At 42.1% G+C, this 136,905-nt stretch overlaps 2 protein-coding genes and 1 non-coding gene across 11 annotated transcripts; 2 read left to right on the forward strand and 1 right to left on the reverse strand.

Annotated features, from left to right (window-relative positions):
• Window positions 1-26,214: 26,214 nt before the first annotated feature.
• On the forward strand, window positions 26,215-92,338 carry CAST (calpastatin). Of its 9 annotated transcripts, none has more exons than XM_033163674.1 (33): window positions 26,215-26,318; window positions 39,514-39,573; window positions 45,258-45,324; window positions 56,248-56,307; window positions 60,842-60,907; window positions 61,979-62,029; window positions 64,241-64,297; window positions 64,387-64,503; window positions 65,236-65,337; window positions 65,416-65,478; window positions 65,804-65,902; window positions 67,334-67,414; window positions 67,502-67,555; window positions 68,848-68,946; window positions 69,048-69,143; window positions 70,643-70,744; window positions 72,062-72,145; window positions 73,612-73,659; window positions 74,959-75,063; window positions 75,500-75,601; window positions 76,942-77,043; window positions 78,594-78,695; window positions 79,667-79,750; window positions 80,374-80,421; window positions 80,653-80,748; window positions 81,414-81,524; window positions 83,066-83,167; window positions 84,013-84,105; window positions 85,081-85,125; window positions 86,483-86,569; window positions 88,194-88,265; window positions 89,523-89,583; window positions 91,040-92,338. In XM_033163674.1, exons 1-32 carry the CDS (start codon window positions 26,269-26,271, stop codon window positions 89,571-89,573), a joined length of 2,556 nt encoding a protein of 851 aa, XP_033019565.1. In that variant the 5' UTR covers window positions 26,215-26,268; the 3' UTR covers window positions 89,574-89,583; window positions 91,040-92,338. The 9 variants fall into 9 exon arrangements, with proteins under 9 accessions (XP_033019565.1, XP_033019572.1, XP_033019569.1 ...); XM_033163675.1 differs by lacking the exon at window positions 26,215-26,318 and adding an exon at window positions 30,191-30,313 and having other exon boundaries at window positions 45,258-45,329; XM_033163676.1 differs by lacking the exon at window positions 26,215-26,318 and adding an exon at window positions 30,192-30,313.
• On the forward strand, window positions 44,874-44,945 carry TRNAA-UGC. The gene has a single exon. It is a non-coding gene; the product is annotated as a tRNA-Ala (tRNA).
• A 1,806-nt stretch (window positions 92,339-94,144) lies between the features above and the next one.
• ERAP1 (endoplasmic reticulum aminopeptidase 1) lies at window positions 94,145-119,082 on the reverse strand. The gene is given in 19 exon segments (XM_033164055.1): window positions 94,145-94,334; window positions 94,850-94,931; window positions 95,024-95,164; window positions 97,726-97,887; window positions 98,793-98,977; window positions 99,701-99,857; window positions 102,287-102,470; window positions 102,771-102,850; window positions 103,526-103,683; window positions 104,752-104,823; window positions 104,972-105,103; window positions 105,495-105,626; window positions 107,064-107,177; window positions 107,310-107,464; window positions 108,920-109,015; window positions 109,018-109,039; window positions 117,443-117,577; window positions 118,054-118,192; window positions 118,672-119,082. Coding segments are annotated over 19 exon segments (2,568 nt in total). The 5' UTR covers window positions 118,944-119,082; the 3' UTR covers window positions 94,145-94,184.
• Window positions 119,083-136,905: the final 17,823 nt, after the last annotated feature.

Here is a 136,905-nt window from a genome sequence, read left to right on the forward strand (position 1 = left end):
GACCAAACTAGTTAAAAAAATCTCCAAACTAAACATGAAGTAGTTCCTATAATCACCGGCTGAACTAAAGGTGAATGATCACGGAGCTGTTGTGGGAGTAGGAATAGAAAACCAGAGTGGGAGAATGGAATGGAACAGCTAGAATCCTGAACAGGAGCACTCTACACCACAACATTCTGCTGTAGTGTAACAAATATGTACAGTAATGTAATTGGACTTAACTGTCAGGGGTCCTTTCCCTTTTTTAATGTAACTAATGTGTTCTGAACTCTTCCGATGAATGCACTATATTTGGCACTGAATATTATGGGAAATTGTTCCATTAGGTTTGACATGAACCAAATCATAGCTCTGTGGATTTTCCACTCATAGACTCTTTGTAGACCCGATATTGCTGGAACAGAGTGACCCAGATGTGGGTTTTTTTTTAAAAAAAGTCCGTTACTGTTATTATTAATGACACATAGATGCAAATTACGAGCTAAGGACTTTGGCAGTGGCAAAACACACCGTGATTTCATTATGTTGCACACAGAGATTGACACATGGAGCTATTCCAGTTGTGTCAGGGTGTTACCTGTCTTTTGTGACAGGTGCATTCATTTGGCATAAAAGATGTGAAGCTGACTTCTTGAACCAAGGAGCTTATAAGATAAAATATGCAGACATGATGCAAGCATGTACAAGGTGCCAGCAAGAGGTTTAATACATAGCAAAAAATACTGAGCCTTCATGCAAAGTAGATGTGCTACCACTGAGCTACAGCCCTTGCCTAATATAGGAAGTTCATTCCACCCAGTCAGATCATTTCTGCCTCTAGCTCAGTATTGTCTTGTGGCAACTGGCAGTGGCTCTCCAGGTTTCAAGCAGAGGTCTCTTTCAGCGGTGCAAATGCTCCTGTCACTGAGCTATGGGTTTTCTGCTGAGCTACAGGGTTACCAAACAGCAGACAAGGTATTGCACACCCCAGTCTCTGAGCAATGAGAAGCCTGTGCTTACCCAGGGTTTGGTTTCCTTAGAATGAAGGTCAACGGAAACTGTGGTGTCTTTAGGATATATGGCTTTATTTACACATATATACACTCGAGCATAGGATTTGACGGGTGGTGGGAGGGGCTCATAGCATTACCACCACAAAAGATCTTGCTCACCCATTAGTGTTTCCAAGGAAGCCCCACTTCACACCCTTGGGGGTCCAGCACAGAGCAGACATGCCTCTGTCTCTCCAGCTTCTGCTTTCATCTCTCTCTCTCTCTCTCTCTCTCTCTCTCTCTCTCTCTCTCTCCTTGACCTATTGTTCCCTTTACAGGTGGGTGGCCGTGTTGGTCTGCCATAGTCAAAACAAACAACTGAAGAAGTGTGCATGCACACGAAAGCTCATACCAGGAACAAACTCAGTTGGTCTCTAAGGTGCTACTGGAAAGAATTTTCAATTTTGTTTTGACTATTGTTCCCTATTTAGGATGATGTGGCATCTAGCCAGGTGGGGGTTGTGGTTGGGGAAAATGCTGGCTCCCTTCTTGGAAAGTGCCATCACTTAATTGTCATTATGGCTACATAGCTCCCTTTTTGAGATGCTGATGAGAGCACTTAACTGGCCAAAAGCCATTACCTTAACAAAGAAAATTTTTCTGACTGGTTCAGTAGCCTTTTCTACTGGATTCTAAACCTCACTGGATACAGATCACAGCCCTGGAAGCAATCCACAGGCATCATTCAGACTGACCCCAAACCCCATGACAATAAATATAAGTTGATGGCTTGCATTTATGTATTTTAGTGCTGGTTTTATTAATTGTATTCTATTTTCCTTTTGGATATCTTTAATATGTAATTACGAAAGCTTTTTTTGCAAGCCATTTTAAGGTGCATTTACAAAAAGTGGAAACAGTTTAGATAAGAACACCACATGTAGTCTGGTTGGACAGGCTGAATGTGTGAGGTTTGGGACAACCAGCCTGACATTTGCAAAAGGTTGTAGCTCAATCAAGAGAAATACCAAAAGAACAGCATGCATAATCTCTTGGGCTTCTTCCATTTTCCCTTCCCGTCCATTTCAGCATGTAATCTGAATGCACCATGGTGCGAATGAGTGAATGGAAGTTGCCTGACTTGTTCCTTTATGAGGTTGGGCATAAAATAATAAGCAAGCCACCCACTGTAAATTTAATGAGGCAATTTGCTTCATGGATCATACCCAATAAATGACACAGAAATCATTTCTTTTCTACTGATGCACTATAAGACATGACTCAAAGGAAAGTGATAGGGTCTGGTTAAGGGAAGTCTCAATCGTTATATAATTTTTTTAGCAAACGTTACGATTGCAAAAATAGATATTTTATTAAAAGGTTAACACGTCACATGCAATGATTGCAGCAAGTACACGTAGAAAGTGAAGGGAGCCAAAGATCTCCATCTCCAAATTCTTTACTAGGGATCTAACTAGATGTTCTTGCCTAGATAGCAGCCATGTCTTGGGTGTTATCAGATGTGGTTGGTGATTTTCCTTGGAACCGCACATGTGGGGAATGTTAACAATTCCTGGCAAAAATATCAATGAAAAATTGCTTCAACACGAGGGGCACCAATGGGAGCTTGGTTTCTAATGCAGATTGCTATACAGGGGAGGGGGATTTTAATTGGGATCACAGATGGGGAGGGAAGGATAAACCTCCCCTCCCTGCAAGCTATGGTCCCACACCAGGTATGAAAGGGGAGAGGGGGAAACCAGCTCTTTCTTCTACCCTGAGGAAAAAGAATAAATTGATGTAAAGGAATCAGAAGGGCAAACTCTGTGACTCTTATCCCAGTCTATGACTGGGAGCTGTTGGGACATGAAATCTTAGAGAACAGTTTGGGGTGGGGAACAAAAAGGGAAATGGAACATAGCACTGCAGACAGGAAATTGACAGCTTCTAGTAAGTATCCTGGAGGGAGTAAAAAAACTTTGTGACATACTTTCCTCTCATGACTCCATAGTAGCATTCACAAAATTTTGTCTGTGCTTATCTTAACTGAAGTCCTAACAGGGATGTGATTCTGCTTTCATACAGGCTTGAAAGCAATGGTTTTTATATTTTGCTAAGAGAATCAGTTGTTTTAATGGTGTATTGATAAAATCTCCACCACTCATTTCCTTGTTGCCTATTGCTGCTGAGGATCAATCAATAAGATTTGTGGTTGTTGTTGTTTAGTCGTTTAGTCATGTCCGACTCTTCATGACCCCATGGACCACAGCACGCCAGGCACTCCTGTCTTCCACTGCCTCCTGCAGTTTGGTCAGACTCATGTTAGTAGCTTCGAGAACACTGTCCAACCATCTCATCCTCTGTCATCCCCTTCTCCTTGTGCCCTCCATCTTTCCCAACATCAGGGTCTTTTCCAGGGAGTCTTCTCTTCTCATGAGGTGGCCAAAGTATTGGAGCCTCAGCTTCAGGATCTGTCCTTCCAGTGAGCACTCAGGGCTGATTTCCTTCAGAATGGATAGGTTTGATCTTCTTGCAGTCCATGGGACTCTCAAGAGTCTCCTCCAGCACCATAATTCAAAAGCATCAATTCTTTGGCAATCAGCCTTCTTGATGGTCCAGCTCTCACTTCCATACATTACTACTGTCACTAATTGTATATACTGTAAGTTTATGTAAAACAGACTTTCCTCTCATGGCAGTTTTTATGAAGGCTGCAGTTCTAAGTATATGTTTGGCATGGAAAAGAGATTGAGAGGAGATTTAGCCATCTTCAAATATCTAAATGAGGGCCGTCTTAAGCATATCCAGCGCTGTGGTGCAAAGTTCCCTCTGGCACACAAACACCATTTCCCAGAGTTTTTTTAGGGAGGATGGAGCTGCCAGCGGGGCTGAAGGAGGCGGGCAGTGGCTGGAGGGCAGCTCCTCTAGCGGTGAAGAGGTGGAGGCTGGACACGGCAGCTCCTGTCTCAGCTGGCCACTTTGTGCCTTGGTTGCCATGGCAGGTGGAGGCTCCAGGCACGGCACTGCTTCGGCATGGCATGGTGGAGGCGGGCGAGGGTGGCGAGCTGATGCTGGGAGGCACCACTTCCAGCCTCCACCTCTTCCCTGGTGCCCTCCAGAACCTGGGGCCGTGGCACCCCATGCCACTATGGGTAAGATTCCCCTGATCTAAATAGCTTTCACATGGGAGATGTAGGAAGCTTGTTTCTCCTGCTACAGAGGGTAGGACCCGAACCAATGGAATCAAGTTACAAGAAAGGAGATTCTGACTAAACATATGGAAATACTTTATGACAGTAAGAGCTGTTCTCAATGGAATGGTGTCCCTCTGGAGGTTGTGGACTCTCCTTCTTGGAGGTTTTTAAGCAGAGGTTGGACAGCCATCTGTCTTGGATACTTTTGCTGAGATTCCTGCATTGCATGATGACACTTGGGGTCCCTTCCAACTCTAAGATTCTACTGTATGATTCCATGGACTAGAAAGGAAGAAACTACTGCTGACTCCTGTGGGTTTCTTTTCAAAGTTAAGATGCTTACAATAGTGCTATAGCTCTCATGTAGTGTTACAGGTTTCAGAAAGTTCATTGAGCTGGTGTGTTGCAATCCATCGATGGACAACTAAGGGTGAATTCGCCTATGCATGTTTTAACTTGCTGATCACAACAGTCCTATTCATTCAGGGTGAACCCATAGAAAGGAGAGGGGAAGCAAAAGCCCTGCCTCCAGTATCTCATCAAGCTCTGGTGCAAAAATCTGAAGAAGGATTCTAAGTGCATTAATATGAATGCATGTGTCGGAAAATCCTGAAAGCACAGAGTTTCCATTGGTGGAAGCATTTAGCTCTGAACACAGTTAGATCATCCCTGCATACCTTCACTCTCAACATGATTCGCACTTTAAGCCCGCAAGTGTTCACACGTAAACACACACATAGGACTGTGATGTTACCTACATGGGTGGAACAGCTGCCACATATCAAATATCACCAAATGGGGTTTTTAAATTACCTCATGTCATGCCAAGAACAGTATTTTTCAAAGGACACAATTCCCCCAATTCAGTTGTGAGTCACTGTTTGAGGAGATATCATCAGTTCTAAGAAAGGGTGAATGTATATATAGCAGCAAACACAAGATCAGAATCCTGAAGAAAGCCCACTTAAGTAAAATTATTTTCACCTCCTGCTTGAAAGCAGGAAATGAAAGATCAGGGCCGTCTTAGCCATTGAGGCTACTGGCGCAATGCGCCAGGGCGCCCTGGCCTGGGGGGTGCCTCTGCCCTCCAGCCCCCCAGCAGCCTCCACCCCCCAGCCCCGCCGGCAGCGCCGCCCTCGCGGGGAGAAAAGGGGCTTGGAAAACCCGTCCTCTCTTCCCTTGGACTACCAGTACTTCAGGGGCGCTCCGGTATGAGAAGGAGGGAGCCCTCCTCTCTCCTTCCAAGTCCAGAAGAGCCCCTCTTTCTTTCGGAGGCGCGCAAGGGCAGAGGCCGGCTCCCTCATCCACCTCAGCTCCTCTGAGCTCCGCCCTGCTGCTGCCTTTGCCCTGCCTGAATGCGCCCCTGCTGTGCCTCCACCCCGGCTTCGCACTTTGCACCTGCTGCTGCTGCTTCCTCCTTCCCCGCCCCGACACTCCTTCCCACCCAGTCACCCTGGAGCAGCAATTCCCGTTTCTGAGCCCCGGACCCGCTGTTCTCCGGGCAGCGGCCAATCCGGACCCAGCCGATAGCAGCAGCGGCGCTGCTCCAGGGTGCTGCACTGCGCACGGGCTTCACTTGTGCACTCTTGCGTGCGCGCCCTGGCTGCCGTGCCGACGGGAGGCTCGCCGACGGCCTCCCCGTGTCCACAGCCTGGCCCTGCCCAGCGGAGCGTGAGTGGCACCGGAGGGATCTTCGCACCAGGGCGCCAGCTGGGCTTAAGACGGCCCTGTGAAAGATCCATGTAATCTCATTGTACCCTGAATTCCTTGGTTCTTTTAGAGACTTGCCAGGTTTAGACAATCCTAGGTTCAACTGTACAGTGGTACCTCAGGTTACATACACTTCAGGTTAGATGCGCTTCAGGTTACATACTCCGCTAACCCAGAAATAACGCTTCAGGTTAAGAACTTTGCTTCAGGATAAGAACAGAAATTGTGCTCTGGTGGCACAGCGGCAGTGGGAGGCCCCATTAGCTAAAGCGGTGCTTCAGGTTAAGAACTGTTTCAGGTTAAGAACGGACCTTCAGAATGAATTAAGTTCTTAACCCGAGATACCAGAGTATAGTACTTTGTTCTGCTGTGGTTCTGGCCACTTGCTCTGTGTAAAATATATATATATATATTTTACTTTTTGGATGCAATTCTGCGTACACTTAATTGAACTAAGTCTTGCTGAGCTCTGTGGTGCTACTTCTGAGGAGACATGCAAAAGGACTGCTGTGTAAGATACAGACTTTTTTCCAGCACGCAGCTCTGTGGGGTTTACAGCATCTGTGATTTTTCAATTGAACTGTTAAGTGATCTGCCACATTACTTCTGATGTTCATGGAATGGATCTCTGAAAGGAAGGGGGCAGTTTTGGAAGAAACTAGTAAACTATTGTGTGCGTTCCAGTTTTCCAGAACATAATGGTCAAGTCTTGAGGTGGTAGCAGTGCGATGACCTGGCTTCCTGGTTGACTGCCTGTAAAGATCTATGCCACTGGAACTAAGTCATCACTTGTACCCTGTGACATCTTGTTTCTGCATTTCGTTAAGCTACGAAATATTGCCTTCACAGATTTTTATTTTATTTTTTTTAATTTTTTGATAAAACAAACCAGCAGTCGAGGACGTGATCTAAGATTTATAACGGTGATTATCTTCTCACTTGCTGACGTAAATTTGCCTTCTGGAAAACCCAAGTTGTGTCTCAATATGCTGCTAATGAACAATGAGTCAGAGCAACTGATGATCTCTCCCTTTCCACAGGAGTTTTATAGTAATTGCAAATGCGAAATTATGGCAACTTCCATTCCAAGAGCTTTAGAAGGGAGGACCAGGACTCTTTTTTGCTATTGCAGGCTCTTTGGCTTGACGGTTTTGAATGTGACGAGTTTATTTTTTCCACTAGGTGTGATAATGTAAGATAGGGATGATCATTGCCACCACTGACATTTAGACTTGAGAATGGTTGTTGTTGTTTTTATTGTCTCATGAATTGACAGTGCAGAATTCCCGGATGCTTAAGGGAAGCAACTTGTTGCATTTGACATATGCATTGCAGCAAAGCAGTTCTCAGGTGTTCAAATTGAATGCATAAAGAGCTTTAGCCGGGTCACGCACACAGGCTCTACTTCCAATGACCCCATCATCACAGGAGACCTTTGCGTGCTGAGCATGGAGGTCTGAGGCAGCTTCTAATTGCATTCAGGTGAACCCTGTGCTGTCAGTTCCCAGTTGTTTGGAGACATTGAAACACTGGATACACTTGGAAGCCCCCTTCAGTTCATCCCTCTCAGTGCTCAGAGTGATGCGCCAGGGATGGGGACACTCAGATTGGGACAAATACACCTAAACCCATAGATTAGAATTGCTGTACATTTCTAACAAGTCTTATGGTAGCTCACTGCACCACCTGATGGCCATGAAAAATCCTAGAATTAATGCACTCTCTCGTCCTCCCTCCCCCTTCCAATAGTATTCTTAATGTATTGTTGTGAGTTTGGGGGATTCCATGGTTGAAAGAGCTGTGTCAGCTTCTTGGTAATGGCCCTAAAGTATGGGTCATTAATATACGAAAGGACGCTGCTCTGTTCCAGAGGGCAAATGTGTGGGTCCCCTTCCTCACCTGGCTGCTAGTGAGAAGGACAAGAGCCTGTGAGAGAGAGGCTGGGCTAGAAGCAGGCTGCAGGCAATAGCCTCAGTGAAAGAGAGAGAGAGATGCTTGATATCTGCTTGAAGCTGAGGCTGTGATTATGGGAGCATCAAGACCAGGCATAGGCAAACTCGGCCCTCCAGATGTTTTGGGACTACAACTCCCATCATCCCTAGCTAACAGGACCAGTGGTCAGGGATTATGGGAGTTGTAGTCCCAAAACATCTGGAGGGCTGAGTTTGCCTATGCCTGATCAAGACCTTCTGGGGTGTTCATGCTGAACCCCTCCATCGTAGACTCAGATTATTATTATGTGTGTTAATAAACCACATATCCTAAAGACACCACCGTCTCTGCTGTGCCTCATTCCAAGGAAACAGAACCCTGGGTAAGCGCCAGGAACCCCTGCAATCCTGCACTGCTTGGAGATTGAGGTGGCGTGCAACAGCACAATTTAAAAAGTTTCAGAGTTCAGGTATAGAATCTCAGCTGGGATCAGAAATCACCATACCTTGCTTCTACCTGTTTTCAAAAAACCTGAGTTTACAAACATTATCCCAAAAGGTTGGCAGAACCCCCCCCCTGCCCCCCGGTCTGAGGTGCAGGTCTGGGGGAAGGCACAAATATCACCTATCAGACTATGGCGTATATGTGTGGTGACACACGGCTGCTGTTGTGGCAAGGTCAAATATGGGAGAAGCTTTCCGGCCTTCTCACACCACAGCACAAAGACTTGCGGATTTTTTCACCCTTCCTCATCTCCCCCACTCCAGACACTTCCAAGTACTTGGGTCGCGCAGAATGTAGTAATTTCTAATGTGGCCATTGTGGTAAAGTGATTTTTTCAGGGGTGCTGCCATATAGCTCCTTGCCAAGGATGCAAAGGACCTAGCAGGTATACCTCTGCTTGTGGCCATAGACTCACTGAGATGCCATTCATCAGTTGATCCTATGGACCAGGTCGTTTGTAGCTTATCCTCTTACAATAAACTGCACTTCCTTTTTCAATTAATTTCAATTAATATTTTTTCCCCAGTTCGCATTTTTGAGATAGTCCTGATTCCTTCTTTAATGCTAAAATACTATTCCTTCATAGAACTGAGCTGCCTGCCTTTGGTGCTCTGATATTTTTCCATTTCCCATCTAGATTTATATAAGCCTTCTTTATTATTAGAAGTACTTATGGGCATACTGGAACAGTACCCATCTGCAGCCCAGCTTAAGGGTGCTCTGAATCACTTCATGACGTCTGTGTCAACAGTTGCCCCATCATCAACAGGAAGCAGCTGAAATCAGGTGTGGGCAGGTGGTTGAGTCCTCTCTGGCAGTGGGGAGAAAGACATCTGAAAGTACATTAGGTCCCTGCTGCTCAGAGAGAAAGCACGGCATCGCTTAAGGAAAATGGAATAAGGGGGATAATGGGAGATTCATTGTGTATGTAAACTGAAAAGCTTCGGAAAGGGAAGGAAATCATTTGGCATTGGCAGAAAGTACCGTAAATGTCATCAGAGAAATTACCATAAGTGCATAGGACAGAAGGCCACCTCAGTAAACTAAAAATCAAGTATAGCAACATTTACACATCACTACAGATATTTTGGACTACAACGCGTCATCCCTGACCATTGGCCATGGGGCTGATTGGAGTTCAACAACTCTCGTGGGTACCATATTGGGTGCTTCATGTTGGCTACCCCTGCATCACTGCGTGGACTCTGGAAGCTGCCTGATGCAAAAACTCCAAGCACCTGGGGAAATAAGCATAAGAATAGCAAACACTGGAAAGAATGGCGATCATTCGGACAGTGGGTTGGCTAATGGCACAGGCTTGGGAACACAGCAGGCCATAGATATAGTGAAATACACACTTTTGCGCTGTATCTGTGTTGCACCCATATAGGGAAAACTCCATGTGAACTCATGTTCACATTATTGTATTTACGAAACTGAAGCTGCGGTTGAGTGGCATATTGCCTGCTTACATTTGGCTTGATGAGCACAGAAAAATGTGGATGTAGTAATACTGCTCATTGCAACTGCTGGTCTGTAAAGTCCTCTGGGTCTGTCTGATTTATTTACAGACAGTTGGTTAGGCACATAATGAGAGAGAGACAAACACAGCTGCCTCTTTTCCAACAAACAAGCAATTTGCTCATCGTCAGACTCAAATTCAAGGGTGGTGCATTAATTCTGAAATAATTGGCTTCTGTGATTTACATACACTTTTGGAGCTAATCACATCACCTTCAGGTCAGATTGGGTAACCCAATTAGCATCCCTGCAAATTCTCCACAGTGGGTACCCAGTTTGTGGCTTCTTCAGAAGGCCTACCTCAAAAAATGGATAGGATCAATAGTCTAAGGCCTTGGAAATTGTGAAGCACCACAGGGCATTTCAAAATCCAAGGGTGACAATATTGGTAGCTACATCTTTGTTTTACAGAAGTAGTAAAGTGAGGGGATTTTTTTAAATTAAAAACAACAACCACCACCATCATTCTCTGTAGATGAAAAATAATTTGCATTCAAAAACTGTTAAATAGAAGCGGAGCACAGGAATTTTGTCCTATTTACTTTGCGAATGTCCTTTTTTGCATTGTACAAAATCTCATCTGCAGTCTCCACCCTGAGGCTCCCTGGGTGCCCATACTTCAGTTAAAGGCATCATGAGGTAACTCTTCCCCAGTCATGTGTGTGTGTGTGTGTGGTGGCACAGAGCCATGGAACTGTCCCTCCCCCCTGACACCAGTGTCTCTGCTGCTTACCGGAAGAGGATGGAGTGGAGCAATGTTGAGGTTAGGGCTGTCTGGTTCCACATACGTAGGCCTCTCAGCTTGTACAATTAGACAAATTGCATTGTTAAAATAAATCATGCTTAGTAAATGCACTTACTTTCCATATCATTAGTGGCCTCCACTCTTCAATCTATGGAATGGGCACTTCAACAAGCGCAACATAATGTTCATTCCACATTTGTAAGAAAAGGACCTTTTCCTGCGGCAGCTCCTGCACTTTAGAACTCCCATAAAGCTGACATATATTATAATCTGCAATTATAATGATTTAATTGCTATTAACAATTGATTTTAATAATAAAATAATAATATAATAATATAATAATAATAATAATAATAATAATATATTTATATCCTGCCCATCTGGTTGGGTTTCCCCCCAGACACTCTGGCCGCTCCCAACAGAATATTAAAAACACCAAACATTAAAAACTTCCCTAAAAAGGGCTGCCTTTAGATGTCTTAAAAGTCAAATATGTTACTTTCCTTGACATCTGATGGGAGGGAGTTCCATAGGGCAGGTGCCACTACCAAGAAGGCCCTCTGCCTGGTTCCCTGTAACCTCACTTCTCGCAGTGAGGGAACTGCCAGAAGGACCTCGGAGCTAGACCTCAGTGTCCGGGCTGAAAGATGGGAGTGGAGACGCTCCTTCAGGTCTACTGGGTCGTTTTATCTCCATTCTGATTTTTAAAAAACCTTTTGTTGACAATTTCAATGTATGTTTTATATTCTTTATAAACTGCTTAGAGGTTTTGTTTACAATTAAGCAGTATACAAAACATCTGGAGGGCACAAGATTGGGGGAGGCTTGCTGTGGCAAACATCAGTTCATGGGTGATTGGCAAAAAGAAAGGTGTAAGTGATAAAATGCTTTGGAATTCTGGTGCTGCAACTTGGATCGATGCAATGGTCTTTGGGGCAACGAACCTGACCATATCATTCTTCTGCTAGAGAAGCTGAGGCTTTCTTATTCTCGGATAACACAAAATGGCTTATCTTTTGTCTGGAAGGCATAGAAGATCAGACATTGCTGCTTAATAGCTCTTCCCATGTCAAGCAAATTCCCTTCTCATTTAGTTTCAGTCAGGGGCACCATCTTGGTGGTGGGGCTGAGGGTTAAAGGGCACCCCAATTTTTTGAAGGGGCCACCTTAATATTCAGCTGCAACATACACGCATGATGCAAGCATTTCATGTGGCGTGTTCACATCACTTGCACACACTGAGTGCCCTGATGCTCCTTAAGCATATAGATAGATAGATAGATAGATAGATAGTGTGTGTGTGTGTGTGTGTGTGTGTGTGTTTTATTGGGGAGGGGGTAAATAATCCTATAAACTGCTCTCAGCATTGAAGGTTTCAGCAGTAACCATGCAAGATGAAACTACGTTTACCATAAAGCAGGCTAAGTAATGTGTTTGAAGAAAAAAAAATCAAAGTAGATTTTGCCGTAGGCTGCAGACTTGAAAGCTTGCAAACTCTTACCTGAAAAACATGGCTGCAGTGAAATATCACTTTTCTTTTTCATCCCAAAGAATGTAAGCTACAGAACATGACACAGCAGCTTATTTTAAAATAATATAAATTGCAAAACTGATAGCTATTCCCCCCAAAGCCTAATAACTTTCATGTAATAATTCAGATTTGATAAGTGTTGAGTTGGAAGCTGTCAAATAGGCTGCATATTTTAACAAATGGGTCATAGCTTCCTTTCAATCAGATCCACAAAAGATACCGTTATGAATTAAACTAAAATAAGAGAATGTCAGAGAATGTCAGCCTAGCCATAGATCAGCGTTTCATTTTTCATAAATGACTCAGCTGGTAGCTATGGCAACTTCTCACTCGTATCATCACTATGTTAGCTGTGGCCTAGTTCTCATTGAGGCAGGAAATCTGTGCCTGGGCAGTGTCACTTCACACAACTGCATGTTGCCTCACATGAAGACCCCCCCAGCCAAATCATGTATATATATTACTGTAACTCAGGATGCCACATTTGACATCTGAGATGAAGTAGACTCTCCAGTCCATGAAAGTTTATGCCATAATATATTAGTTATGCTTTAAGGTGACATAAGATTCAGTGGCTGCATACACACCGTATGTTTAAAGCACATCATTTACTCTCAAAGAATCATGGGAACTTTAGTTTGTTAATGGCTCTGGGAATCGTGGCTCTGAGGGATAAACTACAGTTCCCAGTTCTTGGGGAGGGGAGTCATTTGCCTTAAATATCTGTTGCGTATGTAGCAGGCTGAGGGGGTCAGGGTCCCCCCATTGTTCAGGCCGGGCGTGGAGCTGGACATGGAGCAATGTCAGGACATCATACAACATGAGGACATTGTGTATCACCCCTCAATGTTCTTCCGAATGTGGCACCTCTGGTATGTAGCCTTTGTTGGTTTTCTGTGAAATCGACTAACTGGCTGCCCCTCTGAAAATTCTCAAGTAAAAGGATTCCTTGATGTGGAAAATTGCCAGCATGTCATATTCAGTCAAGTTCTACTAACTCAGCCTTTTTCAGCGTTAGGGCTCCATATACTATTGAACTCATTGTTGTTGTTGTTGAGTCGTTCAGTCGTGTCCGACTCTTCGTGACCCCATGGACCAGAGCACGCCAGGCACTGTTGAACTACAGCTCCTAATAATCCATGATGCCCCTTGCCTAAGCTGGCAGGGGTTGATGAGTCCAACAACTGAGGACTCAAGGTCAAAGATGGCTGCTCTAACAAGTCATAACCTTTTCTGTAATAAACTGTATGTCACACAGTTTGAGAACTTGTGGAACTGTTGCATTCTGTACTACGGTTTGCATAGGCATAAGATGCTTTGGTGATGACCTCTCTCCGAATGAACAATTCATTGTTTTGCAAGCCACACTGCATCTTTAAAACAGAAGCTGCTTCCTGCTGAAAGGAGGAATAACATTTTCCTGTCTTACTAAACGTCAGAATTTGTGCAACTTGTCTGACTTCAATGTAGAAACCAGAAGCGAACTTGGGTCACGAAGCGTGCAAACTCCAGCAGATATTTCGGATCAAGGTCGCTCGAGTTCAGCATCCAATCATGCTCTGCTGTTGGTCAGCCTCATTGCTGGCTAAAAAAACTTCAATTTGCTAGAAACCTTTTCCTTCAAAACATGTTTTTCTGCAACATTGGACCCAGATGAAACACCCTAGACCAGGGCGTAGCCAATGCATAGCTGTCAACTTTTCCCTTTTCTTGCGAGGAATCCTATTCAGAATAAGGGAATTTCCCTTTTAAAAAGGGAAAAGTTGACAGCTATGAGCCAACGTGGCATTGTGGACTCCAAACCAAACTAGCCTGGAACATCAGCCATGTTGGCTGTGATGAAAGGTTGTTGGAGTCCAACACCACATTGGCTGCCTGTTTCCTAGATGCATCTTCCCTTGTTGACAGTAGAATAATAGAATCATAGAATTATGGAGCTGGGAGGGACACTAGGGGGTCATCTAGTCCAACCTTCTGCAGTGCAGGAATCTCAGCTAAAGCATCCATGATAGATGGCCATCTAGCAGCCTCTGCTTAAAAACCTCCAAGGAAGGAGAGCCCACAACCTCCTGGAGAGACCGTTCCACTATTATCGTGAATTGTACCATCTTCTGCTGAATATCACAGCACCCTGATTGTTACAACAGGATTCCTGGAAATTATTGCTACTTTCACTGTGGAACATATCGAGCTAATGCAACCTCCTGGCTTTGCCTTTCAGCCTGGTGACTGAACAGTTTCTCTGTTTCACAATAGAAATCGGGGCTGTACTCTGGATTTAGGTAGAAAATACTTTTAAAATATGTTCATCCAAAATGATCAGAGGCCTTAAACATATATTAAGTGACAACAGGGGGCAGCACGGCACTTGCTTTTTGCTGAAGGATTAACAGTATATCAGGTGAAGCTGGAATGAAACCATCTTGCATTAATTAATTGGGCTTTTAAAATAAAAAGTGGAAGTAAACAGTTTGAATCCTAAGTGACAAGATAAATGGTGCTGTGCGACTGCAGCTGAATTCTAAAGTTTGGAGACCGTGGTTTAAAATGTCTGGGTGAATCTCCTACCTGGAACTGGAGGATTTTGTTCATTAATTTATTAAAATATTTGTGTACTACCTTTCACATCAAAGAAATGGCAAGGTGGATTACAGCAGAATAAAACAACATTCATCAAACACAGCAAATAAAAAGGTGTAACATAACAATGAACAGAAGAATAGTGGAGTGAAAATAATAACCATATTACATATTGTTGCTATTCTAAAGGCTGTTTTGTTGGTTTTGTGGTATCTTTTGACAGGGAAGCATATTTAACAAATAGAGCTAGCATGTACAAAATAAATAAAGGAAATTTTATTTTGGAACTTCTCTAAGCAATATGCAAAAAGCCAGCAGATGGCACCAGAGTCCATTATATCGCTTTAATTAGCAACTTCCCAGTTTTGTATGGAAGGGAGGATTTGCGTTCTGTTACTGAAGGTTATTTTTATTTCACTTCCCTTTTGGTGCTTCTGATTAACAGTGGTGCCACACTATTAGCATAACCTTTAATGTCCCATGAATTTATGCATCCGTGCCCATCCTACTTCCATTGAGTAGGAGGCTTATTTCTAACAGCACAGCCCTTAGTACTATTCCAGCATCTGCATTGGCTGGAGAACCCAATACAGTAGTCAGGGTCACTAACAAAAAGCGGCTGCCTTTATGGTAGGTAATATTTCCTAGCAGCACACAGAAGAAAACTGAAAGAAATGGCTAGCGGCAGGGCTGACGGTAAATAAATGACTGACGGATTCAGGGGACAAAGGGAATCACATTTCAGCACAGCTGCCTCTAATGCTGTCCTGTAATGCAGATAAGGTTCCAGGACAGTTGCATAGTGATCACACACTATACTGAAATACCTTTTTGCTGGTATAACATGTTTAGGACCCGCCACTGTTTGATTGCTTCTTTATCCTAGAAGTGACTGGATCCCTGGAGACTATGCTGAAGCTGACTACTAGTTCCCAGTTCCTTAAAGTTCAAAACACTCCAGCATCAGAAAGCTGATTGCCTTGGTTCCACTACAGATGCTCAGGTGTTCCTCAGAGAGATATTATTTCGGAAAGCCTTCTCTGTCCAAAAAAGTACTGGTCTAGTCCAACAGGCTTCTTCTTCTCTTCTTCTTCTTCTTCTTCTTTCTTCTTCTTCTTCTTCTTCTTCTTCTTCTTCTTCTTCTTCTTCTTCTTTCTTCTTCTTCTTCGAAAGGATCTTCCATATCAAACTACCTATATACCCGAGTATAAGCCGACCCGAATATAAACTGAGGCACCTAATTTTCCTACAAAAACCTGGGAAAGCTTATTGACTTGAGTATAAGCCGGTTCACCTTTGCCGCTGTGGAGGAGGAGAGAACGAGCAGCCCGAAAGCAGCCCTTTGGGCTGCTCCTTCCTCTTCCTCCTTTGCCAAGTTTGCATTTATGCGAGCAGTTCAGGAATGGAACAAGCTGCCTGGGGAGAGTAAAGAACCGCCGTTCTTGTACGCTTCTTAAGGAATGGTTGACTGGGGAGAGCAGGTGGCGGCACGAGCGGAGAGAAAGGGCTTCTTTCTCACCGCCACCACCGCCCGCCTCACTCGAGTATAAGCCGAGGGCAGCTTTTTCAGCACAAAAAATGTGCTGGAAAACTAGGCTTATACTCAAGTATAAGTACTTAAAAGTGTGATTTAAATGGAAAGGTTGTATGATGGTGGGGAAAATCCTTCTCAACAGATAAGTCTGGTATTATCAATATTATTGTATACTGGATGTTTCTGAGAAGGGACAATTGACAAAGCAATTGACATGTTACAGGCAGCATCCATAAGTCGCAACATTACCTGTCCATCTCAGTTTGCAGGGAAATGTCTTACTGATGAGCATGAAAACAGTTCATCTGTCAAGAGAAACCATAGTCTTGGAAAACAATTATATGGAGAATGGCAGTGAACAAAACAGGAAAAAAATATCAGCAAAAAGACATCACCATCAGGGCCTTGTTAAGTGAACTTGCGCATACCATGTTGGGAAGTTTGCCAGGCCCAAAATAGCAAATAATTGCCCTTCCCTTTCTGCATGCTGGAAACTGGTGAAACATGAGACTTGACAGGATTAAGCTAAAAGGAATACAGTTCATGTGACATCTTCTTTTTAAACCCAATCCAGTCTTTTTGGGGTTCTTCCCTCAGTAAGTTCTTAGGCTGCAGTCTTATATGCAGAGAGACTGAGAGTAAAGCTTATGAACTGGATAGGACTTCCTTCTGTTTAGACACGAGAAGGATTGTGCTGTTAATCATACATCTGATTTGAATGGATGAGTCTGGAAGATACGCAGCCAAACCCCCAGCTGCAATTCATGAACCAATGAAGCTGGGGCACTTTGATTTGTCCTCTAAAAAGAGCAAGTGTGGAGCAGTGTTTAGTGTTGAGAGACTAGGATTCGAATCCCCACTCAGCCACAAATCTCACTGGGTGACTTTGGACCAGTCACAGTCCCTCAGCCTGCCTGACCTACCTCACAGGGCTGTTTTGAGGATAAAATGGGGGAGGAGAGAGGTACGTACAACACCCAAAGCTCCTTGGAGGGAAAAGTGGTATATAAATGTGCTAAATTACAAGCAACTACCGACTGGAAAGCTCAGGGACCAAGAAGACAAGAAATTCAAGAAAGAATGGGAAAAGTTTATAATTTATCTAGGAGACCACTGTAAGCAGGTGGAAACATTAGCAGGATTTTAACCTCACTTGTAATGTAACAAACACTATGGACAATGTGGATAGAAATAAAATATAGATTATGGAATAATATGTAGTTGAAAATGTTGACAATAGGACCCATGGAGGGGATGGGGGGAAGTCTTGAGATTCAGAGTATTCTCTTTATATGGATGCACATTTGGTATGGTTTTAAATTTATATTTGTAATATCAAATAAAATTTATATATATACCTGTATATATATCACATAAGCAACTAACATGCAGTATCACCACCCTTTGTGGTGGATTGGGGGGGGCACAGAATTGGTTCTGCAGCATGTGGAGAAGGCTTCCAACGAAAACATTGGTCTCATGAGTCCTCCCTCTCCGCTGCAATATTTACCAATGTACTACATTGCAGGGTTGCAGCTACTTTCTCAAACCAACGGACTTCCCACTGCCAGAGAATTCCTATGTGTGTTCCATCTGTCACCCACCTGTGCCAAGTAGATGAAATGTAGCAGGGCTTGAAATACTAGAAGGAAGCAAACCGTCCTTCCTGGTTCTTCCTGCCTTGGCCGCTGAAACAAGATATGTAACAGCAGAAAACCAAAGAGAATAAAAAACACACACACACACTTTCAAGGCAATGTACAAATAAATACTCAGAAAATAACAGAAGCAGCAGCATCAACATTCAATTTCAAATATAAACAAAAATATCAGTCAACCAATCAGTTTATTACGATCATAAACCAGAAGTACCCCCCAAATCTACACCCGTTAAAATTATGTCTTATAGATCAGATCATTACTCAGTTAAGAGTGGACTGAAGCATCCAAGCATTTAAAGCCTTAAAAGCGAAGTCCATAAGAATGAGCATCACTGAAAAGGCCCTGTCCCTTGTGCCCGCCAGCCTGAAGAAGCTTACCTACAGGTCCTTGAAAATTGTCTCCATCAGAGCTATTTTTCTAGCTGGAAAAAAAGCCCTGGTCTCCTTCATAGGCCCCGGGCAGATTCATACAGGTGCCATTTGGGGCCTTACATGTAATTAGCGGCATTTAAAATTGGTACCTGAAACGCACCAACAACAGAATTGGTGCTATATGTTCGCAAGCAACCAAGGAGCTGCTTGCTACACCAGCTGAAGCTTTCAAGCGGTCTTGAAGGGCAGTCCCACATGAAGTGTGGTACAAGGAGTCTGGTTTGGTTGGTTGGCTTGAGTGACTGTTGCAAGGTCCATTTTCTGTGGACATAAATGCAAACCAGCTGATAAAAGGCACTCCTGGCAACTATTCCTTGATAGACAGTACTGTAACTTTTTTTTTTTTTAAGAATTCCTAGCAAATGCAATTGCATAGAGAAAATATAAGGCATGGTTTACAAAGAGCAAGTTGGAAGAAATAAAGTAATTATTTGGTTACAATAACCAAACCAAACACTGTCAGTTTGATGAAAAGCTTCCATATTTTGATTCTTGAGGACAGAGCAAGTCAGTGTCAAGAAAGAAAATCACAATTAGGCAAAAACTGAAAACTGAATTGCAGCTTTGAATGGGAATATGTTTTCTAAAGTCTGCTTTTGTGACCTTTTTTCACAAGGGGGTGCTAAAGCCTACTAGATGTCTTATACCAGTATTATCATTTTCTGATTATTGTTCATTATTTCATTTTTTTTTAAATCCCCTTTTTAATCAGCCTCTGGCTTTTCGAGAGGCAAGCCAAGCATATTTCACCAGACTGTTGATGATTCAGAGGAGAGCTATGGCATGACTCATCGCTTCTGAAATCACAGCCTAAGGGAGGGGGAGCAACTGGCTTTTAAAGTCACCCCATGGAGAAGCAACAATTCCTGCTTTTGCTGACGGGAAAACCAAGCATTGAATTGAATAAAATAAGTGAGCTAAGTCAGGATACTCATGACTAGAATCTCTGCCACCAGATGTTTTCTCATCTTTTAGAAAACAAAATGAAACAGCAGCCAATTCACTCTATGAAAGGCCTGGGAAAAGGGAGGAGTAGAAGAATACAATTGATTACAGAAGCTAGATTTGAGGCTCAGTTACTTAAAGGTTGGGACCCAGGTGGCGCTGTGGGTTAAACCACAGAGCTTAGGGCTTGCCGATCAGAAGGTCAGCGGTTCGAATCCCTGCGATGGGGTGAGCTCCCTTTGCTCAGTCCCTGTTCCTGCCCACCTAGCAGTTTGAAAGTACGTCAAAGTGTAAGTAGATAAATAGGTACCGCTCTGGGGAAGGTAAACGGTTTTCTGTGCACTGCTCTGGTTCGCCAGAAGCGGCTTAGTCATGCTGGCCACATGACCCGGAAGCTGTACGCCGGCTCCCTTGGCCAGTAACGCGAGATGAGCACTGCAAACCCAGAGTCGGACACAACTGGACCTAATGGTCAGGGTCCCTTTACCTTACTTAAAGGTTAAAAGAAAGAAGAAGAGCCAGCAAGCCTTTCTTCTACTAATTCTTCAAAGGGGGCTGCGATGTCACAAACATTGTCAATTTGCCATATGCTTGCTGAATCATCATTTGCAGGAACAGAAAGCTGTTTATGAAAAGGCAAGTGTTCTGTAATGTAAAGGTATACCCTCCAACATTTAACTAATGGAAATAGGGACATCCCTAAAGTATTATTATTATTATTATTATTATTATTATTATTATTATACCCCTCCCATCTGACTGGGTTCCCCCAGCCAATCTGGGCTGCTTCCAACAAATATAAAAACATAATAAAAGTTTAAACATTTTAAAATCTCCCTATACAGGGCTGCCTTCAGATGTCTTCTAAAGATTGTATAGTTAATTATCTCCTTGGCTCAGGAGTCACATAACTCCATACCCTCCAAAATTTCTCCAATGAAAATACGGAGGACCTAAGGAAAAGTGGGACATTCCACTGGGATGGCTTCTGTAAATCCGGGACTGTCCCTGGAAGATAGGGGTCTGTAAAGGAAGCAATTTTGTTGCATGTTCTATTTGTTTCTTCTTTCTATTTTTCCTTTTTGCAGTGGACACCTGGTATTTATCAGTGATTCTGCTTCAATCCATAGTCTATTTTAAGGTGGTGGATCACTGAGGTTGCTTCCTTCAGGCTCATTAATTTATCTCAAAGCAATTAGCTTGATATGGAAGTGGCCTGGGGAGCCTATACAAAGTGGTCAGGCACTCCCTCCAGGTTGTAATGCTTGGAATTCAAACAGGCAACACCCAGCTTGTCACATTTAACTTCCTTTTACACTGTAGACTTAATTCTTTCTAACCAGTATCCACGTGATTAAAATTATTTTTTTTTTTTTTTTGTAAATAATGTGCATAATGTTAATCACGATTTTGGCACCCGGAGCAAAATCTCACTTCATTGCACCCCCCCTCCCCCGCCCCAGTTTTGGTCCTGCTTGTGCTCTTTCAAAACCACACAGAAGCTAATTCTGTAATGTAAACATGATAAAGATCAACTGAGATTGCTTATGTGCCTAATTAGCTATATACCGGTACTGTACTTAAATACTTTTTGCATTTCATTGCTAGTTGGCTATGTGAGATTGGGGAGGAATTTGGTGCAAAAACCTTATACCTTTATAACAGTACAATCCCATCTATTTCTACTCAGAAGCCATTAATTTTAGAGGGGTTTATTTCAAGGTAAGTGGGTGCAGGATTGATCCTGGAACAGGCCCTTGCAGAGCCATGCAGAGACCCGGGCCAGGTAGATAATGTCCCCCCCCCTTTTTTTACCCTGGGGATTTCAAGGCTTGAACCGTATCTGCATATAAAGACAAAATGGAAAATATAGATATACAATAGTGCTTTTTAAAAATACATAGGGAAAAGGATTGTTTTAAGTATTTACATTTAAATAATGGTGAGCGATTGTGAATTTGCTGACCGAGGCACCCTTTGGAATCGGAGGCCCAGGCCAGGTGGCCCATATGACCCCCCCCCCCTCTGTTTGGGCCTGTCCTGGAATGTCCCACTTTTCCTTAGCATGTCCCTATTTTCATTGGAGAAATGTTGGAGGGTATGGAGTTATCTAACCCCCGAGCTGTCTAAAGGCAATCCTGTATAGGAAAGTTTTAAAAAAATCATTTAATGTTTTATATATGTTTTTATATATGTTGGAATCTGCCCAGAGGCTGAGGCAACCCAATAAGATGAATGGAGTATAAATAGTAAAATTAACATAAGGGAATGGGGCATCCCTGTTTTCATCGGAGAAATGTTGGAGGGTATGAGACATTGCTACAACTCTGGAAAATGTTTAAATTTGTTTAAGTGAACTGTGATCAGAAAAATGTAGTATTCAACTAAAATGACCCTAAAATGAAGAATATGGGATCCTGTGTCTGAAGTCTGTTGTGTGTGGTGTGTGTGTGTGTGTGTTTAATTCCTTGGTTCTTCCAGAAAAGTGCAATGAAAGAATGCCTGATTCTGGCTGGCCTTCTTCAACTTTTTGCAGCGTTTATAACAGGGAGTAGGATCCTTCATGTTGAACCCACAGGAATGCAGTGCAGTCTGTTAGACCTGTTGGCAACTGATGCTCAGCTGTTGCTTACAATTAAAAGGCATACCTATTCGGAGAAATACATAAAGACGATTTATGTTTCGAATAAGACACACCCTTTTTTTGTTGCATTCTCTTTACTTACTTTCTGAAAACATGTAAAGTGCATGAGCTAGCTATGAGCTGAAAGTCCCCGCTTCAGATCAGAACCACAAACGCAGAGTAGCAGGTTCCACCTTTATCTTTCTTTCTTTCTTTCATTTGCTGCTCTGCTTTTCAATCCAGAGGATTTTCAGAGTGGCTTACAATTAAAACCCATAAAGTTCTAAAAGTGGGTTCATCAAAAATAATAAATTAAACAGCTTTTTAACCACATGCTGGTAAATTCAGGCTGCAGACTTAAAGATGATTTAGTGCTCTTGTGCAACAAACCCACTTTCCTCTAAAACTGTTATTTTTGCAATAAGGAAAATGACAGGAACTTGCACTGAAAGGTGTAGAACAATTGCTTGACACAATGCTATGTAACCACTCAATAAATCAGAAATGTTGCCTAACTGTCCAGCAAAAAATAAAAAATAAAAATCAGGATGAATGCTCAATAAACAGATCCATCTGGAAGCAACCAGAGCCTGTGTGTTTTTTAAAAATCAAATCTAAAAGACTTGGTGAAATATGAAGGCTATCACTTGACACCAAAATATGTCAAACTTCTCCAGGGAGAGTATTTCAACATCAGGACTTCACCACTGAAAAGGCTGCAATTTAGGTATAATAATGGGTGTAATCTGGGTATAATAATAATAATGGTTTACCTTACAAGGTGGATATACATGTGACACACATTGGAAGCTGCTACAAATGGTACAGGCACCCTCTGCACTCAAGTGACACACTGGGACACATTCGGTGGAGAAGGGTTTGTAAAAATAAAATAAAATAAAGGCAACGTACAATATAGAGTGCCTCTTTATGGGAGTTTGCAGTGAAAGGATAGCTCGCTGCACCTCACAATTTTGGACTCATATGTGTGGACTTTCTCGTCAGTGCAGGGTCTGCACAATTGCCAAGCCGGTCACCATCCTGTTTCATGCTAGACAAAACTCTCTGAGTCTTGCAATTGAACAATGTGTGCAAAGGGCAGCTACAGCCCTGGCATCTAAAGCAGCTATCTTGTGATTTGTGATAGCACGATTGTTGTTATGTTCAGTGCGCTTCATTCTTTTTCCAGGCGCCTTCTCTCTGAATTCTGCAGTGGCCAAGTGGGATTTGTGTCAGCACTGGAACCGTATTAGTGTGTGTCATATTTGGTGTAATCATCATCACTATTGTGAGCCCCTCCAGACTGACCCCCCCCTTCCCAAATGTATTCTTCAGCATGTCACTGAAACAATAATAGTGCATTAGAGTGGATTTATACGGACCACTCATACATCATTATGCTTTAATAGTTGTTCTGCAATGCATCTTTGGTGCTACCGCATTATTGCCACTCTTGCACTATAGCACAACCAAGGCAATAAAATAATAAACCAGAACACCTGCAGTTTTTTAAAAAAGAAGGTACAAGAAATGAAGCTGCGGGTCTGCTGCAAAACTTTTGCAGGTGCAAAAAGAAATTAAAATGGCACAATAAAAAGGATATATGGAGGGACCTTGTGTTTAACCATGCTTGAAGTGGGAATTGCTTGGGCTCACTTTCCATATTAGTGTTGAAATTCTGGGCTAAGTGCTTAGTTAAGGCACAGATGGCATAGTCAAGGCACCAGGGCAATTTAAACACTAAAAAAGCAAATAAATGTGTAATCAAGCAATTCCGGCTCTCGGCAGCTAACATTTTAATGCCACACCATGTTGTGAGGGAGGAAAAAGATCAGAATCCTACCACCAGTTTCATAGGTGGATCCATTAGTGAGTACTTATTTTAATCTCACAGATGATTAATGCCGTAGGCTCACATTTCCATGGTTTATTAGGCTTGTATCTGGACAGTTTTGTACATTTCACTTTCTTTTACTAGCAGCTTATTTATTTATTTATGCCCAAGTTCAGCCTATTTTGACAATAGTAATGAAATGTTCTAAACAAGCATACATTTGGGTTGAAAATGCACTTAAAGCACAATTCTATGCATATCTACTCAGCAACAAGTCCCACTGAGTTCAAAGGACTTGTTCCCAGGTGTGTACACTAGGATTTCGGCCCTTTCTTTTTATATTCTTCCTTTACTGGGGTGGCATACATAGGACTTCACTCCAGACCCTCCAAGTGCCCCCATTTTTCCAGGGATAGCCCCAGATTTACAGGAGCCACCCCAGTTTTCTGATTTGATCCCAGAATGTCCACTTTTCCTTAGGGCGTCCCTATTTCCATCTGAGAAATGTTGGAGGGTATGGAGTTGTGAACCCCTGAGCCGAGGAGAAAAGTAACTATACAACCTTCAGAAGGCCACAGCCCTGCATAGGGAAGTTTTATAAAGTGTTTAATTATGTTGTTATATGTTGGAAGCCACCCAGGGTATGCTCCATCTGGTATGCAGGCTGAGACCCTACCTGCCCACTGTTTTTCCAGAGTGGTACGTGCTCTAGTTATCTCCGCTTGGACTACTGCAATGAGCTCTACATCTACCTTTGAAGGTGACTTGGAAACTGCAATTAATCCAGAATGCGGCAGCTAGACTGGTGACTGGGAGTGGCTGCTGGGACCATATACATCAGTCCTGAGAGAACTGCATTGGGCCCCAGTACATTTCTGAGCACAATAAAGTGTTGGTGCTGACCTTTAAAGCCCTAAACGGCCTCGGTCCTGTATACCTGAAGGAGCGTCTCTACCCCCATCGTTCAGCGCCCGGACACTGAGATCCAGCGCCGAGGGCCTTCTGGCAGTTCCCTCGCTGCGAGAAGTGAGGCTACAGGGAACCAGGCAGAGGGCCTTGTCGGTAGTGGCGCCTGCCCTGTGGAACACCCTCCCAGCAGATGTCAAGGCAATAAGCAACTATCTTACTTTTAAAAGACATCTGATGGTGGCCCTTTTAGGGAAGTTTTTAATGTTTGATGCTGTACTGTGTTTTAATATTCGGTTGGAAGCTGCCAGAGTGGCTTGGGGAACCCAGCCAGATGGGCAGGGTATAAATAAATAAATTATTATTATTATTATTATTATTATTATTATTATTATTATTATTATTATTATTATTATTTTATTATTATTATTATCCCAGTCAGATTGGTGGGGTATAAATAATAAAATTATGATGATTATGAAATAGGACATCCCTATTTTTATCAGAGAAATGTTGGAGGGTATGCACTCCCCCATCCAGGTACTGATCTGGTCCAGACTTGTGTGCCTTCAGGAAGCAGTGGCTTCCTTTATTTGTGCAAACATATCTGGTAGGTTTTATTCTGCTGAAAAATATTAAGCTTCTGGTGGGTGAGGCACATTTTTATCTTGTTGAACTGAGCCAAGTCTTATCATGTAGGAGGAGGACTGGCCTGGCTAGAAGTTCACCCCATATATTTTGGCCTATGATTTCCATCTTCTGGGCTCTTTGAAAGTTGCTTTGCAGTTTGTTACCATTGCCCCTTTCAAGAAGTGGCCAGGGAACTTCCCTATTCTCCCCCCCCCCAAATTTATTTTTATTACAGATTTCTTAGTTTACAAAATACATGCATTGTCTCTTTTTCCAAGTTGCATTTAATACAGATCAGTTTCGTTTGTTGTGAGACATGAGTGTTACATACAGTGTTCGGTTAGGAAGAAAAGGGGGAAAGAGGAGGAGGGGGGAACGGACAAATTAGGGGGCACCCAAATGCTCTGGCTAATACACCACCAATTACATGCCCTCTTAAACAATCCAGTAGTAAAATCAGCAGCAACTAGGCCCTCGACAACCTTCGAACTTTCCTGTTTTGAGGTTGAGGCTTCCTCTTTGCTTGCCAGAAACAAAGTCTCTCCAAAGCAGCAAGAAAGTGGGATCGTCTTCTTCCTCGCTCAGTGCCCCGTGTGCCTGAGAGAACTGCGCTCAGTTCAAACCAGATAAAAATGTAGCCTCGCCCAGCTGTGGCCGGGTCAGGAGTCGTCTCAGCTGAACTTCTTAGCGAGCGAGCGAGAGAACGAAACAAAACAAACTCGCCACCGAGTCTCTTTTTGTCGAGCCTCGCTCCCCTCCCTTCTCCACACAAACACCGAAGCCGAGGACTTTTTTCGGTTGCTTGTTGCTAAAGCGGCGGCTGCAGGAAGAGGAGGGACCTAACGGTGCCTGGCTTTTGGCACCACCGGGGGGGTGGCCGTCCGTCGGAAAAGCTGCTTCATAGCCGCCCGGACCCTGCCCGCTTGGCTCGCCTTCCCTCTGGCGGGAGTTATTATTGCCTCGTCCTCGCGACACAGAGGACGCGAGGGGAAACAAACACACCCGCCTGTCAACATGTCCCAGCCGCAGAAAGGCAAGAAAACTCCCGCCAAAGAAGGCAATCCGTAAGTAGCGGCGCGGACGGCCTGGGAGCGAGTTTGTCAGACGAAGTTCCGCGCGCGTGCGCGTGTTTTTGCCGCGGGGCAAGAGGCTGAGGGAGAGAAGCGGGCTGCGGGGCTGAGGAATGTGCCCCCCGGCGCCCTGTGGGGCTGAGGCAGAAGGAAAGGAGACAAGCGAGAGCAGTGGGTGGGGCTGGGTGGGGCGAGGCGGCGGCGCAAGTGTGGGAGCTCTGTATGCGCGCGGAAGACTGGCGCAACTCGCCCGTTGCCCCTTCAGACGCAGCCCCTGAGGGAGAGGGTAGGCCAGGGGAGTCTGCCCCACACTCGCCCCCAGTAACATGGCAGTCCTGAGAGAGGGTGACAGTTCCCTTCTTCTTCCTAGTGGGGCGTATTTTGGAGAGGGCCGCCCACCGACAGACGGCTAATATTCTCGCTCCCGCCCCGGGAAGAGACGCAACGCGTGTCTTATCTGCGCGTCTCGACTGAGGGCTAGAGGTCCGGGCAGAGTTCGCCAGAGTTGCCCCCCGCGAGGGATTGTGGGGAGGGAGATTGGCGGCGCGAGTGAGCGGTCTTCCTCCCCGCCGTATCATGGCGGGTGGAGATTAAAGCTCAGGGCGCCTCCCTTAGGCTCTGGGTGTGTGAGGCTCGCTCGGTGACTAACCATTTCTGGACAAATTCCAGAGGGGGTAGCCCTTGTTAGTCTGTTGAGGCGCTGACAATGACTGTATTGTACCATTTCAATAAATAAATAAATAAATAAAATGGAACAATTCGGTTCCAGTTCGTGAAAGTTTATGCCACACCAAAATGTTAGTCTTAAAATGGCACAAGATGTGCTGGTTCTTCTCTTCAGTTGGTAAACTGAAGGGGTCAGACTTCCCCGAGGCCCTGCTTTCTGATTTGGAAGTCTTGCCTACTAATCCCAGTGCAAGTCGGCTGCCTCTGGCTCCTCTGTTGGGAAGCACTCTGTATGTGCTCAGAGGCAATTGTCATCAGCACATCATGCGTTCCAGGACCAAACATGGGTCCTAAAAGTGTTGCTGGCTGTAAGCAAGCTCAGTTAGTAGAGATGACTCTAATCTCAGGGTCGTGGGTTCGAGTCCCACATTGGGTGAAAGATTCCTGTATTGCAGGGAGTTGGACTAGATGATCCTTGTGGTCCCAACTCTACAAATCTATGGCGGGTGATGTAAGCAGCTTTCTAGGATCCCTCCAGACCATATGTATTTTGCATTCAAGCAAATTAAGAGATTCAAGCATCATACTTGTGAAATTTAAGTTGTGGCAATTAAAGTAGATTGAATGTCCCCGTTCTAGTGCAACAAAACTTAGGAAACTGATATGGTACTACACTGAACTGAAATGTGTGGAATGATTAACAGGAAGAAATCCTCCACAAGCAAATCAGGATGGATGTTCATTGTCATGAAACCTCTGTGTAAACAAATCAGAATGAATGCTCAATTAAAAAAACTGGTATAGTCCAAGTGCCAGAAAAGTTTTGTGAAAGCAGATCAGGGTGAACGTTCAATAAATATGTGATCTGGAGGAGTCCCTAAAGTGGGAGAGACAGCAATCCAATCGAGGCCTAAGGAGTTGGGGCAAGAGATTGTCCAGGGCATTTTTCTCCAAGAAATAAGGGGAAATGATATGTCTTGGGCAATAACTCTTCACTTTCAAAACAACCAGGGAGACCTTAAAGTTTAAAGCTGCTCCTCCTATAACCAAGGAAGGGCTGTAGCTCAGGGGTAGAACATCTGGCTTTGCATGTAGAACAGGCATAGGCAAACTCGGCCCTTCAGATGTTTTGGGACTACAACTCCCATGATCCCTAGCTAACAGGACCAGTGGTCAGGGATGATGGGAACTGTAGTCCCAAAACATCTGGAGGGCCAAGTTTGCCTTTGCCTGATGTAGAAGGTTCCAGGTTCAATCCCTAGGTCGCATTGGTTAAGACCCTGAAGAGGTTCCACCAACAGTGCTGAGTCAGAGCCTGCTTAGAACATTATTGTTAAGGCAAGCCTATTCAGACAAGCTGATGTTCTTCCATCTTTTTTTTACCCTTTTTTTAATTATTTTAAAACTGTTCTAATGGTCTTTAACTGTGTTTGTTTATCATTTTATTATTCTTGTAAACCACCTAGTGGCTTTATTGCAATCAAGTCGTACATAGGTAAAGGTAAAGGGACCCCTAACCATTAGGTCCAGTCATGGACGACTCTGGGGTTGCGGCGCTCATTTCGCTTTACTGGCCGAGGGAGCCGGCGTACAGCTTCTGGGTCATGTGGCCAGCATGGCTAAGCCGCTTCTGGAGAACCAGAGCAGCGCATGGAAACGCTGTTTACCTTCCTGACGGAGCGGTACCTATTTATCTACTTGCACTGGCGTTTTTCGACTGCTAGTTTGCAGGCAAGACCGAACACGGGAGCTCACCCCGTTGCGGGAATTCGAACCACCGACCTTATGATCGGCAAGCCCTAGGCTCTGTGGTTTAACCCACAACGCCACCCGTGTCCCTGGTCGTACATAAATTCTGTTAAATAACTTTTAAAAAAAAGAAAATAAAAGAAAAATAAGCAAGGCAGCTGCTTGTGTTCTGTAGAACAGCAGATGGCAGCCTGGCGTAGCTCAGTTTAGTGTTAATTTCAGATCAGTGTCTAATGCTGCAGCTCAGTCCAGCCCCTTCCCTGTCTGCAATAAAGCCAATCCTCAGCATTCTGTCTCTGCCAACTTTCCCAGAATCCGCTACCGAGTTCTGCAGCTGCCAGCTGGTGTGAACTACTCTTCTCTTTTTCATAATGCCCCCTCCTTCATTTTGTCTATATTATTAGTTGCAATTCCCCCTCACCCCACGTGTGTGTGGGGGGGGGGGGATTAAAGCACTTGGGGACAATGTTGCAGTGAGGTTAAACCCAACCCACTTTAGAGTAAGTGACCTGCCCCTTCCCCCTCAAAGAGGACCCGAATGAAATAAAAACCCTCCCTCCACACACAAAAAGCATTTCATTTACCTCTGACCATGGACTTAGCCAGGATTTATGGGGCAGGGGGAGGATTTATGTTAGAGGGGACAGAACCGATCTTTATTTAAGTGTTTTTATTATTTACTTGATGGGGTGGGGACAGAAGCCATCCCACTCCCCTGGCTATGTCCATGCCTCTGGCCATGTGCAGAGTGCCTTTCCTTAGTTGTGGGCTACCAATCCATCCCATCCAACTGGGAAGTGGAAGTGGAATAGGGGAAGCTCTTCCTGGTGGGGGAGAGGAACAGGAAACGCTGGGACCTGGCTGCCCACTATGAATTAGGCCAGGGGGCATGAAATCCTACCTCAGGCCATACTCAACATTTACAGTCCACACCATACATTGAAAGACCCAACCCCAAAATTTAGGGAATGATTTGGTACTCTGGGCCTCTCTGTACTTCTGCTTAGTTTTTTTGGCATCTGTTCCTATATTTTCTCGCGTTTTATTATGAATAAATAGAGTGGGGAGGGATGTATGGTTTGTTCTTAGCCCAGGGCTCGGGCAGCAGTGCCAGCACCCAAGGGAGTCCCACTCCAGGGACGGTTCTTGCCTTCAGGGTACAGAAGGCGAAAAGAGGCCACCCTTGCTTGGCACGAGTCCAGTCCCACCCCACCCCCACCCCCACCCCCACCCGCCAAACCTATGCACTCCAAGCCCGCTGTGGGGTTAACTCTGTGCCGCAAAGCCCAAAGGAGCAGCCGCAAGAGGCGCAAACACCCCCATCCCCGCCTCGCCCTTTCTGGCTTCACCGCCTGTGGAGGGGCGGGGCCGATGGCAACAAGGATCAGGCCACGCCCCCTTACTCCCCTCCGCCAATCTGCCCCACCCTAGTAGAGGAAGCAATGCAATCCAGCCACTCGTAGCTGAGTTTGTGAGCGCGCAGTTGGTGCAGCTGAAGCTGAAGTTTGGAGGCATCATCGGAGAGGAGGAAGCAGGAACCTAGGATGGCTTTTGCAAGCTGGTGGTATGCGACGGTAAATAAGAGGGATGTACTGTGATTGTTTGCTGTGGGTTTGTGCTTTTCTTTCCTTTTTCTTTTTGGTCTTCACGCTGCTGCCTGTGTATAGATCTTGTCAGGGAGTGTCAGTCATCATGGGCAATTGTGTAGATAAAGGGTGAATGGAGGGGAAAGCTCAGCTGGAGAGCTTAAGTGCACACCTATGCGGAGGTTACGCCAGGTATGCATTTTCCCACAGAACAGGAAGCTTCACCCACTTGTGGTATGCGGAGGAGAGTAGCTGGCCCGTCCTCGCAGGATTCAGTTGCAGCATTTTTCGCTTTAAAACGTGGGAATCTTTTGGGGCGTCACAACAGAGGGAAAGTGGAAGTGGTTCGGAAGACCTGGGGAATAAATCTTTTGTACATGGGTTGTTGTTGTTTTTTGCCTGGAATGTAATAAAGTAGACAATGGACAATTTGTTTAGTACAATACTTCCTCATGTGCTTGTCAAGAATGATCTGTTGTCACTCATGGCATTGGATGGTTTGATAGAATGGCATATGAATCTTTTAGGAAATTATTGGTAGTTTCGGATTTGTATGTATGTATGTTGGTAGTTTCGGGGTTTTTAATTTGTGCTAATATAGTGACAAGTCAGGCTTTAATATTACTTCTCATTATGGAGACTAGACATGCAACCCACAGCTAATTAAAATTAATGACAGGTCTTCTAAGCATGCTGTCCTAAGCCCACTTACCTGGGCGTAAATGCCATTAAATTCAGTTGGATGTTCTTCTGAGTAGACATGGTTAGGATTGTAGTGGAACTTTTGTGGCTGTATTGTTGCAAAGTTTTATAGATTTTTTTAATCAGGTGTGTCCCCCACCCTCAGTTAGTAATGTTTCTAATTGGAAAAGGAATTTAATTAGAAAAGGTTCATTTTTTCTGATGCTAAAATGGCAGTAGTAGGCTTTACTACATTATTGGAAAAGAGTTTAGCATTTCACTTAAAAAAAAGTTCCTGACTTTAAGAGCTTTACTTTTTAATGGTATTTCTGGCTTGAGGGCACCTCCTAAAATAAATCACAACTGTTTGAAGTTTGACAGTTCCCATCACACAAGATCATCTCAAGTAAACCTGCAATTACTAAAAAAAGAAAGAAAAAGAATGAAAGAAACCAAAACAGCCATCCCTTCAATTTGCTGACCTTGAAAATTCTAGTGGATAGTTGTAAAATTGCAGAAAGGGGGAGTGGTGGTGGAATAACACACCCTGGGAGATCTGTGGGCAGAAACAGGTAGCTACAGTGATATTTATCTGGACCCCAATTGACTGACAGTCCTTCAGTGTCTTGATAGAAATGCAGTAGGGTCACTAGACTCTATATGAGGAAATGTGGTGGTAAAAAATATTCTAAACAAATAGGTATTGCATGTACTGGTAACTGGTTGTGCACAGCTTCAGGTGAGTTGTGGCCACATGTAAGGGGGTACTTGTTGATTGACTTCAGTGGCGGTTGCTTAGGTTGGGGAACAAAATATGTGCTCAGCATTGGAACCATAATTGAGAAATAAAGGTAATTGACTGCATTACTCAACACAGATGCATTTGTAGCGCAGGTCTTCCTCAGAAGTAAGACCTATTCAATTCAGTTGGGGCTTAGGTAATCCCGTTTCTGGATCAAGACTGCAGCCCTAACCTCCTTTACCTGGGAGCAAGCCCCAGTGAATTCAGTAGGACTTACTTGTGAGTAGACATGTTTAGGATTTGATTGCAAGTCCTTCTGATTAAGATAATTTGGGATAGGACTGCAGATTTAGTAACTTTATCCGATCCGTGCAAAATATTCAAATACTGATTTCCATAGGATGTTTTTGGGAGGGTTCCCATGACCCACAAGCTATATTTGGCCCATTGCTTAATTTTATCTGGACTTCAGTTTCCATCTTTGCAAACAGAGCTTGCCAGCTACCGGTATCTGCTAGCCCACTTTGTACTTTCAAATCTCTCCTCAGGTGGTAGGTTGGCCAGCCTCCCTCCTGAGAAAGGATGCATTTGAAAGCAGAGACCAGATTGGCTAACAGCTGGCCCAGTTCATGCTTTGAAACATATACCAGGCGGCAACTCAGCATTGGAAGCCTCCCACCTGAAGGGAGCTTTGGAAGAAATCTCTGGTTATAGCATGGGCGTAGCCAGGATTTTTGTTGGGGCGGGCAGGCTTTTGTTAAGGGGAGGAAAACCTCAGTTAAGTATTTTTTTTATTTTTATTTAGTGGGGGCCAGCTGCCCCTGCCCCTGCCCCCCTCCTTGGCTATACTGTGGCCTATAGCAGGACTGACGCACACATTCAGTTCGGAATGCACTAAGAAGATAGAAAATATGATCCCACATTGCTAGAGGGAATTGATTAGGATATGCATACTTTTAATTCAATTAATATTTTCTTTCTCAGTTACTGTTTTATCTTAACATCTGAATCAATTAGCTGCTATTAGCAGGTGTAGATGAAAGGTACTTGGTATTCTTAATTAGACTTGGGAATTCAAGTAGAAACGTAATGAAGCAGCTGTGGATTGTCATATACAGATTGTGCTTATGGGCATGTTGATGGTAAGAACCACCCAGGGAGTCTTTGTGCATAAAATGAGTTGAACCCAATGCCTCTTGTTGGCTCTAAATTCTCCAGGCAGGCACCTGAAGTAAAGAATCATCTTCCTTGCATGTTCTGGAGTATTCCCCCCCCCAAACGTGGTATAAACGTTGGGCTTCTAGTTTTGCAATCAATATGTCTTTAAATGAAACAGTAAGAATACACAGTCCTTTTCGAAACCACATTATGCATTTGTGTACAGACAAATCTCCAAGGCTTGGCACAATGTGGTTGGCCTGCTACTGTGCCATAGACCTTCAATCAACCTCTTTATCTCACTTGTGCCTCAGTTATGAGAAATGACATAACTTGCAAGTTTAGCATCCTAGTATGTAAAACAAAAGTCTATTGAGTCCTAACTGGCTTCCAGTGATACCACTGAAAACCAAACATTGTGCCAGCAATCCACAGGTAAATGAACACTGAAGTGTCTGGCCAAGACATCAAGTCAGGTAATCATGGGTGCTCAAGATTGTATTAAAATCTTGTGCCTAAATCTACTTCAGCAGCATATATGTTAATTGCAGGGACTAAATGTAGGGCAATACAGGACCATTCCTGCTGGTAGGTAGGGTAGAGTGGCTCTCTCATGTGGCTGGTGCTGTGTTTGCATGTGTCACACGGCTGTCCTGCACCTTCCCCCAACCAGCTTGTTGCCCTCTAGCATGGTGGAGTATGCCAGTCACATGCAAGTTCAGTTGGCACCTCTATACTGAATGAAGACACAACAATGATGTTTTCATTGGGCAGCAAAATAGTCTTGGGATGGCCCTGCTGCACATATGGTTTGTGTGTCAAATGGCCACACATACCAAAATGGTTGTGACAGATATTATACACCAAGGCCATTTTGATTGGTTTTAAGTGACTTATTTAATGCAAAAGGGATAAAATGAACAAGATGAGATACCCTTTTTTCCAGGGCAGAAGCAACCGAACTGTCATGTTGCATATAAAGGAATCTGTGGGTCTACAGAAGTTGTTGGGCTTCAGCTCCCATCAGTCACAGCCAGCATAGCCAATGGTAGGGGATGATGGGAACTAGAATTCAGCAATATTGGAAGGGTCACGGGTTCTTCATCTCTCTTATAAATAGGGCAGTCAGATAGCCAACCAGTTGTGTGCTTTTATCAGCAAAGCTTCAAATTGATACTATTTGTGGACTAATACACAGCGGTTATTTTCAGAGTCTGAAGTATGTGATATTGCACATACAGTATGTGCTCATGCGCAGCGGATGAAGCACGGCATAACAATTATTCATTTGCTTGCAGAAACTGGATGCAAATCTCATTGAAATAGCAGGTTGTCTTCTTGCATGTTTTGAAGAGGGAAGGCTGCCTAGGTGCCTTGAGTGACCTGATGGGATTTTCTCTTGTGGTTGCAACATTTCTGGCATCCTATTGTGCAAAGTGCAAGTTACAATCGTATGTATGTATGTGAGCTAAGAACATATTATCTTGTATTTGTAAATTGCTGTGTGTTATATCCTGGCCAAATAGAAACATTGCATGGCTACATAATGGCAAATGTGTGCTATACCAAATGCCTCAGTATCTGAAATTTTTGCTACATATGAGTCAACAAAGGATGAACTCAGTCATGAAAAAAGTGAAGGACTGGCATGAACAGTTGTGGTATGCACCATACTAATAGCAATGTTTCTTTGTATTCTATTACCGGTAAATAGTCCACTAAATGATACAACATTGCATTTTTGTTCCTTCTGTTAGTTTGTAAGCAACTTTGTAACAGCTGCACATTTAACAATATTGCTTTTATTTATTTATTTATTTATTTATTTATAGCTCCCTTTTGATTCCTCCCTCCAAATTTCCCAATCTAGCCACAATTATTATTTTGTAAAAAAACTGGGGCTGGAAATACAGAAATAAAATGTTTTGTTAGGATCCAAGCCAATGTCTGTAATTAGGCTTTTATGAACAGGAAACAAATCCATCTATAGGAGTGTATGGGAGAGACATTGATTCCCTCCAGTAGCACTGCTTGTTCTGCTCCAGAGGGTCCCCCAACTCTTTGGGGCAGATTTCTAGGGGGTACAAGTGCCTGAAGGAAGCCTCCCTGCTTCCACTGGCAGGAGCATCATGTAAGTCAGTGTTTTTCAACCACTGTTCCGCGGCACACTAGTGTGCCGCGAGATGTTGCCTAGTGTGCCGTGGAGATGGTTGGGATTTCCCCCCCTACTCGGGTGAAGATGTCGCGGTATGGCCATTACGGTGGAGGTGAGTGGCGCGGGTGGAGAAGAGACCGCAGCGACGCCTCTCTTTGGCTCTTTTCGAGGCCCCGCTTAGCTAAATTCGCGGCGCCTAGGAGGGGACTCCCCTCGGGGTAACGGCAGACGGGGCTTGTGGCCGGACCTGGCGGGGTTTGTTTTCCCGCCCTTCGGCGCTACTGACGCTGCGCGGGCAAAATGGAGGCAGCGATGAGATGGGCGGGCTGGTCGAGGGAAGAAGCCGCGAGGGCGGCACCGCGGTGGTGCGTTTGGCGGAGCCGTCGGCGGAGGGAGGGCGGTGCGAGGGTGGAGAAGCGCGCCGGAGGGCGTGAAGGGCAGTTACCACTGCTTGCTCTTCCTCTGCCGGCTGCCTGCTCGTTGGCGCGCTTTCCAGGAGCCTCTAATAAAGGGAGCGGCGGCCTCCCCCTTTCTCCTTCTACACGCGCCTGCTTAAACTTTTGTGCCCCGAAGTATGTGAAGTGCGCTTCCTATGCGGGTTTTTTTAATTAATTGCTTGAGTATCTCGGCTATAACATCCAATTAGATTGACAGAAAAACTAGGCAAAATCTTTGCGTTGATACAGGGTGTCGGTATAATAGTATTATTTCCTCCTTGCCGTCGCTTTGACGTGGGCCCTTCCCCGCCCCCTCCATAAGCTGCCAGCATGGATGCTGGAAACTTGCGTTTATGATGGTTGCAGCCCTCCTTTTGCGGTTCAGTGGGAGTGCAGTTTGGCAAGTGAAGTGAACATAGCCTGAAATTGGCTTAAGACTATTAAGGACGTGTATTTTCTTGGAATTTTCCATTAAAAAAATCTTTTTTCTTTTGCGGGCACCGGACTGTGTCCTGGGTATGGGGGGGTATGTGGTTTGTTTGACATCATCTTCCGACTTCCTTCCAGCCAAAGCACAGTGTGCGCAGCAGCGGAGAGAAGAATTTCTGTTACTTACTATTTCATATAGAGTACTTATAAAATACTTTCTTGTGTTTATTTGATTCTATTCAAGAGAATTACTTTATATATAGTCATATAGGCACAGAGTTAATTTTTTTAACAATTTTCTAATGGTGGTGTGCCTCGTGATTTTTTTCATGAAACAAGTGTGCCTTTGCCCAAAAAGGTTGAAAAACACTGATGTAAGTAAAACTCTACTTGGGATGCTCCTGTCATCAGAAGCAAATGCAGATTTTGTGGAATGAGAAGGCTGTTCATAGACCCGAGTTCTGATAAAGATGTTCAGCTTTGTGGGTGAGGTATACTTATGTACAGTGTCCATTGACATTTGAACTTTCCTTCATCTCTTGCTGTTGGGACCCTTCTCTTTCAACACACCTTCAAAAGTTGAGTTTGTTTCCCCATTTGGCATCTGTATTGGATGGAAAGTTATTTTATATATGCAGTTATTGTTTTTGTTGCTTTATATGGTCAATGTTTTATGTGTAATTTTTTTTGTTTTTGTTTTTGTTTAAGATGCCTCATAGGAAGTGATTTATAAATCTGTTGTTGTTGTTGTTGTTTGTTAACACCCCATCACCAGTGAAGTCTTCATGTGTCTGCTCCAAAGATAATGAAGTCGATGAGAGAAGTCTTGAACATGTTCCAAATACATTTTAGCTTCTGTCTTTACGAATGTCTGTGCTTTCCAGTTTATGAGGCTTACCTTGACTGATCAAAGAGTCAGAGTTGACAGGTGTGGCCGTGAAAGAACATGCTTTTATGGCATTTCAGTCTGCTTCATTGAACACTATTGTTCATGCCTTTTGAAGAAAATTGAAAACGCTGTTCACTGGAATGTTTGTGTTCAATCGCTTATCCAACTTTAACCTTCTCAAAGTTTTCTTTTGATTTGCTGTGGTTTTACAAGCTAAGAAATTACTTGTACTCCTTAGATTGTTGTTAATAGCTCTCCATTTATTTGGGTATGCTAAGAAAGTGTGGTTCTAGTTAAACATAAGTTAGGTACTACTTTGGGTACAGTATAACACCAATAGCCAGATAAATGTTGGACTTTGGATTTGTGCCGCCTCCTTTGCATTGATTCTCCACCCAAAGAAAATACAGGTTCAAGTTTCAAAATTCTGTGACTGAATGCAGCACATTCCTATTGCTGTATGCTGCTCTTTAGATAGAAATCTTACTTACATTGGTGGAGAAGCTGTGTCTACATCTGTGACAATGTATGACTCTTTAGAATTTTATAGCTGGATGATAGTGATGTAGAATGACTGACTTAGGGCTAGTTCACACATGCATCTCCAGCAGTTATTGACTGTAGTGTCATGCAATGACTTGGATTTATGAATGAGCCACCACAGACTCATCACCGATAATAGACCCATCACCTAAGCTTCACTCTAAGTGCATTACTGTCCAATGGAGATACCGGTAGTTCAGTTGCCTCGTTTAGAGGCATCAAATGCTAACTTATCAAGTGTGTATATGTGAACAAGCATCACAAAATAGTTCCTTAAATGAAAAGCTCTCTAGGGAAGCATGGTACACTGGAAGAGGAAGTGAATATGATTCTCACGTAAGAGCCAATGTAACATTGTGATTATACTGTAAGACTAGTACAAGGAAGACCAAGGTTCAAATTCTGGGTCACCCGTGAAGCTTACTGGAGCAGCTTGCCCAAGGTCATGCAATATATTCAACTGATGTAGTGAGGATAAAGCTGTAGGGATCATATACAACGTATTGTTCTTGTTGGGTAGATATGCAATAAAACAAGATGTGGGGGTATATACCGGGTAGAAGTAGCAGCAATGGATGGCATAGATCTTGGATATACCAACTGGAATTCTTGGTTGGATGGGTTTGTGTGCGTGCAGAAGATCAAGTATGTTTATGGCATGATTCACAAAGTTTTTAAAATGCTAGTTCAAAAGCAAATGCAAATACCTTGTGAAATATTAATACCTAAAATAGTGTGCTTTATAGAGGCGTACACATGCTGCAAGCTATTTCCTCCTTTTAATTAGAGCATTATGTGCTGGTTTAGCTGATTAGAGAGTTAAGCACATAATTCCTGAAATGTGTGTTTGCTGTAAAAGCATTCATGCAAGGGGAGATACTATCTGCTGTGGGATGAAGTCTCCATTATATGCACAAGACTGTTGAAGTGACACAATATAAAGCCCTCTGTGGTTATACATTTTGTGTTATAGAAATGCTGCATCTTATGCACTGTATCCTATATCATTCTCAGCACCAGAACAGTTACAGGCAAATACAGTGTAATTTATTTGCAAATGGTACATGTGTAAAGTGTACAGTACAATTTTTTTGTAGAACTGCAGTTTGTTGGACTGATATAGTAGATTTATTATGGTATATTAGTATGATTGTTTTTGCTGTCAGGTAGCCTCCTTATTCACATGAAGCTACATCACCAAGGATGTGCAATGGGATAGAGCAACAGCACCTTTCGTTCAGTAGGGATAAGATGAAGTAGAAGTGAAATTTTTTTTTGGGGGGGGGGAGATCCAAGGTTGGCAGCAGAGGCCGTGCTGGTATGTACACACCAGTGGGCTGCTTCCAACCTAACTCTTCTTTACTCTTGCTGCCACTGCACCTGTCCCATCCGTCTCCAGGTGGGCAAGCAGCAGTGCCACACTGTGGCTCCCCTGTGCATCACCTCTGGGTCACACAGTGGAGGTGCCTGCTTAGTTAGGATGTACATTTCTTGGCAAGCTATGTGCCTGTTGATTATCTTAACATGTGAGCTGCCTCATACAGGTTAAGAGGACCTTTCAAGTATCCTGGTCCCATGCCATATAAGTCGGAATGGGGAGCCTGAGTTTCTCCAGAAGTTGTTGGGCCTTCAACTTGCATCAGCCTCAGCCTGCATGGACAGTGATCAGGGATGATGGGGAGTTGTGGCTCAACAACTTTTGGAGACACACAACTGCCATCATTTCTGACCACTGGCCATGCAGAACTACAATTCTCCATCATCACTGATGTAAGCCTCTAGAGGTCATGACCAGTGGTTTGTGCAGTGCCTTCACACCATCCCTTTTTGGCACACAATGATTGGATAATTTTAAACTAACTACAGTTTCCTGTTATTTCCCACCTAGGAGACTAGGGGTACCAGGATTTTGAGTGAATTTGGATCTTAAAACCAATTTAAAACTGTATTTTCAGATCCTGACTTGTTAAAAACATAGTGATCATAGGCTTTGTATTCACATGGTATAGAAAGGGATATTTCTCTGCAAGAAATGGAAGTCCAAAGTTTTAGTGGGTGTGGAGAGAAGTAGGTTTGTACTTTATGGGTCATGGCCAATAACTCGGCTGCATCATTTGCTTGCTTTAATTTACAGCTTGTCTTTGTTTCCTACAGCGTGGGCCTAAAAATGCAAGTGGATCATCGGGAGATAAAAAAGGAGCAGAAGCAGTGGAGGTAACTATAAAGCATTATGTTTTTATTACTAGGATTATGTTACAGTAATGAATTTTGACCAAAATTATTGTGATATTCAAGGCAGCTAACAAGCTCAAAATGCATAAATAATTCCTATCTTCCTGTGTGCAATGACTTCTAATTTCTATTTTAAAAAATGTTTACTGGTGAAGGCAGGGGCGGGGGGGGGGTGGGGGGCTGCCCCAGGTTCCATAATGGAGGGAGTGACAATTATCAAGGAACAAAAAAATTTTAAATTTTTTTATGCCTGCTCTGAAGGTCTTATCTTACTATACTAGGGATTATATAGCTATATATGAAACTTCATGCATGTTGGTTAATATCTTGACCCTCCTTGAGATGTTTTTAGGAGGTAATTTAATTATTGTTTGATTTTATACCAATGTTATGTATCTGATGTTAGCCACCCTGAGCCCGACTTCGGCCCGGGTAGGGTGGGATGTAAATAAAAGTTTTGTATTATATTATTACTTGTTATTATTCCTTTGTAAGAAAATATGAAATAACATAAAACCATTTTTGTGGGGGCGGGATCAATGGGGGGGGTTGACAAGAAATTTTTCGCACCGGGTACCACCTGACCTTCCCATGGGGGCGGGGTGACAAAAAATTTTTTTTGCCCCAGGGTACCAATTTACTTTGCTACGCCCCTGGGTGAAGGCTCTCATAGCACACTTTTTGGTTAGATTTCATGATTTGAAAATAGCACAAGTAATACTGCTTTGTTTGCCATAATTTAGAGGATCAAAGGAGTGATGAAGAACTACATAAATATTTGCAGCCAATATCTGTAACTGAATCCAGTTGTAATTTCAATAGTGTGGGAAGGAAACATAGTGTGGGGGAAAGCGAGGAAGCTGAGAGGTACAACAGAGCAAACTGCTTTGTTTAATGATTCCTACCTGGAGCGCTGTAACAGGATTCTCCGGTTCAGAAGAGCAGCAATCTGACATTTCAGCGCACCAGCCATCATGTCACCTAATCTCTGAGACTTCCTGACTGAATGGCAATTTGCTTGTACGTGATCTCTTCTGCCTTTCATTAGGCAGATGAGTAGATATTGTATTGCCTGAAGAACAAGGGGTTCGGTAATGCATCTCCTCTGACTTTGTCAACTCAATCCTTTCATCGTCTAAGTTTTTTTTTCCAGCCTACCTGATAAAGCAGGGTGTTGTGCTGTGTTGAATTCTGAGTTCCTGAAGACACAGAAACTGGAAATGCATGAATAACTGTTTATAGACAGTGGGTGGAATTGACGTAGGGCTATGGCAATCTTTCTGTCAGGGTAAGCATTTTAGCTTGCCGAGCAGAACAGCCCCCCTTTCCTCCCTGCCTTTTCTGGGTGTGCTCCCAACTCCCTGAGCCAATTTGGGATGGGGGTGCAGGGAGAAGGGGAAATCCATTGCACTAGTGGAAGTCCTCGTGCGGACTTTCATTGGCAGTACTCATTAGTTGAGTCCGGCGTAAATAGGTTCTATGTTTCCAGCTAAGTCATGCTCACAGTAGACCTGCAAGTCCACTGATTTCAATGGGTCTACCCAGTGTACGACTTAGGTGGATATGACTAGTATGTTGGCATATCATGGATCAGCCATTGTATTGTATTTTTAAAGAAGAAAATCCTGAGAGCTTAATTATGAAAACAACTTGACACACTTGTATTGAACATACATAAATATAAGAAGCTATCAAACATTACTAGGAATCATTATTGGCCCCAATCCAGGGAGGAGAGACAACAGTAAGAGGCTACACAGCCACTGGAGACCTTCCAGTCCCTGCTCTAGAGTTGAGATTAGTGTTCTCGGATCAGGAACGGGCACCTTCAGAATCTTTCTAACTTAGCCATTTCTGCCTACCTTTTCTATTTCCTTATTCTGCACTGTCAAAGTGGATAATCCACTGATAGGTGGTATGTGCACAGAGTAGCAGTAATATACATGCACTGCAGGTTACTTCCATTTCTGTATCAAGTTTTGAATGCTTACTTTCAAGGAGGAGTTGGGCGCTATCTACTTGTCTGAATAACATTGGCAGTGCTATGTTTTTGCCTCCTGGACCAATCTTCCCTGCTTCATGCCAATTTTTACTCCTTGATTTGGAAACTGCACAATTTGTGGTAATGGTGGTGGGAGTAAAAGGACAAAACAATTCTGGTTGGAACATTTCTATTCCAGGGCCCTTGCTGAAAGGCCAGCATGAGTGTTCCCATTTAAAAAGAAGTTTGAGGCCAGTTCTTCTAGGGAGGGTGTGCATTCATAATATTATTTCTGTGCAATTTGCTATTCTCTTAAAATGTCAAACTTTGAATGAATGACTATTATTTATTTATTTATTTTATTTCTATACCACCCTATACCCGAAGGACTAGCATCCTAAGCTAGCATTTACAGGCAGGAGCGCCAGCTTGGCCCTGAGACCATGGGTGCCATGCAGTGTGCATGGTCCTGGCACCATAATTTCTGGGTGCCCAGCCTCTTCATGGAGAATTTTGTGGTTACTCGGGCACCCAGGGCCCCAGGGAGCTGGCACCTGTCTTTACAGGGTTCTATGTCCATGGAATCACTCTCAGCAATCTTCTAAACTGGACAACTGGTTCAGCCTGTATGTTTCACTGGACTGGCATCTTCCCTTCATATTCCACAATCGGCTTAAATTCTACCCCCTTACTAAATTTAGGATTATGAGGAGTCTGCCCCCCCCAATTCATAACAGTATTATAGCTGTTAATATACCACCTTCCAGTAGAAATGCACAGAGTGGCTTGCATAAGAGATTTGTTTTTGAAGTTAGCATCTGTTGGTTATCGGACAGTTAGTTTATTCTGTTTATATCCCACCTTTTCATCCAAGGAACTCAAGGTGGCCTACATGGATCTCCTCATTTAATTCCAACCCCCTTTGTGGTATGTTAGGCTGAGACCTTGACTGGCCCAAGGGTACCCAGCAAGCTTCATATTATTGTGGCATCATCCATCACATCATTAATAGACACAGTCCTCAAATTGATCATTAACTATAAGATGCTAGGAGAATGGATGCTACATCATTTCTGTGACGCTGTTTGTAGTGTGTTAGATGTTTTTCTGATATGTGCAATCTCACTGGGAAGTCAGTGCAGCAATGAATTTTTATATATATAAATAATTTATGTAATGCATAGTATATGATCCAGCTAATATAAGCTTCTAAGCTGGGAATGACTACCTGCACTGTTTAAAGAGATCATGAATACCTCTTTGAGGGAGTGATGCTATCTTTACTGAAGGAGGCCATGGGTGATGTACTGTCTACTGTCTCACTTGACTAGAGCAACTTGGAAAATCTCCAATTCAGATTGGAAGCACAAGTCACGGACATATGTCAGCTGTTTTTGTTACACTCTAAAACATCATCTAGGACGTTTGATGTTGTTACAGTGTTAGTATATTATTTACTATTCTTGGGGAAAGCTGCAAGCATTGCTGGGTTAAGTAGATTTCTTAAGGCTGTTTCACACTAGGTTTGGATGGAAATTGTTTGGCAGGTATTATTATTATTTATACCCCGCCCATCTGGCTGGATTTCCTCAGCAATTCTGGGTGGCTTACAGCATATCTAAAAACATAAAACATCAAGCGTTAAAAACTTCCCGATACAGGGCTGCCTTGTTATTAATTTGATTTACCGGTATTCACCCTAAGGTCCCAGGATGGGTCACAACAGTTTGAAATAGAACATTAAAACAATTTAAAGCAACTTACAACCACAAAAATTGGGCGTGTCCTAAAGATCTTAAGGAGACTCTTCATGAGCTAGGGGACCGGTGTGAATATCATGAAATGTTTGGAGAAGGGCAGCTCTCTGTGTTAACTTGACACCCAATGTGAAAAACCACCAGCTCAGCCTGGTCTCATTGACATGCTTGAGTTCTTGAATGAGATAGCAACTAAGTGACTCCAAGGATTCATGCAGGTTGGATGAGAGTGGGAGAAAAGGGTTTAAAACAATATTGTGACCAGAGGATAAATTGTATACATGTGTGTCAGCGGTCTGAAGATCTGCCTGCCTGTTTAATATTAAGATGCTGGAACTTTGACAGAGAAGGGCAATTAATTATTATGTTTACATTGACTTTTTGTTCCATTCTTAGTTTTCATCTTTCAATCCATCCTGTTTTCTTAATATAGGAGATAAAAGGCTAAAAGCAAGGAGAAGCTCTTTGTACTTGATTGTCAAGGCAATGTCCTGTTTATAGAGCGGGTGGCGCTGTGGTCTAAACCACAGAGCCTAGGGCTTGCCGATTGGAAGGTCGGCGGTTTGAATCCCTGCAACGGGGTGAGCTCACAGCACGTCAGAGTGCAAGTAGATAAATAGGTACCGCTCCGTCGGGAAGGTAAACGGCATTTCCATGCGCTGCTCTGGTTTGCCAGATGTGGCTTAGTCATGCTGGTCGCAAGACCCAGAACCTGTACGCTGGCTCCCTCGGCCAATAAAGCGAGATGAGCGCCGCAACCCCAGAGTCGTCCGCGACTGGACCTAATGGTCAGGGGTCCCTTTACCTTTACCTTTACATATTTATAGAGCTGGCCCATTTGAGAGCATTTCAGGTGTAGTATTCACAGTAGTGGACTTTCGGTTCTCTGTTCCCCCCACCACTTGTGTTTCATTCTACGCCACCCTAAAACTGCCTCTGGTATCAACTATTATTTGCCATTATATCAGGCATCATTTGTTGATGCAGTCATTTCCGCTTTGGATGTAAATTGGAAACCCGCTTCCAACCATGGTTTTCAATCTGTCACCAGAAGTCCCAGCCATGCTTTGCTGATTTCCCCCCCAATTATGACAAACCCTTGGTTAATACTGTACTAAAAAGGAAATCGAAAGGGGAGGACACAGCTCATTCACAGTCTTGAATTGAGTCTGTGCATCACCTGTTTAAGCTGTCTATACGGTGAGCAGAGCACAAATCTTTGCATCCCTTCCAAGGGCAAGTCTTAATCCAGGGTAACAAATAGAAAGGTTGCAAGGACTCAGGCCAGGATGACAATAAACAGTGGTTTCCTCTATTTGTTGTTTAAAGTATGAAACAAATTTCAGTTGCAATGATTTTTAACTCCAGGACAAGGCCCTGTTTCATTTATTCTTCATCAGCTGTCGTTTCTTAGTTTTATTGTCAAAGTGTACCGAATGCCGTCCTGGCCTGAGTCCTTGCAACCTTTCTATTTGATTTCCTGAACTGCCCAAAGACTCCCATTTTTTTTTTATCCAGGGTAATGGCAGAGTTGTTATTCAGGAAGGGACATGGCTCAGTGGTAGAGCATCTGCTTTGCATGCAGAAGGTCCCATGTTCAATCCCTGGTATCTCCATGTAGGACTGGGAATGTTCCCTGCCTGGAGAGTCACTGTTAGTTGGTGATACTTAGCTAGAAGGACCAATTGTCTGATTCAGTTTAAGGCAGTTTTCTATGTTCCTATTCATACTTTCACATGGTACCCAAAGATTGCTAGTGAATGAATTAAAGTAATTGCATTAAAATGCTGACTGCAAATCAGTACATCATCAACATGGAGAGGGGAAAAAACCTCTGAAAATAGGATGCAACATCTATCTTTGTTGAAGATTTTCCCTACAGCATTAGTGTTTTACTTTTAAATTAATATTTTTTTTTTGTCCTGTAGAAGAAACCTGAAAGTGCTAGCCTTGCCGAATCTCCTAAAACACAAACAAGTGGGACATCTTCCATCAGTAAGGTAACTTGAGTGGTTATAGAACTGTTCGTCATATTCCTGGAAGCATGACCGGCAAATGCTTTACTAATTATCTAATCTTGAATGTTTAGGCTCGTGTCATCTGTCTTTAAATTGACTGTGGGTTCTTATATCGTTGACAAATTGTTGGAAGCTGCCTTTGGAGGGTTTGAACCTAAAATGTGGCTCATACATATTTTACATTAATAATATAGATGAGTGGTATATCAGTCAACTGAAACTTCAATGAAGTGAGTTGTGATGCTTTGACAATACAGATGTCACCTCTCCCCCACTCCCCACAAAAGGCTGCAGACAAGCTTCTGCTGAAACCGAAAGTAATGTCTCTTAAATTTGGCATAATGATGGTGAAGCAATGGGAGAAGGGCGAGCAAACACCAGAATGGAGATTTTCTGTCAAATTGCCCATGAAGCACTAGAGAAGATTAAGTGAGTCTTCCCCCCCCCTTTTCTTTTTTACCCCTTCTAAAACTGTAACGGCTGTCCCTGTGGGAAAATGACAAATTACAGAATGATGTCTGCCATGAGGATTTATGCCTCTGGAAGGTGTGACCTTACCTGCAAATTTCATCAAATTCCACCCCCAAATAAAAAGGTTTTTAGACATTTCCTTAAAAAAAATAAAAAAATAAAAGGTATCTAGCACAAAAGTGCCTTGATCTATCTGTCTGTAATTTGGTAATCTTTGTTGACTCTGGAGGGGGAAATATGTCTGCAGATTTAATGCATGCATCTCAGAAGAAAAAACATGGTTATAACCATTGCTGATTTTCCCAATAGCAAAGTGGCCAACAGGTTGGGAGACAGCGTGGACTGGGACAGACCCTCAGATGAATTGGGCACCTAGAAAGTGCTTTGACGAAAGCTCCAAATGGAATCATGTGGTTGATGCACACCAATATTGCGTACACGTATAAAATATCTGAATGAAAGCTGCAGGCTTTGTGTTAAATTTTGAGGTGCTATGATGGGTTCTGGGTATTTCACAGCACTGTGAGGAAGCTAGCATCATGTTAATCCTTTGAAAATGTCCTGCATTGAGATCATCATAAAACATGCATGCATGTGCAGCTATGTGTTACCAGGCACAGTTCAAAGTCTTGGTAAGCCCTAGTAAGCCTCCTCCCATGTCAGCTTGCCTGTTCACTAAACTCAAGGAGGAAGGTCAGAGTGGAAGCGCTGTTGGGTGGGCCAAGGAATGTGGCTTTCTCAGTGACTGTACCAGCATTGTAGAATGGTTTGCCCAATGAGGTTCAAATGGCTTCCTTCTGAGTGTTCTCTTGTAATTCATGAAGACTTTTTTTAATTTTCCAGATTGAAGTGCTTTTACTGAAGGCTGTGTTCTGTTTTGAGTTTTTATTGCCTCTGGGTTGTGCTCCTCTGGTTTTAATTATTGTGGGTTGACTTGATTGGGAGGGGTTGGTGAAGCAGGCTGGTAATGCAGAGCTGCCACAGTGGCATCAGTGCCAATTACCTGGATGGTGTTGGGGCAGGATGGTGGCAAGGCTGGGGTTATGCGGACAAATTGGTGTCAACACCAGATAGGCACTTTCCTAATGGATGAGATTTCCAGAAGTTTAGCTGAGCCATTAATGCAGCTTGTTCAGTGTTTATCTATTTCACATATATTGTGTTATAAAAGGAAATATTTATTTTTAGAGTGGTGGCAAAATACCCATAGGAAACTATCATATTGGATCTACCTTTCTGTTATTTTCCACCCTGACTGCTAGCAGCTCTCCAGATTGCGATTTTTGCCTGCTCTTCTAGCTAAGATTATTTTAAATGGAATGTCGGAGGTGGACTATGGTAGCTTCTGCACATGAAGTATGCACTCTGCAAGTGTGCTATGGTTTGTGCTTTGGGTTTCCTTTACTATATATATATATATATATATATATATATATATATATAGTAAAGGAAACCCAAAGCACTACAGCTCCTATAAGCTGATGTTCTTGTGTAAGTTTTTAATTTGTTCCCTGGCTCTAATAGTTTATGTGCAGCAATAAAATATTGTCTGATAAAGAGAATGTTACATGTTCAATATGGCGTACACTAAAATGGCTTTATTGCTATATTGAATTCAGAAACAACATTTTGAAAATATAGTTCTCTTCCTCTCTGTATTCTGGATGAAGAGAAATTGCCAAACAAATTTCAATATGCAAATAATTTGTGTGTTTTTTAAAAAAATATTCAGAATAATTTCAAAAGATATGTGGTGCATTGTTGTTGGTGTTTTCATATAACATGCTGAATATTTATTTAGAAATCAAGCCAGAAAGGTCATATTATAAAGAGTTTCAAAGATATTTGTGCCCACAGATTCTTCCTGGTGAATAAACAGGAGCTGTGAAAGGCCTGCTTTGTTTTTGTAATGCATTTATATGTTATAGAGCGGTCTTCAGGCTATATGCCAGGCACCCTCAAACCCAGCCCTCCAGATGTTTTGGGACTACAACTCCCATCATCCCTAGCTAACAGGACCAGTGGTCAGGGATGATGGGAGTTGTAGTCCCAAAACAGCTGGAGGGCCGAGTTTGGGGATGCCTGGTATATGCCTTTCCCACTTTGGTAAAACAAAATCCCCTGCCAGTAGGTTATTAGTACTCCCACTTCAAGCTTTCATTGTGCCTTTGGTGGCTTTTTAAAAAAAAATTCAGAAGCCTCAGTAAAATTTGGTGATTCAGTTTTGTCTACTTTCTTCTCTTAACTACAAGCCACATAAGTAAAACACCCGCATTTGACTTTGGCAGCAATTCCTGTTCCATTTTGGCAAAGCTAGCTGTCCACACCTTTCTTGTGAGGATCTCTCAAGTTTATTTGAATATTCATAGGAGGTGGAGCAACTGAGCCTGCAGATTGAGTGTGTCTGCTTGTGCGGTTTGGATTGGTTGTGCCCTCTTCACTGGCACAGGTTTGTTCCAGGGGCTGTGTTAAAACTGAAACCATGGCTAGAACTGATACAAACTGAAATAAAAGCAAGCTTGCGATAAGGATCCGGTGTGGTCTGTTTACCTAGAGCTTGGGAAAGAACATACCAGCTGCCTGGAGTGAGTACTGTTTTTCTGGGATTTTTTTTTTTTTGCTACTGTCAGTACTGCAGTCTAACTGTGTTGCGTACTTCCTGCTTTCTTTTACTTCTCCAACCCTGCAGTGCTTTTTACTGCAGAACATGAACTACTGAATTAGTTAGTGTTGTGCTTAGTAAGCGGGCTGGAGCATTTTATTTCTGGAGATGCAGAGTTTTACAGCAAGACATAATTATCTTGCTTTGTGACCATCATTTCTAGCCCTGAGAAGAATAGGCTTTTCTGCAAGGGGCTGCTGACTATCTGGGGTGTTTTTTTGTCAGAAAGGTTGTTGTGAAAGCAGTGACTTGTAAGATCTTAGCAAAATCTCGAGAGTAAGATCTTCATGGCTATAGATCTAATGATTCATAATCTTTTTTAAAAAATTAAAAAAACCCTGAATTGACTGTCATAAGCTCACAATGGTGTCTTGCAAATTTGGTGTGTCATTGCTGACTGTCTATTCAGTGTATATTTGGAACCTGTGTAATTCAGGGTGTGGTGATCTGTACAGGATATATCTCTCTCTGTTCAGGCATGTCCAGGTAACTATTGTCTCTTCCAACTCACAGGTGGTGTTTACTTAATATTATATGTATATTATTCCATAACAATGAAGCTGAATGACTAAAGCTGTTGCTAAGCTAACAACAGTAGGAATATGTTTCCGCCCTACCCCCAAAATTATAAACAATTTCCCCCCTTTAATATTTTAGAAAACAATTATTTTCAGTTATGGGGTTTGGAGTTAATTGACTGAATTAAACTGCAATCCTAAACATTCTTACCTGGGAGTACGTCCCACTCAACTCAGTAGAATGTTGAAGCTGAAACTTTCTATATGATGTCTCTCCTCCAGGAAGTGATTTCTTCCATGGTGCTGAAGGTTGAAATTGGGAGGCTTGTAATGGCAGGCTTGAGTATGCCCATTTATATACAGTGGTGCCTCGCAAGACGAAATTAATTCGTTCCGCAAGACTCTTCGTCTTGCGGAAATTTCGTCTTGCGAGGCACCTTTTCCCATAGGAACGCATTAAAATTTAATTAATGCGTTCCTATGGGAAAAAAAGTCCGGGGGCCCCTCCCGACCGGCACCGGAGCCAAGCCAAGCCGCGTTTTAAGACTGCAGTGAGCGAACAGCAGCGCTGCTGTTCGCTCGCTTCAGTCTTAAAACGCAGCTCCGCGGCTCCGGGAGGGAGGGAGGGGGCCGTGGGATGATGCCCGACATCGGGCATGATGCCACGGCCCCCTCCCGACCGGCACCGGAGCTCCGCGGTGCTGTGTTTTAAGACTGCAGCGATCGCTGCAGTCTTAAAACGCAGCTCCGCGGCTCCGGGAGGGAGGGAGAGGGCCGTGGGATGATGCCCGACATCGGGCATGATGCCACGGCCCCCTCCCGACCGGCACCGGAGCTCCGCGGTGCTGTGTTTTAAGACTGCAGCGATCGCTGCAGTCTTAAAACGCAGCTCCGCGGCTCCGGGAGGGAGGGAGGGGGCCGTGGGATGATGCCCGACATCGGGCATGATGCCACGGCCCCCTCCCGACCGGCACCGGAGCTACGCGGTGCTGTGTTTTAAGACTGCAGCGATCGCTGCAGTCTTAAAACGCAGCTCCGCGGCTCCGGGAGGGAGGGAGGGGGCCGTGGCATCATGCCCGACATCGGGCATGATGCCACGGCCCCCTCCCGACCGGCAACGGAGCTCCGCGGTGCTGTGTTTTAAGACTGCAGCGATCGCTGCAGTCTTAAAACGCAGCTCCGCGGCTTCGGGAGGGAGGGAGAGGCCGTGGGATGATGCCCGACATTGGGCACGATCCCACGGCCCCCTCCCGACCGGCACCGGAGCTCCGCGCCGCCGAGTTTTAAGACTGCAACGATCGTTGCAGTCTTAAAACGCAGCGGCGGGGGCTCCGGGAAGGAGGGAGAGGGCCGTGGGATGATGCCCGACATTGGGCACGATCCCACGGCCCCCTCCCGACCGGCAGCGGAGCTTACCTTTTCGCTGCGGTCGGGAGGGATGTTGTCCGCGTCTGCCATTTTGGATCGACTGCGCATGCACAGTCGATCCAAAATGGCGGACGCGGACATCACCCCTCCCGACCAGAGCGAAAAGGTAAGCCAGCTTACAGTGGTACCTCGCCAGACGAATTCGTCTTGCGAAAAACAGGCATAGACGAATTCGTCTTGCGAGTCAACTAAAAACTCGCAAAACCCTTTCGTTTTGCGAGTTTTTCGTCTAGCGAGGCATTCGTCTTGCGGGGTACCACTGTATTATGAACCAACCCTGTCCAAGTTGGGATCTACCTTATCATGTAGTCTACTAATCATCACTACCACTGCTCTTCCACTCAAATCACACCTGGCAATGTGTGTGGCAACTAGGAGGCCAAAGCATTCATTGAAATGGCATCATTTTCTGTGCTCTCTGCACAGTTCCACCACCATCTCTAGCAGCGGATAAGCTCTCTTGTTTAAGGAAAGGCAGCAGGGAAGAAAACCCTCTGTTGCCACCTCTTATAATCGTAGAACTGTAGAGATGGAAGGGATCCCAAGTGTCATCTAGTCCAACCTTCTGTAATGCAGTGTACCTGAAGGAAAGTCTCCCCCCCCCCAACATTCAGCCCGGACACTGAGGTCCAGTCTGAGCACCTTCTGAGGATTTCCTCACTGCGAGAAGTGAGGCTACAAGGAACCAGGCAGAGCGCCTTCTCGGTAGTGACCTCCCATCAGATACCAAGGAAATAAACAACTATCTGACTTTTAAAAGACACCTGAAGGCAGCCCTGTTTAGGGAAGTTGTTAATGTTTGATGCTATATACTGTTTTATATATACGGGACATGGGTGGCGCCTAGGGCTTGCTGATCAGAAGGTTGGCGGTTCGAATCCCCACGACGAGGTGAGCTCCCGTTGCTCGGTCCCAGCTCCTGCCCACCTAGCAATTTGAAAGCACATCCAAGTGCAAGTAGATAAATAGGTACCACTCCGGCGGGAAGGTAAACGGTGTTTCCGTGCACTGCTCTGGTTTGCCAGAAGTGGCTTTGTCATGCTGGTCACATGACCCGGAAGCTGTACGCCGGCTCCCTTGGCCAGTAAAGCGAGATGAGCGCCGCAACCCCAGAGTGGGACACGACTGGACCTAATGGTCGGGGTCCCTTTACCTTTACCTTACTGTTTTAATGTTCTGTTGGGAGCTGCCCAGAGTGGCTGGGGAGGCCCAGCCAGATGGGTGGGGTATAAGTAATAAATTATTATTATTACTTTGTTGATGATGATGATGCAGGAGTCTGAACTAAATCCATGACAGATGACCACCCAACTTCTGTTAGAAACCTTCCATGAAGGAAAGCCCACAAAGTGCTTCCTGTTGTTTAGTCAGAATCTCCCTTGTAACTTGAATCCAGGTCTTACCTTCTGGAGCAGGAGAAAACAAGCTTGCTCCTTCTTCCATGTGGCAGCCCTTTGGATATTTGATTATTGCTATCATATCTCTCTTATAAATGTTATGCCCCTGCCCTCCTTCAAAAATGACTCTTGTTTTAATTTCCCCCTCATGTCACTACACCAAGTTATGGGAAATGCCCATTTGCCTGTGGGCCAAATAGCTTCATGAAACTTGGAGGTTTTGGATATATATATATATATATATATATATATATATATATATATATATATATATATATATATATTATAACTAGCTCCAGAGCATGGGTAGAGGGCAAACCCAAAGTCCTTCAGTGACAATTTGGCTATTTCCTTCAGTTGTCTTTGTGGTGATGACCTTGATACCAAATGGTACTTCTCCCATCACTAGCTGTCATTTGCCTGAATCTTTGAGTGCATGTTGATTACGCACTTTGGGTGTTTAGCAAATAGGACTTGTTAGGGAGTTGATGGGCTGAACTGGGAACCACACTACTTTTATGCTGGGCCATAGTCCATGGTCTGTGTACCATGCTCTTGGGCCCCTCTTCAGACGTAGTAGGCATATTCAATCTGGGGCATTACCCCAAAGACTGACAGGCAGTAATAAGCCTCTGGATTGGTCAGGTTTGGTATAAATAGTAGGAGCCTGATCTTCTCTTGCCTCTTGATCAACATAGTAATACCTTTTGCTTGCTACTCTTTAGGCTCCTTCTTCCAGCTCAAGACTCTGATCTCATGCAGTGTTCAAAATTAGCCAGGGGCCAGGCACATTTTGCACCTGCTTCTGACCAAGTGAAAGATGCCTGGGTGCCAGGGTGGCTCCTAACATCTTCACCATCTGGGGATCATTGGATCTGGACTGTTTTCACACACCAGTACCCCATCCTGTAGAATTCTATAAGCTATATTTTATCTGCACAATGAGAATGAATTTCTGGAACCAAAATGGTTTTTCTGTGCAGCCTGAGCAGGAGCAGTCACCATTAAGAAAAAGAGGTCAGAATAGGCCATTGTATATGTGGACTGTCCCAGGATCAAGTGACTTTTCTTTTTTAACTTTTCAAAGCTCTTAAGCTAGCTCAAGGTTGCCATCTGAACTCACCAGATGTTTAACTGAGAATCAATCACAGTCAGTCCCTCATTTGAAAAATAAGACTTTAGAGACGTCTTGCCCAAAAATGCAACTTGACATTCCATTTTGGTGCCTTCAACCTTGGTGTAAGGAACCATTTGGCACCTAGCTTATATATCTGAGTTTATAATATTGTCTCTTGGAAGCTAAGGTAGAGAGAAACCCTCCAGATCTAGATTCAGGTGTGACTTATGCCTGCCCTACCTATACTTTGAAGACTCACTGTGAAGCATTTTTTTATTCTTTACTACAGCTATTTTAATATTCTCTAGTGGTGCTCTGATTTTATCATGAAAATATCCACACTGTCATTTTGTTCTTGCTGTGTTTTTGAAATCTGAAATTTCTCTCTCTCTTCTTTTTTCAGTAGAGCCAAATTTATTCAGTGCACCAGGCAGTTCACAATCTTGTATTATAAACTGGGTGTGCCTCTGGTCAAACATGCTACAATCTCTCCCAAGTTCTGTTTAGCTATGAATCATACAGTTATTACCAGTTACCAGGCAACTCTTTCATATTTGTTTCCAAGCCCAACATATGTATTCACATGGTTCATCAGTGGCAAAACTTTGCTTGTTTATGAACTCAGATAGTGGTAAAAAGGTTTTTATTTTTTTAATGGCTGCTTGGTAAATATTTGAAAGGAAAATAGCAGAGGAAACAAATAACATTCTGTAGAGTTGCGATGAAGAAAGATATCACTGCAGCATTAGATGTGTACAATGTAAATGTTATCCTATCGTCTCTCCTTGCAGTCTTTGTGACAGATTAAATTTCCCTTGCACACACTCTTGCCATTTCTTCCTAAGGGTTTTATTACACGTGGTGCTGAAAAACTAAATTGTGATCATTCTCAGTTTAAATAAAAAGCTCCCTCTAGTTTCATGTTCAGTTTCAAACCTACTCTGTTTATAGTCCAGTTGAAGAACTGATACATGATCAATATAGCTGCTGATCCCATCAAACCATCCTCCTGTGAGTCTTTACAGGTGTGTGCAAGCGTAAGAGAGTTTGTTGTATATACCGCCACACACATAGAGGGGAAAGTTTATTTTTTCTCCCCCAGTCATGACTGGGATTAAAATTGTCCTCCTCCATGCTTAAGAAGCCTTAGCCTATTATATTGTTTTCCCTGGGTATCTCATCTCCAGTCTAAAGAGTTTGCCATGAGCTGCTGTTCTCTTTCCATGATTACTGCTTTGATATCAACTTCTCACTGGCTCTCTCTCTCTCTCTATTTTACTTTACACTTGCCTATGGTCCCTCTGATGTTTATTTGCTGGAACCACAGGGCTGTTTCTCACCCACTTGGGGACTGACAATTTGCTTCTCCAAGTCCTGGAATCCAATTGCCTAAAATATGGCAGTTTGAGTAGGGTAGGTATGGGACTTGCTTATAATGCATGCCTTTATAATGGTTGTGGCAGTCTCTTCCAGATGCGTGTTTACTCCATGACAATAATGAATGTGACTCATTTTAAAGAAGCTTGGGACAGATACTTGTCCTGTATCCAGGAGGAGGAAGACTCTGTACAAGTAACTTGATTATGTGAAGGTGGCTTATTGTAGAATGAAAGTATGACCTCATTGCCTAGCATTTACTTGTTGGAAAAATATAGGTGGAGAACATAGTCAGATTACATAGTGAAAGCCTTTGGGCATGCCATTCAGAATCTATTGAAGCTGAGTGTGTCACTGAAGACATGTAGCCTACTTAACAATAGAATATCTGGTTGCCACATTTTATGCAATGAGGGCGCAAAAGAAAATGGTTTTTCAAATTTGGTAAAACAGAAAATTTAAATAAGGGACCTGTTCCATGTGGCTCCCATGTAAATGTAAAACTCTTAGTTTGGACTTACCAGAGCCTACAACCACTTATTTCAAATGATACCTCAGTAGGTAGAGCATGAGCCCCATGTTAGGTAAAAGATTCTGGCACTGCCGGGGTTTGGACTAGATCAGGCATCCCCCAAACTTCAGCCCTCCAGATGTTTTGGACTATAATTCCCATCATCCCTGACCAGTGGTCCTGTTAGCTAGGGATCATGGAAGTTGTAGGCTAAAATATCTGGAGGGCCGCAGTTTGGGAGTGCCTGGATTAGATGATCCCATAGCTGTCAACTTTTCCCTTTTCTTGTGAGGAATCCTATTCGGAAGAAGGGAATTTCCCTTTAAAAAAGGAAAAAGTTGACAGCTATGGATGATCCTCGTGGTTCCTTCCAACTCTACAGTTCTGTAATTCTGAGTTTTAATGTTTTCTTCAGGCCAGCTCTGGAAAGCTTGGATTAAGATGGGATTGATAGCCTGGTTTTTTCCAATAAATAATTTTGACAGCATAATGACTCTTAAAGAGATAATTATAAGCACAAATACATCTTTGGTTTCAGTACATCATTAACCTTCATACTGAAGAAAGGTGGGAGGGAAGGTTAATATCTTAACATTAATTGGTTTTGTAAGCAGCCTGTAATAATTGCTGTTCTGTGCCCTTTCATTTCTCCTGTGTCCTTGCATTTTTCTTAAGTCTAGCAATGTTAGTTTGCCCCTATTAAGAGATTATCAAAACGTAATCCACCCTTGAACAAAATAAAATAAAAAAATCCTTCCAGTAGCACCTTAGAGACCAACTAAGTTTGTTCTTGGTATGAGCTTTCGTGTGCATGCTCATACCAAGAACAAACTTTGTTGGTCTCTAAGGTGCTACTGGAAGGATTTTTTTATTTTATTTTGTTTTGACTATGGCAGACCAACACGGCTACCTACCTGTAACCACCCTTGAACAACTCTCTTAGTATTATCAATTTCATTTCATTCTATTGGTTATCTGTAATCCACTTTTCATTCCAGAAGGAAACCAAACATGGCTAATAAAAAACATCTGTGTCTGATATAAGCACTCCAGGTTATTCTGACTGTATTCAAGCATTTACTTGTTTATAGCACATCCCCCCCCCCCAAACCTTTGCACTTCAGCCCTACTGCTAATGAATGAGTATGTTACATTTTGTTTAATCTTGTATTGAGTCTATGGAATTTTGGTTATTTGTGTATTTAAACACAACTCCCCATTCATTATATGCTCTGTGCAATTTGTGGAAAAAAAGATCAGCGTTCACATCCATCACTGAACATCCAAGTTCAATGAGAGCTTTGGGATACAGATTTGCAACTTGCTGTACTGTATTGGGATGGAATTCTAAAATATATAAAAATAGTTAACTTCAGTTGGTGGGCAATTAATTCACATCCTTTTTTTTGCATATTGTAGGCTCAGTCTTCTTCCACGGTTTCCTCAAAAACACCCACTATGAAGCCTTCTGAAACAAAGGTATGTCTTCTGTAAAAGCATAAGCAAGTGTCTATTTATACCAGCCTGATTCTGTGCTACTTTTACAGCAGCTGTTATTATAAGAAATTGCTATGTGATCTTTTTCCATCTCTGAGCACTTATAAGTGAGTGCAAGTTGCTGACTGACCCAAGAAGTAGGGTTTAACACAAGAGTTTAACACTACCGGTGTACTATCAGTGTTAACTCCCATCAAAATGGTTTATATGAGCAAGTAATAAATGTTAACTGTGCTTAAGAACTGTTGTGGAGAGCAATTCTTTTGTGATCACATATCATTGGCTGTATGGAAATTGCACCGCTCAGTGGCGGAGGAAGCCTCTTCGCTGCCCAGGGCGGCGGAGTGAAGGCACCCCCCTGGGGGTGGGGTGTCATGGCGCACATCGGCACTGCGCATGCCCGGAATTTCTGGGCATGCATAGTGCATCCCAGCCAGCGCTGCTGCTCCTGCAGCGAGCGGGTGAGCAAGCAAGCGGCAGGTCGTGGGGCTGCCCCGGCTGTGCTGCTTTACGGATGGGGCAGCCCCACAACCCGCCGCTCGCTCGCTGGCTCGCTCGCCGTGGGACCAGCAGCGCCGACTCAGTGCATCCAGGCCGGCGCTGCTGCTCCCGTGGTGATTTACGGACGGGGCAGCCCCACGAGCCAGTGAGAGAGCGGCAGCTCGTGGGGCTATCCCGTCCTTCCGTAAAGAAGCACGGACGGGGTGCCAGGGGGCGAGCGAGTGGCGGGAGGGGCCGGGGAGTGTCACCCCCCTCCCCTGGAACCCGGGTCGCACTGCCCCCTATTCCCCGCCCTTCCTACGCCACTGGCACCACTTATTCAACCAATTCCTACTGATATGGTATCAGTGTTTGGATTTGAATGGAATGTCCACAATCAGTTCCTCTAAAACAACAACAGCATATAGGTGATGCTAATCTTTGTTTTATGTGTCAGGTGAAATTATATGTCTCAATTTGCTCATATGTGCATAACTGATAGGCAATCTTTATTCCTTTGCAGCTAATAGTGTTTAGTCATATATGCAACTCCCTAGACAACATTCCTTCTTTCAAGAGAGGATAGTAGAGAGTTGAAATTGTCATTGCTTAAGGGGGGGGGGGATTTCCCAGGTAGGTCAGTAATTGACCATGTAAAATTGCATGTTCTATTTTTCCTCCTCATCCCCATAACCTTGATTCCTAAATTTCTAATTTTCTGACTTAATCAAATCCTACAGCAGGCTAACCACATAAAAACAAGTCTATCTCATTCTGCCTATTATGTAATCAATCCCATTGTTGCAGAATTCAACCAGGCTCAAATACTGCCTCTACCAGCACACAGAACAATTCACAATAAAATAAAATTTTGTTAAAACCTATAAAGGTTTTTAAAATATCCAATTGCTTCAATCAATTTTTGAAGTAATGAACTCCACATAACTGAGAGACATCAACTGATACATAGCGTGGGCTGGGGTGGGGAACCTGAGACCCAGGGCCTCCAGCTTTCTCTGTCTGGAGCTTAAGACTCTCTCCAGACTACACCTGCCATTGGGTGCTTATTCCTGACTGGAATATGTCCTGAGCTGTGATAGCACCCTTTGCTTGCCTGGATGGGAGAGATGTATGTAGAAAACTTGTGTGTGGTTGGTATTTAGCTTACTGCACCAAGGTAAGAATCACATTACTTGATCTATCTGGTTTTGCCTTTGGCTGCACCCTCCACCAGCATGTGGCCTCTAAAAGCTTCTGAACAAGGGGATGCGGCCCTCCAGCTGAAAAAGGTCCCCTACTCCTGGTCTAGAGTATTTAGCTTCTATTAAATTGCTTACTTGACAGTTGTAAATTATGTTTCTGTTATGGCAGGTTTGTCACGACTTGTCAATGTAAGCCAGACTCTGAGAGAGCTGTTCTTGTGCTCTGGTGTTCTCACCTTCATGGGATTGGCACTCAAGTGTTCATATAAATAGGCAAAGTGGGCATCCTATTTATAGATTCAAATGACTGCTAGAAGCACTTGGCACGTTCCTTACCTTGTTAGAGAGGGCGCCAAAAACCCAGCTCTATAAATGCAGAGCCTGTTTTTGCACACAATTAAGATCAGACTAGAAATGTTCTGCTCTTCTCTTGTGAACAAAATGAAGGACCAGTCTTCTTCTTCTTTCCTATGTGTGAATTGTACCTGTGTGATACCTTTGCTTTGTAGAAGTTGCTTAATGTAGCAAGAAGAGGAGTCACTGAGGAATATAGAGGTGGTTGAATCAGGCCTTCAAAGCGCCTATTAATAATCATTTCTGCAAAATTTAAATCACCCAGTCACCTTTGAAATTACATGGTAAACTAAAGTTCTGTGCATTCTTCTTAGGGTAGTGTTGCAATTTGGAATGAGGGATATCTGCTTACTACTTAGATCTCTGTCTTTCATACCTCCGAAACTTGTTGAAACAAAAAAAGGGGTGTGCCTTTTCCTCATATTCCTTTTGCCTTGATCTACCTGGTGGGGAGTTGCCTTACTAAAGAGCAAGACTTTAGATTAGGAGGTTATCAATGCTTGTTGGAGAAGAAGTGGTTGAAAATCATTCTTAACTGCTGTAGCTTCCTTGGTTGCAGGGAGAGAGAGCATTACTGGTAATTCTTTTGCTTCCCCGCTGCTATCTGTTTCAGTAATTGCTTTTCTGCCTAACCCAGAAGTGGGTCTCTTTTACAGTGAAGTGGTACATAAATGGCATGAAGAAAACATATAGGAAGCTCCCATTTGCTATTATCAAACAGCAGCTTCCCATGCCATAAAACCGCTTTGAAAACTGAAGGGAAACTTTTGGATATGGCATAGTGGCCTCCTTTTCAAAAGGAAAAAAATGTCATTGATCCCACTGGGAATCATCAATCCCCTTGGGTGTACCTAAAATAGATCTCTTAATCTGAGCCACAATATCTATTTCCCATTTTTATCCTCCTGGCTCAGATACAGAAGCACATATAATTGTGAGCAGATTTTGTGTTAAAATGGGACCCTTGTCAGTCCTCAGACTGCAAGTACCACTGACCTATTCCCAGTCCTATTCTTCTTCCGTCTTTCCCACTCAACCCATTTCTTTTCTCCATGAACTGGATCCTTTCTGAATTTTAAATTTGACTTTCATCCACGATTCTATTGACAGTCTCTTAGCATTACTTACACAACACAACAAGGGCTGGAAAAAGAATAGACTCTGCTTCCAGGACAGCTACATTGGATAAAGCAAGGGGATCTCTCCCATCCTCTTCAAATAGGTGCCGCACTTCGGAGCAATACCCACATGGCCTCTGGCAGTGAAAAAAGGGTAACCCCACTCCACCCCACTCCCTCTGCTCCTGTAGCTTTAAGGTGGGGTTTGTGCTGTTTGGCTAAGTGAAGGCCATTAGTGCAACTGAGTTCAGAAAGAGGCAGCTTAACGGAAAAGAGAATGAGGATGGGAAGCGACAAAAAGAAGCTGCAAATCCAGCTGAAGGATAATCTATTGAATAGCTTTTCACAGCTCAGCTCTTGCAATGCATAATATTACATAAAACAATCCGTGAGCATATGCCCTGTTCTCTAACAGTGTTATCCTGTTTACCCAGAAGTCCTGTTTAGTTTCCTGGAACATAGTCTCTTTCTAGTAAGTGTGCAGAGCATTGCAACCTAATAACCCAAGCCAGTGATACAGCATACACACTGCAGGAAAGGCTATGCTCAGTTAAGTTCCATTGTTTTCTAACTTGCTTTGATGCGTTTTATGGCTTTAAACCTGTGCAGAATAGTAAGCTGGAAAAGACATTGTTCTAATTGGTACCTAAGTTCAGTGTTACTTTTAACGCAGGCACAACACTTACTTGACCTTCACAACTGTTGGCTGTTGTTAATTTTTTGGATGTCCGTTACCTGTATGTTCGGGGGGGGGGGTGAGTGTTGGGGAGAGGTGAACAGAGGCATAGCCCTGCCATGTGTTTCCATACCTTTCCAAGATAAGTCTCTCTCTAGGTCAGTGTGACCTTTAAAGAATATGACTAAAGCTGCGTAGGAAGCTGCTTTATACTGACTCAGACAATTAGTCCATCTATCTCAGCATTGTCAACGCAGATCGGCAGTAGCTCTCCAGGGTTTTAGGCAGGAGTCTCTCCCAACCCTCTCTGCAGATGCCAGGAACTGAACCTGGGAATTTTTGTATAGCAAGGCTGTGTCCTACTGATAAGCCTTTCACCAAAGGGGAAGGTTTTCACCATTACAAGGTGTTCAGACATGCACCTGCTAATTCCTGTAACATGCACCTGTGCTGGAAACGATGGTGCTGAAAACGCATGGAAGCTCTTGTTACTGAAAATGTAGTGTTTAAAAATTCAACCATTCGTAAAATAAAACACTTCCTAAGAAGGCCTTTAAAAAGGAAAGGCAAATTTCTTTTCAGTGCTTTATGCTCTAAAACGACCTCCCCCTGTTTTTGAAACACATTTCCTCGGCATGCCTTACACAATTTCTGTAAGCACCCTGAGTTTGTGCTCTCAATATTAGGCTTCTTCAAGCCAGCAAAAGGCCAGTGGAGTGGAATCCCACAAAAGAAAACGAAACAAGAAGCAGGTGAAAAGAGATTGGTTTTTGTGTGTACGTTTGAAAATAACACCAGCAGCATGGGCACATTCATCAGTCTTGGAACTAATAAACTTCATTTTACGTCTGTCTTTAGTTGCATATAGTCACGCTGCGATCTTTTCCAAAGCATACAGTCTTGTCATGGAAATAAACATAATTTCATTGTGTCCTTGTCCTTGTGGCATGACAGTATGCAGACTACTAGCTAGAGATGCATAGTGGCTAATATCCATGTAGTGGTCGAACTGCACTATTGGAGAACTATATGGATACAGCTATAGCAGACTTGTTTGGGCTACAAGACAAATAGAAAACCTAGGATTTCCTGCTTTTACTCTGTGTTTATAATGGAGGTCTTGCATACTTATAAAATGTTTGCCTGTGTGGCTTGCTTGCTTGTGTGTGTGTGTGTGTGTGTGTGTGTAGGCACTAGAGAAATGCTTCAAGACAAATTTTAGAAAACTAGAGTAAAACATGTAACACTTGAGTTGAAGTAAGCAATTTAAAGCTGAGTTGCTTGTGTTCCTTGAGAGCTTTAAAAAGCGCTTGTTGGTTCAATGATAGTAAAGCTGCTCCCGAGATCTCACTTGCTATAAATTCTCTCTCCTGACTTGGAATTCTCTCCCCTCTCTTTCCATTCTAATCCACCATTTAAATTGCTCTCCCCACATAATTCCTCAACACTTGGTTTTTATAATTCCTTAACTGTCTGCCTGTTTTTATGCTCTGTTTCATTTCATTCTGCTAGCTTCACGGTTAGTAACACAAGAGTTAAGAATTCATTGGTCAATTAAAATATGGCTTGCAAAAAGAGCCTCATGGGAGTCATGGTTTGTTTGTTTTTTTACTCCTTTGCTATTGGTTCGAAATATTGCAATCCTTATCAGTAACAGCTCTCAGGGGTTTGTTCTGCTGTAGCCAATGAATGTGCCCGAGGAGGAAAGTCCATTTCATCAACTTCTGTTCATGCTGTTTCTGCTTGTAAATATTGTTGCATTCTAAGGAATATCAGTTTAATGTAATAATTGGTTTTTTCGTTTGACATTGTTCATATTACAGGCAGCCCAAAAAGCCAAAGCAGAAGCTGAAAAAGCAGCACAGTTAGCCAAGGTAAGGTAACATACATTTATGTTTTGAATTGCTGTACCCTGAACTAATATCTCACAAGCATTTACATATGTGATGATGCTGGCTTGTTTGACTGATCATTTATTTGTTTTATTTGTGAGTGTCTGGAGGTGGTTGGAGAATGGATGGCGGCTAACAGATTAAGGTTGAATCCTGACAAGACAGAAGTACTGTTTTTGGGGGACAGGAAGCGGGCAGGTGTGGAGGACTTCCTGGTCCTGAATGGGGTAACTGTGCCCCTGAAGGACCAGGTGCGCAGCCTGGGAGTCATTCTGGACTCACAGCTGTCCATGGAGGCGCAGGTTGATTCTGTATCCAGGGCAGCTGTCTACCAGCTCCATCTGGTACGCAGGCTGAGACCCTACCTGCCCGCGGACTGTCTCGCCAGAGTGGCGCATGCTCTAGTTATCTCTCGCTTGGATTACTGCAATGCACTCTACGTGGGGCTACCTTTGAAGGTGACCCGGAAACTACAACTAATCCAGAATGCGGCAGCTAGACTGGTGATTGGGAGCGGCCGCCGAGACCACATAACACTGGTCTTGAAATACCTACATCGGCTCCCAGTATGTTTCCGAGCACAATTCAAAGTGTTGGAGCTGACCTTTAAAGCCCTAAATGGCTTCGGTCCAGTATACCTGAAGGAGCGTCTCCACCCCCATCTTTCTGCCCGGACACTGAGGTCCAGTGCTGAGGGCCTTCTGGCGGTTCCCTCGCTACGAGAAGCCAAGTTACAGGGAACCAGGCAGAGGGCCTTCTTGATAGTGGCACCCGCCCTGTGGAACGCCCTCCCACCAGATGTCAAAGAAAAAAACAACTACCAGACCTTTAGAAGACATCTGAAGGCAGCCCTGTTTACAGAGGCTTTTAATGTTTAATAGATTATTGCATTTTAATGTTCTGTTGGAAGCTGCCCAGAGTGGCTGGGGAAACGCAGCCAGATGGGCGGGGTATAAATAATAAATTGTTGTTGTTGTTGTTGTTGTAAACAAAAGTTCTGGGTTTCCATAATCTATCAGGTTTAATTCAGGGCCTTCTGAATGTGTTATCAGTCTATTAAACCGCTTCCAAAAGGATGTTGTAATGCCTATTCTGCAATTTACAATAACTTTGAAAAAGAAAATAGTGGCTTTCTGACAGTAGCAGCTTGCACAGTTGACCATCCCTGCCCATTTCCCATTTCTACACAGTGTCAGAGGAAAGCAGCCTGAAATTAAGCTGCACTGAAATCAGGGGAGATTATACTTAGTTCCTAGGTGCATTTTAATAAAAGTAAATGAGCTCTTGGGAAAAAGCAGGATACGAAACAAGGGCTTCCATTATGCACTTAAATTGGTATAAACAAAAATGGTCTGTAAACTATGTATCAGTAAATGAACTTGCATTAGCAGAGTAGCTGTTAGTTTTTAGGAACATTACAATGTTCTGTAATGTACATGTACAAATGCATGTGCACAAGGATGTCAATAAGGTGGGGGGGGAGAGAGAGAGACAGCAGGAGGAGAGCAAATTTTGCAAAGACCCTCCCTGCACCCGGGGACTGGAGAGTTAGAATACAAGTCCCATAGTTATTGGCAGTGCTTTTTTCTGGGGGAACGCAGGGGTAGGTATGCATGCCCCTAAATATTTTGTGAATCTAAGTTTGGCCTCATTGAGGGGCAGTATTTTAATATGAGTAGGAAAATGAGAGGGCCCCTAAACCATTTTTAAGAAAAAAGCACTGGTTATTGGGCACAAAATGAGTTGCACAGTATCACTTAAATCCACGATGAGACCTGCACGTATAACCTCTGCCTAGAAATAATGAGACAGAGGCATGATTCCCGTGAGTGTATTTTGATCCTTCAGGAAGGCTTGTCAGATGAAGGAGAGGTGGGCTGCAAATCAGTGCAGATTCAATCGAAGGCTTGCTTGCAAGGGCTGTGCCCATCCTGGATGCATTCAGATTTTGACGTTCAGAGGGGGTGTTTACTTCACCAAGCACCCGTAATTTTAATGCAGTTGTGCTCATAGACATGTGATATAAATACAACTTTTGGATTTTTGGACAACGTTCAGGCTTGTATTGTTCCATCACAGCGGAAATACTTTTGACTATTACTTCCTTCATTGTGCAGACTAGTTTGTTTACATCTGTAACTTTTTGTTTACATTTAAATTTGGTCAATTATATTGCTATCTCTTTTCACACAGCCGGATGATTCTCAGTCTAAACGTTCATCAGAAGAGAAGCAAAAAGAGCCTGGAGGGGTAATTTTAATTTTACTTACTAAGAGATATAATTCTTTACAATGCAAATTTATGTAAGGGCATTCATCTTTTTATGTGTGTACATGTAGGCAAAAAGCCAAAGCAAACCTTCTGTAGTGGAACCTAAGCAACCAAGTACTGGAAAAGTACCCTCTGGTCAGATTGACAAGACAACAACACAGCTGACATCCAAAGAAGAACCAAAGGTAAAATATAAGTAGAAACCCCTTTTTCAGAAAGCCTTTGAGTGGCACTCCTAAGGTTAGGTATCTAAAGAGTTTGCCCCAAAGGGTTTGCCCCAAAGGATGGGACAAAATTGAATAAAACATAACTTTAACTGGACCAATGCAAGGCTTAATACCATTTTATCAACATAAATAAGTTGATTAAATGATTTGCATTTTTCTGCTTTTTTCTAGTTATAAATTAATATACAGTCATACCTCGGGTTGCGAACGCTGCAGGTTGCACGTTTTCGGGTTGCGGACCGCACCGAACCCGGAAGTACCGGAATGGGTTACTTCTGGGTTTTGGAGCTCGCACATGTGCAGAAGCACAAAATGACATCATGCGCATGCACAGATGTGGTGCTGCGGGTTGCAAACTTGCCTCCCGCATGGATCACGTTTGCAACCCGAGGTATGACTGTACTGTAATACATAAATACACCTGGATGTTTTTCTTTTTCTTTGCAGTAAAATAATTACAGAACATTAATATAGTTCCCTGTAAGTGTTGAATAAAATGTGATTTCTTATAGATCATTTTTTCCCCTGCAAGGCTGACTTTGTAATGTCTGGCTATATGTGTGCTTTCCCATGTTCAGTTTTCTAGCTGTCATGTCATTAAAACTATTTTTGTGTAGGTTGTAGTTGGGCCGCCTTAAAATATTAATGGCAAAGTTTCACCTGGACCTCTCTAATTTTTCTCCACTTAAGGCTAAACCTGATGATAAGTCATTGCCCCCCAAGGCAGCTGTTGCAGCTGCTGGCACAGCTGGAGCAGTAGCAGCTGGAGGCTTGACTGTTGCAGCTGCAGAGGTAAGTTTAGTGTTTGGCATTAATTGGATGCAAATGTAATCCTATGCTTAGTTCTCAGAAATGCATTCTTATTTGCAGACTAAAGAAGGCAAATTGCCAGCCCCAGCCCCAGCTGCTGCAGAAAGTAAAGCAGCTGAAAAGGTAAGCAACAGTTCATTTGCCGTCTGCTTAGATCAGTGATGGCCAAACTCAGCCCTCCAGCTGCTTTGGGACTACAATTCCCATCATCCCTGACCACTGGTCCTGTTAGCTTGGGATGATGGGAGTTGTAGTCCCAAAACAGCTGGAGGGCCAAGTTTGGCCATCACTGAGTTAGATCATTTCACAGAATCATAGAGTTGGCAGGGACCACGAGTGTTATCTAGCCCAACCCCTTGCAATGCAGGAATATTTTTTGCTGAATTTGGGAGGGAAATCTATAAGTTATCTGAAGTGCTATGTACCTCATGAAAATCTTTTTTTCTAGTCTGACATAGATGCTGCCTTAGATGATTTAATTAATACCCTTGGAGGTCCTGAAGAAAACGAGCCACCTACTCCTGAATATACTGGACCAGCAGTTTCGGTATAAGATCTCCTGTATTTAAAGAGCCTTATTTATTAGGCCTGTGTTTGTGAGCTTATTTGTTTTGGTAGCAGTAGCCTTTTTTGTTTATGAATTTGAACTTCAGATCATTAGTGAAAACTTGATCTGAATTGTGTACATTTTAGGATTGGACAGATTCATGGAGGACATGGCTACAAGTGGCTATTAGCCGCTGCTATTTTTCTAGAAAAAGAGGTGCTGGAGCTCACCATGAACTTCTCCCTTGTTCTCTTAGAATGGTAATGGCACACACCTGAGAGGTGCCGGAACTGAGCTCCGGTGAGCTCTGGCTGGGGGGGGGGGGGGAAGCCCCGCTGCTAGCCATGATGTCTTATGTTCAATCTCCACTGTTGGGAGGCAGGAGATGCCTATGAATGAACAACAGCTCTGAGCTTATCCGTAGCAAGGAACTGCAGTTTGTTCTAAAGTATTGATATTGCTGACTCACATTTTGCAACACAGGGGTTTGTTTGTTTACTCGTTGTTCTAAAGTGAAAGCAGAAGCTCTCTTCCTCTCCTTCTCTCACACATGGAAAAGTGGTGAAGGAGGCACATACAAGCCTGAGGCTCTTGCCGTCTATTCAAAAACATCTAAAACACAGTTTAGAATGGATGGGTGGTTGCCTGGATTGGACCTCTCCCTTTCTTTTCCTGTTGTTGAGATTTATGTTATCTTCATCCTCACCATAAACTGGGCTCAAAGCCTGGACTGTCATTGGATCTCTCCATTTTCCAACTTCTAAATTTAGAAAAATACGTAACCTGTTTGCAAAAACAGCGAGACTTTGTAGAAGTCATTTCAGCAATTTTTGAAAAAGCACCTGAATCAAGGGAACCCAGTTAGGACCAAACAACACCTCTTTGGATTTAACATGCAGTAGTTGTTGTTGTTTTTGTTTTAAAATACATCTAGCAATAGCTGGGCTGGCACCTGATAATTTTCCAGATTGGGTATAGAGGGGAAGTGTAACTTTATTCCCATGGAAGAGGGAATGTGTGAGCTTGAGACTCCTGCAATCTTGTTCATGGTAATCTAAACCAGTCATTCCCATCCTTGTGCTTTCCATATGTTTTGGATTATAATTCCCATCATACTCAACCAGCATGGCCAATTTGTCAGGCATGACTGGGAGTTGTAATCCAAAACTTCTAGAGGGCACCAGCTTGGGGAAAGTTGATCTAAACTATGGTTCACTGCTTGTGAACCTGCATGATTTATATTTTTAACCATGTTTTTGAATGAATTGTTGTTTTTTGCAGCAACTAGTAAGTTTAGGTGGTTAACAAATACTTGAATGTTATTGCTCTCTGTTTTTTGAAGTAAATCATAATCTTATATGAATGAATTGTATATATTTATACGTTAGTCATTGATTTAAAGAGTCAACAATATTTTTTTACATGATGCAGGACCCAATGTCTTCCTTATATATAGAAGAGCTGGGTAAACGGGAGAGCACAATTCCTCCAGAGTACAGAAAACTCCTAGAGGTAAGTAGTAAAACCAAAACACTGCCTTGGATGCTTTCTCTACTGCACATTAGTTGCAGTACTCATTCACAAAACTTTGTTTTTCAGGGTAAAGGAGATGGCAAAGCAGTTCCCCTGCCAGTGGCGGTAGGAGAATCTCAGGTATGGTTTATTTATTTGGCACAAAGTGTGGAAATGGAAATTTTATTACTGGTTTTTTAAGATATGCCTAGTGGTTTATAAACTTTGCATTGTAATCAATGGGATGGATGGTGGTTTTACTCAGAGTAGATCTGTTAACAGACTAAACTTAGCCATGTCAATTAATTTCATTGGGTCAATTCTGAGAAAAACCTAGCTGAATATCACCCTAACCTATTTATGCTTTAGTCCCATTGAAATCAGTTAGTAATGACCTACATGTGACAATGAGACTGGATACCTCCAACATATTGTGTGCTGTGCTGTTGCACTTGAGTAGTCTTGGTATTGTTGATATAAAAATATTTAAATGGTTTAACTACAACTGTGCCGGCATAATTGGCTTCAATAATACAGCTGTCATTCATGTATGGCCAATGCTAAAATCCCTTCATTCGATTTATGTTGAAGTCAGTAGCTAGACTAAAAATAGATGTTGCATGCAAGAGCTATTTACACTAGTTGATTCACCACAACATGTAGTGGTCGCTGAATCAAGTGATCAATATCTAGATCCAGATCATAATCTGCTATTTATCCATTTCTGACAGAATTGCAAACAACTGACAGAAGGAGTAATTCGGAATAGTTTGTAATTCTGCAGGTCACTTAGCAGATTGTGGGTTGCAGACACAAATCATCTGCAAAATCCTCCTATTTCTATAAGCCAGGCTTCCTCAAACTCGGCCCTCCAGATGTTTTTGGCCTACAACTCCCATGATCCCTAGCTAGCAGGACCAGTGCTCAGGGATGATGGGAATTGTAGTCTCAAAACATCTGGAGGGCCGAGTTTCAGGAAGCCTGCTATAAGCAGTCTCCCCATCAAGAGGTAGATTAAAACAAAATAAAAAATTCTTTCCAGTAGCACCTTAGAGACCAACTAAGTTTGTTCTTGGTATGAGCTTTCGTGTGCATGCACACTTCTTCAGAGGTAGATTGTCAGCTCTTGACCCGAGATGGCAACCTGTTTTTCTAAAAACTCCAGTGCATAAATATATTTATGTGGGGAGAGTGATTCTAACTCTGGTGTCTGTTCTTCTGCCCCATTTCCCTTTCTGCTGCTACATCAGGACTGGGAAAATAAGCCACTGTAACTTCCACAGAGTTGCTAGAGTAAAAGGTGGTGTCTTTAGCTCAGGATTTGACAACCCTACAGCACAGCTTTGCATCCATAAATGTGCAAATGCCCGCAAAATGTAAGCTGCTGTTGGGCAACTGGTTAAAAGCGTAACCCAGTTTGTGTTTTCATTTAGCCAACAATGACAGATGATGACCTTGCAGATGCTCTGTCATCTGATTTTACTTGCAGTGCTGTAACATCTGCTGGAGAGAAGAAAGACATGCCACAAGAGGTACTGGTTTTGCTATCTTTTTGAGAGGGCCTCTTCATTAGACTTAAAATCTGAATCCTGTGAAAAACTCAACACATTTAAATTGTTTCATGTTTTAAAAGAAGCCTTCAGAAGAAGGTGAACTCCTACAAGCACAGTCTGCAAGTTTGATCAGCAGTTCAGCTCCTCCTAAAGAGAAGAAAGCCAGAATGGAAGAGGTATAAATTAAGTACTCTGATCCCCTACCCCACTGAAATAACCACACAGAACCTGTTAACCTAAAATAATATTACAAATTTATAGAGAGAGAAAGGGTGAGCATGCAAAGACTCCCTGGGCTCCACATAAATTATATGTGCTCAAACTGTAATATAAGAGTCAGTGCTAAATCTTGTTGTTTAGTTAAAAGGTATTTAAGCTTTTGAAGACTGGGCTGCAACCTGTTGAAGGAAGCTACATTTCTATTAAGAAACCACCTGTCTGCCTGCACCCCCCTTCTTTAGTTCAGTATCTCCCTTTGTCCAATTGCCAAGATGCTTTTAAAATCTGGGGGATGATGACGGTACATTTGTGCATAAGATTCCAGGTGTGCACACTCCTGTGAATTGGAAACAGTTGTGGATTTAAAAGTTTCACCCTTTTACGAATCAATTACTCATTCTGAAATAACTTCAGTTTGGCTGCTATTGTGAAATTATTTGGAACAGTACGGAGTAGAAGCTTTTGAACCTTTGGGTACGCAGCCTGAATGTGTAGTAAAAAGGTTCAAAACTAAAATATACTGCAAACACGAGATATGACCCACATTGTGGCCATAAGTAGCCTTTTAAATGGATGTGACTGTCAGGGATTCAAAATGTTACCTATATTGGCTGTTTGAGTCAGGATGTGATTTACAGTAACTTCCTTTGTTGCTCTAAGAGGTGGTTTTTCCTTTCTGACAAATGAATGCTCCCTTGCTTTTTCTGGGTGCTGGCCTGGCTTCTGTTTTTACTTTCCACTTGAGTAAGGAATCTCTGTGTATAGCCTTTCCATTGCCTACTGATATTAAGGATATTGGATGAGCTTAACACTATATTATTTGTTTTGAAATACTGTTATCCTGCCTTCAAAGGTTAAAACTTCCTCGAGGTGGTTTGCAGAAGCCAAACAAACAAAATACATTTTATGTCTCATATATGCATTTTTAAAAAGCCACATTCACCTGCTGCCTCCAGATACTGGAGAATACTAAGCGTAAAGCAGCTGGAAATAACACCCAGTCGTTTTATTTACCTGAAGTTAGACAGCAGTCCAATAAACCTATAGGTGATTTAGGTAAATGGGAATGTATATCAGTGGGCTTTTTCCGTATAGTGTCATTTTCTTTGTCTGAGTTCACTGCTGTTGGACCACAAATAAGTTTCAAGACCCAGAGATGGATTTAGTAGTGGCAAAATGCAGAAGCCTCAGCTGTTCTGGTTCACTTACAATTTAGCCTCCGCTACAGAAAAGCTGGATTCCTACAGATATGGTGCTTGAAGTGGCTTGACATTAGCTGAAGAATACACAGTTTACCCTCTACACTGCAATGCTTTAGATAGTGTCTAGATTACAGTATGTTGCTGTTTAAGGATTCCAGATTCATCAGTGTACTGCTATAACTGGAGTCCTAATAATCTCAGTATGTATTGCATCTATCATGAGACATAAGCTGTTTTATCACTTTGCGATGCAGGCAGCCCTTAGTGACAGCGCCTTGGACGCTCTTGTGGATACACTTGGCATGCCAGAACCGGAACCGGAAGTAGACCTTAGCTCCATTGTGGAAGTGGAAGAGGTATTATTCACACTGCAAAATCTTACAAAACAAGCCAGAAAAAATGCTGCTTTGTCTGCTGCTAGCAGAAACCTTTGAAAGCGCTTTGAATTCTATGGTAGTAGTAGCTAGTGGCCTGCTTCTCTGCTGTACTACAATGTAGCTTCGTCAATGTGGGAATGACTGAGAAGACTTCTGTTAAGAAGCAGTTTTGCAGTATGACCTTTTTTTAAAAAAATAAAACACTCCCAAGGCTGCAATCTTGCGCACATCTAATTGGGAATGAGCCCAATTGGGCAAGGCAAGACTTGCTCCTGAGTAAATATAATAGGAAGGGGTTGCAAGTGAATCAATTGCTGTATAAATAATTAATACATGATTGATACCACTTAAAGTCTTGAAACTATGTAGGCATGCATAAATTGTGGATGACCCTTGGGGTCCCTTCCATCACTACAATTCTTGGATTCTGTGCCCCATTGACTTCAATGTGTTAAATGCATAAAGAAAATGTTGCTTGTGATAGTAATTCAGCTGAAAATGCTTAATTTCAGATGTGTAGCAAAAGCAACAGGAAATCTGCAAAAAGGGCTATAAAGGAATACTTTAATTCACATAAATTGCCCAATGCATTCTAAGTTTTGCCTAGTTCTTTCTTCAAGCTTTTATAGTTCCTATAAAAGAAATAAGAGTTCTTTCTTAGTTAATCTTGAGAAACAGAGCTGACAAGGCTAGAAATGCATAGGGCCACTTCAGATAATATGTATTTTTTAATAGTACCTTCAGGATCCTCCACCTCTGCCCCGAATACAGTGGTGCCTCGCAAGACGAAATTAATTCGTTCTGCGAGTTGTTTCGTATTGCGAAAAATTCGTCTTGCGAAGCACGGTTTCCCATAGGAATGCATTGAAATTTTCGTCTTGCGAAGCACGACCATAGAAAAATTCGTCTTGTGAGTCACCTAAAAAATTGCAAAACCCTTTCGTCTAGCGAGTTTTTCGTTGTGCGAGGCATTCGTCTTGCGAGGTACCACTGTAAATGTTACAAATACAGTACCTATAACAGTTCTTTTGCATTTGTAATATGTATGCATGCTCTTTTATTTAGTTTAGGAAAAATAAAAAATAGAGATTCAAAAATTATGAGTTGCATGCAGGAGAAATGGGGGTTGGAGGAAGCAGAAATATCCCAAATATGAGGTGTGTGTGTGTGTATGCATAGAACTATGTTTAAAATTTAACACATTTCTACGGCACAATCACCCTGACTTCCAGCTTGCTTGCAAAAGATCCAGCAATGCAATTCAAGTGTTGACATGTTGTGATTCTTTCTATTCAGCCAAAGGCCAAAGAAAGGAAGGAGAAGAAACCTGGTGAACGCGACGATACAATCCCTCCAGAGTACAGATTAAAACCAGCCTTGGTAAAGTTCTCATCTCTACTTTTCATTGCATATGCTATAAAATTCCAGGTTTTACCATATTGAGCCCATGTGAAGAAAAATCGAGAAAAGACAGCTCTTTCAGCACTCTGCACCCCGTGCTGGCTATGATCCAGCTGCAGCAAGCTAGAGCTAGAAAGCCCCGCCCCCCCAATTATTTAAATGTACTGTATCTTCTGTTGTCCACCTGCAGATCAGAGTATTGCAAGCGAATGCTTTTGAAGACAGTTTAGAAACTGCAACTAATGCAGAATCCCATGTGCAGGTGGTTGACTGGGACCAGATAGTATGAATGCATAATATTGATTCTATCCGTTAATTCAGCTATCAGTTAGTTTCTGATATCAATTTACAGTGCTGATTTATACAGCCTTCAGAATCCTAATACCTTGGGCAGAGATTTTCAACCTTTTTGAGTCTACGACTCCCTTGACCAACTACATTCTTTCTGCAGCACCCCTTGTGGGACTCAGGAGCCCAGTTATGTTACCTCTTGACTGCAGAGCTGGAAGCCTCTCACCCTTTTTTCGAACACCGTCCCTTGTGGAGTGTTCCCTCAGCTGCCGCCTCCTCTCCCCTCTCCTTGGGAGTCCTCCGGGCAGCGGTTGCTGCTGCCGCTGGTCTCTGAGCTGCCCCACTGCCCCCAAGAGAGGTGCCTCCTCACACTGCCCCACAAGGGCCTGGGACTTATCTATTTCCAACAGCAAGAGCTAGCAGACAGGTGGACAGGGCTTCTTGTTTACTCCAAGGTTGCCTCAGCTCCTGGCAGCCAGCACTCCCTGACAAGCACCAGAGGCACCATTCACATTTAGAGCTTGTAGCCAGGGCTGTTGCAACAAAAAGCTGTGCAAGCCTTTCGGAGGCAGAGATGTGAGAGGGCATCAGAGGAGGGAAGGAAGGAAAGAAGGACAGAGGCCACAGTTGCCCGTGGGCCCCCATGACCATCATTCAAGGCATCCCAGGGTGCCACAGAACACTGGTTGAAAACCACTGCCTTAGAGAGTGCTTTCCCCCACCCATATGAACCTACCTGGACCCTGCAATTGTGTGTCTCGGGGGGAGGTGAGGATAGAAGTATCTGATTATTTTCACACCAGAAGAGTGGTGATTTCTTAGCTACTCCTTACATGTATTTTCAAAAGGTTGCCAAGGAAATGTGAAACCAGAAATAATCACTTTTGTATGTAGCTTCTTCTCTTCCTTCAGCCTGAATTATTATTTTGGCTCAGCATTCTTAGCTAGTCTTATAAGTGGAATTCCAAAATGGAGTATGTTCAGTGGAGAAACTCTGGGGATATTTTCCCCCATTGCAGAGACTATTTTGATCCCTCTGGAGTACGTCTATATTTTGAGCATTTAAATAAAACAACAACTTCTATGTAGAGTATCTTAAAGCTGGTGCAGTGTAAATGGCAAAGTTAACAATAGTTCTGCCCTTTTATTTTTAGGATAAAGATGGGAAGCCCTTGCTGCCAAAGCCTGAAGAAAAACCAAAGGTTCTTAAGTGTTTCTATTAGTTTTACTTTCCTTCACCTGTATTGTAAATAAATGATGAAGCTGAACTTTTACATAATATTTTTCTGTGAATCCGTAATGTCCAAGATGTTTTAGAAGGAAGCATAGTAAACTTCGAAAGGCAGTTTTTAACACAGATGGTTGACTTAATATTTGGGATCAGTGCAAAATTAATATATGAATTCAGAGGCACATTTTCTGTTGTAATTGGATTAATCTTTTGCTATTTTAACATTGTGGCACAAATGCCTATTGCTCAATTACTGAAGACAATTCAGCCAATTATCTTTGTCTCAGTGTTTAAACACTTGGTTTGCTTTATGGCAGGAGTATCCAATGCAGTGTCCTTAAGATGTTGTTAGACTACAACTCCCATCATCCTTTGCCATTGGCTATGTTGGCTACAGCTGATCGGAATTTGAGTCCCAACAACATCTGAAGGGTGCCAGATTGGCGACTCCTGTTTTGCGGTATAATAATGCAGGCATAATCCTGTTTTGTGTTTCATAGATATAAAATAGTTCTAATACAGCTGAGTCAAATCAAAGGTTGGGTGGGGTTTTTTGGTTGTTGTTTTTTTGGCAAACATTATATACATGCACACATCCTGCAGCAGCCTTTATGCTCCTAGCTTTATCACAGGTGATCTTTTCTGCCAGCTTGTGCAGTGCCAGCTAACCTATTTAGGGAGTGGACTGAATCCTCAGAGAGAGGAGGGCCAAGATTCTGTCTTTCTCCCTACAATTACAGGTGGTCAGTATCACACTGACCTCCTGCTATTTCTGCAATGTATGCAGATTCCAATCCATTGTAAAAGAAGTGCAAGCATTCCATGGAGCCCTGTAAGCTGAGTTCTAGCTGCTCAACTACCATTTTCTTCACCTCAAGTTTCCTCTATTGCATTCTAACAACAACAGCAACAAATAATAATAATAATAATAATAATAATAATAATAATAATAATAATAATAATTTATTTATACCCCGCCCATCTGGTTGGTTTTTCCAAGCCACTCTGGGTGGCTCCCAACAAAATAGTAAAAACATGATAAAACATCAAACATCAAAAACTTCCCTAAACAGGGCTGCCTCCAGATGTCTTCTAAAAGTCAGATAGTTGTTTATTTCCTTGACATCTGATGGGAGGGCGTTCCACAGGGCGGGTGCCACTACTGAGAAGGCCCTCTGATAATTGATAAATGCCACTTTTTATGTCTGTTCTTTATTTTATCAGCAACACAGTTCCGGTCTTCCTCTCATTTTTTTGTTTGTTTTTGCAGCCTCTTAGCGATTCTGACCTAGCTGATGAATTTTCAAAAGATTTTGCCTGTCCCACTCCTCCCGCAGAAATATCCAAACCATCTACACCTGCCGATGTGCCTAAGGTGAGTTTACTTTGCCTAGGAAACCTGCCTTAAAATTCGGAATCTTTCATTGCATTGGATGCAGAGAATTAAAGGTGAAATAAGCTTAATTCAGGCATAGCATTTCCGTTCTTCCTTTCCTCCCTCATATTCCTCCCCATGTTCACTTGTGTACTTAGCCTGAGGACAAGGTGAAGATGTGGGTTGAGGAACATACCAGGGGCCAGAGCTGGTGGTGTGCAAAGCCATACAAGGGTTGAGAGTTATATCAGCTGCTTAATACAAGGTCATGGGGGTGTGCACAAAGATGGCAGGTGGGTGGGCCTTCCATGCTGTGGGCTCCTGTGAAGCCCACCTATTAATTGGGAACAGAGGTTTAGGTGCTACTATTTTTGCTGTTCTCAAGCTAATAATAGATACTGGTTTTCAAAATCCATTAGTTGCTGTCTTCTTTCAGAAGCCAAAAGCTGCTGAACCCCCCAAAACTCCCAAAGAAAATGTGGCCGCATCACCTGCAGTTCCTTCAGTGCAACCTTCAGCTCCATCAGGAGTTTCTACAGTGAGTAGCTTCTTATGGATCCAAAGCCATGCCCATATTTTGTGAGCACCAGCCATACCTGTGTATGTCACTCTGTAACACTGAATGACTCTGTGTCTGCCTCCTGGAAATTACGTTGCGAGGTGCTACAGAGCACTGTTTGGTCCCCAATGCTTTTTAACAGCTATAAGAACCTGTTGGGAGATTTGAAGCATGATATCTACAGTATATCGATGACACTTGGCTTGATTTCCATGTAACAGGCCTGGATGCGCAATCCTGAGCTGTCATCTGGATACAGTGTTGGGCTAGCTGGGGGCCACTAAACTGGAACCAAATCCTACCAAGACAGGTGCCCTGTGGATGGGTGGCTTTCAGGCCCAGGAAACGGACCACTTTGCCTGTTCTGAATGGAAGTCCAAAACCAGCTAGTCACCCAAGTTTGGGAAACCCAGATCTAGGGATACGTAGTTGGTATAATGTGGGTTGAACGAGGTAACTGTTAGGTGGATTTGTAGCTGGTTGACTGACCGAACCCATAGAGTACTCATTAATGGTACTCATCACCTTGGAAAAACGTGACTGTCCTGGGCCTGTTGTTGTTCAACATCTTTATAAACAACTTGGATGAATGAATTGAGGGGATGTTCACAGCAGCGTACCTAGCTGCTCAGGTGCCCAGAGTGGTGCATGCACCCTGCAGCCAAGGGCAGAGAGAGGTGCCCATGGGGGTGGGGCGAGCCAAAGCAGGGCATGTTGCGTGGGGCCTCTCCACTGCCCCCCCCAGCTGTAGACGCAAAAAGCAGTGCGCAGCTTGCAGGCAGTCCACTCGCTGCCTCCCCTTCAGGAGAGACACGTGGCTCAGACTGAAACACATATTAAAAACACATATTTTTGCCATTTCGTCACCCCGCTCAGTGATGACACCTGAGGTGGCCCACACCCACTGCACCTCCTTTCCTACACCACTGGATGTTCATCAAATTTGTAAGGCCCTCTAGCGGCTGTGGTGGCTCATGTACCAGATGTAACGTATTTAGCATTAATTCTGGCAGTATATACTTGTTTCTGACTAAACAAAGCCTCCTGGTGTATATTTTGCTCTAGGAGGCTTAGTTTGGTTAATGTGAAATACACATTACTTCTGGTAAATGAGCCACCACAGCTGCTAGAGGGCCATGCATATTTGTGCCCTGGGCTTTTTAGACTCGTCTACCCATGTACTATCTGAAACCAAAGAGGCACATTGGTTACCGGATGTGAAATATATTGGCATTATTTTCAGTTCTCCTGCCCCACTATAAAAGACACATGAAGTATGCTATGTAATTGCAAATTTTGTTCCTGCTATCTTATTTCAGAAGCCCTCAGCAGCTGAATCCAAAAAGATTTCTACAGAAGAAGTGGTGTCCGCTGCTGCTGCTCCTTCTGTGGCATCTTCAGCTCCCTCAGTAGCTTCTCCAGTGAGTAACCAGTTGTGAAGGTCAATAAATAAAGTCCAAGTGCCACTTCTAGAAAAATTAGAATGGGTGATTGTGTAGGGATTTCTTAATACATATGCACTGCACATTACTTAAAACTGTTGGTACAAAATAGTTTGGCATTACTGACTTTTCTTTGGGATATTTAGATTGTAGATTTTTCTCTGCCTTTGCTCATTAACTGTTGGATGTATTTAACTATTATGAGTGCAGTCTGCTAATAGGGACTCTTAAAGTCCCATTGAACTTAAGAGAACATTGTATGAAAGTAGATCTTCCTTTTAAGTGGGCTAAGCTAGCAAAGATTCCATGTGGATTTTGCCAGTGTACATAACAGAAAACTTATTCATAAATATAGAAAAGCTCTGCACTAATGCATTGCCACAGGCTATCCTAAAGAGACAGTTACTCAGTAGTAGTCCATGCTGTCGGGCAAAACCATCCTCTTGACATCAGGGTCACTGCACATTACCTGGATGGTGATGAGACAGGGGGAATATGATGACAAGGGTAGAGCTCTGTGAGTACGCTGGAAGGAAAACTGATCTAGCTCTACCAGTGTGCTTGTGCAGTGCCAACCCAGTCCTGTCTATGTAAGCTGGTATCAAGAAGGTGGTTCTGTGGCTCCACCCAACCACATTGGCCACTCCAGAGTCAGTTAATCATATTAATACTGCTTTGTAGAATTCTGTCCCCGGGGAAGTTCAGCTGGTGCCTTCAATATATACACCTTTGGGTACTAGGCGAAGACATTCTTCTTTAACCAGGCCTTTGGCTGATTAACATCCAATGCCCTTTAAAATGTGTTGTGGAAGGATTATTGGTTTGTTTTTGTTTTTGTTTGTATTATGTACTTTGTGGTTTTTATATTGTATTTTTATGTTGTGAACCGCCCTGAGATCTATGGGTATAGGGTGGTATACAAAATAATAATGATAATAATAATGATGGTGGTGGTGGTGGGTGGTATAAGTGATTCACCTCCCATAAAACTAATACTTGGTAGTTACACGGTAGTGAGAGCTGGACCATAAAGAAGGCTGATCGCTGAAGAATTGATGCTTTTGAATTATGGTGCTGGAGGAGACTCTTGAGAGTCCCATGGACTGCAAGAAGATCAAACCTATCCATTCTTAAAGAAATCGGCCCTGAGTGCTCACTAGAAGGACAGATCCTGAAGTTGAGGCTCCAATACTTTGGCCACCTCATGAGAAGAGAAGACTCCCTAGAAAAGACCCTGATGTTGGGAAAGATGGAGGGCACAAGGAGAAGGGGACGACAGAGGATGAGATGGTTGGACAGTGTTCTCGAAGCTACTAACATGAGTTTGGCCAAACTGCGAGAGGCAGTGAAGGATAGGCGTGCCTGGCGTGCTCTGGTCCATGGGGTCACGAGTTGGACACGACTAAACGACTGAACAACAACAACAACAACAAAATTTGTCAGCCGCTCCGTCATTTGCGCCTTAAGAATATTGCTTCAAGCATTGTTTTCCAAAGCACTAAGCTGATTTAAAATAATGTCATTTCTAGACTTCACAGGTACCTGATGAAGCCCTGGAAGCCTTATCTGGAAGTCTAGGAAAAGTGGAGCCTCACCCAGAAGAAAAGAAGCCTGCTGTGGATAAAGTGAAGGTAATCAAATGATCAGAGTCCAGCGGCGTAACAAACATCTATCTTCCTGTGTGTAACTATTGGGTCTCTCTTACTCTCTCTTGGGGGAGGGTACCAAATGGTTAAATAACAGTAACCGCACATAGAAAGCTAATTCCTGGTATATTTAAGACAGCCTTCCCCCATCCTGGTATTTTCCAGATGTTTTGGGCTGCAACTTTCATCACCGACCCATCATTCTCAATGGTCTGGTATAATAAAGTATGATGATCAGATGATTTTATCTCTCTCCTTCCAAAAAAAATGGTACATAGGAGTTTACCATAACATTGTCCAGTCTTGCATACAGGATAGGCCAAGATATACCGGTAGATGAGACACAATGTCGGGCCGTGAAATTCCTGCCTTGCCATACTTGAAAAAGCCTCTGTTGCTATGGGACATGGCTAAAAACATTTTCCTCCATGCACTTTAATAGTGCTCATATTGATTTGGGGGGGGGGGGAGTTTCCAGTTGCAGCAAAGAACATGTCTCTGATTACACAATGCAAACTGGACTTACTACTAACCTTTCAGAATACAAGTAAGTAGACAGTTCCAATAATCTGTGTTTTAGTTGACTGAATATATAATTATATAATTATATATATATATAGTGTATACGCTTTCATATGTTACATGTACCACAGTGGTACCTCTGGTTGCGAATGGGATCTGTTCCGGAGGCCCGTTTGCAACATGAACAGAGCGCAACCTGAAGTGCCGAATCTGCGCATGTGCGTGGCACAATTTGGCACTTCTGAGCATGCGCGAAGAGCCAAACCCAGAAGTAACCCGTTCCGGTACTTCCTAGTTCGGTGCGTTCATATCATGTGACAAACGCAACTCGCAGGGCACACAACCAGAGGTATGACTGTATTATGAAACCACATTACTGGGAAAAGTCTCTCTTTATACATGTTGAGAGCTTTCATTTTCCCCTGCTCCTCCAGGAGAAAGCAAAACAAGAGGAACGTGAGAAACTTGGAGAAGATGAAGAAACCATTCCTCCTGATTATAGATTAACTGAAGCAAAGGTGATTGATTTTTCACTTGCTGCATGATCTTTTAAGTCAAATTAATTCCATGAGTAGCATCCCTAAGAATTGTATGTATTTGCACACCTTGAGTACAAGATATAAAATGTTTTGTGTCGATGAGTGAGAGAGAGAGGGTGGGGGCAAGTTTTTCAGGAAATATATCACTTGTTCATAGAATAATCTATTCTCTTGGCAATGGAGATTGTCCTGCTCAGATGAAGCAGGAATTTAAATATACAGCCCTAGGCCACGAAAGGCACACCCTTGATTGGGGGCAGTGCAGTTGATCCATTCTAATATTCATAAGTAGACAGACAGCTGTATTTTACTGTAACTGAAGCTCCTCAAGCAGCACTGCATAAATCACACCCCATATTATTCCCACTTGGAGGTTCCAAAAGCATGGAGCAGTGTAGCAAGAACCCCTCTATTCATGATGAGTGGGTCCTATTTAGGACAGGCAGTTGGTTAAAAGTGCAGGAACATGTTTATCCAAAAACAATTTCAGGCTTTCTACTGTTCCGATGGGTTAGCATTGCATTTTATACATAATGATACCGTGGCAAATTCAGTCACCTGCCATAGCTCATTTGTTAACCAGTGCCATATTTTCTCTGCAGGATAAAGATGGGAAGCCACTTTTACCAAAACCTCAAGAAAAACCTCAGGTTGGTGAAAAAATGCTTCTAACAGGCTGTTTTACTGGTTCTTTTATTCATTATTTTTTTAAAGTTTATTAAGCACATAATTTACTACAACCAGAGACTAGAAAAATGGTTGGCATATTCTACATTTTCAACACAAAACTGAGAAAAGGTAATACAGTGTTTGGTTTCCAGTTAGTGTTCAAGAATAAAATGGAACCTTTGTTGTGTTCTAATATATATGTTTATTTCTAGCCCTTGAGTGAAAGCGAACTTGTTGATGCTCTGTCAGAAGGGTTTTCTTGTTCTTCAGCACCAACGTCAAAGGCTGCCCCAGCAGCTGCACCTCAAGTAAGTCATGTGTGTGTGTGTGTAAAAAAGACGGTTTAACTTTTAGACATAGTGAAAGTCAGTTACATACAAAGAATCATAGAATTGTAGAGTTGGAAGGGACCCCAAAAGTCATCTAGTCCAACCCTCTGCAATGCAGGAATCTCAACTAAAGCATGCATGACACATGGCCTCCCACCCTCTGTTTAAAAAACCTCCAAAGACGGAGAGTCCACCACCTTCTGAGTCCCTTCAAACAGGTCTTACTGTCAGAAAGTTCTCACTGGTGCTCTGTGTAAGCTATGTACACTCATTCTTGATTTGTTGTTATTTAATTATGCTTGTCAAAACCACCAGTGGTAGATATTTTCACAAAATGGCTTTGACTATCCTGGAAGACCTCTTCTCTTTGCATCCAATACTTAGGAGGTTGGTGACACCTTTAAGGGGAAGAAACACACCTGACACTTGGCCGGCTTCTATGAAGGTGTGCTGTAGACCCAATGCAGAGTGGTTTCAGAATACCAATCTGAACAAACTGTATGGGATGCAGGGCACATGGCAGTAAGCTGACTGTAGCCCAAACTGATGTGGGCACAGTGTGAAACAGATACCTGGTTCCTGCCACTTGATTATCCTTCACTGTCTTCTGGCACGTGTTTATGAACCCATTGTTTTTATTGTAGAAACCTACAGGTGCTGGCAAACCTGCTGTTGCACCTACTGAAGAAGTTATCTCTTCTGCTTCTGCTTCTGCAGTCCATTCATCAGCTCCTCCGCCACCAGCACCTACCCCAGTAAGCAGAATAATATTTCCTACCCGCATTAGTTTCTGTGACCAAAGCCTTTGATTGCAGTTTATTTTCCCTTTAAAAACGCTTAGCCTCATCGTTTAAGGCTTGTTAATTATAGGAACATACAGATGAAACTCAAAAAATTAGAACATCGTGGAAAGGTTAATTTCTTTCAGTAATTCAACTTAAAAGGTGAAACTAATATATGAGATAGACTCATGACATGCAAAACGAGCCATGTCAAGCCTTTATTTGTTATGATTGTGATGATGATGGCGTACAGCTGATGAGAACCCCAAATTAACAATTTCAACTTTGGGGTTTTCATCAGCTGCATGCCATAATTATCACAATTATAACAAGCAAAGGCTTGACATATCTCGCTTTGCATGACATGAGTCTATCTCATATATTAAACTCCAGTAGCTAATGTAAACAATTGCTTACATAAATGGACTTTCCCACGATATTCTAATTTTTCGAGTTTCACTTGTAGGAACTGCCTTGCAGGTGGCGCTGTGGTCTAAACCACTGAGCCTAGGGCTTGCCGATCAGAAGGTCGGCAGTTCGAATCCCCACGATGGGGTGAGCTCCCGTTGCTCGGTCCCTGCTCCTGCCAACCTAGCAGTTCGAAAGCACATCAAAGTGCAAATAGATAAATAGGTACTGCTCCAGCGGGAAGGTAAACCGCATTTCCGTGTGCTTCTCTGGTTCGCCAGAAGCGGCTTAGTCATGCTGGCCACATGACCCGGAAGCTGTTTGCGGACAAACGGCAGCTCCCTCGGCCTATAGAGCAAGATGAGCGCCGCAACCCCAGAGTTTTCCACGACTGGACCTAACGGTCAGGGGTCCCTTTACCTTTACCTAGGAGCTGCCTTACTCCAAATCAGATCATTGGTCCAGCAAGTTCAGTGTGATCTACAGCAGTCTTGACCAACTTGGTGCCTTTAAGATGTTTTGGACTACAGTCATGGGAGTTGTGGTCCAAAATCGCTGGAAAGTACCAGGTTGATGGAGACTAGTCTTCAGTGACAGACAGCAACTCTCCAGGGATTCAGACAGTCTTTCCTAGCCCTACCTGGAGATGTCAAGGATTGAATCTGAGACCTTGTGCATGTAAAGGTGCAGCCCTGTCCCTCAATTGTATTTTGGAGTTCAAAATGTCTTTGGAAAGATCTGTGCATGTAACCATCTTTGGAACAAAAATTGTCATTTTTATATGGAATGCTATTTTTCCATTTTAAGGTGGAGTGGCTAGCCTCTTAACTGCTTTTAGTAATGTTGAATCATAGTTTGAGGCTAATCAAATTTGTTTTACAGAGAGTTATAAAACAGTTTTGGGTAGAGGTGCGCTGGAAGCCAAAGTTGCTTGTTTGCAGCTGAATGGGTTTTTTTTCTTTTTTTTGTAACTTTCCAAATATTTTTGAGTGCACTGAAGTTAACTTTCTACCATGCTGACTAAAGCAACTCTGATACCTTCGGCGTTTTTTATTTCTGAGAATGAGTGCGGCATATTTTGTTTTTGTTCTTCTCAAATCTGTTAGGGTAGGAAAGAACTTGATGATGCTGCAGATCTTCTTGCAGATTCATTGGGGCAAAGAGAACATGACCCGGATGAAAACAAACCACTTGTTGATAAAATAAAGGTGAGCAAAGTGTTTGTGCCACCCCCGGCAGCACAGCTGCTTTGACATGGTTGTGGGTACCATCTCCCAAATCTGCACAGGAAGCTGAAAGAACTGAGCCGGGGTGGTGGTGGTTTGGTTTTGTTTGTTTTGGGGGCTAGGGGTTTAGTCTGTGGCTTTCAAGGTCACCCCTTCACCATTGCTAGCCCACCATACTACCTCCCTTTTCTTTTGCAACACTTGAGGGCAGAGTGAGCGTCTTCTGATTTCTGCATATTGTACAAGGTATATTTAGCTACGAAAGCAGGGGTCTATGCAGAGTATTTTTGCATTTCAAGAGGTCCGCTTACATGGAAAGTGTTTCATTGCTTCAGTTGAACTGAATTTGCTTTCTGTTATTGCGACGAGCACTTTTTTAATTGCCAAAGGATGCGTGTAAATAAAAGAAACCTCTATTTTTGCAGCGTCCTTTCTGTCTTTGGGTTGTTTTTCGTAAAGTGCAGCCTGATCACAAATAAGCTGGGGGGGGGGAATCATTATTATTTATTCAATTTGTCTCTGCCCTTCCTTCTGAGGTAGCCCAGGGCAGCAATGATAAAATGTTAAAAATAAGGTGTTACTACACAAATTGCTATTTTGTGTTTAGTTGTCATAGGGAAGCTCTAATGGATTGTGTTACTTTTTACAATATTTGGTGTGATAATTGTGTTCATTTGGGGTTTTGTTTCATGGCTGTTTTTTCAAAATTTATGGCAACTTTTTTGGGGGTATTTTCTACAGTTTGAGAGCAAGTTTAGATACTGTGTTTTTTGGATAGAGCTTTCCAGAAAAATTAAGAACATGACATCCTGTTGTTGCTTTTACAGGAAAAGGCTAAATCTGAGCATAGAGACAAACTTGGAGAGAAAGATGATACAATCCCTCCTGATTATAGGCATATTCTTGACTCGGATGAGAAGGTAAGCTGATCCTTTCTGAATCCAAATTCATCTATACCTGGGAGGGGGACCTGTGGTCCTCCTGACAGTTTTGAGTCTTACTTCCCACCAGCCCTGGCCATTGCCCATTCTTGTTCGGGGTGGTGGGAGATGGAGTCCAGGAACTTCTGGAGAGTCAGTGGTAGATTTTGCACATATACGTTTATCATGTCATGTCATGACATGTCATATATCATATCATATCATAGTTCCGTACTGCTCTTCATCCAAAGAACCCAGGGTGGTTTACAATATAAAACGTATGTTGAGGGCCACATTTCACCATAACAGAAGTGAGGAACCAATGGATTTTTTTTTTAATTTATTTTTATTTTTTACAATACTTAATCATACACTCATCATACTGGGTATAAAAAATATAAATACAAAATCAAAAACCAGAAAAAACAAAAACACAAACAACACAACAATAATGATATAACATAAGATACCAGCCAAGAATAGCACCAATAACAGCGTTAACGCATAACAACATATAAAGAATTATATAAAACGGCTATTCTATTATTTTATACACACACCCACCCCCACCACCACACCCACACCCACACCCACCAACATTACAATTCTTCTTTAATTCTTAACTTAAACATAAGTTATTAACCTTAACTAAACTTTAATTTCATACATAAATAAACACACATATACACACATACAGACAGAGGAACCAATGGATCTTAGGTAGTCAAGTCCCCATGATGTTTTAAAACGATATTTTATAATTTGCTTTATAAAATAAAGTCAGTAAAATAAACAAGGATACGTTTTATAATGCACATTTTTTAAAAAAGTGCCTTTATTTTGAACAGGTTTAGGCTAACTGGTTTAACATAAGATATTAATCTTATTTTATAGGTAATTTTTAATTTTGTAGGATGCAAATCCTGAAATTAATTAATTAATTAATTAATAAAATGCTGCTTTTCGTTGTTGAAGGGGAAGCCAACAGGCAAGGATGCTGAGAAACCCAAGGAACAAAAGGTAAGGAGGTGCTGCTCTTAGCTAAATGCTATTACTTGCCTGTGGGTTGCATTTACGTAGCTATTTGGGAAGAGGGCTGTTCAGCTGCAATGGCTCCCAGAGTGGCTTACATAAAATGAGTATCAAACAAGATAATCCCGATGAGCAGGATTACCAACTAAATGGCACAACACAAAAGGAAAGAAGAATGGGAGAGGAGAGGAAAGAAAACCTGAGCACCAAATTTTAAAGCTACAAATTTCCATTATTAGGGTTACCAGATGTCCCTGTTTCCCGGGGACAGTCCCCGGATTTGCAAATAAGTCCCCGGACAAATTCCATCTCCGGAATGTCCCCGGATTTCATCTAATGTCCCCGGGAAACACAGTCTCGGCAGCCTGGAGCAGTTGGCTCTGGCTGGCTTCAGGAGCTGTTCGGAAGTCCCCATATGATGGTGGTGCAGGGGCTCTAAGATGCAGCTTCCGGGCTGCCTCCATCTTCCCTGACACCAGCAACTAAGCTGTCAAGGAAGGCTTCACGCTGCCTATCAGAGCTTGCATGCAAGCAGGAGGGGGCAGGGATCTCTCAGTTAGGCAATGGGAAGCCTCCCTTCCCAGCTGAGGGATTCCCACCCCCTCCTGCTTGCACACAAGTAGGAATGGGATTGGGGCTGCTCCGGTGGGAAGGGAGGCATTGTGCTACCCGAGCCTCGCCGCTGCCACCACTCTCGGCCTTCCTCCGCCTACCATGCCTGACCCACCGTGCACCGCTTCCCCCCCACACACCCCCACCACCGAAGAACCAACAACTCAGGGGCTGCCCAGGCTCATGAAGAAAGGAGATAGAAGCTTCAGAAGAAGGGGAAACGTGGCGGTTGAGGTCAAGGTGGCGGCCACCCCTCTGCCACCGCCACCGCTGCAGCATCAATGTCCCAAACATAGTACTTATTTATTTATTTTATTTAAAGTGTCCCGGGATTCATTGGGAAAAAAAAATCTGGTAACCTTATTATAATGGCAACTTGAATGAAAACCAAATGAAATGGTTTTTCAGAAAAGCAGATGAAGTAGCCCAGCTTCATACCTCTCCCTCTGCTCTGCACTGCTGTTCTAACTCAATTCATTCTACTTGTGGCCAATGAGGGACTAACACGGTCCTCGAAAAAAAGGGCTGTACAATGATAATTCAGAAAAGGTTCCTTATTTTAATGGCACCTGTTGATTTGGTGGCACTTATAGTAGAAGCTTAAAATTCTTTCATTTGGGGGGTGTAGAACCAACAATTTAAACATTGGAAATGGGAGGCTATGTTTAAGTAAGGCATTTATTTTCCATATCACTTAATACTCACATTTTTAAACTATTCTTTTTTATTGCAGAAGCCAGCTGATGACTCGGCAGCTATTGATGCCCTTTCAGGGGACTTTGATAATTGTGGGAAACCTGTTTCTCAGCCTTCAACAAAGGTGAGGAAGCCCATTTTGCTAAAACTAGTGTTTGTTCTCATTTTTAAGATGCTCCTTAAATCACCAAGCAAGCATAAGTGAAAGCAAAGATTGCAACAACAACCAACAGGCTTTTATGCATGCTACTAAAACCGCAACTGGGTGTAAATAGGCAACTGATAAATGAGATTCCTGCTTTTTTATTTCCAGTTCAATTGCTCTGAGCAAAATGGTGCTGGTGCCGCTCTGAAGATGCACAGTATTGATTAGCCTGGTTAATACATTGATTTAAACAATATAGTCACCCCTCCTCGTTTCCACTTTCTGCATATGACTTTGCGACTTTGCTCAAGAGTGACATCTACCTGTAGATGCTCTTCCATTTTCTTTTCTGTCTATTGCAGAATTTTACTTTCCCACTGCCTTGTTGTTTCAGGAGTTTGGGCTTTGGCCTCCTTTAGGGAAGTAGGCTTTATTACATCTTAAAACTGGTCTGTGTTTCTACAGGCAAAAACTCTTTTGACTCATTCAGCATTGCTGCTTCTGTTGGCAGCCTTGCCCTTAACAGTACTGCCACAAAGAGGTTGTTCTGAGGTTGATTCCACTTTGGTTTATAAGGCTTTGAATGTATTGTAAACAGTTTCTCTAGAAAAGGGAGACTTTATGCTGCTTTTATCCAGATTTCAGAAATAAAGTTTATTCATTTCATGGAGGTTACCCTCCTTGGAACATTAGCCGGAGTTTCTTAAAGGCCAATATAATTAAAGTGTTAAATGCCCCTTATGTCTTGGGTTTAAACCTGAGTTTTATTAGCACTCATTAACCACTTGAATGTGAATCCTAAAACTCCTCCTGTGAAGTTTCCATCTCTCCATTGGACCCCAAAAATAATGGTTGGCTCCATTTCGCCTTTCCCTCTACCCTTTTTTGGCACATATCTTATGCTTGCTAAAACTGTAAACTCTTGTGACATTTAAAGACCTTTTCTCACAATAAAGCTGTCTCAAGCATGGGCATATTTATGGAGCTGCCTCTCTTACCACTCAAAGGTCAGTTGTTGTTGTTGTTTTGTAGAAGGCAGCCTGTTTGTCTCCAACACAATGGTGAATGTGCACAATTCCCCCAGGTGTGTTTTTCTGTGCCCATCCATTGAAATGACTGGAGCTTATTCTAGAGTGTAAGACAAGTTTATCCCACGAACAGTATATAACCTACTCTATATGTTGAACTGGCAGAAAGTCTCATTATCTTTCTCAGCAGGAATAAAACCAGCTTTGGTGTGATGGGCAATTTTAACTGGGAAACAGTATGTAGGGTACAAAGGGGGAAGAAGTTGCTTTCTCCTCAGTTTCCCCGATTACAGCCTCAGTAGCTGTACAAAAGAAAGATGGCGTCTCCTTAAAAGAACCATGGAACGCATAGTTTTGACCTTAGAGTGGCTAGTTTTAGGGTGGTTACCCCACCTTGTTTACTGCTGCCTGGGTGTGCAGCTTTTCCAGATTATTCAGGTCAGCATTCTAGACTCCCAATTGATCCGCTTTGTGCGGCTCTCACGGAAGTAACACTTTCCTTGAAAAATATTTTTCAGACTCAGGTGTGTTTTAATCCAAATATTAATTAACTGAGGTTTTTCTCTCTGGTATAGGATGAAAAAACAAAAGATGCTGCCACATCAAAACCAGGTAGAAAAGATGAAAAGAAATCCAAATCCAGAAAGGTAAGAAATTGTTGATTAGAAAGATGAAATTTTGCAGTATGTAGTTAGACCAGCCACGGCCCATTTTATAAACTTCAGGCACTTCTGAGACACTCTGCAGAATTCCTCAACACTTGTCTTCTGCCATCTACTGCAGGCCAGGAGGCTTCTCCTCCTTTTCCACCCTTGCTGGAATAGAAACCTTCACAAAGCTGTTGTTGTGCACTCTTAGAAGGATTTGAGAATAGGGGAGGGAATGAAGAGAGGTGGGAACATCAGTAGGAGAATTCTGGGTAGGCATGTTCTGTCCTAAGAGGTATAGTGAACATACCCTCATGGTATATTCCAACCCTCTCACTGTATGTTATGTGAGTGCCAAACTGAGGACCAAGATTTCTATGATTTCTCCCTAATTTGTGGCATTTTAGCCACAAAGCATCTGTTTTGTAGGACCTTAGACCCACTGTTATTTCACTGTAAACTGCCCGCTGTCCTGTGTTAAGGTCTTGTACAGTGATGTACAACATGATTATGCACCCTGTTTCACCTTTAATTGTTAATCCTGATTAATGATCAGAGCTGTGTTCAAGTGTAGAAAAATTGTGATTGAATGGTGAAAATAAACACCCAGTTTGAAAGCCAGTTACACATGCAGTTGTACTCGAGGCTACGTTGAACGATGTATGCCACAAATAGCCATAACAGATCATGTAAGTCATCTTATGACTATAATCACTGCGCAGTGATCATGAATGTAGCCATTCATTTTAAGTGCCAAACTATGCGTTACATGGGATGTCCAACATTTGTGGCACAGAGGAAGATAGGCAGGAAGAATTGAGCATCCCAATCTAGAATTGTGGGCCTCCTGGTGGTGGTTGGCGTGCATTTGTGTGTAGAAAACGAATACCTGTATTCCCCCCCCCCAAAAAAAACTGACAGCATCTTTCAGAGAGACGTAGTGCTTTAATCAGAAACAATTGAAGGAAGGGAGCGTTCAGCTCCCCTGTGCCACTGTTATGTTCAAATGCTGGCTCTCTCCAGGGATGCAAGAAAATAAAAACAAAACCTCAGGAAAGCCATTCATGTGTCTCCTGTGTAGTTTTTAGCCCTCTCAAATGTGTGTCTCTCCACTTCCTTATTCATGATAAACACACTGATTTCAAGCTTTGTTTTACTTAAATGGCTGTGTTTTATTTCAAATATTTATTCACGGTGTTTGTTACGTGACCTCAGCATTCCAGCCAATAACATGGTTGTTGCTTTTTCCCTGTTAAGGCAAAGGAGCAGTCTTCCAGCGCAAAATCTGAGAAACAGAAAAAGAGTTAAATGTTACCAGGTAAGAATTGTCAATACTGTTAATCATGCAAATTTGTGTACATCCTTTATGCATGAAGAATGAATTGACTTTTCAGAAAATACATGTTTCCACTCCCTTCCATTGTGCACCCAGCAGGGATTTGTGCATTTTGGTTCCTCCACCTTTGGGTTCTCCCCCAGGCCCACTAGCATTATTGCCCTGTAAGATGGTTAGAAGCTGTTTCAGGTTACAGTTGCCTTTTAGCTCTAAGGTACCCTGTCCCTTATTCCTGAAGTCAGTATAGGCCGAGATAGCTTGTTTGTGAGGCTTCACATCTACCTAACGTGTGGACTGACCCAGAATATTTATATACTGCATGTGCAGACCTGTTTTCTACATAGAATATTCTAAGTGCAGTTCAACCAAGAGACCAAGACTATTGGTTGGTTGCACTTTAGATTAGTAAAAGCTCTGAGTATGCTTATGTTTCACACTGCACCTGGCATGCTAAATTGTCCTTCAAACAGTAAATTCAAAATTACTTTTGCATTTAGCGAATAGCAAAATGTGAGAAACATGCATCTGTAATGTGAAATATGCATTATATATGGGTAAAGCATCTTTGCAAAGTACCTTTAAAATGTTGGAATGGCTCCAGAAAAAGGACACCAGCATTTATTATTGAAATACTTTTTGAAAAATAAATGCATGAGATTTTGCATACTGTAAGTAGCGGGAATTCTATCAATTGGGATTAATCTTCAAGAGCTCTGAAAATTAAAACACCTGCTCTAAAAAACATGGGTCTAAAAATGAAAGTGTTTTTTTTTTTTTTTGCATTTCACAGTCATGTCAAGAGAGTTGACTCTGGATCAAACTTGGCTTTGGACATCCCCCTCTTTTCCTCTTACTGCTGCAGAGGCTTTCATGGCAGCTTTGAGACCTCTCTCAGATAACATCCTATGGATCCTTGGAAGATCCTTAACCTATTTCATGCTTGTATACAGAATTGCTGCTGTATGCTTCAGTTGCAGCCCCTAGCGCCTCTCCTTTTTTGAGAGAGAGAGAGGGGTTTCTTGCTTTGGCAGCACCTGTTTTCCTATTGAGGCAAGCAACCACCATCAGAGTGAGCAAATTACAGTACATTGAATAGGGCAGGCAAGGGGATCAGATACTTGTACAGCCTCACAAACACCAACACACAGGGCTCATCCAAACCTCCTTTTGCAATGTGCTTTCCAAGCATGAGTCTGCACTTTTTAAGTCTATGCCTGAGTGGGGTTTTGTTTTTTGTTCCTACTGCTTCCCCAGGAAAACCTGCTGATTACCACTGACTCAGAACAAATGACAAGGAAGTCTGCATGAGCCCACAGATAGACCGTGCTGCTGGTTTCAACTTGCATATTTGTTTTTTGTGTGTTGGGAACCTGCTGAATTCTGTTTTATGAGATAACGTTTCCTCCCCTTAATGTGCTCTCTTTTCCTCTCTGTCTAGGCTTTTCATCACTAATGCAAAAAAGTCTTCGTTTTGCTAGTGGATAGCTGCACTTGAACAAAAAAAAGAAAAGAAGCTATTTTGCAGAAGCAAGATAGTCTCCCGGGTGATTTTTGTATCATGGTATTTGGATATAATGGCATGGGAGGCATGCATCTTACTATTTTCAAGGATGACCTTTTTCATTTATTTTACTGTCTCTTATTTTGTAATTTTCTTCAGTTATGAGATGGAAAGGATGCTTTATATTTGTAAGAAAAGTATTTCTATGGATTTAATAGCAATGCAAAAAGAAAAAAGTCTGCAAAGTTTGCACATAATCTACACACAGTGCCTGCAAATCTCAGCAGAGTTCAGAAAAGCTGTGGTTTGGTTTTTTAGTATAATGAATGCTCTAAATATTCTGGAATATAATGCGTTTTGGCTATCAACTGCCTGCGGGTATTCATTTTGAAGAATAGTTAGTGAGAAGTGAGTAATCAGTTGCTAAGATTTAAATGTGGGAGAAGACTAGAAGCGATTGTTTCTCAATCCTTGGCTTCTAATAACATAGTATTCAATATGAACAGTGCCGCTAGTATTTTCATTTGAAACCTTGAGTTCTGTTTGTCACCGCCTTTGTATAATTCTGCTGCCTCTGTCAGTGGCTTGCAGAAAGGGCGTAATATTGCATCTGAATTGCTATTGGATAGGGGTACTCCAGAAAGGATGCACATAGGACTCCAATATGCTCCTATAAGTTACACTGGTAGAGCCCCCTAACCCGCAGATTACACAGCTTGTTTCTGGTGTATAAATTCACATCACAGCTGAATACAGAGGTGCTTTGTGAACTAATTTGGATGCAATGCTTGCTCAACTTCCATGTTTTATCCCCACCCCCCACTTTTTGGTATTCCTTGCAGTGAGAGAAAACCTATGGCTCCAACAGCAGATTCTGATATGCTTTGCATTATGAGTAGCAAAATTTTCTATTGACTTTTGGAGTAAGATGCTACTCCTGGTTTGGGTCAAGTCTGCTTCCAGGTAGCTAGTGCTCTAGACTACCATGGTCAAATATATAGGCCACGGCCTGCGAGGAATATCATCTGTGCAAGCCCCTTTGAACTACACAGGAGCATGGCCACTTTCTGCCATTGCTCTTACTTACTTCAAAAGCAGCAAGTGCAGATGTTCCTCTGGGGACATCAGAATTTTGACTGTCCTTGACAATCTGTAATGTTAATACTGGACTGTTTTTGAAAGTCTGTATTAAGATTGGCTGTCACACTAATAAAGTTTTAGAATGTATTACCTTGTGAACTGTGTCCTTAATACATGGTTATTATTCCCACTGTTAAGACAAGAACATGGATGTGGCTCGAAGGAGGTACCTTTTAAAGGTTTTGACCAAACTGAAAGACCTCCTCTATCCCAATGCAGCAGTGCTGCACACTCAGTTATTGGATCAGACCCTGGATACAGAATTGTAGAGTTGGAAGGGGCTACAAGGGTCATCTAGTTCAACCTCCTGCAATGCAGGGATCTTTCACCCAACAATGCTGGAATTAAGAGTCTCATGCTCTTTTCTTGATCGCTGAACTATTTGGTGCTTTTAAATTTCACGTATGTTCAGGAGAGCTGGGAATGAGCTCTCTTGAACGTAGTGTGACTTGTTTTACTGGATCCTGCAGTTTATGGCTGCATTTGGAAGAATGGCTTCTCATTAAGGGACCAAGCCTTAGGCTTCCATGCTTCCACTCCCACCCCCCGTCTCCTCTGGGGGCAGTCATGAGATCAGATGTACTTGTTTCAGTTAAATACTGTTCAGTATTATCTGAGACTGGTCTGAAATGGACAGCTGCATAAACCGCAGTTAAGAGTTAACCATACCTTATCTGAGTTCAGAAATAATGCAAAAGTGGACCTATGGAATCAAAAGGTCCTGATCCTCTGCAGGTGACGCAATGGATGTTACTTGCTACAGTACAGTTGGCAACATTCTAGCTATGGAAAGTCAGATTTTCTACATCTCAACACAGACATCTCTCCTTCCTCCATCCATGCAAGCAAGAGGCATAATCAGTTCAAGGACATGTTTCAGTCACACACAAGCATTTGAGAAGGGCATGGCCTAGGAGGAGTCCCAGACTCCAGTTAGAGTAAATACCTGGTCTAAGAGAGGTCTAATTTTCACTACTCATGTTGTAAATGCATAACTTGAGAAGTACCACAGTGGTGCTAAACAGCAAAAGTAACAACAAAACCACTGCACATCGGCTGAAATAATAATGACAATAATAATAATAATACCAAAACTGAGTTTGATTTACAATGTTATATTTAAAATGCTGTACCTTTAAGAGCTAATTGATATCTTGGTCTGTTTGTTCTATTTAAGTCTCCATTGTGTTAGTCTCTCCAAGCTGTGCCTACACCATTTGTATGTTTGATTAATCATATATACTTGAAGGTATGTTCGATATTTTCATAATATATGGCATTATATAATTTGTACAGTCTGTTATGATTGTTTATTGTATTGTAATTGACACATTATCTACACAGAACTGATGAAGCTTCCTTTGCGAAACCTGTTGTAATCCGGAAGGCAGGTCTTCTTCCTTCTTCTCAGGTGCCCCTCTGTGAAAGAATTCAAGATGACTACATCCCACTACCGACAGCTTTGTTTTTCTGTCCTAGTGAACTTTTGAAAACTTATGTTGGCACTGAGCTGTTTGAATACATCTCAAGCTGAGTGGCTCTTTTGTATTGATTTTGGTCATATACGTTACATGTATATAAGTGTATTTGGTTCCATTGTTTGATTTTTCATTACAGTATCTTTGGTATTATTATTATTATTATTATTATTATTATTATTATTATTATTATTATTATTATTATTGTCATTATTATTATTATTATTGTCATTATTATTTCAGCCGATGTGCAGTGGTTTTGTTGTTACTTTTGCTGTAAATGCATAACTTAACATGCATGCAAGGCCTTAATGCTATTTCCTCCACTTTGGAAGTATATTTCATATTTTTCAACCTCTGTCCTTAGAATAAGCTCAAATATATGTACTAATCAGCGTTCCAGTTTTTAGAATTTTATAAAAACGTACGTTTACGCAGGTAGCATTTTTCATATCTTTTCAGTTTCATATTCTGCTATTGGTGTGTAACCATTCCTTGATTTTTTCAAGGTTCTTATCCATCCACTGAATATTTTCTTCAATGGTTTCTATTGCTTGGTGGACAGCACGGAGCTCTGAAATTTTTTTGCCTTGGGAGTTGAAGAAACTTTTTACCTGTTGAGTAAAAATAAATAAATACCACAATCAATTCTTGTGCTATTCCCATTATCTCCAATGGGATTTTTAAAAAGAAAAGGCGTTGGTAGGAGACTGCATCCTAATCTTCCTGTACCAATGCCACTAACTGTAACAGCCTGGATTTAGTCATAGGAGATTCTCAGTCATGGAGACATAAAGAAATGTGCCTATGGTCCAAATTGTACACAAATTACAAGTGTTTTCAAAGGCCTATCGCTTCAGATTTACAAAGGGATAATATAAATGGAAGCAGAACAGCATATGAGCAGTAAGTATCATAAATGTCTCACTCATTTTTATGTTGGTTTCCAAGAACCTAAAATAATACAACTTGTCAGTTTCCTCTGCCTTGGATGTCCATTTTGCTATAAACAACAACTGCTGTACTTTGCCTTGAGATGCATGTGTGAAAAGCAATTAATACAAACAATAAAAAAAATGAAATCATGGAGTCCCATGGACATAAAATGCAGGCTGCGAGATATGCTTACTTCTGCAAGTTGTGCCTTTGTGGAATACTTATTTGTCATTCCAGTAACCAGGTGTGCAATGGTATTAGAACCAAGTTCAAACCTATGCAAACAGAAGAAGTGCATGAAGTAAGTGTTTTTATATTAGAAAGAAAATAAACAGGACTACAAGGAGCGATAATATTTAAAACTTACTTTTTTACAAATGTCTGCCAATTCTGCTTCAAAAACTTCCAGGCTAACTGATAACCCTCAGGGTTCCTTCCAACAGACAAAACAATATATGGAAGATCCTGCATTTTTATTATGTCATCCTCTAAACCTTGCTCCATTAACCTAAGCAAAGAAAACAAACCTCAGTGTGAAGAAACAAGGAAATATTATCTTAATAGGAATAAGAAAACTCGAGTACAAATAAGTGATACACAGCGCAATGGCTATTTGATTTCACACCCTTAGCTTTCGCTGCAGAGAGATTATTCTTCATTTTCCCCAAGCACCCTCTCTTTTTTTTTTTTTTAAACATATTTATTGATTTTCCAACATATATTTCCAATTACCAAACAAATTACAATGCCAAATTAATTATACAATTCCAATTATAACAATTCCAATTATGCCAAATTTTTAACTTGTGAATTCCCCATGTCTCGGACTCCGGAGCGCTTTCTTATGATCTTTTCCAGTTGCTTCATAAAGTCAATATTTTCACAGCCTCTGATAAATGCCAGCAAGCAGACACTCTTATAGTAAATAATGTCTCTGTGTGGAAAAAGCCATCCTCTCCCAATATCGCATTTCGGCTGACGCCATCTTGAAAGTCTCTCATAAATCAAACTTGTAAATCAAACTGCGACACACCAATTTCTTCCCCTGTGAGCCGTCCCCACTCCTTTCCGGGAGGGCCAGACCCTCGTAAATTCCACTATCAATCGTCCATCAAATCCGGCTTCTCCCTTTGAAGTGGTGTACAGCTCCACAGGCTATCATCAGCACTCGGCAGTTAATTCTAGCTGCGTCACAGCCAGCCGAGGATCCTCCATTTCTGTTGAGTCAAGTCCAGATCAAGTTTCACCTCCACACAGTTTATTTTTGTAATTTCCATTCTAATTTCCATTCTGTCTTTAAAGTCCACTTGCCATTTGCCTGTGAAAGTGGATTTTCTAGGGGGAGGTTTCGCCCGTGTTAAGTAGATATTGAGGCAAAACAAACGGAGATTCCAGAGCTTACCCCCCCTTCTTTTCCCTCCTTCACATACCAATGTAAAGTCCGCGTCTTCTTCCAATCTTCATTCTTAATCACTCAGGGCTGCAGTTAGCAACATTCTTCCCACTCCTTTGTCCGAGACATGCCCAAAATCTTTAAACAAATTTATATATCCAATTAAAGGGAGCGTGCACGAACGGGGCCGGCTCCAGGAGCTGCATCTGAAAACGAGCCCTATGTGCCCAGACTCCCCCACCGGTCCCGAAGGACCCAAAGCGGGTTAAGGAGTACCGCGGGCAAAGGCAGCCCTCCCCGTCGTCCCGGGGAGGTGGGAGGCTGCTTACTCCCATCGCAGCCGCCAAATTAACTCGTGATAGATAGCAAAGATGTTAAAGTCCGCCATCCTCCCGCTGTGCACGCCGGGAATCCCCCCAAGCACCCTCTCATAGTCAGCATGGAAAGAAGAAAAGGTGCTGAAAGGGGGTACTGTGCCACACGCAGGAATAATGATGATAATGATAATAATTTCTATATGTCGCTCATCTGACTGGGTTGCCTCGGCCACTCTGGGTGGCTTCCAACAAATTATAAAAGCACAATAAAACATCAAACATAAAAAACCTCCAGATACAGGGCTGCCTTCAGATGTCTTCTAAAAGTCAGATGTTTTATTTCCTTGACATCTGACAGGAGGGTGTTCCACAAGGCAGGCACGATTACTGATAAGGCTCTCTGCCTGGTTCCCTGTAACCTCACTTCTCACAATGAGGGAACCACCAGAAGGCCCTCGAAACTAGCTCTCGGGCTGAATGATGGGGCTGAGGCTGTTTCTTCCCTAGTTACAAAATGCAGAAGAGCCTATGGGCCATAGAGGAGAAGTTTGATTGAAAAGCTGAAATGGGGGAAATCTAATTTGGGGGGGGGGGAGAGACTTGTCACCATTCCCAGTCTTTATCTAAGGGGGAAATTACGGTAACTATTCAGATTAATCTCATCTGTGCTGTGAGGCAGGGTTCTTTCTCTTTGAAATCTTTGGCGAAGATGAGCAGTGGGAGACAGAATGCTCAAAACGCACCCAGACCTAAAAGAATGAAAAAGCTGGCCTGCAGCTGAAGATCAGACACCACTGTTCACCTTTGTCTCCTACACCTCACCTAAAAATCTGATCTGCCCTGCCTTACCCTGTTCCAGCTTCTAATTCCATAGGAACATCCATAATGTGAAACAGCATTTACAGTGGTACCTCTGGTTACGTACTTAATTCATTCCGGAGGTCCATTCTTAACCTGAAGCACCACTTTAGCTAATGGGGCCTCCCACTGCCGCCGCCGCACAATTTCTGTTCTCATCCTGAAGCAAAGTTCTTAACCCGAGGTACTATTTCTGGGTTAGCGGAGTCTGTAACCCGAGGTACCACTGTATATGCTTCAACCCAGGGCACATGAACAAAATGTGCAAGTGGTGTGTGCACTGACCTTTTAACTGTGAGACACTTCGTTCCATTACAACTCATGTTGCATCCGCTTCAGGTTACATTTTTTCAAGTTGCGTCCCACAGCAACCCAGAAGTACCAGAAAGGTTACTTCTGGGTTTCGCCACTTGCGCATGCGCAGATGTGCTAAATTGCGCCGCATGCAGACGTGCCTCCGGGACGGATTACGTTCGCAACTCGAGGTTCCACTGTACTCACCATTCAAGCTTCTCCTTATTTGGGCTTAGGCTGAGAACAGATTCAATTATACTTTTCTCAGTATTAAATTCGGGCAGCTTGTATTTGCTGAAAAGGAAGTCCCAGCCTTCGTCTGTCTGTGTTCCAACAGCATATACCGCAAATTTGATGTCATTGGGCAAACTGCAACAAATGGAGGATTCAGGTTAGTTCTGACATGTATCTCTTGGTGTTGGTTTCTTATGTGGAATGGACTCTCTCAGAAGGTTGTGGGCTCTCCTTCCATGGAGGCTTTTAAGCAGAGGTTGGATGACCATATCTTTTGGATGCTTTAGCTGAGATTCCTGCATTACAGTGGGTTGGACTAGATGACCCTTGCAATCCCTTCCAACTCTGTGATTCTATGGTTCCATGTCTGGATTCAATTGCAAATTACCGTACTACTCAAGTGAGGCTGCCTCATCTCAAGAATCATTGAGAAGGCAAATTCACAGGTAATAGCAATTTTCCTCTCTGGTGATTTTGTGCTCTCCCACCCAGCTGAACAACCAGAACACAGCAACTTCCCTGGTTTTGTATGCTAAATTGGGGTGGCGTTACAGCATTTAAGGTGCCAACAGGGCCATCTTAAGCCTATCCGGCGCCCTGGTTCAAAGATCCCTCTGGGGCGACCCCGCCGCCTCTCCACCCGCCTCCCTCCCGCGCTGGCCACCCCTCGGGAGGGGGGGTGGGCGAGCGGGGGATGAGGGGCGTGGCGTTGGAGCGGGCAGGCGGGCTGCAAGCCGGTCGCCCTTGCCTCCTGGAGCCCCAGCTGGAGTGCTGGAAGGGCGCGCAAAGCCCCACGCCGCTCCAGTGCTCCAGCTGGGGCTCTGGGAGGCCGGCTTGTAGCCCACCCGCCCGCCCAGGGGCTGGGGTGGGTTGGGGAGGGGAAGCCCGGTATGCCGGCGGGCTCGCCCCTGGGGGGCCTGGCGCCCTGGTGCACCGCGCCACAAGCCCCTATGGCTGAGACGGCCCTGGGTGCCACGATGCATGTTTTTGCCCCGTGAAGCCTGAAGATGCTATGGTGCTTACAAAAGAGAAACACGTACTGTAAATTTCCATTGGAGTCCTTCCACTTTGTATAGAACTCTTTTGCTTTGTCCACACACGGTTGGTACTTTCGTACGCAGGCAAACACCAGAAGAGTGCTCCGAAGCAGTCGCTCAGACACTGTCCCAGCATCATCCCAAGACTGTTTGTCAATCATGTTTTTCATTAGATTGACTATGTATTCCTAGAGTGATTTCACAAGCATACAAAAAAGAAATCAGTTAAACATATTTATAAATGCAAAACCAGCTTTTTTAAACCAAATCCGTCAAAAACTGCATTGCCTTTCCCATTCTATTAATGTACATGGACAAAATCAGTTCAGGTTTGCCTATAACCATGTACTTCCATGGCTGAAGGAAGCAGTTGTTTAATAACCAAACTGAAATGCAATGGAACAATAAATGATTTAAGTAGGTATCATAATTAACCACCTGAAATTCTGATTGCAAAAGATATGCACACAGGAGCTAATGGTTTCAAGGCAGCTTCATGTCTATGTTTCAGAAAAACAACAATCTACATAAATGGGAACCCTGCTCCCTTGCATCATGATGAACTTTTTATTTAAAAAATAAGCATGCATCATGTTAAAATAAAATAATAACATATTAACCTTATCTAATTTCCAATTGCTTTAAACAGGTAGTGTTTGCTGTTTCTTTAAATACTAAGTAATTGTTTGACTTCTTTCCATTATTGACATGCTGATCCTACACACACTATATTGTGATTGATGCTGCCCCTAATGATTCTTGCATCCCGTGAGAATCAAAATAATAAAGCAGCTTTCTTTCATTCTACAGTACAACATAAATACATTCATAAAATAATGGGCAATAACCTCAGTATGTGAGCTGACAGCCTGCAAGTATTCATGGCTATTTTTCAGTCTTCCCCTTCTTACCTTTAATTGATTATCTGTGTCTCTCATGTCCCTCTTCTCCAGAAGTTTGTACAAAGGTACCAGCTCATCCAATCCTTGAAGCACAGGAGTAATTTCAGTTTCATGTTTTAGGTACATTGTTAAATCAAGAGCTTTAGTAATCGACAGCTTTTCGGCACTGTGGGAAACATAAAGTGTCAGTAATAACACATTAAAATATTTGTTAAAGAGGCTGAACCATACAGTGTATAGTTTTTTCATTTTTAATACATATTAGCAACACTAATCTTAGTGATTTCCTTTTTAACAGCTAACGTTATGAATGAAACCTGCCTGAATTTTTGCACCCTGCAATGGCAAATTGTGCAAAAGCAAAACATGGTTTGGAGCGCTGAACTTCTGTAGCTGTCAGCATGTTGTGTTATATACACTGAGTTCAGGAAAGTGTAGCAATATGATAATACATTAAAACTGTCAGCGTTGCTTATTATCTGTCTTGCCAGGCTTCTCTGCCTTGCATACTTCCTACTAGCTCTAGATTTAATCGTGCTTTTTACCAGGTTTTGTGGTCTTCCTGAATTAACCCAGCTTTGCAATCCTGCCCACAGGTCATCAGAACAGTACTGGTCTGCAAGCATGCGCTCTCGCTCTCTCATGAACGCCAGCTCCCTTCTTAACCAACAATAGTTCCTGTCTCTGGCTACATATTTTTTTAGTACATTTATACCCCACTTTTCTTCCAACATGGAACTGAAGTTGGTATACATGGGGTTTCAAGACAGTCTCCCATCCAGACACTGACTAGACCCAGCCCCGCTTAGCAAAGCAAGTTGGCTGTATCAGATATCCTCAGCTCTGGGACCTCAACCAAGTGCTGCCGCCAGAATAAGGACCAAATTACTTTGCTGCCATTCATTATCATGAGCTGTCTCAGATATGTACATCAGCTGTGTACATTAGCTGACACAACATATTCATTACAAGATGTATAAAGTAGGCCCACAACTTGTGCACATTGAACTTGTGTGCATTCAAACTTTACGCACAAGGCAAAAAAACACAAACAAACAACAGAAGGGGAGCAGAAAAGGGGTGGCACTCCAGGGAAATGACTTTGGAAATGCCACCTGCCATTGAACCCAATGCATTTGACTATACACACCCTAGAATGTAAAATGCTGTTTTATTTATTGATTTGTTTTACTTTGTGGGCTTATAGCCGAATAAAGAATATCTATCTATCTATCTATTGACTATACACAATTTTGGCTTTAGGAACGTAACCACCACAAAAGTTGTGGGCTTGCTTGTTGTTGTTGTTCAGTCGTGTCCGACTCTTCATGACCCCATGGACCAGAGCACGCCAGGCAAGCCTATCCTTCACTGCCTCTCGCAGTTTGGCCAAACTCATGTTAGTAGCTTCGAGAACACTGTCCAACCATCCTCTGTCGTCCCCTTCTCCTTCTTTCCCAACATCAGGGTCTTTTCTAGGGAGTCTTCTCTTCTCATGAGGTGGCCAAAGTACTGGAGCCTCAACTTCAGGATCTGTCCTTCTAGTGAGCACTCAGGGCTGATTTTTTTGAGAATGGATAGGTTTCATCTTCTTGCAGTCCATGGGACTCTCAAGAGTCTCCTCCAGCACCATAATTCAAAAGCATCAATTCTTTGGCGATCAGCCTTCTTTATGGTCCAGCTTTCACTTCCGTACATTACTACTGGGAAAACCATAGCTTTAACTATACGAACCTTTGTCGGCAAGGTGATGGCAAGGTGGGCTTGCTGTATTTCTGCAATACAGTGGTACCTCTGGTTACATACTTAATTCGTTCCGGAGGTCCGTTCTTAACCTGAAGCACCTGAAACTGTTCTTAACCTGAAGCACCACTTTAGCTAATGGGGCCTCCCGCTGCGCCGCCAGAGCATGATTTTTGTTCTTATCCTGAAGCAAAGTTCTTAACCTGAAGCGTTATTTCTGGGTTAGCGGAGTCTGTAACCTGAAGCGTATGTTACCCGAGGTACCACTGTATACCACCCCCCCAATGTGGATCAAAGAAAAGTATCAACAGATACACTGTTGCAGGTATTGTTCCTACTTGGAATAAATATTTTTGTTATAAAGTAGGATGGGAGTGTCCTATAAACCTCTTGTAATGGCTGTGCCAAATATCACGAGGCCAATTTCTAGGGGAAAGGCCTGTGTCTAAAAAGGCTATAAAACACCTATGTGCTCATTCCTTATGCTAGCAAAAAGTGTAGTGACATCTGTAAAGGATTGGTTCAAGATGACATTGTGTCAATGGGCAAGAACTAGGAGAGCTATTATATTTTATTGGAACAGGAAGCAGTATTTAATTCTGAGATCTCAAGCTCTTATCTCTTCTAACTCTCACTGTCTTAGTAGTACCACAACTCTCCCATTATTCACGCAGGAATGACCGAAGCAATGTCACTGGGAAAGCTCTGGATTTCTAATTTTGCAAATGATACAGGAGGGTCTCTCTTATTTTATTATGTGATGAGGTAGTGTTATCTGTGTTACTGTTGTATAGAACAAAAATGGCACGTTGCTTACCAGAGAGACATTTAGTGTGTACTATCATACTTTACCTCACCATCTGGAATACACCATTGATGAGACTTGCTCTATCGTTGCTGCTAATTACTTTATGATTTTCTTTCAAAAGACGAATTAGGGCATCCCAGCCGTCATCTCTATAGTGCACAATATAATAACCATTCATTCCAACATTAAATTTTATCCACTCCACTTCTTCCGGGAGAATGATGTCATCTACAGACAAAATATATCACATGTATTTTTCTGCCCAGAAGTACTTGACTCATTTCATTTACAGTTATCAACCACAGATAAATAACTTAGTGATTGTTAAAATTGCTTAAAAACCTAGCCTTAATGTCTACTGCACAGTTGCTTTGTGGATAAAAACTTCTGTGTGTCTTACAGGGACTAAAGAAATGGATAGCTTGGAACATCTGTATCTTCTTAATTCTTATAATCTTCCATAATAAAATTACTTGAACTTGAAAACATAATTGTGCATCTTACCCATTTGAATTAAGTCAAACATACCTGTTTTAGTTGTCAGCAAAAACCTCTGAACTTCAGCACATTTACTGGTAATATACGTTAATGGAACTTGCCACAGATTCCTAGAGTAAAATGAGTGATGGTTAGCTGATTGTTTCAACAGCCTGTATAAACACGTATCTAAGCTGACCACTGAGTTGCATGACTGGGGGCATGTAAAGAGGGGTTCTTGTTGAGAGTTCTATGGCTGCAAGGTCTGTTTTCACACACTTAAAAGCAAACCTGCATTTCCAGAGATGGCTAATGATTCCTGCCATATTAACTCTCTACTATGAGTACCGGTACCTATCTTTAAGAAAATGCTTTTGTTTCCTTAAGGCTTTGCCATCAGAGCCACGTGTGCTCTCAAAGAAATGTAACAAGTGAAATGTAATTCCCTACAGGACAGAATTAAACCGGTCTCCAGTTTAGAGATTGTAACTTTTCTCATTTAGAAAGTCTAGCATGCCCTCAGCTGATTTATTTGTATGATGTAAAAGAAAATTCAATATGATTTTTATAATAATAATAATAATCATCATCATCATCATCATCATCATCATTTATACCCTGCCCATCTGGCTGGGTTTCCTCAGCCACTCAGGGCAGCTTCCAACAAAAGATTTAAAAATACATTAAAATGTCAGACATTAAAAACTTCCCTAACTAGTTAAGGAATCACAGTGCAACCTGCATTATTTATTTTTATAATTAAATGTTAGCCAGTGGTGGAGCTTCACTTGCTCCTTTGCCATTACCCGGTTGGTGCAGCAGAACTAGAACCCTTCACATAGTGCTCCTGGTGCACATGGACCTTCTTTCCTTTTAATGTCACAGTTACTACCGGGAATCCTTGCTGCAGTGTCCAAGTGTCCATCATGGTCTTCACATCATGAAGCTCATTTTTGGTCCAGTGCTATAAATCAGTGACAAAAATATGAACTGAGATGCTAGGAGATGCTGCTCATTGGGCAGCAGCAGCAAAGAGATAAAAATTACAAATCTGTACTATCTGTATGACTTTCCATAGTTAATAGTGTAGGGTGACATTTTTGACATATGGCAGAGAAAGATTTAAGAATGAAAGTATATGGTTTCCTGTAACATTAAAATGGTGACAAAAACCAGTTCCAGATTCCGCATTTTTGCATCCATGCTAACCACACAAAGAATAAAGGTGGGGCGGGGGAATCTGATTTCCACTGAAGTACAGGTCTCTAACAATTCAGAAAGATTGCAAGGTTCAGCTATGATAAGAAACCATAGTTTCTGGCTACATCTATGAGTTTCAGAGATCCTTTCCCCTCTTTCACATGTGGAAGATCATGGGAAACTCCCACTTCTGGTTTTAAACTAAGCAGTTCTGCATGATGTCTGAAGCTGATGAACTGTGGTTTGTTTAAAGCAGTGGTGGCAAAACTTGGCCTTCCAGCTCTTTTTGGACTACAACTCCCATCATCCCTAGCTAACAGGACCAGTGGTCAGGGATGATGGGAATTGTAGTCCCAAAACAGCTGGAGAGCCAAGTTTGGCCACCACTGGTTTAAAGTATGGTTTTAGAACAACCTATGATCTCAAACCCAGTGTTCAATCTTGCCTTCTTCCTGACCATAGTTTAAATAAACTACAGCTCACTGTCTCTGGATTTAACTGAGAATGGCAAATTGCTTAAAATCAGCAGAAAGAGATTCCAATCTCTTCCTCACAGACATGTAAGGAAGCCAGAGGCTCATCATAACTTGTTCATGTAGCAGGAAACCATTATGTAGAGCATGAGGTGCGGGTGCTTTCCCCCAAGACATGCATTTGTTAATATGATTTCACAGCAGTAACAGTTTCCTCGGTATCTGAATATCAGTTAAGTGTTATGCACGAGGGTGCATAAACTTCCACAAACTTGTGGAAAGGCTGGATTCTCCCTCTTTAGTAAGAAATTTATAAATTTCTAAGCAGAAATACCGTACGCAATAAAACACAAACTCACGGAAGTTGAGATTGTCTCCTGGCTTCTGGCACAAACCCCATCATTTTGTCCTCGACCTTCTGCAGGGCAAACCTAGCAACAAAACTCAAAAATTAGGTACCTAAGGCTTGAAAACACGTGCAACAATACCGCTCAAAGAGCAATTCTGGCTAGCAATGCTTTGAAAATTATGACATTGCTCACTAGGGATGCTGGTAGAAAACGTGCAAGAAATACTTACACCTGACAAGCTGTTCCACAGATCTTTGTTTTCTGTATTCTGATAGCTGAATCGTGACAGATATTTTATAAGGCCAGCTCTAAACACTTCTGGGCTGAGATAATGCAGTAGCATATTTAGAAGACAAGCACCCTGAAAAGAGAGGAGTGAAACAATAAATTCGACACTTGCTTTTTCAATGTCTGCTTATCTACATCTAGATCTGATGCTCTGATTAGGACAATCCTAAGCCCCAATCTTTCACAAAGTTCTCATCTTTGGGTTCTGGCTTTCACATTAGATTTCTGTCCATACAAATTAAAACAAATGCTACAGAACATATTCATTATGTCTTTGATGGTTGAGGGAAGGGTTGCATTTACACAGAATAAAATAAATAGTGTAATGAACTGTGAATAAGGGCAAAAAGGTGGGTCGATATCCACAAAATATTAGGACACATGGAGTCCCTGAGAGTTTATAAAAATCTCATCAGAACTAAGGAAAGAATACATAAATAATAAGAGCATCTTTAAAATTTTACCTTATCATAGGAAACACTATCAAACATTTCTTGAATCTGAGCTGGATCTTCAACAGGGGTCGATATGGGATGTGAAGAATTTAAGGCGTCTACTTCCATAGCACTGAAATAATTGTTTAAAAAGTGATCTTCCTAATAAAAGAAAAACAAAACAAAGTGCTCGTTTAATAGGGTTTGAAGATCACTTAAAAAAATACTTATTGTCATTTCACAGATGTTTCACATAAACAAAGTTAACAAAACCGAAGAACTACAATTCTCAACTCTGGAGATACCATCACCTTTGTAATAATAACCATTCACACATTATAATGGTAGTCATTTGTATAAATTTGGGGTAGAGGGAGAATTGGGTATTATGAAAGACTTAGGAACTGGTCTTCTGTTTTCTGGTGAATTTGTAAAGGCAATTAAATTCCACCACTCTCTAGCAAGTGTCCTTGTGTTTTATTGTTATCGCAAGTCTTAACTTGTGTGTTAGCTGTTTTAGTGTGTCATTTAAAAGTATAGCCGAAAAGCTATCAGTGTCTTTACTTAATTTCTATGACAAAAATATTTATACTCTTTATTAATTCATTAGCAGATTGATATCCTGCCTTTCCATCATTTGGCATCATTTGACCCACAGGGGTCTGGCGCAGCGCAGCACGGGGACTCACCTCTGTGGCACCAGAACTGCATCGATGCAGGCGCAGAAAATGATCCGACCCATGGAGGGGGCGCCACAGCAGTGAACCGGTGCAGGCAAGGTAAGCCTTGCTGACCCCTGGCCTAGAGCAAGCAAGGGAGCGCCGAACAGGGAGGAGGGCCGAGGAGACCCTCACGCCCTTTTCCCCGCCACCTCTGTGGTGGTGGTAATGCCACCCTCCGAGGCCACAGACCCGTTAGACAGTGGCAGGTTCTGCAATTGTTGGGTGGGCCAGGTTCAGGACCCTGGCAGGCCGGATCTGGCCTGTGGGCCATAGTTTGAGGACCCCTGCTTTATGAGATGCATGAAGTGTTATCCTAAATTGGCAGGAATGTACACATACACACGTGTAATATATATAGAGAGAAAAAATGTAAGCAGTGAAGTCAGAGGAAAATGAAATGTGAAAAATATTGACCGTGACAATTATGTTAAAGTGGATGTAAAACCATTACAGTGATGTATTTTTGCCTGACATTGGCAAGCTAATTGTCACTTATAGTGGGATAATTACACGTTATCTCAGTTCCAGTGTCTGAAGTGCTACCCTATGAAGAATGTTATTTCACCTGTGACCTGAAACATGGTAGCAGTGGTTTATCTCAAATTAGCTTGCCAATGCCAGGATGCTTATTTGCCCAGGAGGAACATGTTCTTTATCAGTCTCCCATGCCCTGCCCCCTATACATGAATAGCAGTACAAGACTTGTGGTCCAGGGTGTCTGGAGTTATGAACAATCTTTTCAGGTGATTGTTGCTGGTTTGACTTAATAATAATAATAATAATAATAATAATAATAATAATTCTATCTTCAGCGAGCAATCAACATCTATTTTAAGAAACATTTTCGTATTATAAAAACTGGAATGTTAATACTCACAACTTTTAGTTCTGGGTAGGTAACATTTACAGCCAGATATTCCATAAAATTTGCAAATCCTTCATTGAGCCAGAGATCATTCCACCATTTCATGGTGACTAGATTTCCGAACCACTGCAAGAAAAAAAATCTGATAGCAGAGATTTTCAGTTGTTTTAAATTAATCCTCTGGTGCCTTCATTACACTGAAGAATCCACTGACTAGTGCAGCTATCAAGTTCATGTATAAAATTAGTGATAACTTACCTGGTGAGCAAGTTCATGGGCTATAACCATAGTAATTCGAAGTCTACGTGACGCTGAGGATTTTTCAGGATCGTATAATAAAGCAGATTCCCTGTATGTAATCAATCCCCAATTTTCCATTGCACCAGACGCAAAATCGGGAATAGCTGCTAGGTCTGCAAATACATTTTGAAAAAGTTGTCCTTCTTACCTGCTCACTCCTTTTATAAATTCACAAGTCAACTTTGAAAGTAAACATATACGTAGGTATGTTTTGTTTGCAAAACATTTCTATCAAAAGTGAAGCAGCAAGTTTATTGATGTAGCAGAATTTTCTAAAGTGCTAACTGGTGACACCATTTAATTTCAGACTCTTTTGTAAAAGGTTATTTAGTTCCTTTGCAATAATAACTATTTCTGCCCTGTTCTAATTTCAGTTATATATGGTTACACATGAACTGTTGATAGGTACGCACATCCAATTGAAATCAATGTAGTGCAGATAAGTCCCATGCTCAATATGGTGCACATCTGAAGACACATGTAATTATGAGTGTGGTGCCTGATCCAACAAGTGACACATAGACAGAAGTGTATTTCCATGTACTAAAACTGTTGGATTAAATTGGCTCTGGGGTGGGGGTGAGTTGTTCAGAAGAATGCCCAGAACTGTGATGGGAGGGAGGTGATGCTGGAACTACATGTGAGAGTCAATGGGTTGCAGTTCACAGTTTTGACCAAACTAGGCTTAAATCCCTGATCTACCATTAATTCAATGGATAGCTTTGGGAAAGGCACTACCTCCCAGTTCCTAGGATATAAGCGAAGAAGAAGAAGAAGAGTTTGGATTGATATCCCGCTTTATCACTACCCTAAGGAGTCTCAAAGCGGCTAACATTCTCCCTTCCCTTCCTCCCCCCACAACAAACACTCTGTGAGGTGAGTGGGGCTGAAAGACTTCAAAGAAGTGTGACTAGCCCAAGGTCACCCAGCAGCTGCATGTGGAGGAGCGGAGACGCGAATGCGGTTCACCAGATTACGAGACTACCACTCTTAACCATTACACCACACTGAGTGTTAATTATCTCAAATCAGATAAAGATTGCAGTGGGCGCACTATGCATGCTAGGTATGAGAAACTTATGGTCCTCCAGATGTTACTGGGCCACACAACTCCCATCATCTCTAACCACTGGTCATGCTGGCTGGGGCTGAAGGAAGTTAAGAGTCCAAAACAGCTGGAAGGCCACAGGTTAGCTGCCACTTCATATACACAACTGATTAACTAGTCATACTCAGATACTCATGGTGATCGTGTGATACTGAATTTCATATTGTGGAGGCACAGAAAAATTACTGAATCTGTACCACAGTAACATTGTTTCTGACAGAAGCACCTAGGCAGAAAAAGCAAATTGTTGAAAGAATGGGAGGTCTAAAAATGGGGGAAGAAAGACATCCATCATTCTGAAGCGGTATTTCAAAGAACACAAAACCCTTGCAAATATACCAAGAACTGAGAGAATTCTTTATTGCCTTGAAAATAACTCCCTTGAGCTTTAACAGCAAAATCTTAAGCCCAGTTTACAAGTAAATTATTTTATACCTAGGTGGCTCAGAACAATAAATACCTTGCTTAGGCAGAGGATATGGAATGCTAAAATATCCCTCATAGAAGTCCAACAGTTTTATTGCTGCTTCCAAGGCATATCCACTTGGTTGATCATGTGTGGTACAGCATATACTGAAACCTAAAATTATCATCCACAACAAAACACAAACACTGATGAATTCTTAAGAAAATATAAACAATATTAATTTGTTAACACCTTAAAATGCGAGTAAAGTTGCGAGGTATCCAACATTTGATTTAGCTTTCCTACATATTGTGCATAGGCAAACTCCTGTGAAACCAATGGCAGAGGATATTTTCTTAGGAGGACATAGGTCCTGATCCATTCAAATTAAAAGACTCTGGACTTCCGGTTTTACCGCGCACCGGGGATGGACGCGCTCCGCTAGAGCTCCGTTTTAACTCTAGAGGGGAGCGCTTGCTGGAGAGGTTTTCGGGGCTCCGTGAAGGCTGCACGACCCCCCAAAAAAAGACTCAGGGAGTGACCCTGAGTCAGAGCACCCAGCGGCGTTGGACGAGACCCTCCGAATTCTACGTCGTCGCGACGAGAGAGCGGGGGGACTTGGACGTGTGGGTACAAACGCCTACCAGCAAGAAGCCTCGTTACCGGGAAGGTGGTCAGCGGTAAAAATTTCCTATTTTTGTCACCCCAGAACAACCTAGCTTGGCATTAAAGAAGGACAATTTAAAATAAGCCCAGCCATCTAGGAAAATAAGAGTAGAAATAAGGGGTTGAGACGGAAGAACAGAGGAAATTAACCTCGCTGTTTAGAACCTAGCACAGAAACTAAGAGGTTCAGAGGAATTGCTTTTAAAATTTAAGAACTGTACTGCTACAAACCCTCCCCCCGGCCTCCAACCAGAAAAGGGGGGATAAAAAGGGAGTAAGGACACTTGAATTTATTATAGACAACATGATTTCCTGATGCATTAGACGAACTTCTCCGCACTGTTATTTGACGAAATTCTAAGGGGGGAAGAGGAGGTAATTGGAAAAAAAACATACCGGAGAAAATAATAAGCTGTTGAGCTGCTGAACTGCCGTTATGAGCTGCTGATCTGCTGTTGTTTGTTTGCTGTCTGGCGAGAAGGGAACTTTGGAAAGAAAATGGAGGAGCGTGGATGGTGAGGAGGCGTGGACTTCTAAGAACTTAATTGGGAATTAAGGAAGGAAGGATACAAGTAAAGAACAAAAAATAAGGACAAAATTAACGGAAGAAGGACCGCAGATAGAAGGATTGTGGGGAAAGAAAACAGCGACTTCAGTGGTCAACCTGAACACTACAATCTGACTTGGAAATCCAAAAAGTGAGGACAGCGACACCAGTGGCCACTTTTGACACTGCAACTCGACCTGAAAGTTTAAGAAAGGAGGACAGCGACACCAGAGGCCTGAACTGTAATAACATCCCTATAAAGGAAAACAGTGACCCCTAGTGGCTGGATTTAAAATATAATTGAAGATCAGTAAAATAAGACTAAGGATTGAAAGAAATAAGGGGTAAACTATAGTGAAATCTTGGCTGAGAGTATTTGAAAAGGTGATACTATTATGTCAACAAATAAGAAATATAATCAAAGTGTGATTTATAATCAGCAGAGTAGAAGGAACTCAGGCCAAGACATAGACATGGAAGTGAAAGAACTAATTTTAAGCCTGAAAGGAGATATAGGCGAAATGAGAAAAGAATTTACTGAATTGAAAAGGGAAATGAATAACAAAATGAATGGAATTGAGGAAAAATTAGACGCAATGAATATAAAGGTGGAAGACAATACAAAATCAATTGTTGAGATGAGAGCACAATAAATGCGCTCTCAGAAGAAAATAAGGAACTGGCAAAAAAAATAGAGGAAGGGGAAACCAAAACACAACAATTAGAAGAGATCATCAAAAAAGCCTCTAAGGAAATAAAGCATTAAAAAAAGAGGGGGAAAAGGCAGATAAAGAAAGGGAAGAATTTAAAATAACACAAGAGGCTACTTGGGACGCGATGTCTATGTTACAGATGCAGTCCAAGGAGAAGACCCTAAGACTGAGAGGTGTCCCTGAGAGGTTGGATGAAAACCTACAAGGGGCTTTAACTAAAGAAATAGCTACCTGGTTAGAAGTGGAAGAAGAAGAACTAGCAGACAATACTGAAAGCTTATTTAGAGTTAATTCGAAAAAAGCAAAAGAAAATCAATGGCCAGGAGATTGTTTAATAACATTCACCTCAAATAAATGGAAAAAACAGGGTTTTACAAACTAGAAGACAAAAGAAACTTATGATAGATGAGGAAGAAATTGTAATCCTGAAGGAAGTTCCTCCACGTCTCTTGAGAAAGAGGGATAAATACCAATTTTTAACAAAACCTCTTAAAGCCAACTCCATATTTTTTAAATGGGAATATCCAGAGGATTATCCTTCCACTTTAAAGGTAGAAGAAGGAGGATTTGATAATCCGGTGGATGCAGATATCTTCTTCAGAAAATAAAGATGAATTGGGAGTAAAAAACAACAACTAAAAGGAAATCCTAACCAGAAAACTTCACGCCAAGACAGCAATTCTGAAAGTGAATAAATAATAAAATATATTATTTATTCCGTTTTTTTTTTTCTTAAAAAACCAACAGATTTTATTTGAATAAATAAATAAATGAATCTCAAAATCTCCTCTTGGAATGTGAATGGATTAAACAGTAAAAATAAAAGAAATAAAATATTTCACATATATTAAAACAAAGGAATGATATGTATGTCTTCAGGAAACGCATATTAAAAAAGAGCATAAAAGACTGCTGATAAACCCAAAATTAGGACAAGAATTTGTAGCTGCAGATGAAGTTAAAAAAAAAGGAGTAGTGATATATGTAAGAACAAGTTTAGAACCACAATTAATATTTTCAGATCCGGAAGGTAGAATAATTGTATTAAAAATAAATTATTTGGAGAAATAATACATATAATAGGAATATATGCGCCAAACACTAAAAAAGCAGAGTTCTTTAAAAAGGTTGAAACAAAATTGCTGGAATATGTTGAAAGTAAAATGGTAATCTTAGGGGATTTAAATGGAGTAATTGATCCGAAAATTGACAGAACAGGAAGTAGAAAGGAAAATAAAAAGGGGAAATTACCGATATCGTTCTTTAATATGATAGAAAATTTAAATTTGAAAGATGCCTGGAGATTCAAGAATGAGGCCGAAAGAGAATATACATTCTTTTCGGATTCAAAAAATATGGCAAGCAGAATAGATGCCATTTGGCTCTCTTCTGAACTATTAAGTAGAATCCAGGAAGTCAAAATATTACCTAGAACAATATCGGATCATAATCAGATATTACTACATTTAAATTCGGAATGGAAGTCAGGTATTAAAAGATGGAAATTGAACACCTCGTTGTTATATGATGAAAAAGTAATAAATGGCGCAAAAAGAGTATTACAAGAATTCTTCAAACTAAATAACAAAAAAGATTCAGATATAAAAACAATATGGGACACCAGTAAGGCAGTAATTAGAGGATATTTATTAAACAAAATGCCATACAAAAAAGAGAAAGAGGAAGGGGGAGGGGGGGGGGAGGAAAGGGGGGGGGGGGGAGGGGAGAGGGAGGGGAGGGAAAAAAGAGAAAAGGGGAATTCTAGAAGAACTAGAGAAAAAAGAAAAAGAGTTACATAAAAATCCAAAAAAAACAAATTTAAAAACTGAAATTAATATGTTAAAAACAAAATATAAAATCAAAATAGAACAAGAAATAGATTGGAATTTAAGGATTTGGAAACAAAACAACTTTGAATTTGCAAATAAACCGGGCAAATATTTGGCCTGGCAATTGAAAAAAAAGAGAAATGAAAAATTAATAAATAGAATAAAAGTAGGGGAAACAATTATTGATGATCCACAAATAATAATGGAAAAATTTGTCCAATATTATGAACAATTATATAATAAAAAAGATGAAAACAAAGAGGAGATAAAGCAATATTTGGAAAATATAAAATTGGAATTAATATAAAAGAGGAAGTGAAAGAATTAAACACCCCTATAACAATACAAGAAATAAAAAACTCAATCAAAAGGAGTAAATCAGGGAAAACCCCAGGGCCAGATGGCCTACCAATAGAATATTATAAAAGATTAGAAGACATTTTGGTAGCCCCTTTACTGGAAATAATGAATCATGCATTAGAAAAAACAGAAATTCCGGATTCTTGGAAAGAAGCATATGTCACACTCCTGCAAAAACCTGATACAGATAAGGAAAAAATGTCAAACTATAGACCAATTTCCCTGTTAAACAGCGATTATAAAATCTTCGCTGGAATAATAGCAAATAGATTAAAAGAACTGGCCAAAAAAGTAATACACCCCAACCAAGCGGGCTTTATACCCGGGAGACAACTGTATAATAATACAAGGAACATCGTAGATAATAGAACATCTGGAATTTAAAATTGATAAAAAGGCGGCCTTACTATTGTTGGATGCAGAAAAAGCATTCGACAATGTATCATGGGAGTTTATGAAAAAACAAATGGAAACAATTGGAATAGAGGGAAGAATGCAAAAGGCAATTGAGGCAATATATAATCACCAAAAGGCGAGACTTATAATAAATGGGAATCTAACGAAAAGCTTTTTAATTTCCAAAGGAACAAGACAGGGATGTCCCCTTTCACCTTTACTGTTTGTTTGACAATAGAAATTCTCCTACAAAACATTAGAAATAATAAGAAAATAAAAGGAATAACACTAGGTAAGAATTCTTATAAAGTGCGAGCTTTCGCCGATGATATCATAATAACAACCCAAGATCCGTTAGAGAGTATACCAGCAGCTCTAGAGACCATTAAAGAATACGGAGAATTAGCAGGATTAAAAATAAATTATCAAAAAACATCATTATTAACCAAAAATTTAGAGTTAAAGAGAAAAGGGAATTACAACAACTAACAGGATTGGAGATTAAAAATAAAGTAAAATATTTGGGGATTTGGTTAACCTCTAAAAGCATTAATTATACGAAGATAATTACGTAAAAACCTGGAAAGACATTAAGAAAAATATGGAAATATGGAACAGGTTGCATTTATCATTATGGGGAAGAGTTTCCGTTGTCAAAATGATATATTGCCGAAAATGATATTCCTATTTCAATCCATTCCAATTCTAGGGGGCATGAAATGCTTTAAGGACTGGAAAAAAGAATTGACGAAATTTATTTGGAACGGGAAAAAACCCCGTAAAGTTTCAACTATTGACTGATTGTAAAGAGAGGGGAGGTTTTGCATTGCCCAACCTAGAATTGTACCATGCAGCAGGGGTTATTATGGATAAAAGAGTGGATTACATTGGAGAACCCAGAGATTTTGGATTTGGAGGGAGCAGAGAATCGATTCAGCTGGCACTCCTATTTGTTATATGATAAGGTTAAAGTCCACAAGGGGTTTTTAAACCATCTCATAAGAAAATGCTTATATAACATTTGGTCAAAATATAAAGGAATTCTAGAACCAAAAATACCCCTGTGGACTTCACCGGTGGAAATTATTACAGTTAAAAAACAAATATGGAGGGGAGGTGGGCCACATATCAAATATTACTAGAAAAACAACAAGAGGAATGGTCTCTAAAAAAATATGAAGAGGTAAAGGAATATCTGAATGGCTGGCTACAATATTTCCAGATTCATCAAAGATTTATAATGGATAGAAAATTGGGCATTGCAAAAGAGAACTCAAAATTTGAAAAGAATTAATACAAAATAAAGGTAAATATATCTCACGTATGTATAAGCTATTATTAGAGTGGGACCTAAAAGAAAACAGGTGAAGTCGGTAATGGTTAAATGGGCCCAAGATTTAGGCCACAACATACTGATGGATCAATGGGAAAGGCTTTGGCAAGTAGATATAAAATTTACGGCCTGTTATTCTTTGAGGGAAAATACCCTTAAGATGATGTATAGATGGCACTATACACCGGATAAACTAGCCAAAATGTATAAAAATAGATCACATTTATGTTGGAGGTGCGATAAAGAATGGGTCATATATGCACATGGTGGAATTGTCAAGAGGTTAGTATATTCTGGAATAATGTTTATGAAGAATTGAAAAAATTACTGAAATGTACGTTTAAGAAAAAACCGGAATTATTTTTACTAAGTATAGTGCCAGATGAGATAAAAAAACCAAAAAGAACATTAATACTATATGGAATAACAGCGGCCAGAATATTAGTAGCCAGGAATTGGAAGAATAAGACTATACCAAATATGACAGATTGGCAAAACTTGATGTTAGAGTACTTTGAGTTAGCGATGAACACTGGAAGGGTAAGAGAGCAGACTAAACAAAAAGTCCATATTGAATGGAAGCTATTTGAGGAATACCTGGAGAATAATGGTATTAGGAGCTCCTTTATAGCAGAAATAGACTGAACCAGATGATAAATCAACTAAGAGGTAATAAAGAGACAAAAAGGAACAAAAGAAAAATTTACAACTGTGCGATAAATATAGACAATGAACAGCAGAAACAGCGAGTTTAGTTGGAAGTCTTTTTATTTAACATCGAAATGTTTTAATTTGTGGAAATTATGTTACAATTTTTTGTTTTTGATGTTTGTATTAGATCATTATGTTTGGTAAGAATGTAAATAATTACATCTTTTCTTTTACTATTTTCTTTTCTTTCTTTACCCTTATCCTTCCCCTTTTCCTTCTCTTCTTTTTCTTTTCTTCGTCCAAGTGGTGTTTTGTTGTATGTTATCTATATTATGTTTTGTTGTATGTTGTGATATTTGTTATATGTATGAGTGTTTTTTAAAAGAATAAAGTTTATATTATACAATAAAAAAAAACAAATTAAAAGACTCTGAAGGTGGATCTTAATTTAGCAAAAAATAATATAATAATAATACACTAACAATGGCAGTGAAAGTATCTATATCTTATATGTATTTATATAATTTTAACCTTGTCAAACCCTGGAATCAAGAAAATGTTATTTTGAGGTGGTTGCTTGTGGAGATTCTGACTAAGCATCAGGCAGAACTTTCTGACGATAAGAGCTGTTCAAAAGTGGAATGGTCTCCCTTGGGAGGTGGTGGTCTCTCCTTCCTTGGATATTTTTAAGCATAGGTTGTATGGCTATCATCAACTGCAGAAAGTTGAGCTAGATGACCCTCAGGCATGGCCGTGGCCAAGTGGGGGCAGGGGAGCAGTTGCCCCCCCCCCAGATCAAGTAAAACAATAGAAATACTGACCAATCACATTGGTTCTGCCCTGCCCCCCAAGTCCTGTCCCCCCTAACAAAATCTTGGCTACACCCATGCCCTCAGGGCACTTTCCAAATCAACAGCTCCATGATTCTATAGGGAAGAGCCACTGTGGTGGGTAGGGAGTTGAATTTGGACAGGGACCAAGCTCAAATGTTTGCTTAGAAATGAAGTACACAGGATTACTCTCAGGCAGTGGCTGTATGCATCTCATACTAAGCTACCTCATGGTGTTTTAGTGCAGATAAACTGAAAATCAAACTAGGAAAGATGAAGTGCTCTGTGACTGACTGATGTAAGATTGCCTTTATTTTTTTTTATTTAAAGGTACATTATCTCATTATCCAGATGCTCCGTCTTTTTTGCAACTGCATGTACTCAAGCTTTTTAATTTTTATCCCAGCAGTTTAGAAAATTAAGCATTACTGGTACACTTTTCTACAAACAAATGTAAACAACTGTGCAACGGCTGCTGTCCATATAACTGATGCTTAACAGAGGGAACACGACCACTGCAAGTCTAAACTTTTCCTTCTTATAACATGGTAATAGAAGTTTTGAGAACTACTGAAAAAATATTTCAAATTCTACAGGGTTGGATCCAGAGTTACTCACAACCAACTTAAGTACCATTGATTTCAATGGATCTACTCTAAGCAGGGGCAGAGCAAGGGGCGGGGGGTGGCCCGCCCCGCGTTCCAGGGGGGGGGTGATACTTTGGCCGCCCCCCCGCCCTGCCAGAAGGGCCCCGAACGGGGGCATGCTGCCTTTCCCCCCCTTCCAGCGGCTTTTTTCCAGCGTGAGGGGTGGGCCAGCGAGGGGGCATCACGCTTGTCGCTGGCATGACACCCCCTCCTCGCTGGCCTGCCCCTCACACAGAAAAAAACCCGCTGGGGGGGGAAAGGGGAGGCAAAGCAGGTGCTTGAACGTGCCTGCTCTGCTTCCCTTTCCCCCCTCCCAGAGGCTTTTTTGGCGTGAGGGGTGGACCAGCGAGGAGGGGTGTCACTGACACCCCCTCCTCGCTGTCCTGCCCCTGGTGCAGAAAAAAAAGCCGCAGAAAGGGGGAAAGGGGAAGCTTCCCCTTCCCCCCTAAGCGGCAGCCATGTGCGCCGGGCAGTACACAGGCTTCCTCCGCCCCTGACTCTAAGTATGACTAAGTCTAGCTCTAACCCATAATAATTGAAAAACTAAAACTGCTACAATTTTAAAATATCAATGTGCAACACTTCAGTTGATATGAAAAGTTTACCTTAATTCCACGGGCAGTCATCTTGGAAATGGATTTGAAATCTGAAACAATGAAGGCCACTAGGTATGTGCTCATCTTTACACTGACATCAAAGTGGTCTTCAAGGAGCTGCCCTCCGATGTTTACGGATTCCACCTAAAAAATGTAAAAACTCTATTACATTTCAGCTCTAGCTCTGAAGTACATTCATTACTTCTGGTCATGCACACGCGCGCGCACACACACACTATAAAAATAAAAGAAAATATATCTCCCTCATAGCTCTTTTAAGGCTTAAATGCTATGATCTCCTTTTCACAGTTGCAAACCTACATCTAAGCAGAAGCTAGAAATAAATCAGTTAAGAAGGGCAACCTAGCAGAAGGGAATTGCCCCCCCCTTTCTAGCCCTACTCAATAGATATCACATCCTTTCTTACACTTTTTCAATACATGAATACATTCATTTTTATATTCTGCTTTGCTTTCTTTTGTGCGCACCAAAAGTGAACACAACATGAGCACAAACTCTTATAAGATGTGGTTTATAGTGTACAACGGTAATATTTTCTACGTTACTTTGCTTTATATTTCTCAACTAGGCAGATCAAAGTATACAAAGTATATACCTACAATAGGCATATTGGATAGTGCAAGATGTTTCGGTTCTCTTATGATCTTAATAGAAAATTTCGCTTTGAATGCAGGCTCATCAAAGCAAGGGAAAGCCATACGTGCAGCTGTTGGTTCAAAGTGTGTTAATGCAAGCACCCTGGAATTAAGAAAAAGAATTACATACTGTATATGCTTTGTTAGTAGTACAGTACATAGTAGTACAGTAAAAATATTCACAGATGAACATTTCACCTAATGAATAGAAATCAGCTTGCATTTCTTCATTGAAGAAAGAGATAATATTTTAAAAAACTGTAACAGTGTATTAAGAAGCAGATTCCATTATGCTAATAGAATTTATTCTGATATACAGTAAATATGCATATGATTGCAACCTAAAGGTGCTTCCAGACAGGTATTTAATGTGGGATTGGAGCTCCTCACATGTAAGGTTTTTGCGTATGTTTTGTAATTCTACATGACACAAAGTTTATAAACACAGAAGCAATGAATCATAGGAAACAGGAAGGTCAAAAAGATACATACAAATCTAAATGAAAATATTGTCCAAAAATAACAAAGGAGCAGCATAATCATATGACAACCAGTCAAATAGTAAAATGAAAAAAGACTTACCTTACTTCTCCTTCTGGAGTTCTATATGAGCTTTTATAGAATCCTTGAAAACTGTCTGAGAGATTAGCAAAATACTCAATGCTAATAATGTACTTGTGCTCAATTTGCAGTGGTTCAGTAGCAACAAGTGCAATCTGTTCATATGGTGGGTATTCTAAAACAGTCATTTCTTTATCAGCATCAAGGCTTCCTGTTTCTCCTTGGATGGTAGCTTTGGTGATCTGGAGATATTTGCTGTGCAGGATGACTGAGCTAGTTTGTTCAGTTACCATAATCTCTATTTTGGCCAATCCAGTAAAGTTAAAGTGGTGAGATTTGGATGAATAAGAAGATCATAATGAACTGGGACGACATGCTTGGGAAGCCTACTTTTATTCCAAGGAAATTGATTACTTCCTTCTCCAGTGGATGAAGCTGTTGTTTGACTATTGAGATTACAGCCCAAAAACGAACAAGACTTAAAATGACTAGTAGAAACATTTTCAGCTTCTTCTAGGTAACTGTCTAATCTGGAAGCAGCAATCTCAGTGCCAGGTTGTTATTGTATCCACAGTGACAAATCTAATAAAGAAACATGATTAAATTAATAGAAAAACTTTTTAAAACCTCTTTGACTACCACCTATGGCTTTCGCTATCAATGCATCTTTTGTGTTAGAAAAACAACACCAACAGTGCAGAATTCCATGCACTCTGGATTTATAAAGTGGAGACTGAAGGAGAACTTCTGTTGCATCATACATATCTCATTCAACTGCTCTGATCTGCAGAACTTGCTCTTCTACAAATGCCATGTTTGTTCTGCGTTTGCAAGGAACTGAACTTCTAGTGTGGTGGCACCTATACTATTGAGGCAGGTACCTTTGCTACATTATTTCAAATGTCTACAGAATTTTTTTTCTTTTTAGCAAGCCTACCCAGGTATGTACAGTAACTAGCACTGTATACCCCATACATTTAAGAGACAATCATTGAAAACCCCACCGCACCCCAAATTCTAAGAACTGCAGTTTGCTAAGCTGCTGGGAATTGTAGCTTTGAGGGGGTAAAACAACAATTCCCAAGATACTTTGGGGGAAGACATGGGCTATGAATTTACTTTCCAAGTTTGGTGTGTGCACAGCCTAAGTCATCTTACGTTCATTTTAAAAAAAGTTTTTACAGATTTTCACATAGACCACACAGAGCGTTGTGATAATGTGTAAAACTTTCAAAATAAATAAAATATGTGCAGTGGGCAGGTGCACAAGTCTGAGGCTTGTTTCTGTAGCCCCCTATGCCAAGAACTCAGTCCTGGGGATTCATGTGGAACCCATTTGGGCAGGCTAGAAGCCAATAGTTATTGGTCTGTCCTCATTTTACTGCCAACTAATTCCACCAAAGTGAGCTGGACTTTTAGCATGATGGGGGGTGGGGGTGGAGGAGAAGCACTTTTCCTCCAGGTACAGAGTTTCATTTTTCGGCCATTTTTGTCGTTGCAGAGCTCTGCCTACTCATTCCACAGCTCAAGCGCCTGAGCTTCCCCCCTGACCACCCCCTCAAGATTCCTGGGAACTGTAGTTTCAAGGTGCTGGAAAAACATGACTCCCTGTGACGGGGTAAACTACAATTCCCAGGATTCCGTGGGGGAAGAGGGGAGAAAACGTGTGCGTGCTGCGCGCGAATCCCTGGGCTGACTACGACTGTGAAAGGTACGGGGGGGGGGGCGACGCACACGGCCAGGTCCCTCCGACATGAACGCCTTGCCCCCAAACCCAGCCTGGGCCTCCTGCGCTGCGCCTCAAAAAGGGGGCGAGGCGGCGGCCTGCTGAGGGATGAGCATGCGCAGTGGAGCGTTCTTGCTCCTACTGCTAAAGAGGTACGCGCCAAAACTAGGCCCCTTCGGCGGAGAGGCGTCGGCCTTCCCTGCGCTCCCTTCCCTTATCCCGCGAGCGGTACCTGCTCTCCCGGCTCCCGCAGCGCTGGCACAGCCCCCGTACCTATTCGGAGAAAGGGAGAATGACGAGACCTCCACCGCCGCCCCTGCCTCTTCGTCTCCCTCAAAGCCGGGGGAGCGAAAGCGAAAGCGAAATTCTCCCCTCGCTACCCGTCTCGGTGTCGCGGGGACTTTTATGGATCTCCGCCTTTTGCGCCCTTTTGCTCAGCGGCAGGAGCCTTTGAACGAGGGCGAGGAAGCGGCGTCTGCAAGCCCCGCTGTACCATAAATTTATATATTACTAACTACGACGTCGAGGAAGCAATCTATTTTATCCGCGCCGGTGCACCTGCTTTTGAAGCATATCGTCCCAACGTTACAACCTTGGCTGGCGCAAGATCAGCTTCCTGCTCGAGCAGGTTTTGAGTTTCCAAAAAAAAGGGGAAATGTACCCAAGCAAAGCGCTTGTTGCTGCTCCCCCCCGCTTTTTTTGCGTTCACAGCTGCAGCCTTAAGAAAGTCCCCTTATGATTTGTTTAGCCTATGATTAGATAGCCTGATTAGTTTTGTTGTGGTCCAGTGTTGGTTATACAGTACAGTATGTTCCTTACTGCTTGTTTGTAAATGGTTCAATTGTATTGCATGGTTTTATGACCAAGCTGTTTGCCCTGGATACATTTGCAAGAAAAGTAAGCTGTAAGCAGTGTTTTTCAGGAAAAAAGGGGGAAACTCGCCATGAAGTTGTTGCATAATATAACAACAACATCATATTTATTATTTATACCCTGCCTAAATGGGTTGGTTTCCCCAGCCACCCTGGGCTGCTCCCAACAGAATATTTAAAACACAATATAACAATAACTTCCCTAAACAGGGCTGCCTACAGATGTCTTCTAAAGTCAGTAAGTGCCATACTTTTAACATTTGAAAAAAATGTGCTGGTACTGTGTACCCTTGAGTACCCCCATAAGAAAAAGCACTGGATATTATTCTGAATATCTGGCAGAGAATGGGATAGCTATATATGGCGGCTCTATTTTGTAGTTCTTGGTCGCATTTCTATTTTCTTCCAATGAGCTCAAGATTGTACGTGGCTCCCCCTTCCTATTTTAACCTCACAATAATTCTGCGACAGGTCATTTAGAGCTTCATGAGTAAGGATTTGAACCTGGATCTTTCCTGTCCTACTCTGACACAAGCTAATACATCATACTGGCTCTCTAGTGCCCATTATTTTTAATTGGCTCTGGCACAATTAAAATGTTAGGGAGTCTGCAAATGGGCAAAAGGCTGCTCTTTTCCTTCTTCAAACCAAGTTAATGCTGCCCAGAGTGGCTGGGGAAACCCAGCCAGATTGGTGGTGTATAAATAATGAAATTATTATTATTATTATTATTATTATTATTATTATTATTATTATTCCAACATTTGAATGGGAAGGGGTGAGTGCAGAGAGAGAAACAAAGTGCATTTGAACCATCTCCGTCCCTCCTAGTGCTTTTCACTTGCACTGGGAGCTGAAATGGGGTGTATCTGCGGTACAGAGCCATAAACTCCTACGCTCCAGCTTCTTGCATGACTGTAAAGTCTTTTCAGAAGCTGAGAAGACAGCAAAGACTGCTTCGAGACTGTTACTATTTTGTGGGTAGTATTTAAAGTGGATTTGATGTTCTTGCACAAGAAATCTGCTCCCCATCTTTCTCCGAAAGCGGATTTTTATTTTTTATTTTTGGTAAGAATCCTCAAAAAGCAGTGAACATAGAAAACTCCTACAAACCCTTCATCCAAGAATCACAGGGCACTTTACAACAGAAAAATACATACACAGTAACAAACAAGTACAGCCTTCCTGCCCCCGCATTCACAGTTTAAAAGGTCCCAGATTGTTTAATTAGACAAAGGCCAGGGAAAAAAGGAATGTTTTTGTAATGTACTGTAATTCCTTTCTGAGATAGTAGGTGTACATTTGAATAGCCATGCAGATAATAGTTTCTGTATTGTAGGATATTCACATAGTACCTTTCAGCTTGTTGCCACCAGAGGTGGCTCTTTTCCTATTCCTACGATGGAGCCATGAAGTTAATGAATTAGGAAGAAAATGTACAGTAACGTAAAAGAAAACAACAGCCAGCTATTTATTCTTTCACTTCCTGCTATTGTAACTGAAATAGGCATATATTACAAGTTAAGGAAATAAATGCATGATTTCAAAAATTAAACATGCTGCAGTATCAGTTGTCAAAGTTAATTATTAAATGGAAACAACAGGCTCTTATGTTCACAGTTGTTTCCCTCGTTCCATGTATCTGTTCTTATCCTATAATACCAACACATTATAAGGCTTCCAGGCAAGGACAGTACAGTGGTACCTTGGTTCTTGAACTTACTCAGTTCTGGAAGTCTGTTCCAAAACCAAAACATTCCCAAACCAAGGCGTGGTTTCCCATAGAAAGTAATGCAAAATGGATTAATCTGTTACAGGCTGTTGAAAAACTACCCCTAAAACGCTTCCCCCACCGCCGCAATCAGCACGATCTTTCGATCTCAATCTCTCATCAAAGCAGCTGGGCTGCAGAGCGCTGCCGGGATGCTTCTCCCCACCCCAACCAGCGCGATCTTTCAATCTCGATCTCTCTCCGTCAAAGCGGCTTGGCTTGTGCAGCACTGAAAATGGAAGCTCAGGACACGTTCGACTTCCAAAAAAACCCCGAGAACCGGAACCAAGGTACCACTGTATAATATTGGCACCAAATAAATGTTTGATAGCAGTGATGGTGATGAAGTAGGTACATGAATAATTTAAAACTGGTTTTAACTGAGCTGGAATACAATATCTGCGTAGTGCTAAATCAGAAACCAGAAAAAGGGTGGAAGAGTTCAAATGTTTTTAATTTTACAGTTTTAATCTTAAGATCCATTCTTAGAATAAATGAGGGGGGGACTGTGACTTAGACCAGGCATAGGCAAACTTGGCCCTCCAGATGTTTTGGGACTACAGCTCCCATCACCCCTAGATAACAGGACCAGTGGCCAGGGATGACTTAGAGAACAGCTGATGCATCTATACCAGATAGATAGATTATGCTACAAAAATGCATGCTACCCTGTATAGTATGGATGCTTTAGTTGAGATTCCTGTATTGCAGAGGGTTGGACTAGATGACCCTTGGAGTCCCTTCCAACTTTACTGTTCTGTTATTCTAGTGCTACTACACCCTGCCAAGCAAATGATCGGTGCTTTTGCTGATAGTGGCAGGGGATATATTTGTGTGTAGTAGTAGTCACACAGCATACTGTTTCCACAAGGGTCTCTAGATCAAGGCAAGATATGTCATTTGGTGTTTTCTTTGTTTTCAAGAGACGTCATTCTCCATCCATTTGTACAATGTGTATGCATCTCTGGGAGGCCAAGATCAGAGATTCTTATGAAGTCAAGGAATATTGTCTTCTCTGTACTGGTGTTTTTCATTTAAAAATGTATGCAATGAAGTATAGAGATTAAAGTACCTTTTCCAGAGAACTATTTCCTGAAGTGAGAAGGTCAGAACGTTCATGAATTTCAAAGGGGATCACTCATGCACCAAGGCTTCATTAAACATTATTATTCTGAAATAGCTTTATAGTGTGGGCCTGTCAATTACCCGACATTAATCTTTTCCAGGGAAGAAGGCAAAATATGTTCAGAGCTCTCAAGAGCCTTCCATCTGGGAGCTAGCTGTCTGTCTTGTCTGTCTGTCACCATTTGAAAGCAATTATGATTGTTCCAAAGGAATGAGTAGAATCAGAGTACCCTTTGCTTAAACCATGCAGCCATTTGGACTTGATTACTGATTTAAATACTTTCACCTCTGGCTGTCTGCTTACAGGTTATTTGGAAGGATCAAAAAAGGCTTCTGTGGTAGTAAGGCATTATTAAATTGTAACACTAGTTAAAATGTTTTAACTTTATAGCATCAGTGTAATAGTAAGAATACTGCCCCGTGCCCATGGTCCTGTTGTAGTTTCTGGGATCTTCAGATATGAGGAATGGTTGAGAGAGTTGGGTGTGTTTATCCTAGATAAGAGGAGACTGAGAGCAGATATGGTAGCCATCTTCAAATATCTAAAGGACTGTCACATGGAAGATGGAGCAAGCTTGTTTTCTCCTGCTCCAGAGGCTAGGACCTGAACCAATGGCTTCAAGCTTCAAGGGATTCTGATTAAACATCAGGAGGAACTTTCTGAAAGTAGGAGCTGTTTGACAGTGGAACATTCTCCCTCTGGAGATTGTGGACTTTCCATCACTGGAGGTTTTTCAGCAGGGTTTGGATGGCCATCTGTCATGGATGGTTTAGTTGAGATTCCTGCATCGCAGCGGGTTGGATTAGATGACACTTGGGGTCCCTTCCAACTCTTATGATTTATGATTTATTACATTTATATACCTCCCTTCCTCAAGAGACCACAAGGCAGGTGGCAACACAATACACAAAACGCATAATATAACAATAGTAAAAGGGAGGGTGACTACAATACTCCCCCCCCCAATAGATTGATTAACAGCCGAAGGCCTGGTTGAAATAGGGATGTTTTAGCATGGCACCTAAAGATATAATGAAGGCGCCAGGCAAACCTCCCTGAGGAGAACATTCCACAAATGGGGAACGACCACAGAAAAGGCCCGTTCTCGTGTTCGCACCCTCTGGACCTCTTTTGGAGGTGGGGGCTTTAGTGTTGTGGAATCTGCCCTGAGGAATTTCCTTCACTTGAATATGAGAGATAGACACTGTCTCTCTTTTCAGTTCCTGCTGAATACCTCCATCTTTCAACAAACAGTTTAAGTAGAGATCTTCCTCAGTACAGTCTACCTGTATTGGAATTGTCTTTAAGATGTTTTTGTTGCTTTAAGTCTTGTTGTTTGCCACCCTTTCGGAGGAAGTGCAGGATAAATATAATAAATAAACGCTTTCTAACTGAATGGCCAATGGTGGCAGCTCAGACAAGTTCTAGGAGATAGTGCTAGAAATGCCTCCTCATCCACAACCTTGCCTGATAACCTTGAATGACTTGCTGTCTTTCATCCTTCATTCCCTATCAGTATAATTGAGATAACAGCTGCCTTATTTACAGAAAGTCAATCTGTATGCTTCTGAAGCACAATAAACTAAAGTAACAAAATCTTACCACCTTGAAATTAGATCTTGTAACGTTGAAGTACTTCTCACCAGTTAAGTGTTAGTGGTGGTCATGGACAGATTTGCCCTGGCCACAGCTATTTATATTCTGAAATATGTCCAACTTCAAGGGCAGCTCTGCATACAATCTAGAAGCTTTGGTTAGTATAAAATATATACTTCGGATGCCTCAAATCGGAACTGCTCTGTGAAATATCAGAAACATATATGTTATAATCCTCAATTTGCATTCTTAATAAAAATTGAAGTGTAAAATAAACAGATACATCATAATATTTCCATGCAAGGTTAATTTTTATATACCATTTCCTTGTACATCTTTGCTGTGCCAGGGTGTTTACAATAAAGATGCAATAAATTTCACAGCTGAAGTGAAGTTGTTTCTTCATTTTCATACCCACTTATTTGTATGTTGTTGTTGTTTAGTCGTGTCCGACTCTTCGTGACCCCATGGACCAGAGCACGCCAGGCACTCCTGTCTTCCAGTGCCTCCCACGGTTTGGTCAAACTCATTTTTGGTAGCTTTGAGAACAGTAGCACTCAAATGCTTTACTAAAATACAGCAAGTCAAAGCATGTCCCTGAAGGCCTGTTGTCTTGGAAAAACAAAACAAAGCAACATTCTACTACTTACACTGGTAGAAGTGCTGCGGGGGGGGGGGCTTTTAAGTTTGGTGACTAGTTTCAGAAAACAGTTTGTCAAAATGGTTTATAGAAAACATTCTAAATGGATTGGGTGTGATTTATTTTTCAGAACTCTGATACTGTGAGAATTTGGGGGGGGAGCTGTTTCAGACTATAGGGCGACAATCATTAAGGATCATAGAATTGTAGAGTTGGAAGGGACCCAAGGGTTATCTATTCCAACCCCCTGCAGGAATCTGAAGCATCCATGGCAGATGCCCATTCAAACTCTGCTTATAAACCTCCAAGGAAGGGAGACAATTGACTGAATTCACCATGAGAATGAGAAATGGGGCGGGGGGGGGCAGTAGGTTCTATGGCTTATAGTCAGAAAATGGGTTAAACAGACAAGATTTTAAACTTGGTAGTGCAGGAGAGTAAGTTTGAGGATGGGTCCGTGTACAATTTGGAGTCAGAAAGGATAAGAAATGTTGAACTAAACGTGTGGTGTGACTTTGGAAAATTGAGTGGTGTGCATTTTCTTCTTCCATACACTTTGCTAGGGTGATTTTAGGGGAAATCTTTCCCCGTACTTCGGCTTTGGAGGAAATGGCTTGTTGTGTTGGGTTAAGGGAAACATCTAATTGAAATAATTAAGCAACTTAAAGACTACATTTTGAACCTGGAAATAGCTTGGTTTAAGCAATTAATAATAGCATGGTGTAAGCCACCGAAAGGATACTTTGAATCTGGAAATGGTATGGTTCTGATCCAAAGACGTGTGTAGCAGCATGCTGGGTTTTGCAGACTTGTGCAGCTGCCCAACAGATGGCCAGCATGGTCAGCTCTGACAATGCCACTTATTTGTCAGAAAGTGGAGCAAAGTACTGGGACCTGCATTTAATCCCCATCGCACTTCCAAACAGATGGTCAGCGCTGTCAAAGCTGACAGAATTGACGGCCCTTTAAGTACTGAAAGTGCAATCCCTATCCAGCAGCTATTTCTTTATTGATTGAACATTTATTAGTCAGCTTTGCATAGCAAAGGCAACTTTAAAAGTACAAACCAATTTTTAAAAAGAGAAACCTTTAGAAAACATAATTTCAAATCATTATAAATGAGACAAACAGCAGCAAAATGTTAAGACCAGCAAGGCACAATTAAGTTAACAAGGATCATGTCAATACTTGGGAGTGGGGTATGTGGGTTTCTGATTTTCTAAGAACATTTAAGTTCCTGTGCTTATAGCCACTTTGCACATAATAGGGAAGTGTCTGTAGTCTAAAGTTTATCCCAAAGTATCATACCTAAGAAGTCCAGCTGCTGCTCTAGGGAACACTTTGACCTGTTGTTATCAACTGGATGATCAAAGAAGCATAGTACCTGTATGTAGTTTAAAAGAGAAGAAGCAGGGAAATCATTGGTGGGTCTGTACTGAGATTTCAAAATCCTGAGGATGGGCAAGATAATATTTTTAGGCATTTCAAGATCATGTTGTTTGGCATAGAATTGTAGAGTTGGAAGGGACCCCAAGAGTCATCTAGTCCAACCCCATGCAAGAATCTCAACTAAAACGTCCATGACAGAACTAAAAAACTACCAAGTCCATCACCTCCCATGTGAGACCATTCCTGTTGAGCAGCTCTTACTGTCAGAAAGTTATTCCTGGTGTTTTGTCGGAACCACCTTTCTTGTAACTTGAATCCATTGGTTTGGGACCTAGTGTCTGAAAACAAGCTTGCTCCATCTTCCATGTGATAGGCCTTTAGATATTTGAAGATGGTTAAGTGCTTTAGGTCTCTATTGTTAGCATCATGCTTTCGAAGCCTGTGTTGGTAAGAGCTGTTACTTCACAATTATCTGCCTGTACACCAGAAATATGATGTAGATGGTAAATTTAGCTATTTGCAAACAGAAACAATTATTTGCCAGAGCTTTTTACTGCCACAATATTAATATTGGAAGCTTCCTCTTGGTCTGCATAGGGCAACAGATTGGGGGAGAAGAGGGTGAATTCTGAACATTGGCTATCATCCAGATATTTTACATTCTTTTCGGTGGCTGAGAAGAACCCATGAAAAACAGTAGCCTGGTCTACCTTTCATCAGACACCACCAGGTATATTTTCAATGCAAATTTTGAAGGTTAGCCACGATCATCTTGCTCACTTTTGACTACAATTGGATTTCAAGCTACAGTGTTGAATTCCATTTCAGTTTCATTCTCTATTATTTACCAGTGCTTCTATAACACATGGTGGTTGTTTTCCTCCTTTGTGAAATGAATGCCAAAAAGAAGCACTCTTTATCATCTGAGGTACATTTTGCTCATTTGTCGACTGTCAAGAGTTGTCTCCTTAAACTACATCCTGTTAATTTCTAAAAGCCACGGATCTTATGATCCAAATTCTCTGTTGAATGCAGCCATGTAGTGGTTGTCACTATGAACGTAATCTGTCATGACTATTTAGTTCTATACAGTTCAGAACAACATTTTTCAAGGCTAGCTGTCAGTTCCTGTAGGATTGTACTGGTACTTGCAGCAGACATAATCTTTCCTTCTCTTGTGTTTTCCTCTCCCTGACAAGGGCTGAGTGAGTTTCAGCAACTTAGCTGCACTCCCTTGCCTAGGAAGCCTTAGTGGATTCTACTTCCTGGTTGGCAGAGGCCAAATAAAGAACCAGGAGGAAGGCAGGAAATACCACCTAAATAATCTTGTAGATCAGAGCCTTTACAAACTGTCGCGACACATTGTCATCTGCAGTGTGTAGGTGTGCCCGGGGCTGGGAAGGGGTTAATTTAACCTGCAGTTTGCTAGAAATGGGACATGGGTGGTGCTGTGGCCTAAACCACAGAGCCTAGGGCTTGCCGATCAGAAGGTTGGCAGTTTGAATCCTCACAATGGGGTGAGCTCCCGTTGCTCGGTCCCAGCTTCTGCCAACCTAGCAGTTCGAAAGCACGTCAAAGTGCAAGTCGATAAATAGGTACCACTCTGGCAGGAAGGTAAACGGTGTTTCCGTGCGCTGCTCTCTTTCTCCAGAAGCAGCTTAGTCATGCCGGCCACATGACCTGGAAGCTGTCTGTAGACAAACGTTGGCTCCCTCGGCCAGTAAAGCGAGATGAGCTCCGCAACCCCAGAGTCGTTCGCGACTGTACCTAATAGTCAGGGGTACATTTACCTTTACCTTTACCTTGCTAGTAAAGCTGAATTACTGTGTCGTGAAATGATGCATATCTAAAAAGTGTGTCACCAGCAGGAAATGTTTGGAAAGCTCTGCTGTAGAGACATTTCTTTTCTATTTAAAAATTACAATAGTTTCCAGTCATCTAGTGCAGTGTTTTTCAACCTTTTTTGGGCAAAGGCACACTTGTTTCATGAAAAAAATCACGAGGCACACCACCATTAGAAAATGTTAAAAAATTTAACTCTGTGCCTATATTGACTATATATAAAGTAATTCTCTTGAATAGGAATCAAAAAACACAAAGAAAGTATTTTATAATTACTTTATTATGAAATAGTAAACAGAAATATGAAAAATTATAAAATATTATTCAGTGCGCAACCTGGGTCTGTTTGGCTGAACACAAAGCTGATATTCGAATTTTTCAATTTTTCCCACGGCACACCAGGCAACATCTCGCGGCACACTAGTGGCCGCGGAACAGTGGTTGAAAAACACTGATCTAGTGAAATCTATGTTGGAAGCAGAACTGTAAGGATGCTATGGGCCTAACTGGATGAATTGTATGGGAGATTATGAATGATTATTAGATGACAGTCAACACCATGTAAGTTTTTAACTATTTGACATGATTTTATTACTATGCAAATAAAGAGCACTCCCAGACAGAAAGTGCTGGCACAACATAAAATATTTTTGTATGTATTGTGAGGCTCCACTCAAATTCCTTCTTCTTTTCCTCTTTCATTTGTTCATTGTTGAATGGTGCTAGTTTCCTAATGTCTTGTGTATACTTTGTAACGAGGAAAAACGTGATTGGTTAAATGTTCTGTAAACTGATGCATTTGAGATGGTTCTTTTTATGATGCCAGACTTAAATATTGTTTTTTTTAAGCATATTTTGTAAGCCACTTTGGGAATGGTTATAAAACAGAATATGATAAATAAAGAATACCCACTCACACCATGTAGGGAGCCACATACACAAAATGACCACAAGATGCTCCACTCATGTGGTTGAACTACAGTACAAGCTGCTGCCCTTGCAGCCTACTGCATATATAAATTGGGCCACTAAATAGGTAACAGTTAAATTTCCATTAACCATATATTTACAGAAACCGCTGCCCAGTTTTGCTACCAGTTGGTAATGTTAGCATGCAGATTTGCAGCAAGTAACAATTTCTCTCTGCTTTATTCCACAATGTTTAGCCTTCATAAAATATTTGGTGTTAAATTTTATCTGTCCTGTCATCCTAAAATCCCTCTTGGGTTTTAAATAATCCATTTTGTCACTGCTTTGTAGGGATACTGTTACAGTCAGTGTAACTAGATGAAATATGATGTCAAAGAGTGTGATTGTATGCACACTGGTGCACAGACATAAAGTAGTGCTTCCTGGGAGTTGTATATGGGATGAATGGTTTCTGTACTCCTTAAATCATTTAAATCAGGAACATATTGTTGGGATGCACTGGCAGGTGCCAACATCATTCCAGACATAGTGTATACCCTAACCTCACAACTGTACCAGCAATTACTCCAGTCTGCACTGTGGGTTGCTATCTGGTCACATATTAGCATGAATTTCCTGTGGAATCAGTCTCCAGAATGGTGAAGATAGCATGGGATTGGTTTACAGACTGAAATGTATAGATTATTTTGATAGGAATAATATTTCTCCTTCTTCCTCAGTCTCTGATGTTGTGGCTTTTCATCACATCTGTTAACGTCTCCATGCTCTGTTCAAGCAGGGCAGAATTATCTACACACGTGGAAGGTAGATGGGCAGCCCAGAGAAGAACAAAATCCTATTTGCTCTAACATTCTGCAAGCATGGATGAGATGGTGGTGTCTGGAACCGGCAGTTGCCTTTCCTGGATTACTAAATGCCAAACCAAGACCAAAGTTTCTGCAAAGTGCCACGAAAGCTCAATCAGTCCTGAAGCTAAATGAAGAAGTAATCACCATTAGTTACTTCCAAATATTTAGCTACAGCTAAAACGTTTGTGACTTTCTTAAGGCCAATATCCAGAGCACCATGCTTGCTGTTCTAACTTGCTCATGGCAGTAGGTCTCTTCAACTTCCATTATCTAGTAGAAGCCCTTCATAGCCCGTCCTAGTCAGGAGCACACCAGAAGACCACCCTGTGAGGCACAATACTGCTTCTGCCCCCAGGTACTGTGTGACATGCTTCCTGCTTATGCATGAAGGACTTTGGATCCCCGGCACAATATGCTATCTTCACCTGTTTGTAAAGCAAACAAGATCACTGTGAAACAAGTTATCTATTGTATTTGTGTTAACTATCTTCTTGGTGAAATTGTTTGCCTTCCTTGCAATGTTTGTTCTTCTACTGTGCTAGTATGTACTACAGATGCTGGTTTCACTCATGGACATAGCCATGGGGTTGCAAGGGGAGCAACTGCCCCTCCTAAATGGAGTAAATAAATAAGAATGCTTAACTAATTGACCAATTGCGTCACAGATGACTTGGTTCTGCCCCCACAACATAAAGCCTGCCCCCCCTAAAATAAATTCTAGCTATGCCCATGGTTTCACTGTGTATATTTTTACCATTAACATGAGTTACACGTTATACCCCACATAAAACGTTTCCATGTATGTCGCTGGTGATCTTGGGGTACTGAAGAAATTCAGAGTTAAAAACTGGCAGCTGATAATACAACGTTTGATACAATAGCACTGAACTAATTTGGTATCAATTAACTAGTTCTGGTGTGTATCATTATTCTTTTTTTAAAATTTATTTAGATTTTCAGGTTTACAAACAATCATAAACTAAGACAATTTCCATAAGTTCCCTTTGACTTCCCTCTTCCCCTTTTGTGATTCCTTATGTTAACTTTTCCTCTTGCCTCTTCTCTGTTAATCCAATTCTATTAAATCTTCAATAAAACCATAGTCCAACTATTAACTACAAGCATCATTCCAATCCTAATAATTTTGATTGTTTACAATGATTTTTTAAGCAGCCTCACGTTACTACACCGGACTGGCCATTTTCTTGCTTGTTTCTTGTGATCCAGTTAAACGGCTCCTATAAAAGGATGGTGATTCTCAGTTGATGGGACACAAATGGGGAGAGTACAACCATACCTTGGAAGTTGAACGGAATCCGTTCCCGAAGTCCATTCAACTTCCAAAAATTTTGGAAACCAAATTGCGGCTTCTGATTGGCTGCAGGAAGCTCCTGCTGCCAATCAGAAGCCACGGAAGCCCTGTCGGGTGTTTGGGTTCCAAAAGAACATTTGCAAACCGGAACAATCACTTCCGGGTTTGCGGCGTTTGGAAGCTAAAACATCTGAGTTCCAGGGCGTTCGGGATCCAAGGTACGACTGTACTGTTTTATCCTGGTTGTAGGCTTCACATGAACATTTGAGAACAGGATGCTGGACTAGATCAAAGGCCCGGTCAGATTCAGCAGAGCTCTCCTTAAGGTTATTCATCATGATTCATGGTATAAGTCTATCAATGGCTACTAGCCATTATGGTTGTGTTATCCATGGGGGAACCCACAGGAAACGGTCAAGGGTTCACTTACATTACAATAAAGAAATACATTTAGTAGTAAGGACACTCACATCCTGAGGTTTAGAGTGATCTCTGAGACCACTCTTATTGAGGATGGATGCCATGCCAGGACGGCACTTTTCTGGAAAAGAGCCTTCCTGGACCAGCAGACAGCTCATCTCTGTGCTGCTTGTTCTGATCTAGTGATGCTGCTTCTGTAAATGTTACAAGATTTGGAAACGCTAGAAATACAATGATAATATAAACAGAGGTGTTGTGGTATTCAGGTGCTCCTGAACCTGCTCCTGCTTTTTGAGAGGTACCGTAGTTTGGGACAGTGGCCAAAAAATAGAAACGAAAAGTGCTGACATGGTTCTCAGGAAATGGGTAGCAAAATCGCTTTCTTGGGAAACAGAAACTTACTTGCTACAGTATTGATCAGTTGAAAGCAGAAAGGAAAAGTACAGTGTTTTTCTGTATTAGGTTATTAGAGAAACCAAAGAAGCAGAGCTGTTGCTCTTTCTTTAGCTATGGATATTGGCAACTATTTCAAGAAGCAGAAAGAACTAGAAGGCCTCACACACATATCTGAGGACTGTCTGTGGCACCAGAATTTTGGTTCATCTCAAGAGACCGGTGTGGTATCAGCCATAATGCAGTCTGGGACATATTCCCCTTTGCCTTCCTCCTCCCTGCTCTGGCCCTGTTGTCTCCATTGAATGCTACATGACATGAATGCAAACATCCTGGCTTTAATTGCAGCAGAACAGCAAGGCAAGGAGGCATATTCAAACTTCAAAAAAGAGTCCCTGATACAGGCCTGTTGGTAAAGCACTCTGCCTGGCTAGAGGTTAATTTCTCCCCATTATGTATTATTCATAGCAAGGCTAAGGGGTAGATCAAGGGTTGTTTATCTAAAAGCTGTTAAGTCAGCACAAGTCGTGCTGCACATCTTCCCTGGGGCAAGGAGAAGAGCCATAAAAATTTGGGGCCCTACCATTTTCTCAGGTAAGCAAGGAAACATTCTCACCTTTCCTTTGGATGTCATTAAAACCACTCCCTCAGGTACACACATCTGTGAGAGGTAAAAGCATATCCAGGAAATTTGTTTTTGAAATGTTAATTAGCCTTTTTGAGCTCTACCTGGTGCCTCTTTCTAGGTGCTCTCACAAAGGCAGCTTTCATTGAATTGGAGGCCCCAAAGTTCTGCAGGGGGTCCTGGTGCCTCAGGTTTGGAGCATATCCCAGATGGATGAACCTTACAGACACGAGGCATCCCACTCCTGCTTTTAATCAAGAGCTTGACATCTTTTCATCCACCCGGCAGCTAGGCGTTTCCCAATCTGAGCCAGGAGAAGTATACCTGTATCTTTACAACCTATTTCTGTCTGAGAATTTGTATGAAACTTGGTTGTACTCCCAACCCTTCCATTTCCCCTTATTCTTGTATGGAATTCTTAAATTCTTTCACTTACGAGTTATGAATGTGTTAAGGTGATAATCAAATGCACCTGCTTAGGCTGCCGTACATAAATTAGTCCTCAACTGCACTGTGATTTATATGCTTTCATATCCTTTTTTACTTTACAATAAATGGAAGTTTCCTTTTGAAAATGTTGCCTGGGTCTGCATTCTTGGTTGCACACCACACTTAGGCACATTCAGAACAGTGCCTATTTGCATTTCAGCAAAAGGAAAAAGGAGGGAAAGTCACCCCTCCCTAAGAGGTGGGTGCAAAGGACTAGTTACAGGTAGGTGTTGGTCTGTCGTAGTCGGAACAAAACAAAAAAAAATTTTTTTGGAAAGGGACTGTACAAATTGAACAGGAATACCTGGATATGGGGAACTACATAGAAACCAGATTCTCCACCAACCAGATGTGTTAAAAGTGGGGCTGCTAACTGAATGCTGGACCCCTACAGAAAGGTATGCAGTCATGGATTTTGCCATGCATAGCTTTTGAAATACAGTATTGTCCCTGATTAGTATACTTAGCTTTTTTGAAAGAACTTGTATGTCATTTTTGCATTTTATTTCCCTAACCAGTAGTACAAGGGGTACAGGGCACATGCATTACCAAATTTGTACCAAGTACAAAGACTACAATGAAACTGCAAGACATAACTCAAAATGGATGGTACAGTAGATCAGATGAAGATGCTTCTAACATCCTGTCATGAAGAAGAAAAAGGTGCCAATTGCACAGCAGCTTATTGAGTTTTCTGCAAAAGCTTTTGAGGAAAATAAACAGAAGCTGTACACTATAAAAACCATTGTGGGTCACATAACCTCGGTCTTCATAATAAGACCAGTACTGTATATAAAGCAGTTGACATGATAGACCTCTTACAGTTTTGTGTTGAGACAGAGTATGATTTTTTTGGTGTTTTTTTTTAATGGAAACTGGGTCAGGCATCTAAGAACACAGAATGTGTTAATAAAGTTGTGCAGCCAAATTATGAGGGAGATCCTGTAGTGAAGGCTAACACATCTATGAGATTCTCAGTTTTAGCCAAGGAAACAGCATATTTCTGGCATAGGGCAACTGTCTCTAGGTGTAAGATTTGTGGAAGAATGTGATCGAAATGCATCTATACACGGGCAATTTCTTGGAGGACTCTCCACTGCAAACACAACAATTTTCATCAATCCAAATTACCATGCTTGCGAAATGCTCAAAATGCAAGATGATATCCTAGGACCATAACAAATCAGGAACTGAGGTGCCACCTGCAAAATACACTTTGAGCCACCACACATCATGCACCCACACATCCAAGTGAGGGTCTTCTACAAGATGGCAGTGGATCCCACCTGGCCCAGAGCCCCCTCCAAGTGCATGGCACCGTCAAGTGCACTAATGCTCACCACCAGCAGCCAAAACATGTATGGGGTGGGGGGAATCAAGAACTGGGGGTCTCAATCACAGAACATGCTTTGGGCCACCGCAAATCAGACACCTGCACAACTGGGAGGGTGTCATCTGCGACACGGCATTTTAATCCACCAGACTCCTGGGTCCATGGCGCAGTCAAGTGCATCTAGACACACCAACAATAGCCAAAACTGGGGCAGGGCAAGGAACTGGGGAAATGGGAACCCAAATATAGGTCTTGGCCCAAGGATGGATCATATGACTCAACAGAAGAGGGCACAGCTTGCATTTGATCTTAATTGGCAATGCCCGTAAAATTAACTTGTAGGTGGATTGGTCCAACATGCATAGTCAAATCTTAGCTGAGTACTGTACAGTATATGGGCAGCTGGTTTTCCATAGCCATTTTTGTTTCTTTTAAAAGCTGCTTGGCCAACACCATCAGGTTACCATTTGGTGAGAAACCATGAAACTACTGCACTATGCTATATACATAGCTGTCAACCCTTTTGAGTTTCCCAGTGCTATAATAAGGGAATTTCCCGCAAAAAAGGGAAAGCTTGACGGCTACATCCTCACATTTATCTCCCTCCAAAATGATCAAGTTTGCGAGTTCTAAAATGATACTGATATCACACCACCTTTACTAGCTGTGGGAGGAAGATAATTTGTCAGTTGTGTGGGGGAGAAGCATCGCCTGCCAAATTCCTACTTGCTACGCAGTTGTCACGCAGAGGTACCCTGTCAGAAATTTTACCCAATAGGAACAGTATGCGCGGTAACTCTTACGCCCTGTTTGATTCAGTGAAACTTGGCACGGTTAAAGATGGGAGGGGGAAAGCCCTAGAAACCGCAAATGCATACTCAAAATAATTTAACTCGCCCCCACCCCGATCTCTTAAAACAGACATACCGGTAGGCCTACTACT

Source organism: Lacerta agilis, chromosome 11 (assembly GCF_009819535.1).
Source record: "Lacerta agilis isolate rLacAgi1 chromosome 11, rLacAgi1.pri, whole genome shotgun sequence".
Taxonomy (NCBI): Eukaryota; Metazoa; Chordata; class Lepidosauria; order Squamata; family Lacertidae; genus Lacerta; species Lacerta agilis.

What these genes read in the sequence shown, in the direction of transcription:
- CAST (XM_033163674.1), top strand. Translation starts at nt 26,269, where the DNA reads ATGTCCCAGCCGCAGAAAGGCAAGAAAACTCCCGCCAAAGAAGGCAAT. An exon ending in CATCCAAAGAAGAACCAAAG is followed by an intron (nt 64,504 to 65,235) that starts GTAAAATATAAG and finishes TCTCCACTTAAG; the next exon opens with GCTAAACCTGATGATAAGTC. An exon ending in AGAAAGCCAGAATGGAAGAG is followed by an intron (nt 69,144 to 70,642) that starts GTATAAATTAAG and finishes TTTGCGATGCAG; the next exon opens with GCAGCCCTTAGTGACAGCGC.